Here is a 144179-nt window from a genome sequence, read left to right as displayed (position 1 = left end):
CATTTGTCTGGACAAGAGAATAAAAAGCTCCCCAGATTTAGTGAAAGTATGCAAAATCCTTTTGCTTTTTTCCTAAAACGATGAAGAGGAATTTAGGTAGATCTGATATCAATGAAGTTCTTACACAAGGCACAATGTTTACCAAATAAACACATTTATTTTATAAATGGTAGCTTTACCTCTTTTCTAGTCCACTTATTTTTAGAGCTAGGAATTGATCTGTTTAAATGTAAGAACAGCCACCCTTCCACCAGCTTCAGGGGAGTTATACTCAACACCGGTGAAAGTGTAGGCAAAATTTTGACCCTGTATTTTGGTTTAATAGCTGCTCTATTCCTCTTCCCAGATTTCTGAGACAAGAGACAACCAGCAGTGCTGCCAAATGAACCCCTGCAAAGAGAGGACAATGGCTCAGAGCAGCAGAGGCAGCCAGATCTAAGTCAGGCTACTTTAAGTCAGGAATAAAGACTGTGCCTTATGGGAATATTACCTAAACTTTACTGGTCCCCATTTTAGCTATAGGAAAGGGGGCTAGAGTCAGCTGGGCGTTTCAGCACTGTGCACTCTCCTATATCCCTGCTGCTGCAATTCAGACCATGGATTTCCCCAAAAGTCTGCACCAGTCATCATCAGAGTTGTAGTAGAAACGCCCAGGATCTGACACTCTTCTTCAAGGCATGTAGCCTTGTGCTTGATTTTTTTAAATAAGCAAATGATAAATGCTTCAGTGTGGATTTTTGTTCTGTATTTTGTTGAATAAATCAAGTCTTTTCATGTCTCTCTCAGGGCACAAAGCTGGTGGGCTGCATGAAAGAGCAGGACCATGGTGAAAAAACACAACCAAAATTTTTAGCACCAGGATCCCCTCGCTCATAAACTCCCAACAAACTGAAGACAGTTTGAAGCTGGACTTACTGGAAGGCTAATGATTTACCTTCAGACTCCCCAGTTGCAGCCAACTCTGAATCCCATCACAAACGGTAAACAACAACAACAAGAAAAAGAAAATATTTGATGACTTTCTGTTTTTCTATGACAACCAACATCATTTATGACCCATTATGTAATGACATGAGCATTATACATTGAAAAGCTGTCTTGAAAGACATTGTAAATAAACATTTCTGGTTTGCAAACAGGAAGCCAGAAATATTACTGTGGAAGCTGAGAGGATGGGTTTAGATTCTTGACATGCCAGTGATTTGTTTTTCCTTCCACCTCTCCCAAACTTGTGGCGCAGTCATATTTTTATTAGCTAATGCATTTCCTTTTCTCTCCACTCTCATAGCTAAAATATAACTATTAAAAAAATAGGAAAATAAAATGTAGCAGTAAAAAAGAAAGAGTAGACAAATGCATGATGGAAAGAAGAAGAAGAAAGAAAAAAAAAAAGATTAAATAGGGAATATAGATTGTTTAGGTCTACAGGGAGCAGAGTCCAACCTCCAACAGTGGTCCATCACAGACATTGCAGCAGAAGGTACGAAATTACCAAGAATAAATTTTGCCTTGGGAAAGCACCATTGAATTCCACACATTGCACGTACAAGTGGTGTTGAGCACCATGCAGGAGAGGGTTGTTTGGGTACAAGCAGCTACCCTACAATTGTTCCTTTCCAGACCTGAAGAAGGGCTCATACACTCAAAATCCCATCTGTTTTTTGAGTTCAACTCTCTGCCAGCCTAGCCCAGCTCCTACCCTTTAGCCTTTGGAGCCTCCATGGCACAACCAACTACCAGACCTTGAACTGAGTGAAGCATAGGCCCCATCACAGCTTCACCCAGCACCAATGACCTGAGCAGGCAGTGGAAGCCAACACGGGAGCCATCAGAATCTCACTGAGGAGGATCAGGCCCTTTCTCCTTTGGACGTATATCAAAACATCCCACTTTTTTTCTGTGCTAACTGCTCATAACAGTTGCCTGGTCCAGGCATCAAATAAACACCGGCTTTTATGCGCCGGCACTAGTGTTATTGTGAAGGAAGTGTTCAGTCAAACAATGCCGCTGAACAAAATCTTTTCTCCTACTGATGTCATGAGACAAACTTTTTTCTTTTTTTTTCTGCTTTAACTTGAATTTCTAACCTATTTTAAACCTGCCATTTCCTCACACATTAATGGGAGGATTTTTTTTCTCCATTCTCTGCCTTTTCCCCCCCTTTAGTAGATGAACTTTAAATGCAATAGTGTGCTCATCCTGAGTGACCCTGCCTGCTGGGAGTAATTGTCTAGAGGAGAATAGAAGAATCTAAGAGCTTTTGTGAAAGGGAATAGAGAAGACAGACTTTATTATGATTCTGAATCGTAAGCGCGCTCTCTTTTTTTTTTCTCTCTCTCTTTTTTTTTTTTTTTTTTTTGGGTTCTAACAGCTGTTTCCCATCACAACCGGTGTTTGAAAGACACAGCAAAATTGAGTGTATCAGTATCACAATTAGTTTCACAGGCGGCTAATAACTTACTTGCCAGCCATGCCTGATTTAATCAGGACAGTCCTGATTTATGGTTGTTTGTCCCAGTGTCCGATTTTCTCTGCCAGCTCCATCACAAGGAGATGCATGCTGCCTTCTTTCGTGCACCATTAGGGCCACCGTTTCACGGGGGTGGGTTGGCTGCACTGGAGGGGAGAACAGAGGAGGCAGCTGGAATAAGAGGTCCAAAATCCTCCAACAAAACTCAGGGAGCATATCCTTGCTGTGATAAACGGAGCAGTTGCTGTGGTGCAGGATGCCAGGCTGGCTTACAGGGGCTTGTGCATTTATCAAGGCATCTCACAGTGGCCTGCTACCCCCTCTTCCCTTGTGACCTGGAGGAACCTCCTGGGTTAGGGTCAAGAGGTGATTTTAGCAGCACATTATCTCAAGCCTGCAAGGCCCCGAGCTGCTGCTAGCAAGTCTTCTGTCAATGGTGCCAAATTACGCGTGGCTCATTTCTGCAAAGTGATCTACTGCTGCTGCTCATTGGGGACAGAGCTGGGACCATCCAACTCATTTTTCTTAGGGCTGCAAGCTGGTCTGGAGGAAGTCCCAGCAGTGAGAGCCTGGCTCATGCCTTTCTCACTCAGCAACTCTACTCCTTGGAGCTGAAAAAAAATGTCCATGAAAAGCTATTTAATGGATCAGTTGTAGCACTTAAAAGATGAGATCTGAGATAGTCTTGCCTGTGGATACAAAAGGGCAGAAAAAGAAAAGGAGAAGAGAAGTTTGTAGGGGGCTTTTAGCTAGACTGGTAATGCCATTGTTCTTTCAATTTTTAGCTATGCAATATGGGGGATATGGGAGATATCTGGGTTATTTTCCCTTAAAAAAAAAACAGAGAGAAGAGTGGAATTCCCTGCAGTTTCAGCTGCAGATCAAACCTCTCTGTATGGGTGTCTTTGCTGTGATGTTCCCAGGACCAGGACAGCAAATAATCCCATTATCCACTGCTATCTCCCCTTTACTTTGGACTCTCTAAACTGTGTTCACCATTTCTTCCTCTTTTTTTCTGGTTAAGTTTGGTTTTGCCTGTATTTCTAAAGCTATGAGAAGATTGAGATCTGAATCCATAGCTGTGTTTTCTAGGTACATCCACCTTCAGGGATGTCTAATTAGTGCAGCCATAGTACATTCATGTCAGAGAGAGTTGTGCATCGTGATTAAGAGTGTTTTCAGCTTGAGAACAGAGGTACTTTACTTTAGCTTGAAAGGTTGTCGTGAAAATCCCTTGTGTCACCTGTTTTTAAAGACGTGTATTTCTCTTCTGTAGTTAGCTCTGAAACATGAAAGACAATATGGGCCTTGTCATCACCTTTTTAAGCCATCACCTTTTTAAGACCCAGAAATCTCAGTCCTGGGGCTTGGAAGGGGAGATGCAAGCAGACGCTTTGCACCTACCTTGTGTGTCCTGGGCTGTCACACTGCATGGGCTGTGCTTGGGGCTGTCACAAAGTCCTGTTCCTTGCCCTGAGGAACTCACAGTTTGGACAGAATTTTCCTTAGTTTCCTCTTTTCTTACCTTATACAGTGTTCGGTTATACATGAAAGAGAATGCAGAGCTACTCAAATCAGAACAGCTTACCAGGTTACAGGAGAAGGTGCTGACTAGTTCTCTAGTTGACAAGATACAAGCAGAGACCACAGCACTTGTTTTTCTCCAGCTGGAACAGTCAAATCTACATTTGCAAGCCCACATCTCCCCATGGAGCAAGAATGGGAGCATCTCAGTTGCTGATTTCACTTAATTTTAAACAGACTCAAAATGCAAATCTGCACTCAAGTTTTTGAGCTAAATAAAAAACTTCTTGCATACTACCTTTCACAGGAGATGTTCTCACTTAAACTGCAGCACTTCTCTCCACCTCTCAGGTTTCCAATCTGCTGTTTCTAGCTGGCCCTTGGTATGAAGACATACTGACATGCCCTATGCCTCTAGATCCCTTACAAGGTTTCAAATGAAGGACTTAAGCCTTCTCCAGAGGCATCTGGAGAGGCCTCACTCTCATCTTAGTTTCAAGCCAAAGGGAACTGGGGCAGTCTGGAAACCTTATGGGATGCACCAGCTTCATTTTCAGGTTTTGCAATGCCCAGCTTACAACCTAAACCAAAAGATGCCTTTGATGTTTCCTCACAGATGGTTGAGACTTCCTTTGAGCTGTGTTAAAGGGTTAATACCTACTATGGTGCTACAAGTTGAGTTGCATTCAAATGAACTTGCATGACCAGCCTTAGAGAAATTAGCTGTTCTTAAAGAACTGTTGGGATTACAGATTCACCGGTAGTGTGGAGCACCTTCATCTACTCACATTCATATGGACTAGTATACACATCCTTAAAGAGTTTGTGCATGCGCAATGAGAATTCTGACAACCACCTTGCAGAAAGGTGTTCTTCATTGGAGCAACAGATCTGAATCACCAGTGATCAATATACTATCTGCAGAGCACATGTTAATACCAACAACGTGAATAATACAGCTGACTGCAAATGCATTAAATTACGGAACAACTCTATAGACATTTATAAGTTTCCCTGGGGAAGCACTCAGCATAACTGTGTGAATCTCACCCAACAGATGTCCCTATAGGAAGAAAGAGAGGCTCAGCTCATCAGGTGGTTTCAGAAGCTAGTGATGTCCTCCTGACTTGCCTGCAATGGTATCTTCCCCAAAATTCCTTCTCTCTTAAGCCATTTTTTATACTACTTTATCACTTTCAAGTGGAGCTTGAGTGACCCGACTCTAATCACACTTATTTCTGTTGTGATCAGTGGGAGAGAAAATTGAAAATTTCTAACTCCGGATGGCTACTATGTTGGTTATCAGTTCCATAGCACCACCAAGTTCCCATCCCTGTGATCTTATCCTACAGTCTGGCCATGGAGTTTTACACCTTGCTCCACACTCTGTGCTCTGTATCTCTTAGAGTCAGCATACCAAGCTTCCCTGGTGCTGCTAACAGTCAAAGGTTTGCAGGTCTGAAGTTGCTTAGGGAACTATCATGGGATAGAGTCCTTGCCCTTTTATTACATTCCACCCCGGAGGTTTCTTCAATGCTATTCTCCTTTAAAGAACAAAATATCCCAGTGAGTTATTTTGAATAATTACTCCCCATAATCCACCCCGTGATTATAATCACCCAAGCTTCTTGATATTTTGAAGGAATCTAGGAAATCACATGCAGTCTTTTTATGAGAGTTAGAGCTCAAGGGGCTCTCAGGCTGCTTGCTATTTATGAGGTAAGATGATTGACTTGGTCATACTATTTCTCAGGACAGTGCTTTCTGTCTGAGCGAGGCCTTGGGTGTAACAACCAGGCCAAAGGAGGAGGATGGGTGCAGGGAGGAGCACACTGTCACACATGTGGCACATGGGGGTCTGAGCGCTGACATCTCCATCTTCATGCAGAAGGATGTCGCCATTTTCCTATCAAAAGGGCCAAAGCCACAGCGACTCCAGTAAGAAATCTGCCCTGGAGATTACTTCTTGCAGTTCTCTTTTCTTCTCCTGTTTACACAAAAGGCAGCCCATGTTCAATGATATCAGCACAACCCAACCACGATGCTCCTTGAGCAGTTAACACACACACATACAAAAAGGAAAAGAAAAAGAAAAACTGACAGTCGATCCATCTCACTTGGCATGTTTATATGTCCCTTTTAACCATAAAGAAGAAGGCTGTTTACAAAGTGGAGTGTCAGTAACATTGTGTAAAGGAACACTTATCTGAGAAACTTTGATCTGGTCCTGAAACACCATTACTCTGAGACCGAAGGGCTAATGGCTCTCTGGGTGGGAGAGAAACTTTTTCAACAAGAAAAGAAGGAAGTTTATTGTGCTATCTAGTGGACACATTTAGAAAATCCTGCTCCTCGGAAATGAGTTGTGTCTGTGTCGCCAGCAGACTTATCCCACATCATGCAGGCTGCTGAGCAGGGATGAAATAACAAGATGCTGTGGCCTGGTGTAATGGGATAGCAGGGAAGTTGTTACTCTAGGGCAGGCCTGTTATCTCACTCATTTAAGTAATGGACATATTAATGGAGCTGAGAGCTAAACCAGACACGGAGCCTGCCTATTGGACCTAATGTTTTCCATTTCCAGACTCTGGACCACATTTTACAATACTGATTCACATATCTAGGCCCTACTTGAGTGAGTAATCTTATTGGCTTCATAAGCACAAGCAGAGCGTTGGCCTCAGAGATAGGAGTAAAAAATGCTGCCAGAAGAGTAACGGGATCAGATCCTAAAACATCTAGTGATGAGTTACCATTAAAAATAAAAATATGAACCTCTTTTTTGAACATTGCGAATTTCCGTGTTCCAAAAAGTGGGATGAAAAGCACACATAGCACAAAGGTAGATTTGGTTGCAGATAGGTCAGAAATTCCATAGGAACAGCATCATTTACTCCACTGGTTTTGCAAAAACCTTGCCCAACACTCCTCTTTTTTTTTTTTTTTTTCTTTTTTTTTTCTTAATTTCAAGTTTACCAGATCTCCATACAGTGCTGAGATTCATTTGATGCTTCACTATCCACAAAGATCTGGGCATCTCTGATCTTTCCTGCAAATGTATTTCTCTAACAAATTTGTAAGAATGTAGAATTTGTAGAAATGTAATAGCAGAAACCTCCATCACAAACACGAGCAGTGCCTCCCGAGCCTCACACATCGCCAGGCTTAGCACATCTGTCCTGCCACTCTCCAGTTTATTTCTACATGCTGCTGCCTGCTCTTTTCAACTTCTTCTATCTGTTGCCGAGTCCTTCACTCGGAGAACACTGAAATCCCTGGGAACTCGTTCAATGCCTGCTGCGGGCTCTGGACTCCGCTGCAGAAATTCTGCCCTGCAAGCACTTGAGGAGCTGAACAGCCCCATTAAGTAATCTTGTTAAAAATATTTCTCACTGACCGGCCTTTGAACAGTCGCGCCCATTGTATGAACGGATATTTCTCTTACAAACATTCCTGGGAAGACAATCTGGAGATAAGCTGGAGCTGCCTTTTACAAGTTTCTTGTCCTGTTGAAACAATTAGCTTGAAAGGCAGGCTTTAAAAGATGAGGGGTTTGTGCCCGCGAAAGAAAAGCAGCGGCTTCAAAAGGGTGTGATTTATATGAAAGGGAGAAAAAGAAAAGGAAGCAGAACAGTTAGGCTCGGTGAGTTTCCATCCCACCGTTTCCTTGTTTTGCCAGGCTGCGAAAGACCGCAGCCAGGCTCTATGGAGAGTGCACATTTTAACTCAGGCTCACAGAAGACTGACACAGCAGTCACCAAAGTTCAGCTTCTGTCTTTCTTCCTCCAAAAAAACAAGCCGCTCGTGAGGCACCGTATTTTTTTGTGAGAGACAAATAAGGCAACTGCTATTGCAGGACGTTTAAAATAGATAATACCCTGCCTGGAAACAGAGATGGAGTACCCTTCTATCCGGCATAGCCTTGAAACATTTACAGAAAGCCTTTTAATGGAGATTTACTGCATATATAATAATAACACAGAATTTGATACCCTCTAGGAAAAAACTGCCCGGTGCTCCGTGAACAACTACAATTACCACACAACTTGTTATATCTAAGGTTAATAAACTGGAATTAAGGTTATGAATAAACTTTATTAACCAGCAAGAGCCGGTGTCTTCTCTCCCTCGTGTCTATCCCACAAGCAACAAACCGTAAGGTTTATCCGTTGTTTTACCTTGCCTGTGGCACATAGCCAGCCCCAAAAGCTCCAGTGGTGACTGAAATATATGGGGACCGAGCTGAAAAAAAAAAAAAAAATAGGGAATAAAACAGAGTTAAATAGAACGAAATAGAACCAGGTGAAATAGAACACAGTGAAATTAAAAAATAAAAGTTAAAAAAAAAAGAGAGAGAGAGAAGGAAAAGAGAGTGAAAGAAAAAGAAAGTAAAGCAAAACCAAATAAAATAGAAATTAAAAATGAAATAATAAAAAGAAAAATAAAATAGAATAAAATAGAGAAGAATGGAAAGAAAGGGAAAAAAAAAAGAACAGAGTGAATAGAATAGAACAGAACAGAACAAAACAAAACAGAAAGCAACGAAACAGAAGGGAACAGAAGGGGATTTCCCCCTGCACCCCGCGCCCACGAACACGATTCCGGAGCGCGCTGGAAGGCAGCCGTGGCGACGGGGCGCGGTGGAGGCGCGCAGCCGAGCTGCTTGGGCGACACCTTGTGGCCATAGCCGGGAACGCCCCGCTCGGCCCCGTGCCGCCGTGCCCTCGGAGCCGGGTGGTGGCGGCCCGTGTGTGCCCATCTTCCTGCCTCCGCCGCCTTCTCTTAGCTCAATTGGAGACCCGGGCAGATGAAGGAGAGGCAGCTCGTTGCCTTCGGGGCGCGGAGTTGCTGGTTAAGTCTGAGTCGGAGGACGAGAGACACGACTTAAAGTAACTTCTGGTTTAGCCGAGGGAGATGTTTGCCTTTTCGCTCCTTTTTGGGGTGCAGGAGGGATAGGGGGGCAGGCTGGCAACGTTTGTGAGTCAAGGAGTTTGCCTTCCTTACCTCCTGGTTCTTCATTTTTGTAACATACTGCTTAATAAAGCAGGAGGTTGACGACTGTGCTGTGCCTGTGCCGTTTCTGGGTCAGATATGCTTGTGGGGAGATGGCTTTATTTAGACAGAGTAGGTGATGATGAGATATCATTTGTTGGGCCAACAGAATTACAATGCATGTGGTTTGGGCCTCTACGAGTCTGTCCTCAATTATTATTGTTTATTTTGGTGCTTCCCCAAGTCTTTCAGATATAGAGTGTCTTCACTCATGTTTTTGTTCTTTCAGGAACAGGCATGAGAATCCAAAACCCAGGCCTGCTCTGACAGCACGACCATGTGCCAAAAAGGCTAGAGCAGCTGTAATTGCTGTTAGAAATGAGCTTTCAACGAGTCCCTGTGAGCAAAGGCAGCAAAGAAAAAAAACAGTCCGCTTCCTTGCACCCCCAAATGCCTGTAAACTTGGATGTGCCAAAAAAGAGGGCAAGTGGTGGAGCTGTGACCTCCACTAGTGGATCTCCTGCTTCTGAAGAGGTTCGGTACTGCCACCTGCTCTCCCCAGAGATGTTAGATAAACAGGGACAAAATATCAGAAAGCTTTGTAGCATAGCTGTTCTCACAGATAGAGGAGGAGGGTAAAGACTTCATGCTCTTCAGGGTATGTTAAATTGGAAGTATATAAACATTTTGTGCCTCGTGGTGCGTCTCAGGTTACTCCTTCCCCCTGCTAAACACCATGGGGACATTTCGGGTTTCTGAACTTCAGTTTCTAGTGCTATTTTACCTCTTGTAGAATTACTGTGATACCTGTGTGACCTCATGGATATGACATGAGCTGCAGAAGACCAAGATCTTGATTGAGTCAGAATCACAGAATATCCCAAGTTGGAAGGAACCTATAAGCACCATCAAGACCAACTCCTGGCTCCACACAGCACCACCTAAAACTCAAACCCTATGATTGAGAGCGGTGTCCAAACTCACCATGAACTCCAGCACTCGGGGCTGTGCCCACAGCCCTGTGCAGCCCGTTCCATGCCCACCGCCCTGTGGTGCAGACCCTTTCCCTGACCCCCAGCTGCCCTCCCCTGACACAGCTCCACGCCATCCCTGTCGCTGTCACACAGAGCAGAGCTCAGCGCTGCCCCTCCGCTCCCTGTGAGGAGCTGCAGCTGCCATCAGGCCTCCCCTCAGCTCCTCTGCTCTGCGCTGAGCCAACACAGGGACATCAGCTTCTCCTTACACACATTGCCCTCCACTCCCTTCATCATCTTAGTAGCCCTTCTTGCACTCTCTGTAACAGTTTTATGTCCTTACATATGGCACCCAAACCTGCACACGCTGCTCAATATGAGGCCACATCAGCACAGAGCAGAGCAGGACAGTCTCTTCCTTCATCCAGCTGGCACTGCTGGGCCTGGTGCACCTCAGGACATGGTTGGCCCTTTTGGTTGTCAGGGCACACGGCTGACTCAGATTCAACTTGCCATCAACCAGAACCCCCATATTCCCTTCTGTGAGGCTGCTCTCCACCCACTCATCCCCCCATCTGGACATATATCCAGGGTTGCCCTGTCTCAGATGCAAGGTCTGGCACTTGTTCTCATTGAACCTCATGTAGTTGGCGATTGTCCAGCCCTCTAACTTGGCAAGATCTCTCTGCAAGCTCTCTCTACCCTTGAGGGAGTCAACAGTTCCTTCCAATTTAGTATGGTTCCTTTCATGGAACCATGTTGGCAACCAATGATTGCATTGTCTTTCATATATATTTTTAATAACTCCTGGAATTATCTATCTTCTCCATAATTTTGTCAGGCACCAAAGTGAGATTGACAGACAAGGACCTTCTTTGCCAGGTGAGATAGTCACAAACATCTAAAATGTCACTCAAAAGCATATTTAAGCAACTTTGTCCCACTCATATATCAATCTGTTTGTTTGTTTGTTTGTTTGTGTCCCTATTAGGTACAGACATGAATGTTAAATGAGACGAATGGGGTCTTTTACAGACTTTCAGTGCACAGCTAAAAAGGCAAAACACCACAAAAATAGTATTTTCATTAGAGTGAATGCCAACTAAGTAGTCAGTCATTACAATGCTGGTTGCTTCACCTTTGTGTTCATGCTCAAAGACATTAACACAGATTTTGCCTGCAATGGGAAATTTTTCAGGTTTATAACCTGTTTCCACATCAGTTTGGTCGAGAGAGCATACCCAGTTCTTAGACATCCAAAGGTCATTCCAAGCAGTGAACACTACAACATTGTCCACATCCTGCTGTGACAGGATCAAACAAAATATCCAGTGTCCATTAGATTGCCCTATTCCCTCTCTGTTGTTACCCAATGTATAAGGACAGAGAGGAGGTCAGTTTCAATCTGCAAAATATATGTTCAGATGACTGATCACAGAATCCAAAATAAGGACACAAAATAGAAAAATAATGAAGAGTTTTTATAAATATGGCCTTTCAGAGCAGAGCTGTTCATGTGAGGTGCAATGTCTAGGTACATAATAGAAAAGCCATCTCATCTTCAGTTCAATGTAGAGGAACTATTTAAGTATCTTCTTAAGAAACATGCCTTTCTTCCTGGCTCATCTCTCAATCTAAAGGGATGTTCTGAATGAGATGTTTTGAAGTTAAATCAACAGATACACAGAAAAAAGACCATTCTTAAGCCTACTAGGAGCCACTGCACCTTTCTTCTACTTCTCCCTGTGATTCTGTTTAATATAAGAACTATCTGGTGCAGGGAATAATGCAGCTCTGGCTTTATTTCTGCAACCCAGGGAAAGAAGGCTTCTTTCTTTCTAAGCTAGTTCATTTTCACCTGAGGTTCTGTTCAATCCTCCTGTGACATAAATGGGCTAAGAGGCTTCTCAAACCTTCTTCACAAATAACACTAGACTGGATGATCTTGTAGGTCTTTTCCAACCTTGGTGACTCTGTGATTCTGTGATTCTATGAAGTCATGATGGAGGCTGAACACTAAGTGGGGGAAGAGTGTTTTATTAGGCTAGCAAAGTCAGAATGTGGGGAAAATGTTACAGAGCAAGGACCCTTCCAGGAACCTGACAGTGCTGGAGTTGTCTCCCATTCCCACTGAAAGAACCTCAGCTGTGGCAACTTCACCTTCAGCCCTGAATGTATACCAGGGACGTCTTCATGTAATGAAATCTTCCAGCTCAGAAACTCCCTCAGCTACTGAGAATTGCATCAGTGAATGCCCATATACAGAATATAACTGAATACTTACTTAACGCCATTTCAGACCATAGAACTATCAACATGTAGTTAATGTCTCTCATATTCTGCACTGACTTGAGCTTTAGCTTTCTTAGCAAACTCAAATACCACGTATTCCAAAAGTGTTAAAAACATAAGCAACTGTGTCGTGTTGGGAAGGAAAAGCCATACACAGTGTATTGCCAGGTACAGATGAAGCCGCTATTATTGACAATGGCCGTTATATTAAGTACAGCCCAGAATTTAACGGGATATAAAGGCAATTGTAGTTCTGTTGCTGAGAAAGAAAAGTTTTACCAGTTCTTCTCACTGATCTCAGCATTTGGCTTCATGTAATTCAATATTGCAACAGTCGGAAAAAAAAAAAAAGTTTGTCAGAGTGACAGTTAAGCCCTGACTTAAACCATAACATCAAGTGTGTACATAGCTGAAAATCCAATCTGGCTGACATTTTGTCTTTAACACGTGCTATCATAACTCCAAATTAAAGGCAGCACTTACATTGCATCAGGTTAAATCACACACACTTTGGAAACTTTGGCATGTAAAGGAAGCATAAGGCAACATAAAGATTGTGTCAGACCAAATTTTCAGCCTTCTTTTCTTGGTATTTTGAATTTTACCCAGACCTTCAAGGTTATACACTTTTCATAGTTTAATTTCATTTTCTCCCTAAGGCACTGGTGCATATTTACCTGCTAACTATAATAATTCCTCTGAAACTAAATAATTTATAATAGGCGTATCATGATCCTTTCAGATGCATTGTGATCTAATCAGCTGTTTAGGAACTCTTAAATCCTTTCAGGGCTTTTACCTTGAGACAGGCTCATAAACACAAATTCATAACAGTTCACATTTTGGTAAGGTGATCCATTCTCCAAAGCCTGAAAATAAATATAATAAGGTTAATTGAGCATCAGCCACATTCAAACCTTAATTGCACTGCTTGCTCAAAAAAGAAGAGTTTGTAGAAGTGCTTTTGTAAATCAAAGGGATGTTTCAAACTGCGAGCACAGAGAAAAATAGGAACAGTCAGATCTGACTAGGCTGTCACTTTGGCATGATTCTGAGTAAATACATCTAAGTCAGAATCTAAATGTGCCTCAAAGAAAGAATATTTTCACCCCATTGGCAGTCACACTTCAGAATTTTGTTACATCAATACCAGAAATCTGCCTTATCACCTTTATTTCAGTTTTCAGTAATTTGATTGGGTTTCCCATGAGTCGGATGGACTCCTTTTCTGTGCACCCTCATTAACACAAAGTCATGACACAAGTGACTGCACCACACCATTTCTGCTCGGAATAGACTTTCTGTAGTAAGCCTGTACCAGCCTGACAACACCTTGCTCCTGCTAAAGGATTAATGATGATAAATATGTAACTATAGTAGGGAACACAGGAGATGACTTGCAAAATTTGGTTAAGTAGTAATATGGCAGTTTAATAATGAATGGCTATATTCATTCATGTTGTTTCATGGAGTACATACTGCATACTTCACTGGATGAGCGTGAGCTGTGACTAGTGTGAGCAGAGAAATTACGTCACTACAGCAGAATACTTACTGTTCTTAATGAACAAATAAGAAAACATTTTCTCCCAACATCCGTTAGTCAAAAATCCTCTTCCACCAACACCTTCTTATTAATCAATACTGATACTGTGTTATCCCTTTAACTTAAACCTCCGCTTGGAAAAATCTCCTATGATGTCTCACAGCCATGTCATTTTTTGTAGATAAATTTCTAATTGCAGCAACTAGAAGCTAAAGCTTGAAAATGTGAACATCATAGACTATGATGCCAGTGCATAAGCAAAATTAATTCACATCTTTTTGAACTTTAAAACATTTCTTTAATCTTTTGAATCCCATCCTCCTTATCATCTTAATCCAAATCATGCTTTTAAAACTACTCCAAATACACACTTACATATAGCACATCACTTACTATTCCTCTTTAGAACAAGTTTGACACTCACCGAGAAAGCAAAGCAGATGATAAAGTAGATACTTCTGATGACACCAGCCAAACTCTTGGTTGGTATTCCTTGTGTAGGGAAGGTTAAACTACAGGGGTCAATATGCTCAATTTTAAAGATTAACCAAAGAAAAAATCTCGTGGTTTGACTTTCCAGAGATTGGTGCAAGTGATGCATCTTTAATTCATGTTTCATAAAACAAAAGTAAAACCTGAAGCAAGATCCCATTCTGAAAGCATCGCATCAGTCACACCATCCCATACTTCCTCATTAATTAAGCTGTCCCTGGCAGGTTCATCTGACATACCATGCTTATCAAGGAAAAGAAAGTAGCATAGATTTTTGTAAACTTCTTATGTAAACTTCTGTGATATTCTTTTGGACAGTACTTAGCCCAAAGTGTTGAGAGAATTGTGAAGAAAAATGAAGAAAAGGCTGAAGAAAGTTGAGAGAACTGCAAACCCATGTGTTGGGGGAATAATCTGGATAAAGAAGGAGTGGTCCAATCCCACACTGCGTTCAGGTTACCTAGATTTCAAATGGAGGAATTGAGTGCAGATGCCTCAGCTTGTAGATGTCCACCTTGAGGTATTTCCTGATATCCCAAGTAAGTAAATCATATGTCAGGCAAAGGGCCTTTCTCTGGAGGTGTTAGATTATCAGCTTCAAGCAAAAACGCTTTACTCCTCGTGACATCAGTGAGACTTTTTCCTGTTTTGTTTTGTATTGCTTTGTTTTGCAGTAGGCAGCAGTAAGGACCTCATTAAACTCTAATCCGCATTAATTGAAAACTTAGATGAACCTTGAGTAAATCTTTTGGAGATAAAGAAAGTCATAAAAGCAACTTTTTTTTTTTTTTTTTTTTTCCCTGGGATTTGAACTTTCATTATAGAGGGATATTTCCAGTCTAAGCACATAAGCAATGTCCTCCTCCCCTCATTCTGTGCAACCCCACGGGGCAGGGCATAGCATAACGTTACTCCAATTTCCCTGTTTTCAACTGCTGAGGGACAGTGAACAGATCAGGAAGCCTGTTATTCCAAATCTAAAATTCCATGTGCATTACTTGCTCAAATTAAGCCATGTGATACTGTTTTAGTTCATTGATTTGACAACTGTGACATTTAAAACAATGTTTCTGATACAGAAACTGCTGGAAAAGCAAATGAAAAATGTCCCAAAAGCAAACGAATGAGGAAAGTAAGCACAGCTGGACCTTAATTCTTTAATAAATTGGAATGAATATTCCCAGAACAGATTTTCAGTATTTAGCCATGTTTTTCAATTGCAAGACTTCTGAACTTGCGTGACACATGGAAAACATACCATCCTCTCTCTCTCTCCAAACTGAATATTTCAAGAACTTTTCCTGTCTGAATTGAAGAAAAGCCTGTAAGTTCAAGCATGGCTATCCTTATTTTTAAGCATATTTTTTAAAGTTACAATATGTAGAGCTTTGAAATAATTTTGGCAGCCGATGGTACAAATATTTATTTACTGGGTTTTATGAAACTGTAAAAGAAGTTTCCAATGCCCCCAAAGCCGCCTTCTAAAATGTTATTGTCTACTTGCGTCTCTAATAGTATAGAAAAGATTTTCAAAATATATCAGTCATTTTTCCCAGGCTGCATGGGTATCGTGAGAAGAGAAGAGCAAAAGAAACACCTAAACCACCAATCCGTAGTCCTAGACATGCGCTTGTGGGATGGGATATTACTTCCTTCAGCCCTGGGTGAGTTACTAATACTGAATATATCCATGGCTACAGCTACATATGCAGGCTACGCAGGAGCCAAAAGGGAGAACAACGCAGTGTCAGGAGGGAAAGAGTAGCATGGGGGACACAGTTATGATGTCCTGGCAAGTTTAGTATTTTGCTACCAGTCTCACTAATTCAGTCTCTATTCTACCTTCTCCCCTCCTCTTACTTGTAAGATTGGATAATTATTTTTTTTCTCTGTTTTAACCACTTTCCTTCTCATACTTCCCCAGAGTTGTATATGCTTCCATCCATGACAGCTGCCCTTATCTTCCCTATGTACCCACACCCTCTTTTGCTTAAGCCACCCCTCTAATGCTCTCTGTCTTCACATCTCCTGTCTCCTCTTGCCCCATTATCTCCATTTCCAGTCTTCCTCTCCTATCTTCCTTCCAAATGCCAAAAAAGAGTACACTGCACTTCTGCTCTCCCTGTATCTCAGCATGTTGATATGCTGGGTATCAGGAAACACTTCTTTACAGAAAGGGTTGTTAAGCACTGGAATAGGTTCCCCAGAGAGGTGCTTGAGTCACCATCCCTGGATTTGTTTAAAAACCGTTTGGATGTGGTGCTCAGAGACATGATTTAGCAGAGGGTTGTTAGGGTAGTTGGGTTGCAGTTGGACTTGATGATCTTTAAGGTCTTTTCCAACCTGACTAATTCTATGATTCTATTCTATCCCACAGTGGTGTTTGCATCAGTTCCTATTGCTGATTTCAGCATCGGGGCAACAGGGAAGAGATGCATGTGTTTGTTCTAGCATACCTATATGATCAAAAGCACAGTAGAGGTATGAGAAAAAAATAGGGATACTTCTGTTCCTCATAGGTAAAAGAAGAGATCAGCTTATAAACTCGGTTTTTGCACCCTTTCTGCATAATTTGTTGATCAGTCTTTTCTTTCTTCCCCACTCATCCGTGAGGAGTTGAAAAGGGCAGAACCCAAGCAGCACGAAATGGGAGTGAGACTTGCAAAGACAATGAAATGAAATGAATAGACATAGGTAAAATAATCCTAAACCAATGACAGCTCTCTTTATTGTAAAAACTGAGATGATAAAACTGACAGTAAAACTCTTAATCGCCTCTTTACCACCCTGTGCAAGCCTGCTGCTGTCAGGGTCCTGCAGTCAAACCATGGCTGGGCTGAGTAGATTTTTTAGAGTTTCATTCTTCATCTGCAGATTTCAGGAACAAAAAGATGATTCCTAGGAGAGGAAGTTAAAATGTAAATTGTCCAATTTCTTCCTTAGGCTGGCATAAATCAAAAATATCGATTGAGTTAGTCTAGTTGGAAAGAGCTGAAAATCTGGACTGCGGTCTTTGAAAGAAAATGCATTTCTATTGTACATTACCAGAAAATTAATTTTTGTTGCTTCCATAAAATGGCTATGGGAAGGAGAGAGAAAATAAAAAGGAACAAAATATTAGATTTAGTTCAGAGTACTGCAGTAGGTTGCACAGTCTCTTCTTGGAGCATCAATCCATCATCAGTACTAAAATAAGATCCTCCACGGCTGCAATGGGCTTTAAAGGAATTCCAAAACTGTGGCCAGAAGCCCAGGCTCCCAACAGCTGACCAGGAAAACAGGGCAAGCTACCATCAAAAACCTGTCAAACCCAGAACATTTCCATGAAGCATTTCAGGTTAAACTAATTTCCCCTTTCTCTGTTTTGTCCTGGCTCCCCTCGACTGGAGGTGGTTGTGCCAGATTTCTGTAAGTGAGCAACAGGAAAGCCTGAACAAAACCCAATTTTGGATGCAGATGATCCGAGAAGCTGTGTCAGGATCTGCCTGGAGTGGGGTTCCAGCTCTTCATTTGTCATTTATAAATTTTTCCCTTACATTTATTTCAAAACCACAATCCTTCTCCTTTTCAGAGTCTTGGATACATTTTGTGAACTGAATGCCAGCTGCCACTCCTGCTGATGCCTGCATCTATTTTTAAATTAAAGCTGAGAGTAAACTGCAGCATTTCTGAGCGAGGCTGGGGCAAGAGGGATAGGAGAGGTGCTTGCAGCAGGGAAATGACATGTCATAGATTTAGGGCCTCTAATTGTTTTCCATTTGGGGAAGGCCACTCTTTGCCCACTCTTTTACAACAGAGGAGAAACAAAGTCATCCCTCTCCACGCCACTGCACAACACAAGAACCAGGGAACGGGAAGAAGGCATTCGCTTGGAGCTTCCATCCACCCTGCAGATCCCAGAGTGCACGCTTCTATGTCCAGTGAGTGCCCTCCTGGAAGCACAGGGTTCCCAGGCTGCATCTGTACATGTGATAGAGCTGGTAGATAATCCAAGGTGGATGTGAAATATCTCCTCCTAAGACAGGAGAAAAACAGATTAAAACAAATGGGCAACATGACGGCTAATAGCACCAGCAATAGCAGCTGTAATTGTCAGCCTTGGAGCGGACTGCGAAGTGCTGCTGTTACTCTATTCTTAGTAATGATCAGTGCTAACTAGCATTTGCCTGCTTAGCGCTCACAGGTCCTTGTCAAGGATCAGGCCTCACCATGTCTGGCCCTGAATATAACGTAATGAAAAGCCGCCATCCTCGAGAGCCTGAAATTGAAGCACCAATCAGAAGACAATAAGTGAATTCTGCAGAGGAACAGGTGGACCCCAGGGGAAGAATGAGACAAATGTGTGATGACATGGCCTGGAAGTGGCCAAACAGTTACGTGCAAGAGGATGAGAAACGCGGCTATTTCTGTTAATTTGAAGAGTCCCCTGTACAGTCTCCAAGTTAAAGTTGCCAGGCCTTTTGATGGCTTTTCAGAGTTCACGTCCCCCTTCTGGTACACAGCTGTCACAGAGGCGGGAGGAGGCAGCCCCTCGCAAGGTGACGTGAACTGAATGTGGGAGCAGCAGTGTTGATACCTAAGGCTAACTCTCTGCACACAGACCATTTGAACTGCATATTCTGGAAGCCCAACCAGACTTCCCAGGCAGCTAATAAAGGGGATCCATCTTCTGTCTGAGTGCCTGCTGCAAACTGACCAACCGGTCCCTTCCACAGGCTAGTGCTTTTCCAGAAATAATGATGACTTCACTGTCTCTGCTGACCAGCTCAGTACCGAAATGGGAATGGCTCCATACACGTAATAGGAGCTCAGAGACCATGGTAATGAGTATGGTATAAAAAATGACAGATAGGTGGATGGACAGATATCTCTTTATCATTTCCCTGAGCCATCCAGTTTCCCCAGGCACGGAGTGCACCCTGGAGATTTGGTTTTAAGGCAGAGAAAGCTTTACACGATGGATTGAGTGTAGCGTAAACATGTAAATAAAGAATAGCTCTTTAATTTTTTATGAGGAGTGCATTTTAAAGCCCTGCTTTGGCCTCCTTACTCAGGCAAAATTGCCACCTGAGAAAATGGCAGTCATACCTGAACAAACATAACTACCATCTGCAAATAGAGCATCCGTATTAAAAATTAACTAATGAAAAAATATTTGGATAATATTAAGGGAGTAAAAAACCTTGTGCTGAGCGTTGGACAAAAAATTCCTGGGGTGTGAAGTACATTAGATGAGGAAGAATCTGAATAGGCCAAATGCTGCATGTTCACATGCTTGGATCCCTAACAAACAGACTTTGCACGGGAAAGCCGGGGGGGGTGGGGAGGCAGCAGAGTGTCAGAGCTGCCCTCCTACCAGGCGTGACATGTCTGGAGGCAGTCCGCGTGCAGGAGCACGCAGGGGTGACACCGTGCAGGGCTGAGCTTTTCAGCAGAAAGAATAGCACCTAGGCGTCCTGAAGGTGCTGGGCCCTTGATATGCCTATTGGGCAGGATTGTCAAGAGAGCCTGAGATGGATTTGTAGCAAGCAAGCTCCAGAACTGGAAGCTGCAGTGCTGTGATGAGGTGGAGGGTGCATCGCCCGACCTGGCTGCATGTGTGGGGTCTCACTGCTGCCTGCCTGCCTGCTGACAGTGGGGAGAGAAGGCAGCTCCACAAAACAATCCGTGACCCCTTGTGAATGATTGATGTGAAGAGTGGTACGGCAAAGCGGTGCACACGGCCAGGGACAATGTGAGTGGCAGGAGCGTGGGCAAGATGGTTGTGTCATAATTGCCCTATTTGCCTTCTAGTGCCTTCAGCCTGTTGTGAGAGGTTTCACTGACTGATATCCATCACTCAAAGGAAACCCATTTCCTCAGAACTCTGGTCCCACTTGCATTGAAGAAAAAAATCTCAGACCTGTTGTTCCACAAAAAAATGCAAGGGTAAATATCACCCACTAGGAGCGACTCCCTGCCATTAGAAACGTCCTTGTTTTGTTCCTACCACCGAAGACACCGCGTTTTGCCTAGCTAAAGGTCACAAAAGCAGAAATTTGAATGCCTCTCTCAGCAACCCCAGAGATTTCATACAAAGCCAGTAGCCCGCCCAGAATGCATACACATACATATGCACAGATAAGTATTTACACGCGTGTGTATATAAGGAAGGGGAAAATGCTTCCCTTAACAAAGTGACCTCGTTGTGTGGTGCCGCCATTTAGGAAAGGGGCTGTTAATGAAGTCAGCAGAAGTGAAGCAGTGTTTGTTAAGGCAGTGAAAACACCCTTCCCTCTTTTTTTTTTCAGCTGAACTGAAGCCCTCACATGCGATCCACACTCTTGCAGTGTTTAGGTGTAAATAACACTCGGTGTGTACAAAGTTCCCCCTTTCATATTCATTACTGTCATAGCTTTGAAAGGAAAAAAGCAGAGGTCATTTATTAGAGGTTACTTTTCATGCAAAACACCCTGTGGTTGCTGTCATTCAGAACTACTTAGTCTACGCCCTCAGTCATCTATTAGCAGGGCTTCAGGTCATAACCTTTAGTGGCATTTGGAATTCCAGAACCTCTGATTAGTGCAGGATTTACATATCCTTCAGTAAAAAATGCTCCGCTATAGAAATGCATGAAGTGTTGTAAATTTGTTTGGCCTTTTGTCTGGAATACATATGAACTCTGCATTCAAAGTAGGGTGCATTAAACTATATTTGTTTGCCTCCTCTATTAGCATGGCATCAGTTAACCCATTACAGACGAACGGCCCTTTCAAAATGGACTCAAAATTAAGCACAAAGAGGAGATGCTCACTGGCACAATTAAAAGATTCAGGTTAGGTGAGCAACCACTAGCACTTTTTCAGGCCTGTTATCTTTTTCTCGGAGAAGTAACCATGTCAGTACCAAGTTTGATTTAATGGTCTCTGCTGGGATTCATGCAATGAAATTTTACTGGAAGGTGGGAGAATACTACTGAGTTGTTGCCTCAAATATTGGTAGTAAGGTGTAACCAATCATGAACTTTTTGGGTTTCAGTAGCACAGAAACATCATTCATTTGCAGGATCAATGCAGCTTTTTTTCTTTTTTTCTTTTTTCCTGGAATTTGGAAATAAAGCCAAATTACACTGATCTAATAGAAATATCATTAACAAGCATTAGCATGACTAACTGGTTGATTTAGTTCAGCAGCAAGGATTTGTCAAACAATGCTAAGTTGGTTTCCCAGATATTCAAGTACCTGAGGTGTTATTCTGTATTTTCATATATATTTCAAGGAAAACATTTTTAAAAGAGAATAACATTCACGGTGCATGATGAGAATCAGTCATTTGTGCATCTGAGAGTACCCTAACTGAACTAAGTCATACACACTGAAATGCCATTGATGTTCTTTCTCTTCAGGAAGTACTATGATTCCCTTAACTGGATGTGAATCCTAATAGAAGTAGTCTGCTGCAATGGAGGGGCTCCTGTATATCATGACAAAGCTTCACCAAGCCTTTGAGTCAAATTAAATGACACCCAGAAGGCCATTTAACCTGTGGTCTTCCTGGTGAGATGGTTAATTTTGATAACAGCAAGTGCTAATACACAGCATCCACAATACCTGACAGAAGTATTTCCAAACATAACATGTAGACTTTTCGTCCTTACATGTCCCCTCTGAGATATTTTTGCCCTAAATTTTCAAAAATATGTATTTAGGATCTACCTCTTACATGGAATGAGTGCATGACCGTGTTTGTAGGCTGGTGGAGAACTTTGGAAATCAGTTTATCTTAACATAAAATCCAGTTAAGAGGTGACATGCTGAACTAAGAAGCAGAAGGTGAAAAAGAAACCAAGAGACAAGCAATCTCAACACATAACAAGGCAGTGGTTAAAGTGTAGAAGCATTACTTTTCACCTAGACTCAGTCTCAAAGTCCTGTGTTCAAACAGCAATGTCAGCCACCTTCCTGCAAAATTCAGCATTATTTCCAGATAACTCAGTTTTTCATTGCATTAGGTGCAAGTTTAACTCCTTGATGTCCTGAAAATATCAAAGACAGACAGAATCTGGGATGGTGCTCTCTGCGTGGACTGAGCTTTGGCAGACTGATCTGTAGTCAACAAAGAGGACTTCAGCTCCACAGGAGACAATGTCATAACATACTGCCAGTTGTTCAGTTCTGTAGGTAATTTGGTCTTCTGGCAACAAGTTGATAATGCCTGAACTGGTTTTCTGAGTATAAAACTTGACTTTTGATGTCAAGGTTGCACACTGTTTCATGTGAAAGCTGCATTCCTGGAAAAGAAACATCAAATATTTAAATATCTATCCTGGTTTTAATTATACTCAATTGTAAAGGGCAGAAAGACTACCCACTGCCAGAGTGACTGGCAGCAATGACTCAGAATCAGCTCACCTTCCAGCAGAGCTGATCACATCTCTCCTTTAAATTGGCATTGATGGGAAAAGACTGGTGAAATGTGTCTGAGGTGACAGTGAACTTGAGTTTTTCACCTCAATAAAGTATTTCAAGGCACCAGAGAGGAGCTGAGGGCACAGATGGAGACATACTTCAGTAAGAAACCTTCACTTTTTACAGAATCACAGTCACAGAATGGTTTAGATTGAAAAGGCCATCTGGGTTCATCTGGTCCTACCCCTGCTCCAGCACCCAGAGCAGGGTGTCCAGGCCCATGGCCAAATGTCTCTGTGAGATCTCTGAGGAGGAGACCCCGCAGCTTCTGTTTGTCTCTGTTTTTCTTACCAGAGCAGCAATACCTTTTAATTCGTAAGAGATTTTAGGATTCCAATCTGTGACTGGAAAAAGGCTTTAATAGCTATGTTGGAAATGTTGTTTTCCTACAGCATATGTCTAACACTGGTGTCTTCACTGTTGCTCTTTCCTAAGTTCCCAGGGTTATCAAACTCAGCTGAGTGGAAGCACATCTGCCCCGTCTTATTTTACTTTTTTAAGTTCAGCTGAACAGCAGAACCCAAGGAAAGGCAGATACCAATTTTTTCATTCAGCAGGGTCAGGAAAAAGTATGGTAAAACCAACAAATACATGCACTCAGGATCAACGATGAAGACATTTCCTATGGGAAACTGAGGTGGAGAATGGGCAAGTACAGGGCATCTCCAGACTGAAAACAGCATCAGGGATCTAGCCATATCTCATATTCACCTTTTGAAAGCTCAGCATGCTTCAGGTTCTCCAACAATGTAGTCAGAACTCGTAGGAGGAAGGACACTGCCGGATGAACATGGTATCTGGTGCATCTTACACAGGAAGAGCTTCAAAAATACAATCTCTGCCATCTAATCCAGATTTGGCATTGCCCCACCACGCATGAATTCTCACAGTAAACACCACATCATGTTAAGGCTGCTCTGCAGGGACACAGATGAGAGCTGGTTTTCTGCGCTTTCATGGGATTTTGGAAAAGAAAAAAATAAAAAAGATCAACCACCAATGAAAAGAGAAGCTTCATGCTTGGGGCAGTGCTCATCACCCACAGAATAAGAGCCCCAGGGGACATATCAAGAGTAGGGAAGGATTAATAATGGGAAACAATGAATAGAGAATAGAAAGTAAGAAGCAGTAAAAGACATGGAGGCATGGGATTAAAGCAGTAAAACCACTTTGAAAGCAAACTCTTTCTCACATGGCTGGTTGAAAAGAACAGATGGTATACAGACACTCCTTGACTTACATAGCTGTTTGTCAACATAAGTAGAAGGCCAGCCTACAAATACCCCTGAGCCTGATGATTTCTTGCTGCCTGTGACATGTGCTTTTATTCAAAGTTCACATGGACAAAGGGAGCAGCACTCCCAAACAGGGATTTTTTTGGAGATATTAAGTAAGAGGACTGGAAAACACTATGAAGCCTGTCCCACAGGGGTTAGTGGTGAAAAAGATGGCTAGCTCCAGCAATTTGTAAGGGAACTTGTTTTCTCATATTTGTTCAGCAACAGACCCTCATCCATCAAAGCTTTTGCACTAACTTTATACTGTTGGACACTAACATTTCTACAGACCATCTTCAGTTAAGCTGGATCAAAAATATCTCGCTCAAATGAGACTCAAGAAAACCATTTGTTTATGCAAAATTCAGGGCATGCTTTGTCATCAACTTTGGCGTGGGAAGACTTAATCCAGCGTTGCAGTTTGCACAACTTGTATAACAGATGGGAACTTAATGTAGAAATACTGCTATTAGGTAAACACAATATTTGTGGTCTTCTCCTCAAATAGATCTTCTACCCTTTAACTATTTTCCTCAAAACCTGGTTATATAAAACTACAATTTTCAGGAAAATATTTTATATAATTTTCAAGTTTACTGAAAATGATAAATGCAAGCACTAATTGGTTCCTACTACTGAACACAGAGTGCAACTATGGAGTTTAGTGCTGAGAAGAGTTGTCACCAGATTCCTACCATGTCCTAGCAGTTGTGATATAGCAGACACACACTGAATTATTTGGATGAGATGGTTTAACTTCTTGTGGAACTTTAAGGTGAATCAAATATTCTAAACTACCTACCATAAAACTTCCTACCATAAGTGAAAGTGCTGTGTATATATACACTTACATATCCACATATGCCTGCAGATTTTGTTGAATTACTCTGATTGCCTGCATTATAGCTGCAGCATTTTCACTCTGTTTAAGAATGCTGTGACCTTCCCCTGCATGAGAAACTGAATGCAAGAGCAGAAGAGGAATCCGTATGTTCTCCCCTGTGCTTTTCCCTCCCCTGCATCGTGACACTTGCTCAGTAACAAAGGTCTGATTTTTTCCTTCTTCACAGGTTAGTCCGGTTTATTACACCACCATTCTTCAAAACTCACCACCCCCATCTACGTTTGCACTACCTATGCTCTACAGCGCCTTCAAATACAACTCTGCTCTGTCTTAAGTGGTTGTGCACTGACCTTATCAACTTCCCTCGGCACAATAATTATAAACAGCACTTTAAACACCCGATTTATTTAAAAATGAAGTGATCAAGTGAGCACAGCATGACCAGGGCTCAGGAAACATGCTTTTCATGCCTGACTCTCTTGCTGACTGAGTGCTAAGACTTCAGGCAAGTTACTGGGTTTCTCTTCAGTGCTCAGACACGTCTCTCTCTAAACCTCACGATCTCAGAGACAAGGACTGTATTTTATTCCACATTTGTAAAGTGAATAACACAGCAAGGCCTTGTTAGCAGCTGAGATCTGTAGCTATTATGGCAATACCTCAAGTGCTGTTAGCATTTTATAATCAGATATTGTGTTGCAAATATATCTAGCACCACGTGGTCAATTAACGTAACAGGTCCCTGCCAGGTAATCAAGGTGAGATTTCACTTAAAACAGTAACACTACAGAAGGCATTCAACTGTGGAAGCTGGAGCAGAGGTGGAGTTCATCTTCCATGATAGTTTGCAGGCTTACCAAACCTTTTCCACCCTCCATTTGTGGTAGAGCAGAGGAGGGGTCTAAACAATTCACGTGTGCTAATTCTTGCACTTGTGTGAAGCTGTTGAGTTCATCTCTGACATACGTTAGCCAAAATTTGTAAAAAACTACCATGTGACATAAAGTAAAAAATCCCTGATGAGCTTTCTCTGTCACAAGAGTCTCCAGCCCTCTGAACTTTCTTAGTAAAACATCCGTGAGAAGCACAATATTGCCATTTTTAGTCATTGTCTCATTTTCCAGCTGTTGGTAACGGACGTGCTGCTCTTTAGCTTATAATGATAAAGCTGAAGCCACACTCTCCATGTTTATAGGTCTCTGCTCTTTCCAAGTGGTGACATGCATGCTAAAGTACGGGGTTTTTTTGCCTACAGCTGGAAAAAAATACACCAATAAGACAGTTGGCTGAAACTTATTTTATTTTAAAGAGGTGAGAAGGATTATTGCAAAAATTCCCATAAACATAATGGTGCCTTTTAATGATTTTTAAATACTGAAGAAGTACTTGGTTCATAAGGAAAAGCAAAAAGCCTGTTCTATACTGTGTTTGGTCTTTCTGTATCTAAAAGTGAAAATTCCTATAGACTCTTTTAGCTGTAGATGTGGTTTTAGCAGGGAGGAAGCCTACCAAATCCAGCCAGAACAATCTGTTTACGTAGCGTGTATGAGCAAATCAGTGCTGTGGAGACTAAGACTGCCTGATTAAGACTAGGGAAAAGCCTCTAGTCAAACATTTTGCCATAAATGACCATCTGAAGGTTTTTCCAGAAGGAAATCCACTATCAACAGCAAGCAAAGACAGTAAGTGTCATTTCCAAACTAGGAGACATTACGGTCCCATCTTGATGTACTCCAGCAAAACATGATTGATAGGAGAATGCATTGGTACTGGGCTGTTACAGGATCACAAATATCGCTGTATAAAATTATACCAGTAATCAACTGTCTGTTGGAGATGCAAGATCTAGGAGACCTCAAAGGATGCTGTTTCTGCTGCGCGCCTCTCTGCCCCAGGCTTCATGCTTAATGCTCTTTGGCTGGAAGCTCTGAAAGTTGTGTTACCCACCACCTCCTTTTCTACCTAATGGCAATGCACATACCCACCATATTTGAGCAAACATAATGAGTCTGGGTTGTGTTTACGTCCCCACGTTTCAAATGTATTCTCAAAAGCAAACACAAAGCAAACTGAGAAAAAAAAATCCAGTCCTTATTCAAAAGAAAGCAGTGACAGTGACTAGGAACTGCTCCTTTTAGTTCACCCATTACACCCATCACAATCTGGGTGACTGGAAGGTGAGGAGGGGAGAAGAGGTAGCAACGTATGTTTCAAAAGCTCCTGCCCAAGCAGCCTGGAAGATGTTTCACATTTGGGAGGGAAAATATTCATGTATGAACAGCATCACTTAACCACTAAATTCATAGAAAATTTGAGAAGACAGTAAAGACTGAGGCCTTTCTGTTTGTTCCTGTTGAAACCCCCTGTTTTGGCAACCGAACCAATTCCTTTTTACCTTGCCCCTCTCTCCACCCTCACCACCAATTTAATCTGGAAACCAGTTTAGATGTTTTTCTTTGGCCTGTAAGTCTAATTCTTTGTAGTTGGGTAAAGTTTAGGGTTGGGTTTTTTTAATTGAAAATGCCTAGTTATATGTAACATATGGACTTTATAAAGGTGTCTGTGTACTGAAGGTAAAATAGAAAAAAAAAAGAGTGAAGTTTATTATTTTATACTGTGAAGTGGACAGTCTATATGGCTGATTCTTGAGTTAAATGAGTTTTCCAAGAAAATGTTTAGTCTTTCATTGAACAATTATTTTAAATACTTCGCCACCAAGACAGTAAGGCAGTGTAAGTTATATGAACCTTCTTTTTTTTTTTTTCCTTCCATGGAAACATTTGCTTGACTGATCCCTTATAGTTCCAGAAACAAATATGAGTGCATTTGCTTAAAATAACAAAACCACACACAATACTTAACTCATTAGGATGATTTAGCAATGGTTCAGTATTTCTTTTGGCTGAGTGCACTGGATGAAATCCCATATATACAGTCTTATATTTTATACCCCTACATTTTCTTCAGGTTATACAGTAATCTCTGTCAGACACCATGCCCCAAGTAGTACAAAAAGATATCTGCTTATGGAGTATCCCTGTCAAAAGGGCATATGCAAAAGAGATTTTAAAAATTAAACACGTTTAATGCTTTACACTTTATGGGTGCTAGAGCAGGGAATTAACTGAGATAGTAAACCCATATTCCCCACCACTAGGAACATAAACACAATTGTTGAGCAAAGGCTGTATTCACAATGATGAGGCAAAAATTCACCTCAGTTCTAGAAAATCTAAATCAAACTGCCCTCTCTCCTCTTCATGCCTAATGCATGTAGAAATAAAATCTCTGAAACTGTAAATTTAATTAAAAGAAACATTGTTAAATATATTATTACAATTTCTATGAATGCTCCTCTATACAGAACTTTTACTGGCTTCCCTTTTTATACGCCAGAATAATCATTTGTGAGATTTTTCCTTTAATTCATTCCTCTCTGGTGATGGCACTCATACTATGCATTCCTTCAGTATTGAGGCAGTTGATTTTAGCCTAAGAATCAGGTAACAAGTGTTGCTGCACAAACTTTCCCATCTAAAACTCACCTGATGCCACACTGCAACCCCATGCTCTGCTATCTACTGCTTGAGACCAGTTAGGTACTAAAATGTGACTTTGCCTTGGGAAGGGTGACAAAAAGTACTCCTAAAGAAGGACATGTATTTATAGGGGACCTTCTAACTCTTCTAGTCACATTTTATTATCCTTTGATTTTTAGCCATTCCTCTTCATCTTTCTCTGCCTTTTCTCTGTTTCTTTGGTTGCTTTGGTTTGGTGGATTTTTTTTTTTTTTTCTTTCTTCTATTTCCATAAACAAACAAACAAACAAGCAAACAAACAAAAAAAAAAGTCCAGAAATGAGCAATATATTGAAAATCGATTTATTCTTTTGTCAAAGTAATTGCTAGCTGAGGGTGATAATTTCTTTGTTCAAGGCAGATACAGGGCTATTGTCTTGGCCTTCTAAATTGGTACGCCATACCCCATGCTGCCTGCAAGTATCAGTATGGAGCCATGCACAGTGGATGCTGAATATACTATCTAAGAGAAGTGTCCCTGTCTAACAAAAACTTCTTTTTTTTAATGGAAGAGAAATAATGAGACAACCGCACCGCATTTTAGTCCACATTTCTCTATTTCCTTCCCATAAAAGGTCTCAAAGAAATGCAAAGCACCATTGAAGAGTTCAAAGAGGTACCTCAGAATGTGACTGCACATTCAAGGCACACTGACATATTCAAGACTGGATAGCTCTATTGCAGAAAAAAGGAGAAGGAGAGAGAAGAAAGAAAAAAGCTCAGCATACAAAATACAATACACAATATCTAGTTCTACTGCGTGAAACTCACTGCATTCATTTTGCTCACTGAGCAAACTGGGTCCCAGAGTATAACACACACAATAAATCCACCCCATTTTTTCCATAGGAGTTGATTTCTAGAGAAGCTAAAAATCGTTTGGTGTAAATGATGCAGAGGCTGATGCAGCTGAATTTATAAATTGGGTTGAAAAGTTTGACGTGTTGAATTAGATTATACCATAGAATGCATCACTAAGTAATTGATATGTACATTATGTGCAAGAGAGAGCTCTGCTAACTCAAGTGTAACTTTTTTTTTTTTTTTTTGCATTATTGTGTAACTGGGCCATCAGTTCATTGTCAGTTGAACAGATTTTCAAAAGGAGATTTAGTCCCTCATTAGCTGAACAAAAATATCATTATGTTATATTCTGGTATTCAAAAAATAAAATAAGAAATAAAGGTTTTAAAAAATGGAAAATAATAGAAAAATGTGAAAGACCTGTTGGGGGAATCTCCCCATCTTTAGGAAGTTTTCTCTGTGTTTGTTCAAGGAATGCAAAAGTCCTGATGAAAGATGGGCAATATCAGCAGCAATTGGAAAGGTGATGGGGAATGGACAGGAATGAGGAACAGACGGTATCCCCAGCTAATAAAAAACAACATAATAGATTTCACAAGGAGGTTCTAGGAGCAGAAGAGGAATTTAAAAAATCCTACCAAAAAGACATCTCTGTTTTATACTAGCTGCTTGGTATGTTTCAGGACTTCTACTGACGATCTGCATTTATTTCTAGGAGATGAGAGCATTTCCCTCTGCAATTACTGGAATATCTGCCTTGATCCACTGCTGATTACAGCACAGGGCCTTAAATCTCTGTAATCTGTCTGAAATGTTATTAAATATTAGATTCAGTGTGATTTGTTTTCTTATCATTTTACTTGTAACTTTACTGCCATTCACTGCCAAGAGACCTTGAACTGGAGGCTGCTGCTTTAATCTCAATTTGTTATACTAAAATGCAAAATTAAAGAAAAGTGAAGAAAGTTGAATATTACCAAGGAATGTGATTGATCACATTGTGTCATTTCTGAGTTTTAATATTATAAACTGAATTTTATGATACTCTACCCTAATAGTGACGTATTTAACATTTTAAGACTGGGTATAATAATTTTATGGGGCAAAATGGGTATTGTTAGAAGATTATACGGTAGTACTTTGTCAAATCCTTGTATATTAAATACCAAAACACTATGATAAAATAATGGTAAGAGACTGACTTCTCAGAGAAGTGAGATCATCCATCCTTATGCCTCATCTCTGCTTGAAGATCTCCTAGAGGTCTCTGGTCAGCAAGAACTGCAGCATGCAGCTTGTGCCACCATACTGCAGAGCACGGCAGTAATGGACAGTTAGCATTTATGACATCCTGGCTGTTTTAATTTGAAAATGCAAAGTAGGGCCATTTTTATATCCTGACAATTTCTGCTTAGCTTCCAGGCAATTCCTGTTTGATATATACCAAAGGGAACAGGCATAAGCATGCTTTCAAACAGTACAAGAACAGCCAGGAATGGATCCCTTTGTTTTTCTTGAAGTATTTGACAATTTCCCAAAAAAGGCATCCTTTCTTTCATATCAACTTTCTCTACATCCAAGTTCCTCCAATGCATTTCTGGCACGCTGCTGATATTAATGCCTGTTGGTTTGTATCGTATTTTCTTGCGGTGTCCTCCTTCCCTGATCACCTCTACCTTCCTCTCAGCTTCACCTTAAACTCTGGAGATCTTGAAATGTAAAAAAAAAAAAAAAAAAAAAAAAAAAAAAAAAAAAAAAAAAAATTAGACATCCAAATCTGTGTTTGAGTGAATGGCCTCAGTGGAGCACAGTAGGAAATCACATCAGTTGTAACATTGGTCTGTCTGGCTCTGTCATTGTAGAGGTTGGTGGTCTATCATGGTAGAGATTGGTGGCCTTATGGCCTCTCTGGCTGAGAACAAGGAATTTTTCTCTGTTGTCAGGAGTCTGAAACTCAGATGATTTCCAAATGCAAAATGAACACAGATTAATAATAATTAATCAATAGCAATGTCAAATGTTGTATATATATATAACTGTAGTATGCAATATACAATTGGTAGTAATGTACTGCCTTATGAGGGATATGGTTGGTAGGCATGGTGGTGGTGGGGTTGATGGTTGGACTTGATGATCTTAGTGGCCTTTTCCAATTTTAATCATTCTATGATTCATATGCGCAGAGTATGGACTTACCAAGAAAGCACAGGATTTGCAGCCATGGAAATCTGTAGATCAGGAAACAACATGAGCCATTCTGCTGTGCTGTGTCTGTCTGAATCACTGTGAGCTTTCATACAAGCAATATTCCTCCTTAGCAGTCTATTCTTAAAGTGCATACTATAAAACGAGGCTACTGAGACTTGCACATGTCGACTGTCTCTACTGATTTTAATTCACTAAGTAGCAATGCTGCACAAGGTCAGTTTATGTGGAAAAATCTATATCAGTAGGGGCACACATTGACCCTCCTTTAGGGAGAAAATGATAGGATTTGAAATTAGGTTTTCCATATGAAAGTGTAAGGTCTAATAATGAGAAAAATACCTATTGAAAAGAATCACAACAGATTTTTATATATACATTGAGAGAAGCAATGAGTAGCAGTGCCACAGATTTTTAATTAAATAGGTTTCTCTGTAAAGACTGTGGATTCACAAAAAATCAACATGTCAGATAGTGAGGTCTGCTGAAATTTTCAATCTATTCTAATTAAAAAAAACCACCCTAAATAAGAAAAGACAATGTTACCTATCTACAATTAATGCTCACAAAAGGGTTAATTTTAGCATTGACTGTTCTAGAGTGTGTTACAGTTCTGCTTCAGAAGCTCTGGAGCAGTGATGTAAAGCTCCAAGCACAATAATTTATTGCTTAAATATGTCATCTCTTACTGGTGAGATACAGGGACTGAGCTCTTTCCCTAATCACTCTCCACCAAACACCAACAAACAGGTTGAGAACAAGCTTTGTCAACAAACAGGTTGACAAAGTTCTTCCTACATGGGTGTTTTCCTGGCTCACTCAGATTCCCATTGGTGACGAATACTGTACACCTTCACCATCTATCTTCTGCTCCCTGGTTTTTGTGCACTTGCTCTTTATTTTGGTCTGTCAGAGAGATTAATTTTTTACTGTATTGTTTAGTTTAGAGAATCACGGTGCAGGAAAACGTTGGAGGAAAATTTTGGGAAACTCAGAATTGCCTATCTATAGGGAGAGAAATAAAGTTGAGATTAGTTCACCTGTTGTATTCACTTTAAACCTTCTAGAAACAATAGAAAATATGAAGGACAAACTTCATGCGGAGCTGTTGGAGCCCCAAGGAAGCTAAACAGATTCTGTCTACACCCATGGAGGGTCCTGGGAAGAAAGATCACAACTGTCTGCCTCGTTCTACCACCAAATAATTCCCAAGAAAATAGTGTAAAAAAGAAATCAATTTCTCTGCCTTCGCCGCTATCCAGGGGCTCAGAACAGAATAGAAAAACAATTTTTAAAGATGCCAGTTTTGCTCATGGTGAAAGAAAAAACCCTTAAGAATACTTTCAAAACAGAAATGAACAGCAACAGCAATTCCCTAATTAAAATAACATAAAATAAGAAATCAGCATCTATGGAATGAAAAATGATCCTATCTGATCATACTGGAGAAATATGTGCACTTTTGTAATACACAATAAGGAAATGATGGTGGTGGTTTTTCCCTCAGTTTTGCTTTTTTTTCTCACCTTATCAGAAAACCAGAAAAAATAAGGGGAAGGGGAAGGGGAAAGGGAAGAGGAAGGGGAAGGGGAAGGGGAAGGGGAAGGGGAAGGGGAAGGGGAAGGGGAAGGGGAAGGGAAAGGGAAAGGGAAAGGGAAAGGGAAAGGGAAAGGGAAAGGGAAAGGGAAAGGGAAAGGGAAAGGGAAAGGGAAAGGGAAAAATTAGGTGGAAACATGATAGAAAAAGGAAGCAGTGGGAGCTGTGCTCTCCTTAATTCCACCCTGGGATATGTCAGCAAACATAAAGAGATGCAGTGGCGATGGAGAAAATGGTTGTGGCAATCTGGAGCTGCATGTTTCATGCCAGGGTCATCCCAACATGCACACCATGCATACTGCATGGAGCAGTTCTTGGTGGCAAGGCTGGGATTTGCTTTGCTGATTCTATGGAGCTGCTTCACAGAGCAGGAATGGGGATTTGGGGCCTGGGGAGCACCATTCTGTGTAAGGGCCCTGCAGTGAGAGGAGAGGACTCAGTGTGCCTGCACACAGCGAGGTGCTGAGCTAAAAATGACTCTTCCTGACACAGCACTGCTGGGACTTGGCACATGTCTCTATAAAAATTATAAAAATCAAAATCCACCTAATAGATGAGTTAGACTTCTAAAAACAGTCTGATTGTGTATCAGATGTATTTAAGCAAAAAGCCTGAACAGCCAAGAGCCTGTCCCAAAGCTCTAACATCCTAGCAATCATTTCAGGGAACATTTTTATGCTATGAGACAGCTGTGGCACAATACAGTCATGGTGTTTGGGCTTGTCAAAACAAACAAACGCTGCTAGGTGAAATCTGCTGCACAAAAGAGCTAAACAAATTATGGGGTAGAGGCAAAATCAGTCACACCATCAGTATTCAAGACCTGAAGGAAATAGTGGAAACTTTCAGGGTCTGAAGGCAAGAGTGGGAAAGCTAATTGAGCACAAATGAAAGGATCTATTACGGCTGAAAGAATAAGGGAGAGTACATGCAGGACAATCCTCTCATTTATGGTTCAAATATCCAAAGATAGCATGGAGCACAGCTTTAAATACAATTTACAGCCTTGATTACAAATGACTATGTGCATCAACTTGGAAGGAATGCAAAGACCATGAGCAAGAGAAACAGGCTGCCTTGTCTAAAAGGAAAGAGAAGGCAATAAGTGAAGGCGGAACTCAGCTGGACAGTCAGAAGCAATCGGAATGTGTGGAATTATGAAATAGTGCTTTTAGAAACCTGAAGATGAACTGATTAGTGGCCAAGAAGGCTCACATTTAAAATAACCGAATTGCCCAGTGATAAGATTATAAAGGGAGATTTATGCCAGATAATAGCAGCAAGATCAGAGGAAAGGGAGCATCGTTCTGTCCCTGTGTCTTCCAAAAGCAAGATATAAAAATATGAATGCTGTAAAAATAATAAGTGCTGGAAATGAAGAGCAAGGATGGGATCCTGCTTTTATAGGATATGGGTAAGCTTTATTCCCCAGCTTACAGAAGACCCAAAACCACTCTCAAAACACCCCACTTGCGAATTACTCTCTACCCAAAAGCTGCCCGATCCTCACTGTTTTGACATTATTTCTGTAATTTTTACATTTATTCATTCACAGTTTGAAAATTCTATAAACCTTACAAAATCTCTGGCATCATTTGGGCTGTGCAGCAAGCATGTCAGCCACAGCCCCCTGGATCTACACATGCCCAAAAGGCAGTGCAACCTTCAGATTGCATGGGCTGTATCTTCTCATGCTTTCTTTCCCACATCCACTTCAGGCTCCCAGTGGCATTATGTACCACTATGGCTAGCAATAGTCAGAAAAAAAAAAACACATCAGCATGCCACAAGTCACAACTTCTCTATCCTCTCAGAGCCTGCCTGAAACCAGAAACTCACTGAAAGCAACTGATGGGAGTTACAGCTCAGTTACAGGGCGGGTTATGCACAAGCAGGAGCAAGCAGTTGGCTGAATGTATGATCAGCAGACATCTGTGGCTGAGCACTCAGCCCTGGTACTTGCTAAGGGGTAAGGGTAAGGATGCACAAATCTCTAGACAGCCCTAAACGTGGCTCACTCAACTGTGCCTCCATGATGTCGGGCTGAATTATCAGCAGTGCTCCACATGCTCATGGGTAAATCCCAAATTTAAGAAGCCTCCACTCCTAGTGCACCATGCAGCAGCTCCTCAACTAAACAACATTAAGGAATTGTGCATGTGTCACTGCAACATCACAATCCTGCTGGAGCTGTCAGAATTGTTTTCTGAAATTCACAGGTATTGAGAATGATGCAATGGCAGCACCTACTTCCTCTCCCGTAACCAAGAGCCACATTCTTCATGACTGTGGGGGTCTCTGTCTGTGCAACAAGGAGGAAGAAAAGGAGAGGCATCTTGATGGCTAATTCAAGTCTACAGGGACTGCATCTGTGTGCCCCAAAAGTAACCACACAAAGGACAAAACCAACATCTCCTCTGCTTTCCTCATTGTAACCACTCATTGTGGGGCACAATAGTGCAGGAGTGAGTGTGAGCATTTTTATTTCTTTTGTAAGGGCACTTTTCTTAAGCAAGGCAGTTAACATGAATAGCCAAGCATAGCACCATTTCCCCACAGTTACTCATTTTCAAGAACATTGCTTTTAAAAAGAAAAGAGAAACAAAATATATGGCATGAGCTCCCAGTTTCAGACTGGGTGTGGAAGAAAATAATGGCCACACACTGCTATACAATTAGGTCTGTCTTGGAAAGGAATTATAGTGATGTTTTTCTAAGCAATGCCAGGTGGTTTATTCACCAAATAATGAGACACTAAATGGATCTAAAGATTCTTGGCAACTGGTAAATGCTTACCTTGGACTCCCTACTCCTCTTCAAGAAATGGTTTGCTTTTCCCAAGAGTTTTCCTAAGCAGTTCCTCAGCTGTAATCAAAAATAAATAACAGTGGTCTGAAGGTTGGTTAACTTACACTTGTTTAATGATACAGCTCAGGGAACCACAAATGCACGTGAGATGTCTCACTGATTTAATAAACAGCTTCAGCTGCCAGACAACCTTGCTTTCAAAGTCCATAATTCCCTTAAAAAACAAACTAACTAACAAAAAAACAAACAAACCAAAAACAACAAAACAACATCTCCTGTTGTGGTTAACTTCATGTCTGTCTATAATCCGATGTAAAAAATCAACATTTTTAGCAAGAGCAACAAAAGTGTACATTTTTAACTACGCTACAGAAGAAGAAAGATGGTCTCAAAAGTAGGAGAGCCTTTAGCAATAGTGGCTTCCGCAAAGACTTGTAGCCAGAGCCCAGCATTGAGCACCACAGTGGCCAGGCTCCCAATTGCTCCGAAGGTGAGCAAGGCATGGAAAAGCTGTATGTCAGCAGACTTATGGCAGCCTTCTCACTCCACACTGACAGAGAAGCAAATCTGTTCCATGGAGCAAGAGGGCCTTGAGTGTCCCACTTCCAATATCTACCCAAGCCAAAGTGCCAGCCAAAGAAAGTTGGGCCAGGAGGTCCATGGACATTCTTGGGGCTCTGCCATGCCCACAGCAAGAGACCCAGCCCAGCAAAACACCATATGAATCTCCCTATTAATCACTGGGAAACTCTGTATACGCATCCTGGCTGTAACCTCATACACTCTATTGCTCTGCGTTGCTCTGTCTTCAAAAACTGGAAAGAAAGTGCTCTAGCTCCAAACAAAACTAGCTCAGAAATGGTGCACCTCATATACATGTATCCATAAAGCAACATAATGAATAAACCTGGGGTTGCCATGGACTGCTGATGTCAGAAGAGTGGGCTTCTCTGTTTTCCTCATTGCTGCAAGTTGGCTCCCGTATCAGACCCTCATGGACCAGGATTGAAGCCAAGGTGCAGAGAAGCACAAGCACCTAGTGGATAACAGCAACTGAACATAATACAGAGGAAAAGCCTTGCAGAAATACACCAATTTGTAAATGTCAGCAGCTGGCAATTCAATTAGCCCATGTTAGAGGGCAAAGCACAGGATAAAAAAAAGTAATGATGTAAAAAAAAAAAAGCTTTGAATCATGTTTTACTTATGATTTCTTTTCCAAAGATTTGATATTTAAAATTAGTACTGCTTTGGTCATCTCTGTCCAAGACCTCTCCCAGTCACTTCAAGAGATGGCTAGTTGCAGAGAGCAATTCAAAATATCATTTATGTGAATATAAGTGGATAGCTATGTAAAATTCTACAATATGTCTACTTTAGAGTAATTTTCTAGAATATTCTACAGAATGCTAAACATGTCGAGCATTGCAGGCCTTCTCAAGAAGAGCTAATTACAATGCCCAAATTAATATTTGAAGAAAATCTTGAAGCAATGACTCTGTTGTCATTTAAATATGTGACTATTGTCTTTATAATGTGCTGAGCATAATAACCATTTATATATGCTCCAAGTGATACATTACCAAGTTGAACCTAGAGTTTCCCCTTCTTTTGTTATGGGTTCATAACCCTGCTGTATTATCTTCCATTACTCTATAGCTTGCTAATGCATAATTCAAGCCTCTGTTATTGACAAAAAAGTGGCAGAAAGAAAGAATATTTCAACGACACTTTCCCACATAGATAGCATTGCTTTCACTTCAACTGGCATCATTTCCATACTAAAGCCAAATCCCTTAAAGTATATTAAGTATCATTTTCCTTGCTTCTTTGCAGTTGATTCACTGGGACAACTACACCTGCTTACCTCCATCGTCTGAGAACACATTATGGCAAGGCTGTTTTTTCTTTTTAAGATAGGTTTCTTGCTAAAAGAACAAAGATGAGGAGCTAATGTGTGACATCAGCTGCACGCTAATCTCTTGGTTTAACTAGAGCTTGGCTTCAGAACTGGTGTCACTCTTTCCTCAGATGTGTGTAGGCATTAGGATCATTTTGTGATCATTCTGCATTCCTGGTTTGAATTCCTTCCCTTCACAAAATAACCATGGAAGCAAGCATACTTAGAGTTTCCGTGCATCACTGACCAAAGGTCAAATTTGTCCTCATATACACCTACGCAATACTTAAAAATCCCACTCATGTTAATGCTGTTGCTTCGAATTCCCACAGGCGGGAAGAAGTTTGAACTTTTCCCACATTGGAGAAGCATGGTGAGAACTCCAAGCGCTTTTAATCTTTACCGTGCATCCTTCCAACGGTACAAAAGTGACACAGAATCGTGGATAAGCAGAATAACTAGAAACAATAATTAAATTAACTGTAGAAAGAGGGAAGCACCAAACTGAACAGGTTAAGACGGGCAAGTTCTTGTGCCTCCACAGACCCTAAGCTCAACGTCCCCCTTGTTTGGGGGAGGAGCGGGGACACATAGAAAGGACACCACGCCTTTCTTTACAGATTGCTATAGGGCAGTGGACTGCTGTCCTCCTTTTGGTCTGGCCCAGTGGAGAGGTTGCCATCATAACCTCTTTATGCTCTCTATTGTTTGCAGCTGGGCATACCACACAAGAGCATGTGTAGGGTAAGGCTCATCCGCAGATTTCCTACATGGTCACGCGTTTGTCTGACCTGTGAAATCCTGCTCTTGCATCTAAACTGTGGGGAGCCTGGACTCAGTCTGAAGCCAGACTGCCTGGAGATCCCACCTGCCCCTGTGATAAGCAATGCCCACAGTCCAGACAGCATTATTTGTAGGTATCCTTGTTGCAGTAAGGGCAGATTGGCTGAAACCAGGTATGCCAGGGCTCATCCACAGGACAAGCAGTGCCTTCAGAGTACTGCACAAGTGGCCCCCATGCCACACTTCTCTTCTCAAAGCTGCAAGTGGTTTGCCTTACAGGCAGCTGGAAGGCACTCAAGCATGTATGCAAGGTGAGCAGAGGGTGAATTTACCCTCAAGCCTAGCCGAGAGTCACTTCTGCACAGCAATCTACATACTGCTATACAGTGCCTAGCACAGACACCTACCTAAAAGGACTTTTGTATAATAATGGAAACAGCAGTATTACAAAGGAAGTTGTTCCACCAAAATTAGCAAGAAATATGATCTGAGGTGTCCCTCCAAAACACATGGTATTCCCCAGAGTCATGTTTACCAAACCACACAGTGGCCAACTCAACATTCAGCCAGGTTTACAGCCATGATGCTTCTTCCCATGCTACCTAAGCACTCACTTCCTTCTTGCAAGTTCAAATTCCTGAAGCGCTGCAGCTCTGGCCACTACCAAAATGATTTCTCTAGACTTATGTGCTTGTCTTCTAAAAGCGCACACAATCTTAATAAAGACTCACTTTCTGCAAAATACTCAGAAAATAAAATTCAAGAAACAAAATTCAAGTGGGTTTAATGGTGTCTCCAGCTGTGTCTCATTTTAAAGACACCATTTATTTAACAGAACCAATGCAAAGAAGAAAGAACTCAGTTACCAAATAATTTAGTGTCATGCTCAGAAAAAAATAGCAGTTTAGGACAGCAATGCTGCTGCTGCTTGAACTATTCCCCTTTTACTTGCCTTAACCTAGAAGCCACGTAATTTCTCACGTCTTGTGCTTGCAGAGGAGAAAAAATAGAAATGATTTAAATAGCTTTGCAGGGAATTCCTTAGATGTTTCTAACCCTGAACACACTAAAAATTCCAGGAAAATTATAGGAAATGGAGTAGCCCATAAACAGTGTGCTAGGAGGTAAATCATCAGCCTGCTTGTGTTATTTCTGATGCTTGCTTGCTGCCTCTCCTTCCTGCTACCTCAAACACAGTGCTTTGTCAAACATCATGTACAATGCTGAGCAAATAAACTGATCTATAAAATCATCCATCAGATTATCTTCAAGAACAACAAACGGTGAATTTGCTGGAATTTCCCTTAGGTCTGGTTGGATTTAACCCCAGTGTTGTGGACAGCCTAGCTCAGGAAGTTCCCACAGGCTTCCTGCGTGTTCCTCTTGCCCATGAATGACCTCTGGCTAAATGCTAGTGAGCTTTACACATGCAGAGGATGAAAGCAGTCTTGCAAAGAGCCTCTCCAGAAATTACCATCCAGAGTTACTCACCACACATAGGGTCCCACAGGGGTTGCTGGCACAGGTCCCCAGCTCAGGAGCTCGAGGCTGCTGGCTCCTCTCAAGGGATGGTGAGCAACCAGAAACCAAGCACGTAATCAAATTTCCACACAATCCCACCTTCTAATTAGCAAATTTCCACAATTCTTTCACTGCAAAGAGCACCAGAGCCTGTCAGTAGACCTACAATTTCAACATACATACATACAATGTGTGTAATACCGCATCTGCAGCAGGCTTCCTTCTGACTAGCTTTGGAGTAATATAGTCCAGGTATGCTATCTACTTGTAAAGGAAAAAAGGAAGAGCTAAGAAACAATCATTCCTATCTTGACAGCAGGTTTTTGTGCCTTATCTGGAGCTCAGTCACACAACTACCTGCCATTTGTTGGCAGGGAGTAACACAACTCATCAAGACTCTGGCAAGGTTTTCTCATCTACAGAAACTTTTCCCACCACTACTCTGGAGGTGCCACCTCCTCCATGATGCAAGAAACCTCTTATGGCTGTGCTCTCTGAGGGGAAAGGAGAGGAATGTGTGAAACAGGAAAGTTTGGGAAGACAGCAGCCAGCAAACCAAGCATCATCTGCAGTGCTATCAGGACAGACCTCATAGGTGAGCCAGCTGAAGTGACCTCCCATTGCTGGTCCCTTCTGCAAGGGCAGACCCTCTGTCTCCACAGAACAGGGACTGCTCTCTAAAACGTCATGGTAAGAGCAGGAAACGGTGAGTTTGTGACCTGCTAGGTCCCTAGCAGAAGTGTTTTTGGAGCACCATCCTAGTACTCTGTGGCAAGCCACAGGTCTCAGAAACCACCAGCGGCTTGGTCATTGTCCCAGGTACGCACAGCATGGCAGTGTCCCAGAAAAGTAACCAGGATCCTGGGAGTAAGATGAACCGGAAAACCAGTGCCCCTTTTCTTTTATATAACACTAGAACAAAGAATATTTAGAAGATGAGTCATTTTCTCTCTTCTTAGAGAAGTCTTCTAAGACCCCTGCGATACTCAGGTTGATGATGATGAAATATGACATAGAGATTTTCTCTTACAGAAAGGAAACACGGGTGTGTCACATTTTCTAAACTCTTGAAAAGTAACTTACCTCTGTAGATCACACTGATAATATAGGAACAAACAAGTCAAGCCATCCAGTATATCCACCAGAACTGGTTTACAATAGAAAGCAGTTCACAGAGAGTCAAGTGGATGGAGCCATCTCAGTGTCACTTATTTTTTAACAGAGCATTCCCAGCTCTTTCCATCTAATATACTAAGAGGCATCTTAAAATATTCTGGGTTAGAATGCTATCTGAATGTACCCTCGAGCATCCTCAAAGGATTGCTGTGGTTCAGTATCTGCTTAAAACACTATGCCTTTTTGCCTTTTTTTTTCTCTCCTGCTTGGGGCTAGACAGAGTCTGCTTGTTTCTTGAAAAGAGCAATATGCTTTTCAAAACCCCTTGGGTATTGGACCCTTCAGTCCAGCCTCGACTTCTCATAATTATGGTCCTAACTGCAGCTCGTGTCCCTTGCAATGAGCAAGACCTCTTCTAGTTAAGTTCCAGAGTTCCTGCTCCATTTTCACAGTCTTTTAATCCCTCATGCTGTGGACTTTGCCTTTTATTGGCAAACTATTCACTCAGAAAGTTTTGGTGATTCTCTATGGACCTCTTGTTGTGCTGCTACATTCACCTTAGTCCCATCCTCATAACACATTCCATCTACCTATGTGAACTTCAGAGAGTCAAAACTTAGCCTCTTACTTCAATGTGCTTTCTCCATCTCTTTTTTTCATATAGCCCTTTGGCAATATCCACCTCGGTATTCAAACCCACACAGCTGGGTCATGTTCATGTTCTTGACCTCTCACCCCAAGCTATAACCAAACTATCTTGCTTTGTGCCTGCTTCCTATTCCCAATATGGTATCTTTTTCTATATCTCTCAATAGCAGAAGCGTCCTTCATGTTGACTAGTAACAGGTGATCAGTTGGGAACAAAACTTGTTTATAGTAACAATACAGATTTTTTTCTCCATTCATGCTTTGCCCTTTGTCCAACAGCCTTGAGATAAAGGCAATTCTTTGGCGCAATTATTGTTTTTTTTATTTTTTCCTCCCAAAATAGTACGAATGGAGCTCAAAATAGGTTATATATAAATTTAAAAACATATGAATGTATATATGTAAATTTCTCTCTAAGCACCAGGACCATGCAGGCACTTCACTATCTCTTTTCATAGAATGGCTCAACGTGGCACACATACTTTGAAGTGTCAGGCATGACAAATGTCTGTGTGCACTCCAAGACACAGCATCACATGGTACCAGGGGAACAGAACATGTTTAGGGGTTATCACAAAATGTGCATGATGTCAAAGCTTGGGAATCGTTGAAGATCTGGCAGTTAATAGCAGATTTCTTTTTGCACAAACGGAAGATGCTCTCATCCAAAGGATGATTTTAACTAGTTTGCATATAAGCAGTCTTCTATAGGACAGGCAGGGGTGCCAATTTAAACTTAGTCTTTTCACTAAGGACTTTAAGTAGTTTCCAAATACTAAACCAAAAGCTGTTTTGGCTAATCTGCTTTCCACTTTGCACTATGTAATGAGTTACTCATAACATATTAACAGAAAAGAATTTCAAGAATGCAAACAGAATTGTGACAGTGCTGTAGCTGACTGTCATCATGGAAAATGTTTCTCCAAGTTCAACTTTCAGTCAGTGCAGGACGTTCAGGACACAACACCGCTGTGGTGAAGAGAGGTCCTTCTTTCATCTGCACTTCAGCTATAATGAAACACACAACAACAGAGAGAGGAGCGAGAGAAAGAGATGGCAGATACACTGAGAACCTGCAGTGTAGATAATCAAACCCTTTATTGTCTAAGTTACATTAGACTTGCAACACCATAAAAACCAGTTAAGAAGAAGAAACAGTAGATTGGTAGAGGTAGTAGAAAGTCCCTGTAACAGTCATAAAAGGGCTTTTACAGGAGTGTATCATGCCAAAGAACTTATCACGTCATTTAAAGGAGCTGATCAAAGCCCACTGACTAAATAAATAAAGAACACAACTCAATTTTAAATACTACGGCCTAGCTAAAATAACAAATCAATACAATACAGCGATAAAGAAAAAAGAAGAAATCATGGGAGTCATTTGAGAAAACAGATGGTCTTTAGGGTTGGCTTTTTCCCACCCACTCTTATTTCTGGTTTAATTAAGTGAAAATCTCATTTCTGTGCTATACACAGCATATAATTATTTAAACTGATTTTCCCTACTGTTGTTCTTCATGTAGCTAAATCATGATTGTAAACTTTGCTGATTAGTACCCTGGTAATGGCGATGACAGCACTAGCTTCTCTGTCAGATATTTGGAAGAAAAGCTCCAGAAAAAAAGCTTTTGGCTCTAAATGTTAACTAAGATTTTTTTATATCAGCTTGCAAAGCAAAATTAAAATGAAATAAAAAAGAAAGAAATTACAAATGTACGCTACGCTTTTGTGCCATTTTGGGTACACAAGAGTTTTTAATAACTAAAACACAAACAAATAGGCTAAACAACTAGCTTCTGTGCATTCCTGAACCATCACCATTATTTCCATTCATGGAAAACATGACTCAGAAAAGCAATGAAACAAAGAACAAAACCAAAAAAAGAAACTAATAATAATAATAAAAACAAATGAGAAAGCTAGTGCAAACCCAAAATGATAATCATTAAGCAACACAGCAAAATATTTCTCTTTTTTTCTCTCTCTTTTTTTTTTTTTTTTTTTTTTTTGGTGTACAATGGAATGTGTCTATGCGACCTCCTGCAGAATAACTTCACAGAACAGTTAATTACAGTCACTTGTAAGCATTTGCACAGACATTCCTAACTACACCAAGACTTACAGAGAATTCTGGCATACATCTGGTGTAATGGTATAAGGAAAAACTAATAAAAAAATACACAACAGAGTTAGTTTGCATTGTTGCAAGTGTTGTAATGTAACAAAAACTGTCAAGTAATTTAAAACAAGTAATAAGAAGTATCCAGAACCAATTACCAACTAGATTTTCTCTTTAAAAAAGCAAACCCTCCCCCCCTCCCACCCACCAGAACTGTTAGAACAGAAAGATCTCGCTTTAAAGGGTATTTTTTTTTGTATTTTTGTTTGCTTTTTTTTTAAAACAAATCTTTGTGTCAGAAGCCCTACAAAAACAGCACTATTCCATTATTGTATTAAGTAAACTGTTGCTCTCACCTGTAGTAAAGGTTAGCATCATTTCTGTACATGTAAAATTATTGCTTTTTTGAAAAATATATTTAGCATGCTAAGTTTTTTTAAATTCCATCTCCTGCCTTTACAAAATGTTACAATTTAAAAAAAAAAAAAAACAAAACAAAAACAAACAAACAAACCTAGTAAAGCTTTTGCAAAAAATTTTCACAGAACGTTTTCTTTCAAGGCAGCAGTAACTTTTGATAATGCATAAAATTATATGTGCAAAATCTGAAAGTCTCAGAACTATTACCATCACACATAGTGTCACAGCAATAAGGAAAGAAAATATTTATATCTGTGGAATACATTTTAATTGCTTACACTGCATGGTTAACAACCTGTTATGTGCCACAACCCCACCTTGGAAACTTGCAGTTAAAGAGTTACTGTAGAAGAGGTATATAAAGCTTTTTTTTTTTTTTTCTTTTTCCCCCTCGTAACACCACCAGTGATCACTGCGTACAAGACATGACACATCGTATGAACATTAACCTGCCACCACAACAGAAGGACCTCGTCTTCTCAGAGTGTGGCCGTGCCCAGGGAGGAGCAGAACAGCTTCGGGCTGAGGCACTCCGTGACGCCTTCTCCATTAGCAACATATGGATGGGTGGCGTTAGACAGCTGAGCAGGTCTATTTATTTAATTGTTTGAAACGTGAAGACTTCCTTTGTGATCAGGTCGAAGAAAGTAGCCCTGTTACAAAAAAAGGTCCTGAGAGTAAAACACAGAAGCCTGTTTTTCTTAGTGTTCAACGAGCTTTTCTTTTCCCAAACAGAATAGAAGCTTTTCTGTGGAAGTGTTTCCATTTCCATATTCACATACTATTAATGGTGCGCAGTCAAGAACAAGAGCACTAGAAATGCAAGTGGTCCCCAAACTGTAATGAAACAAACCATTGCAGAGTGACGGTCTTTCTCTTTAGTCCCTTTAATCCTTCATCAAGCATTGCTTTCTCAGCACCGAATGCCACCTTCTTCCTACACCCCCCTTCTTCCTCTCTCTCTCTTTTTTTTAATTTGCTTTTCAGCATGACAGGCAGTGGCAGTTTCATTAATTAATACTTCTCCAGCCCTCGAATCCACTGCTGTTTTTCAAATGTATCAAATAGTCACTGTGAGCATCGGGGAGGTTTTTGTTACAGTGCTTAACTTCTTCATGCTGTCCAAATCACATAAAGTTTAATTTTTCCAGTGTCTCAAACTTCTCTTGATTAATATAGATGCCTCGTGCTGCCACGGCGCTTGCCAACTCCACTGTTTATTATAAAGGAAATAAGGAACCATGGGACTGATTAGTACGTCAATTTATATATATCTCGTGTAGCATCTTCATTTATTTCCCAACGACGAGCGGCGCGGCGGCACCCCCTGCTAGCAGAGCGCGGTGCCGCTCCCAACGCCGCACAGTGCTGCCAGCCAAGGCGATGATCCGTGCTCTGCAGGGACGCCAGGATGCTGGCGGGGCGGGGGCTGCGGGGGGCTCCCGGGCTGAGGCTCTAGGTGCCCTTGTGGAGAGGCAGCGTGTGGGCAACGTCGGCGCCGGTGTGGTCTCTGCCCTGTAGGGAGGAAAGAGGGAAAAGCTCATTCTCACCTCCTCGCCTTCCCTATTGCACCTGCATCAAGCGTCCGGCGAGCCCTTCTGGTGCTCGTTCCTCCTGACTAGTGTCAGAAGGGCATTTGTCAGACCTATAACGTCTTGGACAGACTAGAAGAACAAGGAATGGAGCCGCTCAGAAATACTAAGAACATGGAGGGATGCTCCTCCAAAGAGAGCCAAGAGGGGTTCATAGCCCGATGAGAGCTTCACAGAGGCTAAAGTTGGAGGTCACAGAGGCGGCTCAAAGAAGAAAAACCGAATTATTGTGCAGGCTTGTCAAAAGCTAAGAAGACTCTTTCCCTCCCCTTGTCATCTTCCTTTAGGTTTTTGAGCCAATTTTCATGAATAATTACGTGGAAAAAATAGAAGGGGTATTCTGAAAATCAAGTGAAATTAAAGATAACATCATGAATAAGTGGGAGCCTGCAGCTCCTGAGAAAGGCTTTAAAATGACATTTAGAACATCACTGTCGGAACAGTGCAGTTTACAATCTTGATCCTAAAACAACATGGCAAGATTAATCTTATATAAATGCGCTATCCTTAAGCTAAAGTCCTGATGAAGCGAAACAGACCATTTTAAATTAATGCAACATAAAATACAGCACCCATGTAAAATCCAAGCGTGTTTCAAGCTGTGCCTATGGCAGCCCTAGAAATAGCTGAAGAAAGCCCAGCTCTGGTTGACATAATGTATTAAGTGCATCTCTTTTGTTAATAGATTTAGAAAATTCCTAATTAAACCTGGCCTGAGATTCATGACATTTACCAGTCAAAGTTTGGTTTAAGTCGAAAAGATTTGCAACAAAATTAAAGAAAAAAAAAGCCGCTGTACAGACCGCAGTATATTTGAAATGTAGGAAACAGTAACTGAATGAGAGATGTGATAAAACTTCCTTAGTTGGATGCTGAATTTCCTGCAGTAAACTAAGAAAGATGCTTTACATTTTTGCACGGCTACATCATGCCTGAGAGACAGAGCCACAATTCCAAGTGGAGGCATTCATCACTAAAACCTCTTGCACAGAACCAGACCCACGGACATAGGGGAGCATGGCAAGCTTCCTCCCAGCTGTAAGGGGGAGGAAGGGGAGATGGGCACCATGTCCAGGTTTCCCTGGGCAAGAGCTGACAAAGAGGGTGATAAGGGCTGCTGCTCTGGGACAGCCATCCTGTGGGCAGCACATACCCACAGGGCATCAAGTATATGTGAAAGGGAAGATTTATCACTTTCCACTGGGAAGGGATGCACAGAGGGTCAGGGATGTTTCCCTGTTGTCTTTCTTCACATTGGAGAAGTCCTCCTCCTCGATGGGGAGGAAGGCTTTCCTGCAGCAGCACTAGCAGGAGGGAGAGCTGAAGGCTTCAGAACTCAGATGAAAAACTGCGCCAGCAAACAGGAGCTCCTGGAGAATACCAGAAAAAGGAGGGCAAAGAAAGCTTTCCAGAAATCACCTCTTCATAGCGGAGGAGGCTGAAGGCTGGTGGAGGTGAAGACAATGGCCTTGGGCAGGAGCCGACCCTGGGGCACTGTCATGTTCTCAATTCCATCAGGAAAAGGTACCTGAGCTTTCTGAGGGCAAAAGTGGCTCCCTCCTTCGCATCCATACCCACTCATGGAAAAAGAGGGATGTCCTTCAGTTTCAACCATACAAAGTGGGACTGAGAACTGATTTTCCAGTAGATTGAAAGCTATCTCTAAGTCTTTGGGTTTGCAATTGGTAGCAAGGCAGTCAAGTTCTGAATCAAGTTTTGAGCTTTTCTGTAGAGGAAATCTTCAGCTTCCATGACAAAAGCTATTTCTGTACTGAGTTTTAGAGCATTACACCAGTTAACTAGAAAAGGAAAAAATCAGTCTGTGTGCATTGTAATGTATTGGAGATAGATGATCGCATGACATCGAAATAAATTACAATAATCATTTTGGACCATGGGCACCTTTTCAGTTTGTTAGCAAGAGGAAAAGACTTACAGCAGCTAATCTTGTCTACTGCATTCCTAACCTGGTGGGTTCCTGGCGCATGCATATTACTCAGATTCCAGTACAGCAGCCTCCATGATTCCTTGATTGTTTGCATTATAATCTCCATATGTATGAACGAGACAAATTAGGTTGCCATTTATTTGTTCATTATCTATTATTTTGATTAATGGAATTCTTGTTCTCAGAATAACTATTTAAAAATAACATTTGCAATAATGAAGACTGAACTATTAATCATGATCTTTAGAAGAAACTCAGCAAGGAACTGGGGCAAGACATTTCATATGAACAAATGTCATAAATAGGACTTCTAACATACAGTGCTAAAACTTCAAATGAAAAAAAAAACCCAACACCCAAACACAACGCTAGCAGTTTAAATAACTTTTTAAAATATATATTTTATTTTATTTTGCTCTTCCCCCTCTCCCTCCAGTTGGTTAAGGACAAGCAGGGCTGTGCTGTAGTTGGCCTACAAGCCCGTTAGAGGTATCAAAGGTCCCCAACCTTTCCTCCAAGTTTCTTTGCAACACATATATTGTTTTCTTGGTTTCTTCCACTCTATCACTCAAATTCTAGCTTTTCACATCATTATCTTATGCAGGTATTGAGCACTACAACCAATGTTTTTAAATAGTCATAGTGGAATGAGTTAAAGCTCACAGGCTCCTTAATGAAGGTGTTGTGCTCCTGTCACAGAGGCTCTGCTGTGTTCTAGCTCTTTCAAAGAAAAGGAGTGCCACTGTCCTCTGGCATGTGGAAAGCTTCAGCCACAGATATCCATGATACCAACCATTATCTTTCTTTCCAGCCTGTAGCTTTTCCTTGATCTTCTGTGAGTAAAAGAATGCCTTTCTGGAGAGGGCAGAGGTTAGAATTTTGGGGGTTCTGCTTGCTTCATTTGAGCAAAAAGCAAATTGGCAGAGAGAGATCCAGCGCCTTTGGCTCCAGCACTGTAAATACGTTTCACACACATGTATATTCTCAATCAGAGAGAATGCTGCTAACCAGCAAGCTATGCCTTTTGAAAATCCAATTACTTGTCTTTAAAAAAGAAAAGATTATATATATTTATTGATACAGATATATATAAATATACAGATATATTTATATCTATTTATTATAGAATATATTGTTTACCACAGCAGTGATAAACTATATCCCTAAAGTAGGACATGTTTTTATATGTTTTTAAAAATGATCAAGATAAACACGAGGCATATGCATTAAAAACTGCCACAGCTGATGTTAGCATTTTGCAAAAGCAGACTATGGAATTGAGACTTGTGCTACTGAATGCACTTGGGAGCTGGGCTTCTGGCTGCAGTGCTGCAGTATCAGGCAGTTCCTCTGCAATAATCCCATGCTTTAGGAGAGCTTTCCTTCAAGAACTGCAGTGGTTTTGAGATTCATGCTGTAACATGGGCCCTTCTGAAAGGGAACCAGCTTTTGTCACGCTATGTATAAGCAACTGGAGTGTGTTTTCTCTGAATTCATGCTTTCTAAATCAGGTCTTTTGATGCTGCATAGTGTATTCCAAATTAAGATACATATTCATAGTGGATAAGTAACCTTAATTATGGACATATTGGGATATTTAGCATTTATAAAAATATTCAGAATATTCAGTATGTTTAATATGGCAGCATTTCAAGAGGATCTGCAAGACTTTGCACAGATTGTATTAGTTGGGGTATAGAGTAAGCATTTTTTATCCTTTAGAAAAAAGAAGACCAGGAAGTATTCTGGAGTTCAAGAGAAATTCATTTGGTGAAAATTTTTGTTAAGCATTTGGGTAGAAGAGAACACAGAAATTAATGTTACGAGACACAAACAAAATGTAGGAAATAAGGCATATATTTCACTGGTGCTAATGCCAAAGCATGAAATGTAGACTAATGCTGACATTACCAACATTAGGTGTGCATGGCCCTCTTTACACAGCCCCATAGGTGGCCTACTTTTCAGTGCTGCCGAACACCTGCATCTCCTCTGGGTGGTTCATTACCCTAAAGTAGGCTTCCTATTTGAACACCTAAATATAGACCTAACTGTCTCACCTTTGAAAAAGCTGTAGACTCTATTTTTAACACGTGGAATTAAAATTATTCCATGAGAAAACTGCTATATAATGCAGCACTGTTGTAACCTACTGTGTTGGGGAATTTTAAAAGCCCTACGTAACTTTCTTTTATAAGGGAAACCTTCAGAGATGATCTTCTCTGACTACTGAAGGGAATGGGGGAACTGTGAAATACTAATATTAATATTTTTACTCTTTAGCTGACTACTCAAGGGAAGATATTTCACCTGTGAGGAGGAAACATTATGTAAAGTGAATCACTTCCACTTAACGTTAAAAAAAAGCCTCATTCTAAAGCTACTGAATGTGCTAACTATTGTTTCTTGCTTGAAGCATGTGTGTGGCACTCCTGTAACTCGAACTGACTTTACACCGTAAACTCTCAAGAATAGATCTGTCCCCAATTAAGAAATGAAATGAAGACACGGAGTGACAATTTTTGAAGTGGGAAATTGTAATGTTACCAGAGTGCTGCAGGCATTGTTCCTGGTGCAAACTACTTCCCGTGCTTCTAAAGGTCCCTGCAGCTGCGGGTAGAGACAAATGTATTCCCTTGCTGAAGCCCAGGGACTGTGCAGGTGGAGGGGGAGTGCAAAGCCTGCTTGGATGAGAACAAGGAAAACAGCAGACAACCGAATAATCCTAACTGACACAGATACTGACAAACTGAGACAAAGGCTGATACTGAAGAGCAAATGACAAAAGAAAGGAAACTGTCTCACAGAAAAGTGATCATACTGCTGCTTCTGTGGAAGAAATACCGATGGAGAAGAAACAAAGTGGTTCACAAGCCCAACCTCTACCCGGTATTCCAGTGCGTCGAAAGATGCTGTAATTTAATCAAATGCTTTGAAGACAGATTGATGTGGACTGAGTCTGGAACAGCAAACTACATTTGCTGTGGAAGAAGTCAGTCAATAAATTCTGGTGTAGCAGGTTACTAAGACAGGGTCATGAGTAAATTTGTTGTTCATAAATAAGTACAACACAATTTTTAAGAAGAGTCCAATTTAGCTTCCACATCTCTTTTTGGTAGATACGGCCATTAAGTTTTTGGAAATATATTTCCAACTGTGATCTTACATAGTCTTTTAAAGCAAGACAAGCAAAAACTGTAACACCAAATTCATAAGAGATAATCAATCAGCATGAAAAGATAAAAGAGTTTTTTCAAGATGTTTAGGTTTACTAAATCTATATCACTAAACTAGAACCAAAGTTTGCAGCACTGCAGTGTTCTGCCCCAGCATATTCTTCTACTAAAAGGGATGTCCTAGTACAATTTGATGCATCACAAAAACAGCGTTTTCATCCAGTTCTCTAACTAGAACAGAATTTAGCTGCTACTGTCCCATAAAACGTAAATAAGCTTCGCTCAGAACAACGAGTACTTGAAAACTTCATGAGGAAAGCTGCTGGCCACTCGTGAGACAGACCAGATATTCCAGTAGCAGAGACTGAGTTCCCAAAGTAGCCTCCAGGGCAGAAAGAAGCAAACATAACAGAGAAGACATGAAGGATTTCCACAAAGGGTGCAGCACATGACCTAAGCGACGTGGTGGTGCCTGGTGAGGATGTTTATTGAATAGATTGAGACAGCTCCTCATCTTCATGAAAGTAGGACTACTGTTGAGCTCCATTCTCTAAACATGGCCGTAATCATCTGTAATTGCTTACTAAGAGACAAGAGGAAAGTCATAAAAAATTGTTTGTAGTAAAATATTAAAAACAAGGAAGGAGTGAGCGACGTTGAAAGCGGTTCCATATAAAAGAAAACTGCCCATGAGAAAGTATGCCCTGAAACCCATCTGTTAAGCTTGAAGATGGAGTGGGAAGGTTCACATTATGACAGTGATATCCAAAGATACGGGATATACAAAATAAATTCAGTTTAGTGGTTTTCTAAGTAGTAGATTTCTTATGCATAATTCAGAGTGCTGAGAAGTGTTTGTTAAGACAGGAAATACATTTTGAAAACAGGAAAGCAACACCACCTCAAAAAGTCCACATAAAGTGGGAGATAAGTCTTTGAGAGACTAGATACTGGCTGTTACAGTATAAGTGCTAATTGCATTGTTGTAGCAGAAAGCATGTTAGTTGTAAAAGCAAATTATTCCTAGAAATTCTTTAAATACCATCTCACTATTTTATATCACAGTGCATTACAGAGCTAGCTATCCCACCCACTCTCCAGTAAGCCAGTAACATGTTTATTTAAACACTAACTACTTGATCTACAATTAACTAACTCTCTATATAACAGACATTTAACAGACACTGACAAAACGCTTAAAAATTTAAGAGCTAAATATCAAGCAACACCATTATTATTTATACATGCTATAAAACAGTCAGTGCTTTACTGATGAGTATCACCATGCAACTTTTTCCCAGCTACCACATTAAAAACCAAACATCCAATTAATTGTAAAACATACTTGTTTTGGGGCATCTGCGGAGGTGGTGTGAACTTCAGTACCTCGGAGTCCATTAGACTCAAACACCACTGTGGGAACAAGGGGGGTTGTTAACAGATGAACATTCAAGCTTCGTTAGTGTGTGTACATTATTTGAGACCATTACAGATTAACCACGTTCAAAAAAAGACACCAGCTACTAGCCTGTGGCCGGAAAATACCAATTTACCGTAACACTTACTGTAAGAGAGTGTGCTAATGGCAGCCTAGGGCCACTGCCCTTTTTAATTCAGACTTCAGCGCTGAAGAAAGCAATCACTGACAACATTAATTATCGGTGTATGTGTAAAGGGACCCTCTTCTTGCATTACTTACCATTTGGCCTCTGTCATTTTGCATCAGACTGGCTTATGTATGCATCATTCACACTTCTCAGAGAGAACCCGCTAGTCTCACTGTCTCATGCGATGCTCAGGAGGCAACAATCCGGCTGGCTCTGGCCTCCCCCCAGCTCAGCAGCAGGCTGTGCCAGGTTAAAAAGCCGCTGCTGAGGGCTGCTGATTTTGGGACTGACCCGTCTGAGGGAAATCTCGTTTCCCACAAAAATGGTCCTGTCAACAGCAATGATGAGGCAAAACAAAGCCTTACGTTCTGTTGAAAGGAGTACTTTGATTTCAATTTGTGCTGGTGGCAACAGAATTCATTAGCATATTCATTTCTGAGTACCCTACTCTCTAATTAAAATAAAACATTTGCAAACAGACTTATCTTAAATGCATTGCAATTTTATGGAGTTGGGGCAGGGATCAGGTAAGCAATATCCAGAGAACAAGAGCAATAGTCGTAAAAATAAAAACCTGTATGCTAGATTTAGGTATTGGAATTACTGAGGTTAACTTAGTATGGGAAACGTAATTCTTGGCATTTTGTCAGCTGAATCTGAAAGAAGGCAAGCGAGAAAGGGAGAAAGCAAGAGCAAGTGTGAAAATATACCTGTGTGGGACCTCTGATGAGTTCTGAGGTGACTGGGTTGGTTAAAGCATTTTCCACATTCCCTGCAGACGCAGTCTCCTTGGCGTGTTTGTGTCCTAAGCATCCCTGTAGTTGATAGGGAGGAGGGAAGGGAGGGAGACAGGGAGAGGGCGGGGGGAGAGGAGAGAGGAAAGTTGAGAAGAAAACATTATGCCAGAAGAAAACATCATTAGTATGTCTAATGTGTCATTATGTGAGACTACCTTCAGGCCCTGGATGACAACTGTCAGCCTTCATCTAGGCACCGGCTGACAGGCCAGGCACACACAGGACTGCAAGAATGCATAAATTACATTGAATTAAAAAATGCTCCCCATGATGTGCCCGCACCAGGACTGGCATGTCAGGTGTGCGCTTTTCAGAGCAGCTGGATCCACTTTTCAGCTATCACCCAGCTTTGTCAAGCAGTACATCAGGCAAATCAAAGTGACTCCAGCGTGGCGGAGACAAGTCACATGGATAATAGGAAGTGAGTAGGACCAGAGCCCGACTGTCCCCCCCGGGCGGCAATACCTCAGAGACAAATGCAGAGTGAGTGGAGCCATCACAAACTGATCAAACCTTTAGCCCCTGCCTACCTGCCTGCCGGTGCTGCTTTGACCCGGGAGCTCCAAGGCACAGACGAAAGACATCTGTGAATGAAAGTGTCATTCCGGACATTTTGAGCTAGTCGGGCACAGCAGCCTTCCTCCAGCCCTCGGTAAACATGTTTTCTAGGCCATTAGCATTTGTGGAAAACCGCTCAAACCTCTCCTTTTTCTCCAAAGGTCAGTTTACAGTATCTGACTTAAAGGGCTGGTCTTTGTCTTTTTGCTGCTGATCAAAAAAGACACATTTGACTTTTATTGGGCTTTTTAAAAAAAAAAAAAAAATGGCTGAACATCATCTTTTCTATTTTGGTAAAACGCCCTCCTCAGAAGGGAAGAGTTGATGTTTTCATTTGCCACTGGAATACTTTGGCTTTTAAAGACATTCTCAGGGGGTTGTCAGCAGAAATGAAGTTTGAGCTTTTCCTTTGTTTTGTTTTGCGTTTTTTTTTTTTTCCCCTTCCTGTTAAGGCATTTTAAAAGAGTAAAACTGTGAACGAAAACAGTCCAGTGAAGAAAAAAACAAATACTGAAATCAACTGCAAGATGCCAGAGGGCCCATCCAAAATACAGACTGCTGTACCTCAAAGTGAATGCAAAAGGAGAATGCAAAAGCTAACTGTGCTTGTGAAACACCAAGCATCCAATGATAGCTTTTACCATAACATAGATTATGAAGAAACTGTCCTGGCTAAGGAAAGAAACAGAAAAAAAAAAACAACAAAAAAAAAAAAACGACCAAACCAAACCAAAAATCCCCTGGCTGTTTTCTACTTCTATAATAGCACCTCCTGTAGATGGCAGTACAGTCTCTATAATGTAACTGAACAGAAACATCTCCAAAAAGTTCCTGGCAGACAAGAATCAGCTCGTGACTGAGACACAAATCCAGACTTGTCACACAGACACAAACAGAACAGCTCTCTGAAGCCCAGGAGACTTGGGTTTCTCAGGTGGCTTTCTGAGATGTCTGTGAATCACAGATTCATTTGAGTTGGAAGGGACCATTAAAGATTATCTAGCCCAACTCCCCTGCAATGAAGGAACACCTACAGCTATATCAGGGTGCTCAGAGCCTCCTCCAGCCTGACCTTGAGTGTCTCCAGGGATGGAGTTTCCACCATCTCACCGGGCAACCTGTTCTAGTGAAAGACAAATATGCTCTTCTCCAACTTTTTATATTACCACACACTGTGAAGCAGAAAAATGTTTTTTCTGCTATCAAGCAACAGCAAAATCTGTCCTGTCTTCTTGTTCCCACCACCACAGTAACCCAGTTGCATTCAGAAACAGTGAGACTCATTTCCTCCTCCATCCACACACACAGCATGTGCACTCTGGTGAACTCAGCTCCCCACCCAGGAACCAGGGCAGATAAGGCATTAGTAAAAGTCTCTGCAGCAGCCCAACAGTTGTCCCAGCAGTATTCATGGAAGCACACTTCCCATCTCACGTTTTTAGGAGAGAAGGCTTAGAATTGCTGTTGTAAGCTAAAGTGCCCAAATGCAGAGGTGAATGGATTAGCCCTTTTATCAAACCCCTCCCTGGCAGTTACTTAATGGCAGTTATCTTAAAACACAATTGGAAAAAAGGGACATAGCATCGAGGTATGGTTGCCATTGTTGTATATCCTAAGGACACCATAAGACTTTTGATACTCCAGAACTTTGTGCTCTGGGCATCACTGCTGCAAGTAATAGCCCCATGACTCACCACTCGGGACACACTCCCTACAAGTGAACAAAAGACACTGGATGGCTGCAGGTGTCAGTGAATTCAGGTGGATGAGGGTGACCATGTGAATGGGAGGTCCTGTAAAAACAGCTTTCAAAGCTGCCTTCAGATGAGCCCCAAGGAAAGAGCACACTTGCTGCCATAACCCCTCCTTTCCAAGGACCACAAATGATATAAATACTGCAAACAAAATAAACAAATGCTGTTTATGTGTAACAATAAGATTTTCTCTATGAGTTTCAGGAAGTTTGGGCAGCACAAAACAAACCTATTCCAAGAACAGAAGCTTTGCGATGGCAGCTGCATCACTACAGAACACACAATTTTCCAAGGACGTGTTGGAATAAACACAAATGTAAAAGGAAGGGTCCCAGAAATAAACCAAGGCTCTATAGAGGAAGTTAAAGTCTGCACAACTGCACGCTAAAATATTCCAGTATGTTCCAAGATGAGGACATGCTAATGCACAACACCCAAGTAAAGTCTATCAGGAACATTCAAAGAGGAAAAAAACGTGACAAATAGGGTATCTAACTAGGATTTTTTCATTGTCCCTTATGTCACAACGGCTATATTCACACTGCCATATGAAGATTTAATTGCACGCTGCATACTGGTGAAACTCAAGGGGTTCAGCCTGGGACTATGTGTTAGTTCAGATAAGGTCCGTTTAGCCTCCTCTATTTGCAGTTAGGAGGCTCTTGTTCCTTTTGCCTGCAACAGCTTTTTACGAGGACTGCTCTGAAAGTACTGCCTCCTATTTTATTATGTTGTCCCACAACATCAGAGGTGGATGTTGGTGGTATGGCAGTAGAGGTTCAACCTTCCCACCAATATCCTGTTGTCGCAAGGCGTCAGATGTCAGCAGAAGGGCAGTCTGACAGAAGGGCATCTGACTGGAAGCAGATGGAGCAAAGGTGTGTCACTGAATTCCTTGACAAAGATAAAAATGCTACCCGCTGACATTCAGTGATGTTTGCTGAACATTTTATAGAGACCAAACAGTGGATATAAGCACAGTGAGGCAGACGGTGATGCATTTCAGCAGTGGTGACAGCAGCAGTGGGTCACCTCTGCTGGTGCAGATGTTTACAAGTGCAGCGTGCAGCCTCTTGTTCATCACTGGTGAAAATGCATAACTAATGGTGGCAACCATGTTGAAAAACAGTGTTTTGTAGCTGAGAAAACTTGACTGCTGTAAAACACTTAAAATGAAAGAAGAAATTTCGAAGCAGAGATAGGCACTAAATTACTTCCAGTTAAAATGTCTCTGGATATCAGTGCCCAGCTAAAACATAAAATAAATGTAATAAAATCCCTCTCTTCGAAAGCAGGTAGACGGAGACCTCCTTGGAAACCTTGCCCCTATTTTTACTGTGCTCCAGTGCTCCTCATGGGTTTTCTGGTGCCTGCATTCACTCAAGTCAGTTTCAGTTCATGTCTTTTATTGTTTCTCCCCACCTTTCTTAACATGGCTGGGAGCTCTGTGGATCAGTAATATTTCTCTGAGCAGGTTGATAGGATGTAGTCTTAGATAACATCAGCAGGCTGACCCACACTAAGGTACCTCAAGGTGCTTGTGGAACAATTAACTGGTACTCAGAGCAGGGAGAAACTTCAGACAACATTCCCAGCCTCTGTGGTGCTGAAAGGGGACTCAGCTAAGATTTGTACATGAACACTGGCCCTGCATTTGTAGAAACTGATAAAATCCTTCTCCTCTTCTCCTTAACAAAAACCATGACCTTGATGCTCCTTACAATAATTACAAAGCCTCTAAGCACCTGCTAAATGATTTACTCAGTAGTGATAACAGTCAACTCTTACGCAACATTACTTTTTATCTGATTGAGTAAAACCAACAACAGAGTGGCTTAAAGGTGCACCTCATTCACTATTTGGCCTCCCTGTCTTCTCCAAAAGGCTTGCACAAAGACCTGACCCAACATTCTGTGTCTTTCCCTGCCTCATGGCTGCCAGAGCAGTCAACCTGCATACAACTTCTGGCAACTAGGCCACAACTGGCCCTAGACTACCAGCTTTTCAATGTCCCATATTTCATATGTAAATGTAAAATGGGCTCATAAACTCATACTCCTTTGACAAAAACAGAGAGCACGATGTCATGAAAAGATACTAGGCATTACCAGCTGTAGGAATAAAGGTGTGAAACAAGTGCTTTTTGCTTGTGGAAGTCAGTTCTTGCACAGTTTCTAGTAAGAGAAGAAATGTTTAAGAAACCCGGACAGCTTACAAATGGCAAAAGCTGGGACTCTAGTCCATTCTCCAATCCCACACGCCCATCCCAATAGTAATAAATCACTGACTTTAAGTTTCCAGTGAGGCAAACTAATTTTGGCAGTCAGAAGTGTATGGTTTCAAATATAAATGCACAGGTTTCTTTTTTGTTATATATATACATATTTTGTTTTGTTTTGTTTTTACATGGAAGTTGACTGGCAAGATACAGAAGGAGAGGTGTGGTACTTATTTTTTTATTCCCTGAACTTTAAACTGGTTATTTGCACAGTAGTCTTTCCTGCTTATGTGAATTAGGATGTAACGTATTCAGCTCCACCTCTTTTTAATTGTAAACATAAAAACAGATCAAAAGAATCGTCTGAAAAATACCATAGCAGTCTTTGATACGGACAAGGAAGATCTTAAGACTTTTGTCAAGAAAGACAAAGGACACTGACAAGTGATTATCTCTTTCTGTTGTTGGAAGACTTGTTTGCAGACAAAATTGAACAAAACCTCCAAAATAACATCACAGATAAGCCCCAGAGGATGTTTATTTTGCCCGAAGCAAAAAGATTATGATGTTTGCCTGCACCAGCATATCGCTAGAATCATAGTGTGACAGCACATCTGTGTAACTCTAGCCTGCTTGAAGCAAGGGGACAAAGGAACAGTAACACTCCAGGTGGAACCAAATATATTTAACCCGCAACAGAAATGTCATGCAGTGCACAAGGGGGGGATGCTACAATGTTAGAGATCAGTAAACAAATCTATTCAAGCCTATCCAAAAACGATAGAACACTGAATTTATAATCCCAACAGCTAAAAGGAGAGGAGGAAACTGCTAAACAACATGTCGTGGCTCAGATTGAAGAAAGAGCAAGCAAGACATGTCCACAGCTCTGGAAGGGCTTGTGAAATCTTACCTGCGTGATCCAGGACTGGGCTGTTGGCACCACAGGTTTGGTACAACGAAGCAAGGTCCTTTGGAATGTATGTTTTAAAGATATTTAAAATGTCCAAACGTTTCTCATGCCCATCTGATCCCAGATCCTGTTTGTTGGAGTGTAAAACTGAGGAGACTCCTGCTGCACCAGGCTGGGGCTGCATCAGTGGACTTGCTCGTGTCACGGCTGTGCAGTTTGCCAATGTCCTCATCTCATTCCCAGCCTTTATGTGAGACTCCCTCTGAGGCACCGATGGCTCTTCATGTTTAGTGTACTGCTCACTTTTGCAAAGGGGATGATACTGCGGTGGTGGGTTGTATTTGGCCTTCATGGAATCAGATGCACAGTGCTTACCTGAAGGGAGAAAACCAGTACTTCCCTGGGGAACCACGTACTTTTCCACTTGTTTACTGTTGGTAGGCTGCATGCTAGGCCTGGATATGACTGTCTGAGTAGGCGTTATGCTTCCACTATAGGCTCCCATTTGCATAAGTTTGGAATTTGCTTCATATTTATTTTTCAGCGGAGGCTGTTGTGCTGCTGTGTTGTATTGCTCCTGTGAATGGTTTACTTTGGGCTGTCTGTACCCATCCAGACCTGATAAGCAAGGACCACAGTGGCCAAATGCATGACTGTCCTTTGATTGATGCATACTCCCAGACTTTGCAGTCATCCCAACAGGAAGAGAACTGCTTTTGGACCCTGGTAATGCACTTGGCACTTGAGTACGTGTAAATCTGGCAACGGGCAAAGGCTGGCATTCCTTACCACCAAGAGCAGGAGGGGGACCAGTACGCCCACTCCTTGCCAGGAAAACCAGGTTGTTTTTAATACTCTTGAATCCATTCTGTTGAACCCATGGGGGTACCATTGAGTTACAGCTGATTTTGTGCAAAATTCTTTTGTGCATCCACAGGACCTCAGGGTAGTAGGTCTTGTGACTGCAGAAAGGACATGGGTAGATAATTAAAGCAGCCTGCAAGGATATATTCAAATTTTTATTGCATGAATTATCCCTTGTTGATTTTTCACTCAAATCAAGTGGAGCTGCCTCTTCAGCTTCAGCACCTTTTTCTATCAGAGGATGCTCCCTGTGTAAGTCTAGTAAATTTTCTCTAGAGTGACTAGCTTGCATTTCAAGCGATGTTTTCAAGTCCATGACCATGTTTGAAGATGTCTGGCCCACACCTGAAACAAAGCCAGCAAAGTGACTGGAGCAAGGAAGCCCTTGGCTGTGGTGAAATGCTGGCATCTTTATATCTGCAGAACCTTTCAGATCCTGATATTTCGAAAAGGGCTCCTTGATGACACTCTCCACTGCGGACACCAATGCTGGAATCTCTGGTTTAGATTCACTGGCCTCATTTTCTCTGGTGTTGTGGCTTCCCAGCTTTGTAGTTTCCTCCAACTGAGATGTTACCATGGGGGTTTCCTCTTCAGAAAAACTGCAGCGGTATGGCTTTTCATCTGAATGGGACAAACAAAAAACATAATTGTCACTTAATGGAAAAAGGAGTACAGCAGACAAAGCAAAAATCAAAAATAAAGTAAGGTAGAAGGATGAAAGAACAACTTTGGAATTAATATTGTAATGACATATTACAATGTGTACTGCAAGCGTACTGTATAAGCAAGAAAACTGTGAAATAAGACACAACTGTTTGATTCCCTTTTAACAATCACTGTGAAGTCTGGACAAACTCTCTAATGCTGGACATTTTGAAGACAAAAACAATTCAATAATATGCCCACGTTAAAATTCTGTGACTCTAAGAAAGATAAACAAATATGCAGCCATTTAATTCTTTAACAAAAGCAAAGATAATGGAGCCAGATAAGACTGACCTAGTTAAAGGTCTGTCAGCATTTCCATTACAAGCCCCTATTTTCAAAGGGTTTATAACCTTGGCTCGACACTGAAACCAAGAATATAAGCAGATAGAGAGTACAGAATAAATTGCTCACTTAAGAGAGACTTTAGCAGTGGCCCAATATAAAAGATGAATCATGGAGAACATAAACTTTGGGTTTTCTGTCCGTTAGCTTAAAGCAGACACATTTTTATTTTAACATATGTTTATGTTTTGAGTCAAACTTTAGGTAAATTTTATGACAGCTCAATCTACTGAGATAAAGAATTCATTCATTGTCAGCCACCGAGATTACAGAATTCAAGCCAGACCTTCAATTCTTCTCAGTTTCTCCTTTGCTTCTCAGCTCTCCAGAGCAAATTTATCTAACACATGTCCTGGAAAGGGAACATACTGGGCAGTAATTAAAGCAGTTTAGAGGGAAGCAGAAGAATAGGATTTGTTTGCTGAGAGCGCAGTTACGTCCACCCGCTAACACAATGCTTATCTCTCAGAGCTGCTGATAAAGTCGTTGAATCCCTCCAAATCAGTTCACAAATCAATTCCAGAGAGATTTTCATCACAGCAGTAATGCTTACTTCACTGAATCCATTTAACATGTAACTGAATTGAATCATCTGACAAACTTTCAGTTTCAATTAACATGCAGTTAATGAGCCTCTGCCAGGCAAGTGTAAGGAGACTATGCTCCATCTAAAATGCCACCAGTTCAAAGAGGAGTGGTGAGAATGGGAAAGGAGCAAACTGCTCTGTAGCTGCATATCCTCTCCCATCAATTCATAAAAGCACTTCAGAAAACCAAGTGCTGTTCCTTAGCAAGATGCAGTGCCACTGGCATTCTTCTAAACAGCAAAATGGAAGAAGTATGTCTCCTGGAGTTGGAGTTTCACTTCAAATAAAGTCTACTTAACCTCATCTTCAATTTAAGGAGAAAAAAAAAAAAAAAAGAAGAAAAAAAAAACCAAACCCTAAAAATCCTAGAATGGCCTGAGTTGGAAAAGGACCTCAAGGATCATCAAGCTCCAACCCCCCTGCCACAGGCAGTGCCACCAACCTCCCCATTTAACTCTAGACCAAGCTGCCCAGAGCCCCATCCAACCTGGCCTTGAACACCTCCAGAGATGGGGCATCCACAACCTCCCTGGGCAGCCTGTTCCAGCACCTCACCACCCTCACAGTAAAGAGCTAAGTAATTAGGTTAAAAATAACCCATAAGATTACAGTCCTGCAGGGCTGAGTGCTCACTCTGCCAGGATCGTTTTCCTTTCAAACTCTCCAAGGGGATAAACTCAGGAAAAAAAACCATAACCCCCCAAACTTGTTTTTCCTGTGTTGCAGGGGGCAGGGTTTTGGGAAAGCACATGCCTGGCACTACTGGCTAAGTTTACAGTTTGAAACAAAGACGCTGCATGCAGCAGTGAAATCTGATGCTGCACATCTGCGTTACTTTCAAAGCACATCTGTCAAAGCCCAAAATATTTGTGCTTCTAAATAAGATTTTAAGGCTTCCTTTACGATCACAAGCAGTGGGTCCTTTGATCAGCGCAGTAAATAATGAAGGAAAGCAAAACCAAATCATTCAATCGCAGCAGCATTCAGCGGGAGCTGAACCAGCCTCCAGGCTAAGCTCAGCCCAGCACAGAGGCATGGCGAGTGTGGAACACCCCAAATGTGCTGCCCCAGCTGAGGAGCCTCAGTGACTCCTCCATCCTCACAGCTGTTATCCCATCATTTTGGTCAACTTGGCTGTGATGATGGTGTACGGCCACAGAAGCTGTGGGAAGCTCTGCCTATCTCTGGTGCTCCTTGGTGCCTTCTGACTTTGTCCAAACCCACACACTGTGCTGTTTCAGCCAAACTGACTGAGGCGGCCTGACGCTGAGGTATAGCAAGGTCTACACCTCTAAGACTGTGCTTAAGGAGAGGGGAGGATACAGATGGACAGATCACAGATCTGTGTGCCCTAGCAGTTGTGTAGAAAGCCTGGGAGATGGCTATGGCCCTTTTTGGCCCTCCTAGGTTAGTGCAGCTAACAAGAAAAAGGGATTTTCCAGGTGGGAAACATAGCACAGAATATGAAAATGCACGGTGGTGGTGATGAGGTAAACCTGGGCACTCCCACAATTGCTGACATCAGACAGTGCCAGTGCAACACACGAAAATCACAGAATCACAGAATGGCCTGGGTTGAAAAGGACCACAATGATCATCTAGTTTCTACCCCCCTACCATGTGCAGGGTTGCCAACCACCAGACCAGGCTGCACAGAGCCATATAACACAGCTTCTAGCACCTTACAGTAGCATCTTGGTATGTTCAGTTCTGGCAGCTCACCTAAACACTACTACACATTATCAGAAATAATTTTAAAGATCAAATAAGGAGCTTCAATAGCAGTATTTGTATTAATTGCTTAAGCAATTAATGACAATTTTAGCTTCTAGCAATAAAATGACAGAAAACAATATAATTCTAAAATCAGCACTAAACAAACACATTGCTAGCTCTCTCCCCCATGATGTGCACACACACAGCCTAAGTTTCTTTGGATGCCCTCCCACCTGCCCCAGGGACCCGACACCCACAGCAGCTCCAGGGATGCCCCATCCCCATGGCGTATTGGGAAGCACAGGCTGGGTGCAGCAGGCAGTAAGAGCTGGGGGAAGAGGGGATGCAGGCAGAAGGAAGGGGAGACAGCACGTTGCCCAGTAATAGCATCACAACCTTTTTAGAAAAATAGATGAAATTTATTTCTGCCCGCTCCCAGCCGCTTGCCCCAGCTGAAAAGGGGTACTAACAATCCTTTTAAATCATTGGTATAAAATATTGCTCTAACCACTGCAGTGCAGGCATTACTGTCACCAGAAACTTTCGAGATTTTATTATGGCCAGGTCAAAGCAAAAAGTCATGAATGGGATGCCTTCTGCACAATCTCCAGGGACTATAACTCATGTTCTCCATTGAAAGACTTCTTGGCTAAGCGCTCTCTCACTTTCTTCCCCTCAGACTTTGTCATCGTCTTATTTTCATCTTAATTCCTTTGCTTATTACCCAAACAGCAGTTTATCTCTAGTACTTGAGAGTGACAAGGGTCCTTTTACCACAGCCTTAAAGCATTACAGGTTTTGTGCGCTGCAGTCAGCCAGCCAACACTTGCAGCAGAGGAATTTTGCCAAATGCTCAGGAAAGAGGTGGCTGCTGATGCCATCTCATGCCTTCAGTTTGAACATAGCTTCAGATATTGGCACTCTTAAATTAGATGTAAAAGCTTGTCTTTAGGATTTTTTGGACGTAGCTTAAGACAAAACAGATCACAGCAGGACAAAGCAGAATAGCTTAAAACGCTATATGGGAAGCACAGGTCCAGAAATACAGGAACACCTGGGGATTCAACCACTTCTTCAGAAACATACATCTGACTTCTACTCCTTAGTTACATATCTTCCACAGGCAAACAAAAGAGAATCCAGTTCCTCCCCACACAACGCTCTTCTCTCCTCTTCCTTCTCACAAGCACAGACTCCACTTATTTCCTCCCAGCTCTGACCTCCTCAGAACCAGAATTCAGAACGGGCTGCACAGCTGTTTTAATTCATGAAACTTCCTATACAGTAAACCAGGCTGCAAGCCTGAGGACAATGAAACTGTGATTTCTATTCAGAATCTATTCAGAATAGCAGAACCATCTAGAAAATGGCCCCTTTTCTAGCTAGCACTGTAACACTAAGAGTTGAGGGAAAGGAGCAGATGTGATGTGTTTGATTTTCAGTAAACATTTGATAGTGATTAGCACTTTGATAGGATTGCTACATCTTTATTTGGAAACTGAAAATAAATTCTGATAAAAGCAAAAGATAACACTGGAAAAAGGTGCAATATTGCAAAGATCTGTATATGGGCCTATTTCACGTCATATTTTCCTTAATGATCCAGAAGAGACTCTAGACAGCATTCTAACTGAAGTTTCCAGGAAATACGACATTTGGAGGAACTGCAGAAATAATGGGGACAAGGAAGTAACGCACAGGGACTTGGAGAGAATAGAAATGCAGTCTGAAAATAATCAAATGAGATTCATTCTGAAAGAAAGCAGGCTAAGACAAGTGAAGGGAAGCGATCCAAAAACCCCATGCAGTGGGAGGGCGAAATCTGGGATGGAGCAATGCTGAAAAGAACAGATGTTACAGGAGACAACAAGTTAAATAGGAGTGTACTAGGTGAGGTTCTTCAGCGTAACTTTCACAAACAAAAGCATGCTATAAAACTAAAACTACTCCTCTAAAAAGGACACTTACATGATGGCAGTGCCAGCTGCATTGTTATATGAGCATTAAACCTAATATATACACCGCAATCACAGGCAGTACGGAATAGCCTGCATCAAGTACAGTCCATGGCAAGGGGAAGAGGCAAAAGCAGATATGCAGTACAAAATGGTGGCATTCTACTCCAAGAAAGGAAGGCCCATCGAAAACACACCACACTCTCAGAGTATCTGTACAGACCTGCAAATATGAACAAGTTTGGAGGAGTTTCAAAGAACTGTGACAGAAAAGTAACCAAGTATGAAATAAAGATTAAGAGTAAAATGTCCCTAACCTCGCTGGTGGAAGACAGCAAGGTGACAGGTCAGCGCCTGCAGGCTCTTGAGGAGCACCAGGTTCCCAAAGAGAATTATGTCATCCTGAGCACTGGAGTGTATCACAACAATAAGATATAATTGCAAACAGGAAAACTTCCAATGACTAAAAAAATAACCTCCCAGTTGTGTGTATTTGTAGAGTAAATATCAAGGGAAGAGTTGGAACACCACACGGAATGTGAAACTTAGATTAAACACTACTTATGTAGGATAAAAATCATTCATTTTCATAGGGAGACAGAAAGCATGACTTAGTTCTTCCCTTTGCTCTACTCACACAGAAAACCAAATCCCCTCCTAAGCTGATATCCACACAGTAGGGCTGAGTTGTGCACACACCCCAAAAACAGCCTTTTCATACTACATCCCTACAGGGTTAGCCAAGAGAGGGACTCCTGGGGAATTCACCAACGAGCCCTGATCCTGTTTAGCAGTGTGCTGATCCTTTGGGCACAGCTCACGTTCTGTTCTGTTGAGTATTATTTGCTTCCCAGTGGCAATGCCCTGTCCCAAGGTTCTTATCCCTTACACCACCCGTTTTCGGTCCCAGCTGCATTACATAGCAGAACCCCAACATGAAGCTAAAGTGGATGCGAGGTGAGAGACAACTCCAGTGCACACTCTTAGGTTTCCTTACAGCACAAGACTGCTTGCTGCAGTGAGATACCAGGAAGAAAAAGTTATCTTGTTTTGTTACAGCCAGCGTCTCATCTGAAAAGCTCACCTTGCTCTATATGTAGTTGGATATTTTTAGATGCAGCTGCAACAGCTTCTCAATAATTCACAAAAACAGATGAACACGATTAGACTGGAACAGTCAATACAGCGTGACAGGGCACGCTAGCAGATAAGAGAGTAATACTGAAGGATAAAAAGCACACGACCAACTAATAACCCTGCTTCCTCTTGAACTAATATTAGAACGAGGGTGTTTTTGGCTGAAGTTTGAGGTTTTTAACAGAGCAAACCAAATATACCTCTTGAGACTGAGATGCTGCCCAACACAGGGGGTTCATCAGTCTCCTAATTCTCCCCACCCCATAATGACTTCACTGCAGCTATGACGGAGGGAAAGCCAGAGGTCAGCCGTGCATAGAAACAAGTCCAAGATGCTCCAAGATGTCCTGTTTTTTTCCCAGTCATCTGGTCACGAACAAGAAGTTTCTGTTTAATATCACGCTGCTTTTCCTTATTGTTATCAGCAGCTTTTTTTTTTTTTTCTTGACTACATATTGGAGACTTACCTATTCCCTTCTAAGCTATGAGCTGTGTATTTTTAACAGAACTATATTGTCATCTTTAGCAAATGACACCAGAGGCAATGGGAATGCTTGACTTCTCTTGATACCGATGCACCATTTTTAGCATACTAATCAGACTAGCTGCCCTTTGGTTTAGCTTTGTTCATGATCTCCATTCTCCTTTTATAAACCTTAGAGTTCCTAAAACGATTCTCAATTACTTTTTTTAATCTCATGTCTTTCAATTTCAAGACAAGGATGCATGATGGTCATTGTCAAATTTCTACCAAACTGGGAATGGATGTGGAAGACAAAAAAGCATCATCTCTCAAGAACAGGAAAGAACTGCAGATTTGTATCACTGTTTTTTGGTACTGGCCTAGGGAAGGTTAATTATTATCTGAGCAAGGCACATTTTAATTTCAGGAACCTTACACCAGCAAAATTCCATTTCTTTCCACTCTTTTTTTCCTCAAACAGAACTATTATGGTTGCTATGATGATTAAATGACTAATGCTTGGATCCCTACACATCAACGTTTATTGCAGCAGTATTATTCTTGAGTCACTTTTCTTGCACATTTGTTTCAAGCTTCCCTCTTCCTTTCTATTCCTGAAACAACAATTTATAGGCTTATACCAAAGGCCCATTTGTTTTATTTTATCAATTTTACACTCTGCAACTTTTAACTTCACACAGGAGTTACTGTTTCTCCTTGCTGTTGAACATCTACATTCTCATGCTGCCCTAGCTCTTCAGAAATCACATCCCCAGCATGCAAACAGCCAACCGTCCCATCATATTGCTCACTTCTGCACAAAAGAACTGTGGATGGTCCATGAGATGAATGAGAAAAACGACAGCCCAGTCCAGCGCTCCCAACACTGATTCTCCATCTGACTAATCTCTCCTGCATTGTCTGGGAGGACACCTGCTGCTTGTGGAAACAAAACCCACAGAGCTCTTACAATCTGGGCAGCAGAAAACATGAATAGGCAACCATCAGTCTAATTCAATAAAGTTTGCTCAGTGCTGGATTGCACATGTTGTGGGTTGTTGGCTTTTTTTTTTTTTTTAATTATTTCAGATTATTATTATCAGAGCCACTGACTGCATTAGTTTTGCACTTTGGAAAGAATGTGAAAGGTCACTGAGCTGATCAGAAAAAAAATACCAAAATTTTAGTTGATTAAATTTGAAACTTAACCTTTAAATGTGAGTGAAATCTGAGTCTGAGAACAGTTACGGTAAAGCACACAAAGGACCTCTTCTACAAGGTATTCCCTAGCTCAGTAAAATTACAAATTCCTTTGCACAGCAGAAATGCTTGAGAGTTATGTCACACTTCAAGGATCACTTTTTTTTTTTTTTTTTTTAAAGGGGCCTGAAACCACCCTCCACCCACACAGCCCCAGCTGCAAATGCTTGCAGGTTTACTGGAATTTCAAGCACTATCTGAGAATATGTACTAACAAAATAACAGGAATTAAGAGGGGAAGGGCATCATGTCCAAAGTCTGGCTGAAGCTTGTGTTGATAAAAAAAAACAGCATGAAAGTTCACAGGGAACTTTTTCTTTCTACCTACTTGTATTTTTCCTCAAAGAATATTTGGCTTTGTTATCTAGGGTACCGATGCTACAAGCCTTTCAAAGGCCAACTGATTGCAGAAGCCCCTCCATGTGCAAATGACTCCGCTCTTCCTTTGCATTTCTTTTTATCACCCTCAGCTTCAGAGGTGCTGGCAAGCTCATGCTGATGCCTAAATTCAAGCTCTCTTCTGGGACCTGTCTTCCAGGTATCAGCCTGAACAGATTCAACACAGACTTTTTCTTTTTTTAATCTCAGAGTGAGGGAGGAAAGCATCTGCAGTAGAACAGAGAACAAAGTACAAGCGCACATGTGGGCAAAACGGCTGCTGCTGGCAGCGTGCCACTGACAAACACCACATTTCCAGTGTTTATAGTGTCACTGAACACCTCCTCACTGCGATTTTGGTAAGTCATTAGATACATGGTACTGACGAAATTTGGACAATGGCAGAGCTAGTGCTTACTCACCAACCCTTTGGTCTCAGCATTCCTCACAAGGAATGCCACATCTTGCTTGCATCCTAAGCAGAGACCTGAGACAGCTTTCAGTGACCATCCTCAGCCATCACCAGTGTCAGGGGCACAGTGGGGAGGCTGGCACCATGCTGCTGGTGACATCAGCAAGCCCCCAAGCAGGGGGCCAGCCTGCCCAGCCATGTCTCACAGCCACACACAAGAGCATCAGGCACGCATTGCCTCCGTCAGGCAAAGGAAAGTGAACTGTCCACATTACACAAAGCTTTTGCACCTCTGTCACCATGTCAAAAACTGGCTTTTCTTCCAAAAAGAAACTTAATGCACAAGCACGTGCACAGGAAAACAGAGAGTCAAAGAATGGCTTAGGTTGGAAGGGACCTCAAAGACTACCTAGTTCATCAGGCAACCAGTGACAGCACCACATGGGGTTGAAAAGTACAGGTATCTTCACAGTCCTTTCACCTTCTGGATGGTGAGAGAATGGCAAGCATTTATCTACAAATTCAGTGGAATAGAGAGAAAGAGAGATGACTACTTACACAGGACTGGTGCAAAATGCTTTTAGACATGGCTTGCCAGAATGAAAACTGTAGAATTTGGCACTGCCTTAATATTACTGATCATGAAGTATTTAAAGAAAATTATGGGATATAAAACCCTTGGAATGCTTTGCAAAATTAGGAAGTAATTAGGCCAGATGATACCAATTTGACTGTAACACAGTTTTGTCATAATTCCAGACTTAACAGCAATGCTGCATTAACTGGTCCAAAACTTAAGTGCAGTAGTTCCAGTGCACTGCTAGGCATTTCGCTGTGTGTGGTCCTGCTTGTTAACTGCAGCACAGGTAGAAGGGGGGAAAAGGAAAGACTATTAACTCAGCAGGACACATAATTAAATTTGAGAGGGTTAGATTTGGGTGGTGCTTTTTCATTGTTATTAATTAAGGCACAAAAAGAGAAATACAAATGGTTTTGATGCAACAAAACTACTAGAAGAGGAGGTGGAAAACGGTGACTCAAATTTATTATTATATTTTCTTTTTTTAACAAGTGGCAGCCTGCCTTGCCTGGACAGCCACTCCAAACACAGAACCATGCAGCTGTAAATCTTCCTGGAGATTTTCCCTTTCATTCTTACAGTCAGACATGCCACAACGTCTGCTCCACAGTGTCTTCTTGACCACCACCTGTTCTTCTTACTTCAAGTGTAGTAAGGAAAAAGGCGTTCCAGGCCAGGACTGTGGGCTGGCAGCTACAATGCACAGCTTAACATTCCTCAGCCAATATTTCATTTCTCCTATCATTTGTTAAGCGCGGGCAGCTTTTTGCCATGTATCATAAAACCTGTTACTAGACCTGCTCAGTCTAAAAACAGAGGGTACAGCTGTGCTGCAGGCCAGGCTTCTGCCAAAATACCTGCAGCCAATGAACACAATGTGATAACAGAGGGAGCATGGCTATGGAAATACAGAGCACTGCATGATCTAACTTACCTTGTTTCTCGTACCAAAGGCCATGCCACCAAGGCTGGTTCCTATGTTCAAAGCCTTACAGTCAGTCAAAGATCTCTACTCTGCACATCAGTGCAGCAGTGGCATATCACTGAAAGGTGAACTTAGATTATAATTACAGGTATTCAAAAGTGCTCTAGTTGTATAGCATTTGGGTAGAATTTTTATTTCTTTATTTTTTTTGAGATTATGAGAGGGAAAAGGGCTTCGGAAGGAAAATGGAAGAAAATAGTGCTGAAATAATACGGAAGTCCAAAACATGAGATGTTGACTGGACAGACTAACATTGGTGGAAACAAGGGGGTCAGTGAGGGGTAAAACTGCAGGATCTCAGCTACCCCAATTACATGGGATGCAAGCACCAAGCCCAGACCTGGCATGCAGCAGCTCTTGTAGACCTGGTATGTCACATCTCTGTGCCATGGCAAGAAGGATGTGGCAGAACAGATGAGCATGGGTTGAAGTTTCCTGAGGTGAGGCTTGGTGGCAGGAAGGCTCCAAACTACTGATGGACCAAAAGTTGATTTTAACAGTTCTGCTCTGGCTGGACTGAAGGTGAACTGTAAGGGAACAAGGGTTATCACAGAGGATGGGGCTACAACCAGAAGGGCAGCAAAAGCCACACTGCTGAGGCCACCACTGATGTGCTCACTGCAGCGACGGCAATGGCCTTCATTGGGTGCTGGCTTCAAATGACCAAATGTGTTGTATGTGTGCTGCAAAATCTGAAGATTTGAGTGAAAAGCCTCAAGAAAAGGCTAAAAGCCCTGCTTGCCAGTCCCTCTGCTGGGCCTCTAGCATGCCAATGGTGGCATTTGCTCCAGCTGACCTTGAACGGCAGTGATATTCACAGGTTAGTTAATTGCTAGGTAAGTAACATTTCCTTTCCCTTTCCATCCAGCATCCTCCCTTGCTCTTTTGTGTAGAAAACAGAGGAAATGGTCACAATAACTATGGGAGGCATTTCCAACAAAGTAAATGGCCTTTCAGACCAGGCTTGAAACAACTCTGACAGCCTTGTGGAAATCACTAAAGACACCAGTCATTTACTGGCAACTTCCACAATACCCCTGAAGAGCTAATAGACAAAGAATCCTGCAACCCACCGCCAGGAACAAGATAACAGAAAAGGCAGTTGTTTGTGGTTGGTTTGAGCTCTTAGAGAGATTTCAGAGTTTTAATTTTTTTTTTTTTTTTCTGGTGCTTTTATACTAAGAGGTAAGTTTTAGAGCTCATGAGAGCACCAAAGTTAGTTACGTTAGTTCTTACCTATAAAATCTTTTGTAAACGAGCAATAAACAATAATTTTTAAGAAGTAATTTAAAAGATGTAAGAAATTTGAGCATTTATTCACATCCACCATGCAGGCTTCCCTTTTTAAAAAAGAGGAAGCTGTCTGGAAAGGAAGTCAGATGAGAATCATCCCATGGTGCGTAATGTAGATCAGAAAGGTCAGGAGACAGGGATGTCTCAAAGATGTATTGAAAAAAAGGAGAACTGGCTGTAAATGCATTTTATGAATCTTTCAAATAATAGAAACATTGTTATGCTAAAGGAAGAAGGGGAGAGAAATCAAATCCATTAGAGAAAAAAGAAGCAATAACAGCGCATCGCGTTTAAAATAATTTTCATAGACAATGAACTAGTAATTCTGCACCTGTGAGTCATGATTACTTATAAGACACACTCATTTTAATAAAGATCATGTTAAAACGCTGAAACTCTAGCAACTGAAATTAACTATTGCACACAGCACACAGGAAGCTGCCCAACTTTTCCAATTAGCACCGTGGCTTCAGCTTCAAACGCAGAAGCAAAAGAAATGCTGAAAAACACTGCCACAGGCTGGCTTAATTTGGAATTTCTCCTTTTCAAAAGGATTAAGACACACATGCACACACAACCAGAAGGGCTGGAAAGCACTTCAGATTTCTGTCCTTTCCCTAGTCCTTCTTGTTATATACATTGCAAAAGAGCAGGAAAGGATGTTTAAAAGCAATTTGTAATCTTGGTTTGATAGAAAAGAGCATCTATATTCACACTTACAGCAGACTGCAACCACCATCTTGGGCGAGAGGCCTCAATAACCTCACCTCTGCCTTTTGTTTCCATATTGAGAGCAAGCCCACAGAAAGCTACATAAAAAATCCCTGTGCCTGCCAGAGAGTTATCAAGAGACTTTAAAATTCAGATGATCAGCTACTGAAATGAGGTGTCCTTAAACAGAAAGACACCTGCCGTCTCAGTTCAAAACTCTTATCCTCAGTCTTGAGAAACTAGTGGGATGTAGGCACATCCCACTGAGAACAAGGAAAAAGCTGTGACACTTCTTAGGCAAGGGCTGGGGTCTGGCATATTCTTGCAGTAGCAGTACTGACACCACCCAGGAGCTTCAGTGTTAATTATTCCCCAGCGTTCAGCTCTTGCAGGGAACTGATATTTGGAACCTCAGGGAGACCATCTGCTCTCCCAGCAACACACAGTGGCTCTGCTCACAGAACTCCAGTAGGGTTTAACAGCATGCTGGGGGGAGGGATGGGGGGAATGGAGGTCACCAAACCACCTCCCAGTCCCACTGCCCGAGGCTGCATCAGCTGTGGGCTCTGTTGTTACACGCAGAGAGAAAAAGAAGAGGGTGAAGTTATCAGAAAAAGAACTCTTCAGATTACCTGCTATTTATCCATATCCTTCTGTTAAAACACGATGGACATGGGTTAGTGGGAAAGGTGGTGATAGGGGTTGGACTAGATGGCCTTTTCCACCCTTAATGATTCTATGGCTCTATGAACAAACCAGGCACTCCCCACCCCAACCACATTGCTCTGTTGCCTTCAGTCAACAGAATAAAAACCGGAAGAGGATTGGATTTAACAAATGAGGCACAGACAATACATTAATCTGAATTTATGTATATTTTTTTCTCTTTAGCCATAAGGAACAAACAACTTCCACAGTGCACTGAAGTAGCCACGAGAGAGGTGACACAGTTAATGGAGTCACCAGCCTGCAGCAATTAAGACACACACAGTGAAATCACTACAGTGCTGGTGGACTGCACTGTAGTGAAGTTAAAATGCTGTGCTAAGAATTTATTGCTCTTTGCAATACTTTACCTCTTAGAATCATCCTACAGTAGTTCCTGCATCCCGAAGAGCACAGTTAAAGAAACCTTTTATGTTCAAACAATGCACAGAAAAAAGAAAGATTCGGAGTTTTCCTTGATATTAAAGGGGCTGATACTTCTGCCTGCCGGAGTCACCTCCAGTACATAAACCTCAGCAGCAAGCAGGCACCAGGCAGGTGCCAATGCACAAGGCCATGGCCACCCCCGCTCTACCGCCAGGTGGCGCTGCCGCCCAGCGGATGAGTCCCGCCGCCTCTGTGCAGCCCGACCCGGGGACGGATAATAGGAAAAAATCCTTCTCATAGAGCGGTGCTGCAGTGGCACAGGCTGCCCAGGGAGGTGGTGGGCTCACCGTCCTTGGAGGTGTTCAGGAGCCGTGTGCATGTGGCACTGAGGGCCGTGGGCAGTGGGCATGGTGGGAGTGGGCTGGCGGCTGGACTGGATGGCCTTAGTGGCTTTTTCCAGCCCCAGTGATTCTATGGTTCTATGTCTCTATACTCCAGCCAAGCAGAAGAAACTTCCTGTGCACGCCTGCAAGATGGAGGCATTCTAACATGTTCTATAAGGATGAGCAACTCACCCTGGGTGAACAAGTTTGCAACCACAAAAGCAAAGAAAATAAACGCCTTCTTGTGGTTGCAGCCGTGTGTGGTACAGTGATAAGGGGTGTAATCAGAGACAGGGTTAAAACAGTGACAGAAAGTACAGAAACTTGATTATCTGTCCTATGTACGATGCTACATAACGCTCTCTTGAAATAAATATTCCCCAACAGGCTAATATAGGTTACTTAATAGGAAATATCATGTTCACAGATGGTAGGAAAGCATCCATGTTAGGGACAAAAGAAAAACACCCTCAGACACAGAGGTTTTGACTTTTGTTCAGTGCTCCTGGTATGCAGAAAGATCTCAGTCAAAACAGGCTGCAGTTTGTGCAGACAGCAGTAGAATGAGGTAATGCCAATCTGTATCTTTCTTTTCAGCCATTCTTGATGTCCAGTAATTAGCCCGCATGCATCTCTCTGAATGCAAGTATCGCTTAAACTTTTGAAGCACTCACGGAAATACAAAAGCATGGGAGGAGAAAATATACAGACCTCACAACTTTAGCCTGCAGAGTGCTAACTGACAGAGCATTCCTACAGATTGAGAAAGTGCTGTAACAGGCTTCTAATCAGCTAGCAGGAAAGTAAAGCAGTGAGTAGTAATGTGTACAAGAAGACATCTATACAAAGATGATAACCAGCGTCTGCAACTAGGTCAGATATGAACTATTCTGGAGAGACGTTTTAAGATGTGAGAAAGGCAAGCTATGGGGTTGCAGTGACACATTATTAAATTGAAAATATTAGCAGAGGCCACATGGGAAAACAAACAAGCAAACAAAAAGAAAAACACCTTCAGATTTTGCCAAATTTAACAGTGAAGAAATAATGCTTCTGTGTTTGAAATTCAACTTCAAGCCTAAAACACAGACCAGGAATAGGACCAATGGAGTCATCTCTTAATTCTCAGAAAAAAAATAAAATAAAAATAAATTAAAAAAATATATATATCAAGGACTTAGGCAAACAATCTCTGATTCAAAGGCCTACGTTTGTTAATGCAATGAAGAATTTGGGGTTCCCATATGTTTTTATTTTTATTGTTGTAGCATTAAAGTATACATAAAATACCTTAATAAATGGGATATTGGTTTCAGACACAAAGTGTATTTCATTTTGTTCTGGAAATTTGGAAATGATCATAGAATCATATGTTGAGGGTCACCAACCAGCAGACCAGGCTGCCCAGAGCCACATCCAGCCTGGCCTTGAATGCCTCCAGGGATGGGGCATCCACAGCCTCCTTGGGCAACCTGTTCCAGTGCGTCACCACCCTCTGTGTGAAAAACTTCCTCCTCATATCTAACATAAACCTCCTCTGTCTTAGTTGAAAACCACTCCCAGGTGCACTTGGTGTTTGACTGGCGTCTATTTTCCATTTCAGGGCTTTTCCCTAATGCTACAGTTTTCCTCCAGAGTCTTCAGGACCTGAGAGCAACAGTAGCAAAGCCAAAACAAGTGCTTTAAGGATATTTTATGAAAATGCAAGAACAGAAGGTACTTCCAGGCTAAATTCTAAAAATAAGTCAATAATAATTAAAAAAATCAAAACTAAAAATAAATACCTTAAGATTTAGGTTTCACTTATATAATAATTCATTATTTCAGAATAAATGTTTCCTGAAAAAAAAAAAAAAAAAAAGAAAGAAAAAAAGAAAAAAGAAAGAAAAGAAAAAAAAAAAAAAAAGAAAGAAAAAAAGAAGCATAAATGAGCTTACCAGGGACTTTCCAAGGTCATCTTAATTTTTTTTTATTTTTGTTCATGAAATACTGAAAGACTGGCTTTCCCAGCTCTCTGTCTACAGTTTCCCCTGTCTCCTCCTTTTTTTTTTTTTTTTTTTTTAAGAGCCTTTAAAGTTTTCTTTTGTTCACAATTAAGAAATTCCATATGGTCAGGTACCTCTTTCCATTTTGTTTGGTGTTTTCAAGCAGGTTTCCCATGAGAAAAGAATCCTTAACACAACTTCTATAGCTGCTTCTAATCCTTTTCTCCTTTTCCTTCCCTGTTTGAATCTTCCTATCTATCTTTTGGTTATTATCCAGCCAGCAGAAAAGCTTGTTACAGCTTGTTTTGTCTTACTCAAAACCATAAAGGTGACTTTCAGAGCTCTCTCTCCTACATCCTTCCACCATCTTGAGAATATATTCTTCTTGTTACACACCTATAATTTCTGCAGATTTGCTGTGCTCCATTCTCTGTTTCACAAGAAAAAATATATATGTATCACTGAGGATGGACAGTTTTGCAGTTAAAGGCATCCTAGGACATTCCAAGTTACAATTTTCAGCTGTACCACACGCTTTAGTGCCATGACTGACCACAAAAAGGTTTCTCAATCACTCTGAGATTAAAGTCATCTATCTTGTAGAACAGGAGTACCATAACTCAGAAATACAAGCATTTCTTGGCTCCAGCTAAGTTACATTTGTCCTCTGACTAAGCTCTCTGTGTAAAAGTCTCTACCATAGATTTCAGTTGTGGTTCCTTGCCTTGTTCCTACCTTGGTCAGGACAAGAATCTCAAATTGGTCCACTGCCCATTTTTGAAGATGGAATGCAGTGAGAACAGCCATACACGCAGCAAATCCAGCCTTCATTTACTACAACCGGATATTCAGATCAGTCTGGTTATTCCTTCTTCTCACGCACATTAACTACTTGCAGTGAAGCTCTAGATAAATACATACAATGAAGTAACCCCTGTCATTATGAAAAAAATGCCATAAATTTGCAATAAACAAACAGCACTTTGCTGTTGCCTTTCTCCTTCTCTCAACAATGCTTCTCATTCTTTTTCCTCAGCTTCTTTATACATTCAATGGTTTATATTCGTGCTTACATAAAGTAGAAAAGCTTGCTTTAGGCAACAATTCCTGCCTAAAAAATTCAGCCCCCTTCTAACTAAATGTAAAATTCAGATTTAATTTGAAATACCAGAAATTTTATACAACTAAATTTTACTGGCACTTGCACTGTGCTAGGTATTTTCTTGCTACTTAGAGTTGAACTTCAAAGAGAAGTAAAGTTTTACCCTGGAAACCTCAGCAAGAACAATTTAAAGCATTTAGTACTCCAAAGTACTTTTAACATTACTCATTTCTTCATGCATACCCTTTTTCAGTTTGAAATTGATGCCCCACTGTATTGGTTGCAAGCTTAAGCTGTAGTGTTAAGAACATATAATATTTTTTTAAATAGAAACTGTTTCTATGTAAAGTAATTATCCAGGTTACTATCTGAGTCATCTTGTTACTAGGCTGGCAAAAAGAAAAAAAAAAAAAAGAAAAAAAAAAAACCCGAAAAAAAAAAAAAACAACAAAGCAATACTTTGTGTAACAACATTACTAAGTCACAAGAAATTATTTTCTATGGAAAGCAGTGATTTAAATACTGTAAGATCAAACTGCCACAAATAATATTTCAAAATACACATATCTGGCGCTTAGACTGACTTTCAGCGGCTTCCGTGGAATAGCTCATTTCAAAAATTAAGAGAAATCTCATGTATCAGCATAAATTCAGTTAAAGTTGCTTCAAAATTATAGGCTGACAGGTTTAATAATGCAAGAGGGGCTGTGAATAGTGTCTCTGATCGCCTGCCAGTCTCCCCAACCCTTGCTGATTTTGTTTTCTGCAGTCTCTCTTTAATTCAGGAGGTTTCCCATTCCCCCAAACCCAGACCCATGCTACCAACAGCTCATTAGTGTGTTTTGTGGAGGGTGGGTGCACCAACCTGCCTCTTTACCATGCTCCTTCCTGCATCTAAGAGGATCTAAGAAATCCCTTATTTGGTGTGGTCTGCCCTCTAAGACATGAAGGCTGGGGGGTGATAATGGGTCAATACAGTCTAAACATAGATCAGCCTGCCCTAACAACTTAATAGCTTGTTACAGAGAGCTGAAGCACTTAATAAGACAAAGAACAAGAACCCAACTCCTGTGAGGTGTTGCTCCCAGTTGCTGGGAGTGGCACTCTCTAGCTTGTCCATAAAAAAAAATAAAATAAAATAAAAATTGTGATTATTATTTTACTGTTCAGTTCTGAGCTAATCTCAGGACTGATGACAGTAATGACAATATCTGCATAGCCTAGCTGCAAAACTCATGTTTAGCAGTTGATGCTTGTCACAGATGGAAAGGACGGATCACTTTTGCCTACTCAGCTGCTGAGCTGATACCTGAACAGACTCACCAGCAGTTTTCCGGAAATGGATGCCAGCTCCACCACATCTCCTCCTCACTGGTTTAAAAGGAAAACAGAAAAGCTGTTGGATTGGCAGCTCTTCCCCTTTCCCTTGCTGAACTCCAGCAGTGGATCACCTGCTTGGCAGACAGTCTTCACCCAGCCTTAACCTATGTACCTATCAAGCACTGCCAAAGAAGAGCCCTGACTACAGCCTTAGGATACATGGTTTGGAAGAATGCAAAAGCTCGACCTGCTTAATTAGTTAATTCCTCAGAAGGAGTTCAGTCTGGGGAACATCTGTTCTACCAGGGAACTTGAAGTACTGTTAGAGGAGACAAAATGGTGCCAAATCCACAGTATCCATAGGATTGACATTTTTTAAATAAAACTTGCAAGACAGTTACAGAGAAGGTCTTTGTCTTAAAACCATCTCGCTACAACCCATTGACATAAGACTCTGGGAGAAAGCACACCTCTCCTGCCATGGGCTGCTAAATTGGAACCCTTGATACACCTCAGATTTGTACAGTTTTATTTTGCAGGAAAAAAAGTGATAAAGGACAGGCTATTTTTGATTGCTTTTTTCTTAAGAAAATTACTTCTAGACCCAGTGTAGGGCCTGTATTCCGACCCTTTCCATATTAAAATATATAATACCTTGGACTTGGTAAGAAGTAACTGAAATTGCTGTGATTCTTCCCCTGTGAGCAGAATAAGTCAGGAAGAGAAATGTATGAGCCACTGCCCCAAGTGCACCAATGGTACTTTGAGGTGCATCAGGCTGCCGAGCAGTGAAGCATCCCTGAAGCACCACACTACACTTTGGATTAGAAGTTACAATTCAGAAATCTCCCAGTGACCCCATTATCAGCATAGCAAAGAGAAAGCAAACTTGAACTTGGTATATGACAGCAATGACTATTCAGGGAGCTTTAATCAGGAAGAATTTAACTGAACAAACAGCCACGGCTCCCAGGGAAGGGCTGAACACTTTGAAAAACTGAAAGTAGTTGACCGTATGCTTTAGAACAATAAGATAAAATTATTACACTAAAACCCTTTAATTAATGCATGCAACAGAAGCTGTGATTCTTAAAGCCTAATCTCCCTGTCATTTCAGTTTTTAAGAAATAGTACGAAGCACCCATCTGCTCAAGCTGCCACAGGAGGCCCAAAGTTCTGTTCTCACACCAGTTTTTGTGCCGGATGTCTCAGTAAATGTACTGCTTATTTACATCAGCCAAAATGGAGGAGAAAGCTGCTGATCCCATAAGTTTGCCCTCCTGCAAAAATGGCTAAAATGCATTTTGCTGTTACACACACCCCTTTCACCCTTAAGAGCTGGGGTGCTCTCCCCCCTCCCTCCCCAGAAGAAAACCCGCAGGGCACTTTGAAAATCCTGGCAGATGTTTAATTACAGAGGCACTTGCAGGCATTATTTTGATAAGGTCAAACACAGAATGACTGTAGCTGACGACCAAATGGTTTAAGTGTCTGCTGTACTAGCAAAGCAAAAACTTTGCTAATCCACATTTTGCTAATTCAAACACCTAATAATTCACATACAAGTAAAAAACTGTTTGTAGCGCAACACTTCTGAATGAGTATTCAATAGCAGGAATCTGTAATGCCATTTCATGTTACTAGGGGCATATTATGAAATACACCAAACAGCAGTCAGCACTGTGTTATGAAATATCAAACCAGACTCTTAGTCTCAACATCTAAGAACAAAGTACCTTTTGTAATGCAGTTTTCTTTTTCCCTGTGCTTATTAATTCATGAAGTTCATTCATTTAAAAAGGCCCTTTAGTCACTGATGTAAATGAACAGGGTTCCACAGTACATCCGTGGGTTTGTGGCTGGAACAGAATAGAGATGGCACTGCCTTCTCCACTGTTATTTCCCATTATTTCTTCACATTCCTCATCAATTCACTGCAAGTTCTCACACCAGGTCCCTACTCAGAAAAAACTGTTTTATTTAGAAGGCCAGAAAATCCTATTTTGACTTACTAAAAAAAAAATAAAATAAATAACAAACAAGGCATGCAAACAAACAAAATACAGACACACCTGGACCAGTGACTAAAATTTCTTGGATTTGACTTTGAATGGGGCAAGACCTGCCCTTCTTTGCTGAGTCAAATGCAATAGCAATTAGCCTTTGTACATTATCCACCTTCACAGCTGAGAGCGAAACACAGGCGCTTCTCAGTGCTTCTGCATTGTGTACCGAGCATGCACTAACATGAAATATTTTACTAACAGATTTAATCACATTTGAAGCACATTGTTCTGACAGCACCTGGGTCTTCGTCATCACTCTCCTAACTATCAATGATTCTGGTTAATTTTACAGTCACAAGAGGTGCAAAACTCCATCTGGTCAGCCTACATATTACTGCAGATCTGGAATCATACTGATCAACAAAGTATGTTAGCCAGGAAGGCTCTGTTAAGGTGGAGCAGTGGAGCTGGGCTTGAATTTACCCTGAAGATTCATCACGACTACAGCAGTGCAGAGCACGAGGATTAAGGCTCACTGTGCTATGGGGCTCCCTGGGCAGGGAAAGCAACCGGAGCAGGACTCAGGTGTGCCAGCTGAACTGCTTGGCAGCACGGTGACCTTAGCCTCCTGCACGTCTGCAGTGTGCACAGCAAAACCCTGCTGCATATTTTTCCTTGGAATGAATGCAGAAGCTGGGGGAAGAGATTTCCTGGTTTAATGCCTATGACTAAAGCAACCTTGTAAGTTCATGAGGCAGGATTTCCAAATGCTTTTTGTTCCCTGCTTGTTCAAATGCCAACCACAGCACCCTCGCCCACGACAGAGCAGCCGCGTAGCTGCTACTACCACACGAGCCATCACCGTCCCCATCACCCAACCCTCACAGAGGAGCCCTGTCTCTTGGGCTGGCTAGGAATCAGATGGGGAAACTAGCCATTGCTTCAATGTGCAGGGCCTCAAGCCAAGAGTCCCAAGGCCACATCTGTGCCAGGAGCAAAAATCAGACACCCACAGGACTGTTGGTAGGGATGCAGCTATCCTCTCAAGTCTGTCACTTGCACCATTACAGCCAAAACCTCCCTCTTTTGCATAAGACCAACTTAAAATGCTACTTGACTGACAGGTGTCTCTGTACTAAGGGGTCCTTTACATTAGACCTACACTGGCCATGGAGTGAGATCCCTACAAAACCTAACAGAGATGATGCTGTGCCAGCTGTGCAGGCTGCCACTAAGCCTCCTGTGAGAGTTGTCTCCCGCTCATCTTGCTGTGGGCTACTTTGGGCTGTTGCTATAGGCTGGGACCTTATCCCACACACTTCTGTCTCCCAGTACAGGCTCCAGTGTTGATTTCTCCCAAGTCTGTCTGAATTTTACTCATCTTCTAAACATGCCCTCTGCATGAACCCCTGATAAACAGCATAATCAAATGCAGAAATAAGTCTCCCTATATTTGTACCTACAGCAAGTTCTCAAACTAGCAAACACCCAAGTTACTATGCTTGTAAGTGCCATAAGCAAAACAAATGCAAAATTGAGCATTTTCAAATTCTGGACTTCAGAAAACACCTCTCCATTAGGATGTTAAGTATAGAGATGTAAATGCTCTTTAAAAGCACACAGGCGGGAAGCAAAGCACCCCAACCCTCCAATTGTTTCAGTGCATTCTTTGCATTTATCTAACACACAAACAGAAACAAGCTATGAGCAAAAGAAAGGCACCCCTTCTTTTCTCTGCTTTTGTTGAACACAACTTCCCATAGCTAACTCACCATTAACCACAGTGCAGAATTCCCCGACCACGTTTTACTTCATTCAACTAATATTACTCTAAATATGTAAAACAAGAAGGCTGTCATGACCTTGCTGCAGTCACTGATGAAACAACAGCTGGAGTCTTTAAAAACCCAGTGGTTCCATGGCATAAACAATGAAAACTAGGTTATAAAACTCAGCAAAAGGAATTAATAAAAATGACCAAGGGTCACCTGTAGCCTGTCAATCACTGTATCGTTTATAGTTCATATGACAGTAAAAAGGCCCAAACGTTGTCAGAGCAGTACATTGGCTACTCTGAGACCTACCATGAATAATGGATGGAGGTTATCCATTTGAATCCCAGCCTATTATTCAAAACTCTAAACCTGCCGTTCACCAACAGCAAAGAGCACTTTGGATGAAGGATGGAGGGAACCATTTTCAACAATGCAAGCAGTGATGAGGTAATGAAGATTATTTGAAAACAAAAGCTGAATTTTTCTGAGAGCTGAGGCGCTACTTTTTGTGATACAGTGAAGCAGCATTTCATGTCTATCTATTTTGCACAGTTTACTTTAAATGAGAAAACATAGCAACAAAAACTGAACTTGAGGCTTCAGACCTAAATCTCTCAAAAGCTTGGTTGCCTGAGTTAAAGTCTGAAAAGTGCATTCATCTCATATACCCTTCCATGTTTTTGCATTGAGCAACCAATATGTGTCTTTTTGAAAAAGGGACTTCGACCCACCATAAAAGAAAAAAGAGCTTAATATCCAATCAGGACCTCCCCTGACAAGCATGGAGCTGTTGTTGGAAGAAGGTCAGGTGGAGAGTTAGGAAAAGATGATGATGGGCATGGAACAAGCTGTCCAGGGCAGTAGGCACAACACTGATCTGCCAGAGTCCTACCACTCTCAGACATAGGGTTTGAATTTTGGGTGGTGCTGTGTGGAGCCAAGAGTTGGACTCAAGCATCCTTATGGGTCCCTTCCAAATTGGGGTATTCTATCATCACCATTACAGGGCAATGCTTTGATACTTTTAAAATAAGTAATAAAGAGCTGTATTTCTGAACTACACTGGATGCCTGAGGTACTTAAATGTGTAAAACTGACCTATACTTTATTAATCCTGGCACAGCTGTTATCCAAGTACCTTACTCCACTGATGGCATTAATTCTGACATAGGCAAACAGCAGCACACCTTTGAAATGAAGAGTAAGGTAAAAACAGTGAATATAAATCTGTTGACCACTAACACAACCATTAGTCCGCAAGACAGGACGTTCAACAGCTCACCATGACTGAACTCAAGAACCACCATCTTGAATTTTAAGTACATACTACAGGGTGCAAAACAGATCATAATTTCATCTCAGATTTAAGAAGGTCAAGCTCACTGAGCCCTCTTTGTATGCTCCATAATGTCAGAATACTCCTGTGCTACAATGACAGGCTGAGAAGATGAATGGCTAAGAACAGCAGCTCTGTTTACTTCTTACAGAAGGAGCTGATCAGCAGTGTTCGAACAAGCCACAGTGTAGTTCATCCTTTGACAAGCAACACCTGAAACAGCTTCCTTATCTACATACCTCCCAGAACACAGCAGAAATGTACTTTTTCCCATTAAATATGAAAGACAGGTAGTAGAAAGATTATTTTGCAAATCCAGGGACATCAGAGCCTGCTTTTAATTCCCTTTGCTGAAACACAAGGCCCTGTCTAGACACCAGCCTTAAGGCTTTCTCTTTGCATATATGGAAGGGTAGACTACATTGGAAGTGTAAGGATTGTCAAAAAACCTGTTTGGACTTTAGCAAGTTAGTATTAAACACTGTGTAGACAGTAAAATTCCTATGTTAATGTCTAATAGAAGCAGAAAAAAAATGCTAGTCCTTTTGAAAAACTCAAATTTTCCACAGCAAAAGCCATCTTCTTTCCAATTCAGCCTGTTAGGAAGCCAGGCCTGAAGAAGACTGTGCTCAGATCTTCACTTTTTCCTACCAGGAGACATTTTGACTGTGTTTTGGAGGCTGCATAATTTGGTCTTTTGGACTTCCAAAATCTGTAACACTGGTTTCATACCTGACTTCTTACAATCACACACTCATCATTTCCATCAACAACACAGTGTCATTTATTTTTTTTTTTTACCAGAAACTAAGTAACATCCTGCTTTAACAAAAGAGCAGCATTCCTTCTCTTATGCTTCATGTAAACAGCAAAGCCCAATCCTGCTTCCATCTTTCTCAATGATCATCAACAGATTCCACATGTACAGTCAGCAGTTACTTTCAATAGGACAAATCCTCACTTACTCCACTCCTGAGGCTTATGGATACAAACAGCAAGGAAAGAGGGTGACAAGGCGTTGAAACATCATTTTGATGAGCCAACAGTTGAAGAGACCAAGCAGTTTTCACCAAAAAAATGTACCACTGAATTGGCCAAGTGCTTCGTATGGTGGAAGAGTGGCAATTGGGAAGACAGAGAGAGAAAGGGATTCGACTGCACACGAATAATTTATCACTAACATAACTGTGTGGCTTCCATATAATTCCTCAGCTAGATATAAGGTCAAAAGACCAGTATAATATTTGATGTGGATAGGCAAATACAAACAGCAGCATTTAGTAAATCAATTATGAAGATTAAATCTGAGCAAAACATTAGATCTAAAGCCCAAATGAACTTCATCATGTAAGAAAAAAAACTAATTGCACTTTAAAGAAAGCTTAGTAAAATTACTACACAATCAGAAGGCAGTCATTTATTAATACATAAAGATTGTATGCTTCTGTTCTCTTTAGTTAAAATTAGAACTGAAATATGAGTCTTATATGGAAAGAAGCTTTGATGACAGTCATTTATTTGGGAAAGCTTTTCCAGCCTTTTTGTTTCACACAAATGATTTGAATGTTTAAGGCATTTAAATAATTCCATATCTAAGTATTAATAAAGAGATGCTGTCTTTTCCATCTTTTAGGTTTTTATTAAACTGATAGTAAAAATGCAGCTGCTGACTTATAAGAAATTCAAAATTAATATACATACAAGCAGGCAGCCATTTTCACAATCTGGCAAGTAACACGTTTCCATAAATAACAAAGAATACAGGGTCATGATATCAGCTGTTGAGAAATTTACTAAGTCACCATATCACTAATTCTGCTGTAACCATTTGCTAGATTGTTTCTCTTATGCCTTGAAACTGAATTTAGAGATGCTTTCACTAAAATACTGCTGAACTTTATATATTACGTTCCCAATTTAACAGCTTTATCTCTGCTGCTTTCTCTCTAGAATTCCATACGTCTTTGTCCACACGGAGCACAGTGGATGATAACAGAGCACAAGCTTGGTGGGCAAAGGTTTATGAACATCCGAGTCTGGTCTTCACACATTCATCTGTACACACTGCAGCAACACGGGGTTATTTGTCCACATACATGGTCAGATGCACTATTACCCAGCTCTTCAGGCACACGGTATTAGTTAATTGCACGGTACATCAGCTTTAGATAATTAGACACAGCTGTACATTTGAAAATAGTAACACACAGTGGGAAATCCTGCTGGAAGAGTTTTGTCATAAACACTTTCGTGGTTCTCAGATATACCATTATCTACTCCTTACATCTCTATTTTGATCACCGTTTAAAGTTCTTTGTCTTAACTTTTCTCCTGGGGACTGTGCCAAGTATTCCACTTAAAAATAATTTTGTGGCATTGTCACACAGCATCTTTCTAACAGAAAAATATAGAGAAAATTCCTTGAAAATGTAAGCTGTTTCCTTAAAAGAATCAAGGAAAAAGAAAAATACTACTTGTAACTGACAGAGCTAATGGACAATGAGGGGTTATTACATTTTGCTTTTAAATAGCATGAGGAGTAATGCAATTCAATCTTCATTTTTCTCCAGAAACAGCTCCCCCGCCCCACCCTCAAAGCTGTCAGGAAGCTCCAAGCATTTTTTTTTTTTTTAAATAAAACCATCTCAGATCTGTTTAATTTATCTTCTTTCACAAACATAAAAGTTACAAGCTATATTAGCTTAGAATTGATTCTGACGATCTGATTCTTTAACGATTCAGGTGACTGAAAAAGAAAGAATGACTTGGTTTATTGTGTTGTATTGAAGGAGGATGCTTAAAAATAAAGGAGGGAAATTTATATTGGTGATTCTGAAAGATTAAATGGTCACAAAGGCATGCACGGAACTAAACAGAGCAAAATAAAAATAAACACATCAATCAAATCTGAAGGCATACCTGGCATCACAGAGCCAGAGCACAGCATTAGTTTCAGCAGCATAATGAAGTGATTTCTCTCTTGGTTTCTGGAGTGCAGACACAGAAACGCTGCGATCACACAAGTAACTCCAGAAAGCAGAGCAGAGAAACACCATTTCATTTTGATTCATGAGCTAAGATGCTTTTCCTCATTTTTTCCTAACTGCTGCTAACTGTATTTCTGGTCTCCTGTCCAAGTGAACTCCAAGCTACTGGGGGATTTCCCAAGTGGGATTACGCGTGTTTCTTCTGTTCCTACTAGCCACTTACAGTGGCACCTGTGACAACTTAGTTGAGCTGGCTGTCAATGACCAGCAACCAAATGTGAGGAAATAGCAGACAGACTATCTCAGAAGACAAAATGTAACTTTGGGGTGGGGTTTCTTCTTCTGTCTGAAATTCATAAGAAATTCTAATTCCTAGGGAAAAAAAAGGAACAGAAAATTGAACTATACTAAAATCTTCTGCCTTTTGTTCTAGGAGTTTTTCTTGTTGTTCCTCTCAGCTTTTGCCGAGGTACAGTCACAGTGCATAACATAATTAACTTCCAATTAAGGAAATAGTGGGAAAATGTTTCCCCTTCTATTCCTAGGAAAAGCACTGTGAGGGTGAAAGGTGGGGAAGTCAAAACAGGAGAGCACCACAGCTTAAAGTATAGAGAAGCACCATTAAGACTTCATACAACATCTGTATGACATTTGCACATGCACTCACTTCCAGTGAAGAGACAGAATTCAAAACTAATGGAGAACATCCCAAGTCCCCCAATGCAGGAAGAATCCCGTAGCCTTCCCAGCTGTGTTTTCAGGATTGTGAAACGGGAGGCTGGCAAAGCAGCCTATTTTCTACTAAATTGCTTTCACTGCTATTTTTGTGGCCAGAAGGTGTTACAAAGTTCTTAAACAGATCTATCATACTACTGCATGTACTACGAGAGACCAGAGTACATTGAGACTACTGTAAAACAATAGCTACAGAACAACCCTCATCATCTTCCGCTTGTTGTACACAGTAATTGGTTCTAAGGTCAATGCTGTGATGTTGCAACAAAAGACGATAGCTTAAGGGTAAAGAACGAACAGCAGTTGTTAATGGAAGTTTTGTTCCTATACAAATGCCCCAGAAATTAATGAAATAAAATATTCTGTATTAGCAAAACTGATTATGGACACTGTTCAACCTTAGCTCTCCATAAACTGTCCATTTCACCGAGAAAACGCAGCAAATGCTTTCAAGAATCTGAAACAAGAAAAGAACACTAATCATGAATTATGATTTTGAAGCAGATTTGACAAACGCAGCACTTGCCATCAGTGCTAACTTATTTGTGTAACAAATAAGGAAGGAAAGGTACCTGGATTTACAGTGTTACTTGTAAAATATCCATTACTAAGAGTAAGGCAGTTTTGTTCAAAGCCACATGTGGGACTGCTCGACTGAATCTAAACATCTGGGGCAAGTTATGTATCTGGCTTTCATGCCTTTGGAATGACATGCTACATTTAAGCCAAGAGGTTCAGACACACCACTTTTAACAGCCATATTTCAAAAGTCCATGGCTTTATCATTTTGAATCTTCCCACTCAATAACACTTTCAATTAAAAAAGTTTATTCTTCTTTTCCACACTCCAAGTAAAAACAAGCATAGACATTGCAGATGTCATCTTCCAAAGTGTTTTCCCAAATCCAGTGAGTACCATTGAGTACTTAAGCTCTCAGATGGAAAGGTACAAAGGAAGATTCACCCTGACGAATCACAGCGTAAAATGCTAAGATACAGAGCGTATCAAAATGTGTTCTCTCGTTTACACACTTCTTTCTCTTTTTGTTTCCCTCAGGACCTCAGAAAGACTTCTATTTGTTTTTCTTTCACCTGTTCTGCCTCCTTACGCTGCCCTGAGCTCTGAGATTGTTCCCGCAGGGCTGCGGCAGCTGCTCTGCTAAATCTCCTGTGCTGACAAACCCCCACCCCGTGCAGACAGGATTATGCTCAGCTACAGCCTCTCCTTCCCTGGTACTCCACTTTCTCTGTGTGTGCTCTGCACTCGCTCATTTCCTCCCTCCAAACAACACTCATTTTTACCCTGCCAACTGTGTCTTCACAGCCTAATTCCTCACAGCATGCCAACCTTTCCAGCACGTGCTGACCCAGGGCTGAGCTGTCCTTGTGGCTTTCAATCAGCAAGCTAAAGCCCAGGGCTGGTCTGTCCTTGGGGCTCTTCTATCAGCAAGCTAATGCTGTGACACCACTTACGCAAACATAAAACGCTTACCTCCAGCTTACTTCCTTATGCCATTAATTCACCCGTTTTTCAAGGCTCTATTTAAGGCTCACATTCGCTACAATTCCTACACGAACCACCTATGGTCAGTAGCTGACAAGAGCAGCTGAAATGGTTCAAGTGGGATTTTTGGAAGTAAATGCTCAGCTGTGTCCTTGATCCCTCCAGCAGGCACAGCCAGGGGATTCCCTCAAGGTCTCCTCCCTTCCTCAGCTACACTACATTGTCTAGCCTAAGCCCAGACAAAACTCTGAGACGAAGTCTTCCACTGCTTCTTTTGAGAAACCCCAAAGCACCTTTACTTCTTTACAGTAAGGGTGACAGAGCACTGCAACAGGCTGCCCAGAGAAACAGTGGATTCTCCTTCTGTGGAGATAATCAAAACCCATCTGGACACCTACCTGTGCAACCTTTTATAAGGAGCCTGCTTTAGCAGTGGGGTTGGACTCAATGGTATCTTGAAGTCCTTTCCAACTTCTGCAGTTCTGTGGTTTCTTGTATGATCATCAAAGCAAGCTGGATCAAGTCGTGGCCTCTGAATAAAAGAAAATGTCCCCAGCCAGGTCCCACCTTCCCTGTCACAACACAAGCAGCTCTCTGCCCATAGAGCTGCATCCTGGAGCCAACATGGCAGGCAGCTCTGCAGAGGTAAGGAGAGAGACTGCACTTCTGTCTTACTCATGCTTCAAACTGCCAACAAAAGAAGTGCATGTTGGCTATCACAATGGTTGAGTAAAATATTTAAACTTACTGAATATATCCTAAAAAAATTTAATTCTTGCTCTAGTATAAATGACAAAGAAAGACCAGTCCAGAAGAAAATTTTACTACCATATATAACTAATTATGCATTAGTAACATCTGATTTCCCACTGTTCATATGAGGGACTCGCATGCTGGCAACACCAGAGATCTAAAAAACCAAAAACAACAACAACAACAACAACAGCAAAAAACAAAACACAAATCTAATAGCTCTATTGCAAAATAAAGTGATTATGTTTGAATTATACCTAATATATCATGCCTTCTATTTTTATTAATTTTATTAATGAAAACAAAAATCAACACTGCACATTTCCCACACAAACAACTGTGCTGAGCATCCTTGTCAAACATATTTAGCAATACAATAGCAAGTAAGTGATTCTCATGTGCACCAATTTGCTGTTCCAGAGCAATCCAAGTAAACAATTACTTTTTCCTGTTAGAATTTTACTCTCTGTTCTGTTTTTGGCAATTTTTCCTAAGGCTTCTCTAGGCTTCAGAAGTACTTAAGGTTAAGATGTTTGTGAGAGATTGGTGTGCGTGTGGATATAGCAAGTGTAAGGACAAGAAACTTCTGCAAAGTATTAGAAGAGGTTTAGGATTAATGTGTTCCATGTGCAGTGTAAGCTGTATTTCCTGAATACTCTTTTAAGGAAAGAGAAAGGCCTCTTTACTTCATTACCTAGTAAAAAAAAGTTTCACTACCTACTGAATAAATGCTTAATTGCAGAAAACTGAGCAATCTTGTGGTTCACTGATGCTCCACATTACCAAAACATGCAAAGGGCAAAGTCCAAATGCAGCACTTGCTCCACTACCTTGGGGTACAGCGGGGATAGGAAGAGATGAAGCCTACAGCAGGGACAGGAAGAGATGAAGCCTTTGCATCCCTCTATCACCCTGACTCTTACAACACGTTGCACTCAGTCTTTCACCATCGTGACACTTGCTCAAAATCACTATATTAAAACATGCAGAAAATGTTCCATGGAGAGCAAAAGTGCTGTTTAGACTGAGGTTGGTTTTTCTGAAAGAATCCATGTATTTCCCTTGTGGCTGTGTTTTCTTCCCCCCAAAATTTAGTTTTTTGCTGACAGCAGCTTGCCTCAAATGCTATTTAAGTAGTAAGATATCACAAGACATATGCTATTCTGAGATAACACACACCTCTGAAGTACTGTTAGGTGTAGCTGATGCCTTCAACTGCCTGATGAATTTGTTATCTCAAAGAAACACAAGGTTTGGGAGGGTCTTGTATTACGGACTAAATCCAAATTTAGTCTTAAAATTAAAAAAAAAAAAAAGAGAGAGAAAAAAAAGTGTTTTTCTATCTCTTCAGAAGAAAATAGATTTCACTTAGAGTAACTACCCCTAATATAAGGCTGCCAAAACAAAACCAAGATTACAGCTGTGATACGACAACAAAATCATTTTAATGGCTGCTTATTCTGTTACTTGAAGTAACAGAGAAAATGAAGTGATATTTGAAGTGAGAGATGGCCAATCTGGAAAACAAAGTTCTAAAAGAATGTAAGACTGTGTCTAAAAAACACGTCCTGTAAAAAATACTGACCCTGACAAAGAGGAGTATCTACACCCATACTCAAGTTACAATAACCATTTATTGTGAAAGTTCTTGTCTTTCTCACATTAACACTGCCTTGGTAGAGAATCTGCACTTTAAATGAATGAAGTGTTGGATTTTCATTATTAGCATCACTAAAACCTTACTGAACCTATTAACAGAATATCCACAAAAGGCAGTTTTGAGATTTGCTCCTCACAGTATCTTATCTGCTAGGACTAAAGTCTGAATGCTCCAGTAGATTTCAGGATATGTAATTTACACTGGCATTGATTACTGAAAAGAAACGTTTCTCTGTTTTTCCTTTAACCTCGAGCCAGCAGGTGCCAAGTGGTTCAACAAAGCAATTAACGATGACTCCAACCCGACTTCGCAGAAGCTGAAAACCAAGCCAGCAGTTACCACTTCTGCTAGATCAGTGCCGAGGCATTCAGCAATTCACCAGTTCAAACCCTTGCTGTCTATAAACAAGAAAAGCTGTGGAGGGACTTTTTAATAAGGGCAGGTAGTGACAGGATGAGGAGAAATGGCTTTAAACTGGAAGAGGACAGATTTAGAAGATTTATCAGGAAGAAATTTAGAAGATTTAGAAATTTAGAAGATTATCAGGAAGAAATTCTTTACTGTGAGGGTGGTGAGACACTGGAACAGGTTGCCCAATAATGCGGTTGTGGATGCCCACAATCTGAAGGCGTTCAAAGTCAGGCTGAATGGGGATCTGAGCAACCTGGTCTAGAGGGAGGTGTCCCTGCCTATTGCAGAGGGTTGGAACTACGTGATCTTAACGGTCCATTCCATGATTCTATGAAAAACAAATTCTCCATGAAAACAAGTTCATTAGACTTTTACAGTTCCATTCCAATAATGCCTGGATGCTGGTCACAAAGCATGGAACAGTAGCAGTCACAGACCAAGCACAAAAAGAATCTGAAAGCATCAGAGACTAGTTCTAGGGCATTGAAAATAATGATACAATGAAAAATAGGAAGTTTTTTCTCCAGTGTCCATAAAATTTACTATATATGTTTTTAGTGACTCTCAAAAAATCCATGTTTACTGATGATAAATCTTGAAAGCAATCAAGAGCAAACAGAATAATGGGAAAAAAAGGTTATTGACGCTCTCTCTGTAAAGGGTTCCCTTGACTGCAGCTAAGTTGCTCTTGACTTTTAGTGGTTTGACTGATGCCACAGCCAGGTCCACTCAAGCTAAAGCTGAATAACTGAATGAGACTACTGGTGTAGGAAATAAGTAAATAAATACAAGAATAAAGTGAAGTCAGGTGACCTAATAAAATCCGTATTTGCAAAACCCAGCTGCAGAAAACAACTTAGCTACGCATACACCAAGCTAAACTCTGTGTTATTTTTATATCCTGTGCAGCTCTGGATCCCACTAGGTTTCAGCTGAGGCCCATTCCATCCACAAAGACACATTGAGAGCATCCACTGCCAAACCCAGCCCTTAACAAAGAAAACCTGACTCTCAGGTTAAGACGGATCAAAACTGTGAATCATAACGTTAAGGGCAGCAAAAAAGATCAAACATCAAAGACACTCACACTTATCCCCTGTTAGCAGCCATTTACAGACCAGCAGAATCCCATCTCAACACAGCCATGGTGCTACAGAAATATTTGGAAATCAGATTAAAGCCACTAGCATTGCACAATTTGCATTACTTAAATCTTGTTTTACTACTTGGGGGGATGGGGTCCTTGCTCACCAATCAGAAACTACTAGAAAATAAAAGCATTACACAATGTGATTTTATGCCTATAAATGTCAAAGGGTGATATTTCACGTGCTATATATTAATGTAACAGACACATCAGTAAATTGCTACAGTGGCTTTTCAAAAGGACGCAAGGTTAAGGTAGGCATAAAGAAGTGATGTTCTTGTGGAAGCTGTTAAAGTTACTGAAAGCTGAATTCAAAAGTAGGTGTCTTATATGCTGAAGTTTAAAAAACTTGCTGAAAAAGAGCTAAAAGCCAACTGCAAAAACTGGACCCGCTGTGCAAATACATTAAACATAACGGGAGGTATTTTTTTGAACGCATAAACTAAATCCAGCATTGCTAATAGTTTTCCACATCCCTGAAAAAAAAAAAGTATATATATATTTTTACATTCTTGTTGCATTGGTAAACATGAAGTGGACACTGGTGTTTTAGAAAGGATTAGCCAGACACAAACAGTCCTTGAAGAACCTGGTGTGACAGCAATTTCAAAAGCTACTGAAGAAGTATGAAGATGTAATCTTGCTTTGGGCATCTTACACAAGCTTCAGGGCAAAGTTTATCTTGCTATCACGTCCCTTTAAGAAACCACACTCACCTCCTTGCTTCCTCACAGATAAAATAAAGACTGAGGAAACCTACCTCTCTCTCAGTATCTCTGTACAAGTTTTCTTCCCAGCTGAGCCATGCCTCCATTGTTCATATCACATACCTACAGCTACAATAAAATAAGTGTAAACAATACACTGACCTAATTGAGTCACTTGTTATTGTGCATGTCAACCAGACAGAAGAAAGTAACAGTTAAAACTAAAATACAGTGGAAATATCTATGATGTACAAAATTCTGCAGTACTTACACCATGGGACTCCCACTGAACCATTTGCACAGAATAAAATGAGTGCAACAGTTGCATTAGTAAGTTCAAAATGTTGCTGAAGTTCGTTCTCCATCAACAACTAACAACTTCTGCCATAACTGCCACACCTGGCACAAGTCATGCATTTACCCAGGTATTTCCATCTCAGCCAGAGCTTGCTGCCTCAGTTCTGACTTGAGCTGACTGTGCGTTATCTGCTCCCCATCACCCTGCCCCACTGCAGGAGCAGCTGGAGCTCCTGTTCAGCTCTTATGCTGGCCACCCACACAACATCAGGCTGAGTAAGACAGGACCTAGTAACAAGGAGCTTGGTAATCAGGAACACAGTGGAAATTACCCAAGATGCCTACAGGGCAATCATTAAATGTTCCTTAGTTAGTATGATGTCAGGGTAATATATAGCATTAAAGGGTACAGACTGCATTATCCCACAGCTACTGCCCTGTTCCAATCAATCATTTTTGTAAGAGCTTCTCGGAGCACAGCCTCCAGGAGCCTAAAATAAAGGGCTAAACAACTTCACGCTTATGAGGTACATGCACCAAAGAAGGTTTTTAACCACACATCAGGAAGTCCTGTGTCTCTCTTCTCTTTCTCCTTGATACGCACTTCAGTGATTCTGGCTGTCTGCAATCTTCTTGTCATCTATTTCCTTGAGATGATCAGAATTATTTCTATTTCGTTCTGTTCCCTCAGTTCTTCCCATTCATATTGTCCCATCATTAAGAAGGTAAATAAAAAAATAACTATTGTGGGTGACAGCACCACTTAAGATTGTACCTGTAGAACAAGAACTTCATTTGGTGTAAGACATCATAATAGCATTGTCTTCAGTGGCAGTTATAGAATCACTGAGGTTGGAAAAGCCCCCTAAGATCACCCAGTCCAACCATCAACCCATCCCTACCATGCCCACTGACCACATCCCTCAGTGCCACATCCACATGGCTTTTGAACACCCCCAGGGATGGTGACCCCACCACCTTCCTGGGCAGCCTGTGCCACTGCCTCACTGCTCTTTTGAAGAAGAAATTTTTCCTAATACCCAATCTGAAGCTGATGCAACTTACAGCCAATGCCTCCCATTCTATCACTAGTTATCTGGGAATAGAGGCCAACTACAGAAAGCAATTTGCACTAAACGGGAGTCTGGCATGAGAAGTTCCTAAAGCACAGTCATTTGATTAAGCTACATAGCAAAATCTATAAATAGCAGAGAGGATTTCCCTTGTATACCCTTGTATACAGATAAACATATTTTCATATAAGCAAAAAAAGGAAGTTCTGGCATTAGATCTTGGCAGCTATATTGCATGCACTCAGTTTTTCCAACAGTATATGTTCACGAGAGCTATCTTTCTTTACTCCTCATTCTTACTCTGGAGTTCTAACATATTTTTATTTTTCTGTTTTCACTTGCAATGCCACTCTACACATACGTAGTGTTCTTCCCCAAACAACAGTCTCACCATTCCACTGGAAAATAAAAGCAACTCTTGAAGATGCTTACCTTTTATTTACTTATTTTAAATCAAAACCCCTATGAGATTAGGCACTTTTTGTTATGGTACCAGCTCTTGGATTTGTAAGAACTTATATCTGAACAAAAAAAAAAATATATCCAAATCTATGCTTTACAAATCTCTGCCAGTCTAACAAATGTCATTATCTTTCTATTCTAGCATTGCAATTTACATACAGGATTTTCTTATAATGTGTTTGGGATAAATGCAATCTGTTACATCTTAGTGTTTGTATAATCTGTAGCAATTCATAGGTAGCTCTCCTCCCTTTCAGCTCACTAACAAATACACTAAGACACTAAATCCATTGGATTTCTAAGAGTGTTTAAACAAATGCAAACAAGCCCAGGCACTTTTTTTTTTTTTTTTTTTTTTTTTTTTTTAATAAATTAAAAACCAAGGAAGAACATCCAAATTCTTACAACTTAGTGAATCCATATCATCAACCCAGTGGATGTACCGGGAGATGCAAACACAAGAAGCTCCTGCAGCTCTGCCTCCTGTTTGTGTGACTGTACCTGACCTCTTGTTTGTTATCATGCAAAACCTCCTGGCATCACCCACCTCAGGCCAGGATGCTGTAAGTCCTTTGGCTTCTGCGCAAGATGCCCAAAATCTTAGCTCTGCCTTGGAGGGTTCAAAATCCAGTGCTGTCCTACATTCCCTTCCATTCTTTCTTATTGTCACCTCTCGTCTTGCCCTTCCATTGAGCTCATCTTCTCACCAAACCACTGGTATATCCCAATGCAAAAAAAACACAGTCACACACAGATGTTTTGTTTTCATTGTTTGTTTTTGTACTCTGTGCTTTCCAGCCATTTGTGTCCATCTTATCTTTTCAGACTAGGAGCTCCTTATGCCTCGCACTGTATTTGTACAGGGCCTCACACAATAGTTTTCCTCTGCAATCAGTCCCTTCCTGCATTAGCCAGCGTAATAAAACCAGCATGTATTGAGTAAGAATGAATCAGTTTCTCCTTAAAGCATTTTGAAAATTTGGAGGAGTCTGACATAGGGAAAGAAAAAAAAAAAAAAAAAAAAAAAGGAAAAGAAAACAGAAGGAAGAGGCAGAAAAGAAACAAAACAAAATGGAGGAGACTATTCCCACTGAAAGCAACATCACCTCTAAGATGCAAAACACTCTTTCCTTTCACTTGCTTCCCTTCTTGATAATGTCAGGCTAGCACAAGAAGCATTCCTCTCATTTATTCCTACATAACAATCCTGGGTTTGGTGTCTGACTGTTTCTTCCTCCTTCTAGGTTTATTTTAGTATTTTGCATTCAAACACCATATTTGGCAGAAAGGAAAAGCAGCAACTTTATGACATTCTCCCTTTCCCCAAGATATAGATTGGGATATCAAAGACTTGCTGTTTTAGTACATGTTTGCTGAGCACCAAGTAGTATTTAAATTGTTTTCACTTCTTTTCTTCATCTTTCCACCTGTCAGAAGCAGTTATATCTTTAAAATCATACTTCCTTCTTTATTTCAGGACTGAAATAGTCCCTGGTGCCTACTATAACAAAATGCAACACTCCAATTCTAAATATATCATGACCACATGAGTGCCTGCATTAAGCCTTAAAAATACTGACCACTGAATGCACACATATGTACATGCACACAGACTGAACTGTTTCATTTGCACATTAAATACTGCATTTTAAGAGAGAAGCTGTTAGACTGAAGGAAAAAAAAAAAAGTATTTTTTCCTTCCACTTTTATCGGTGTACAACTTCCCTTTTCTTGCTTAGTCATAACACTGGAGTTCTTTTAATTAAAAAGTTAAAATCATAGAATCTGTCTTTAAATTGGTGAAGTGCTAAGCAACAACTTGCCAGTGGCTCAAACAGTCTCAAACTCAACTGAGTGGAAATTCAGGTACAGTTTGCTAGTGACATGAATGCCAAATAAAAACAAAGACTCATTTGGAGCAGGGAGAGCTCAAAATTATTCTAAGTCTGCTCTTAACAGACAGACCGCGCTCTGGGGCTCCTTTTCCCAGGTGGCTGTCATACAAAGCACATGTACATGGTGCATATGACAAGTCTGTGTGATGGGCATCACATGGTACTCTGCCCATGAAATATAAGAGAATTGTTTCATTTTTTGCCCTCCTAATAAGATGGAAAACAGTTTGTAACCTGCCAGCTTCCCCCTGGCAGCTGATAAGCAGGGTCTGCATGCATCACTCTCATGCCTGAGAAATCATTATGTTACCCTACGTACACAGCAGAGACAAATTACTGATGTGTTAAGAGCAAAGAAGTGGCTACCCTGGAGGCTCTCAACCCCATTTCACATGCAAAGTGCATTCCTTGCTTTCCTCCCAATAAGCTCTGCCACTTTTCCCCAGCTCCAGTCACCCTCAGCCCCAGCATCTGTTGGCCCTAAGTGAGCATGGAGGTGCACACCCAGCTCCCTTGCAAGATACTGGGCAAGCCAGTTACTACCTACCCTGTGTGTCAGCAGGACCAACTCAGATTAGTACATTAGATGCACAGAGGGGCCTTCAGCTGAATTAGGACTAGAACTTTCAATACCTGGTAGTACCAAGACCCCTCTTCTGACCCTGTGTAACATAGTTAATATGTCAAATGGGGGAGAAAATAGATATGAAAGTAAACTTATTCAAAATAACCTTGTGATTAATGCAAGATTTTCTTGACCACAGTCTGAGTAAAAATACTACCACAACAGGCACGTCAGGAAGAGGAACTGAGAGCATGGTTTGCCCTCCTCTGCTGGGGGTGGCTGCTGTCTGGGGCACTGGAGCTCTGCTCTCAAAAGAAAAGGTTCAGCAGCAAGAATGGCTACAACAAACCACAGCAGAGGACAGCAAAATTCTGCACTTCTAGGACAAAATGCATTTGAAGGTCACACTGAACCATCTGATTTTAACAGGATGTACACAAGTGTGGAATTTGGCCTGCATTCTTAAGACCTTATGCCTATGGTAGCAGAGGAGGAAAAGAAAGCCTCTCCAGTTAAAACTGTAATTTGCAGAAGAGTAAAACCAATCCTACAGCTTGCTGGAGAGAAGGACAACAGTCCCATAGCAAACAATGTAAGTGCAGCCTCAGCAAACCTGATACCAGAAAGAGAAAAGTGAGAAACTTCAGTCCTGAAATTTGATGTGCTATGGGAAAAAAAAAATCCTTCCTTTTTAATTAAAAAGTCTTGTAAAAGACTTTTTAAGACTTTTTGTAAACTTGTAAAATATAAAATGCAGCAGCCATTGTCACAGACAATCAATGCAAACGCATCCCTTTTCTAAGATGTATCTTTATTTAGGCCTATCAGTTTTCTTCTTCTTTAGTATTCAGCAAAATAGATAAGAACCAATTTCACACCCAAAGGAATGAGTTTCCTGGTGTTGGTTAGAGACAGTGGTTAATCCAGTCACCTTAATTCCTGTGAGAGAATCTGCTGTGCAACTCAAACTCTCACGTTTCACTCATGAGACAAGGGCTGAGCTTCAAGTGAGGTAAGAACTGGGACAGGGAAAGAGATGACACAGCTCCTCTTGTTAAAAATAAAGTGCTGAATAGGGAGAGCACAGAAGAACAGCCTTACTGTTTGAACATCATGTGAAAAGTGTTCCAGTGTTTTCAGCCTGTCTCCAGAGAGATGGTTTTCCATCACAGCGGTTTCCATAAGGGCACTGTACATTACACAGGTAAAATACGGCAGCCCCACTTAACTCCAGACAAAGCTGCAGCTTTAGAACTACGTTTCGTATCAATTGTATAGAGGTGCTTCAAGCAGCAGCTGATGGGTTTACACGCAAAACAAGTACAGTCCCATAAACAACTTTTTTTTTTAAAGGATTCAAATCCAAGAAATATAGATGGGAAAACCAAATACTGTGTTTTTTAACTGTGCAAGTAATAACAGTGACAATATTTGAGTTAACTTGTCACTAGGACTTCTTGGAGTTGTGAAATGGACAAGAAAGCATTAAAAAGGGTGGGGGTTCTCAGTTTAATTTAAATTTCTGTTCTCCTGTGCATCCAACTTGTCCACAGGGGACTTGACCCAAGTTATAGTTAAACCAAGTTGAGGACCCTTCTTGTAATTATTAATGACAAATGGATGGGTTTCATGAATCCTCCTTTGTTCCCTCCTCTTCCTGAACACTTTGACAGTCACATTGTCAGAGTGGTGGCCCCAACATTAGCTGCCTTTAAAACCCCCCAATATTTTATGAAAGAAGCTTGATGACACAATATCCCAGACTGCCTTACCACTGTACTTACTAAAAATGTGCAGTTATTAATACACAGCACTGGCAAGCATTGCTTTGGGGTCACTATGGGGTTTGCAGCCACTGGAGAAAGCACTACATTATATCCACCTTCCTCTACAATGAGATGGTCTTGAAAATGAGTTTAATTTACAGATAACATTGTTCTTCAGAGAGAGAAAAAAAAAAAAAGGAACAAAAAGAGGAGGAGTATGCTAATATTTGCCAAACAAAACCAACAAAAAAAATCCACATAAGGCCAGAAAGGAAAGAATGGTTAATTTCATGTTTCTAAGAGGGCATTATAAAACAAATAATGGTAAACAACAAAAATCAAAAGAAAAAAAAAATACAGAAGTGGTTAATAGTGTTCTTTTAAATATTTACTTTGCTGTTATTTGGAGCATAATTTGTTCCATTTAGTAGTGTTGGGCTCAAAGGACCGCTTTAACCCGAAGAGATTAATTATAGCCCTTGGAGTTATAAACACAAGTTTGAGAAGCAAAGCAGAAAGGAGAGGAGAGAAACACCTTCCATGCTGGCTATTAATGAGTTCACATGCTTAGGAGCAACACCACACAAGCTGCACCCTTCCTGAATGAGCTTGTTGAAGGTAGGACTGGGGTTGGGTGTCCATAATCTGGGGAAAAATAGCCCCTGAGATGTCACAGAATGGAAAAAGACCTCTAAGTAATCTAGTCCATCTACCAATATTGTCCACTAAACCCTAGGTACCCATCTACATGTTTCTTGTGCTGGGAGGGCAGCATGACGTAACAGCAGAGGTAACTTGCTGCAGGTCACTGAGATAATTCTTGGGTATCCCCCACTGAAATACAAATTTACCTGCACCTTCTGAAGACATCCTCTGACCTTACATCTATCGCAACAGCATCAACGAAACTGCCACACGGAGCAATGCATGTTGGGCACAGGGCTCCATCCTGCCCACACACTTTGCTCACTGCGTGCCCCAGCCAGCAGCCATCTTACCTAGCGAGGGGTCAGCCGCTCCCTCCTCCGAGCTCTCCTCAGCCCCCTCTTCTCCCAGGCCAGAGGTGGCCGAGTCCTCCAGAGCAGACGCGGAGTCAGGTGTGCTGGGCCCACTGACGGAACCCAAGTCCCCCTCTTCGCTGCTGGAGCCATAGCGGTCGGGCTGGGCGGCCGTCCCACCTTCGCGGCAGCTTCTCCGTTCCTTGCGGTGCACCCGCGAGTGCAGCACCATTTGGTGGTAGGTGCGGAAGATCTTGCCGCACTCGAAGCACTCGGTGGACTTGTTCTGGGTGGCCCGCCTGCCCTGCCGTGAGGAGGGACGGTAGTCCACATCACCCTGGGCAGGCGGGCAGCTCTCCCCGGGCAGGACGTTGCTGGCCTTCTCCAGGCGCCCGCTGGGACAGTTCTTCTTCTTGGGGTTGCTGGAGGAGCTGGGCGAATCCTGCTCCCGCTTGCGCTTCTCCTGGTTGACGAGGATGTACTCCCTCTTATCTTTGTCGTAAGTCACATCCGCGTCCGCCAGGGCCTCGTCCCACCCCAAATACTTCACATACTCGGAGGGCTCTGCTACTTTTCCTTTGGTGGCCAGCTGCCAAGCTTGGTAGCTACTGACTGGATCCAGCTCAGCTACTCTTTTTCCAGACTGTCCTCTTGTAACTCTATCCATCCCTACAGATGGCCTTAGACTGAGACACTGCAAGAAAAACTGCTTTGTTACTGAGGGGCTCAGGCTCCCATCGATTAAGCCCTCGGCTTTATCCCCAGTGCTGCCCCGCTGAGCCTGGTAGTGCACAGCATTATGTGCTTTTAGGCTTTCCATATTTGTAAACAGATTTCCACACTTGGCGCAGACTTCGTACAGGGACAGGCCAGTCACAATCGTCTCCTCCTGTATCACATCATTGATAGTGGCTATGAGCTCCAGCTCGTTTTTCAGTTTGTTTTTGCTCCCAGATCTCGGGCCGTGTGACTTCATGTGGTTTTTGAGAAACCAGGGCTCTTTGAATCTTCTGCCACAAATGTGGCAGCCGTGATCAAATGAGCCCCTATGCTTTTTCATGTGAGCTTTAAGGAACCAGGTCTGACTGAAAGCCTGGCCACAGACTTCACAAGGAAACTCACCAGCACTCAGCTCGCTCTTGCAGTTCTCAGTGTAGGCCTCCCCATTTGGGACCTGAGCAGTAACATGGTCCTTCTCCACGTGGCTTAACAATGACTCCTCCCTCAGGGTCATGAAGCTACACAGCCTGCACTTGAACGGTTTGTGGATCTGGTGCAGGTGCTGCTCCAGGTCCTTCTTCCTTTCAAATCTGCTTTTGCAGAAGGTGCATGGGTAAGCAGACAGCTTGCCATCCTCCTCAGCAGGCGTCGCCTCTGTGATGTCCTTTTTGCTGCTTCTTAACAAGATCTTGCTGCTGTCTAACTGAGCACTACCATTCAAGATCTTGTTGCAGGCAGACGTGCTTTTGGTGGGGCTGGTGCAGCCGCCAAGGCCCTCCGACACTCCCATCTCGCCCAGCTGAGCCTCTCCCATCTCCACCTCATGTCCCTGACTTAAAGTGCCTGTCCTGTGGCTACGGATGTGGATCTTCAGGTTGCCTTTTTGGGAAGCTCTGTGATCGCAGTAAGGGCATTTGTAGGGCTTCTCACCTGTGTGCTTCCTCATGTGCTGCGATAAGGAGCTCTGAAAAGGGAAACTTTTACCACAAATGCAGCAGCTGTGGCACATGGTCTTGTCAGCATCCATGTCGTTCTTGCTCAGCTTGCCTGGGCTGGAGGATCTCCGTAATGCCATTTCTGCTTCTCTGCTACGATCCATCTGTATTACTGCAACAGTGGGTGAGTGGGGCAGGAGGATTAAAGCATGTTCAGCAGCAGAGGAGGGTTGAACTGCGTTCTCAATCATACGGTTCTGCGGAGATGTTTTATTGCTTCATTCTTGGAGTAACATTTCTCCTTGCAGCTGCTCAAATCGCTGATTTATTTCTGCGTGTTCTTTAAGTGGATGGCGGAGATCACCTGGAACAAGAAGAAAAGCACATAAACTTACAAAAATCATGTAAGCATATTCTTAAATGTATTTCAACACATTAATATTTTGACTTCAACAGATTCTGACACTTGTGCCACACTCGTAAGCACACTATGCTACGATTTATTGCACCAAGAAGCAGCTTCTCTGATATTCTAGACTTCAATGCCAAGCATTCAAAGCACCATTAATAATATCCAAAAGGAAGAAACTATGAAAAAAGAATTAAATTTCCATAAACTTACATCACGTTGTCTTTATAGAAATGCAAACTTTAAAAATATTTTTTGTTTTAAAACCAAGCAGAAGTGGCTAAAAAATGCAGCTTACATGAGGAAAACATTTCTTGAGGGGGTTATTACACTTCAAATCTGTGGCTTTACCATCACGAGTAATTTCATGTAAAATACTTACTTGCCAAAGATAAAAGGCTTTCCTAGAGACTTTAGCAAATATCATATTCCTGCTGGCAACTGCATTACTTTGCATCTCAGACAGTTCTGCTGTGCTTGATGTGGCATGCAAGGAGCAGGCGCAGAAACTGGGCACATTCAGTACTTTGATTAAAGAGAAAATGAGAACGCAGAGCCTGACAAAGCATTCCAGGTAACTAATAGTTATTTCCTGATGGGCAATATGGATGAAATCTCCAAATATAATATTTAGTTTCAATCTGACAAAGTGAACTGATAACATGCTTAGGTATCAACTCATCTTAAAAGTGGGTGATTTATGTCAGCAAGACATACAGGAAACCACAAGAGCAACCACCTCAATGACAAAGAGCCTTAACCATAAACAAACAAACAAAGGAAGCAGCAACTTCGATTAACAAAACAGATTAATAAAAGTCAAAAAGCTTTTGTGTTCTGCCACAGTTAAATACGATGGTCATTATCTGCCTCAGCAATGCAATATGCAATGCACCAGCATCTCTCCCCTTTTCATATAGCAAAAAAATCAATGGTTAGATTTTAATAGATTGCTTCTTTTTCACTTACAACTGTAAAATAAAAATCTTCTCCCATTCCTATCCTCATTAAGAACTACAGACACCACATGACTAGATCAAAGGATACGACAGTCTGTAATGAACAGCACCAAACTATTATTGAGTTAAGAAAACATCAGCATCTTAAAATGTAACTAGCAAAAACAAAACTACGTACTCATGCATCCATCATTTGAGATCTATGACTCAAAAAATAAAGAGCTACAGATCTAAAGTCACAAAGGTTTCTCATTGTATTCACCTTTGAACCTCTTCAGTACATAAATGAGTAAATGCAGTCTAATCACATCACCAGCACAAGCTTAACAAAAAGCAAGGTAAAGCTGATGCAACGCTCATCTCAGTTACACAGTATAGAGTAAATTCATTATGTCTAATTTAGTCCTCTTACTTGCTACAAAACCATTCATTTCTGGGTTTGATTTTCTACATCTTGTATCTGTACAGCACGTTACAAGCTATCAACAGCATCTATTCAAACCACTTTTTTTCATAGAGAGCTGATACTAATATCTAAAACAGATGTATCACAAATGCAATTTCATTTCTTGAACAAAGCATTTTTATATTACAACTAGTTTGGAAGTAACATATTAGCCTGGGGGTGAGGGGTGGAAATCATATCAGATCACAAATTCAGAAGTCCATATAAGCAGGAAGTGTGCAAACAAGAGCATCTGAATTAATCTCTGAAATTTGTCATTTAAGACCAAGTGAAGGGGCTGCCTGACAGCAAACTGAGTATATGAAGGATGGCAGCCGCTGGAAGTTTTTTGCTGTCTCAGATGGTACAAACATGCAAAATCGCAAATAAAAACATGGTTTCCACTGCTGAGGGAACTGAGGGATGAAACAACACATAGTAATATTTTCATTTATGTGACTCATAACACAAGACTGCCAAGTAGCAACCCAGATTGTCTCATAACCAAAGACTTGACCTAAAATTCATTAAACAGTAAGAAGAAACAGCAAGGTAATACTTTTTGCCTTTCACACTACAGTATACTTGAATAGGCTGCAGCTGCTTCTGAAATGTTCTGTGGAGAGAGGGGGGAAAGAAAACAACTAGTAAGCCTTGGGGACAGACTGTCCTGGGTATTTTAGATGCCTTCTACATTCCACATTTTCTGCACTTTACACCAGCAAGAACGCTGCTTAATAGTAAGCTTTTAGACAAACAACCTTTCTTTTTTTGTTGCTGTTGGTTTTTTTTTTTAAATGTAGGTCTCATTCTAATTCAACTTCCTATACTGTTTCTTGTCTGAAAATTCAAGAGTGTTAAAAGTCAAACTTAGACAAGAATGCTGCATGCCACAGTTAAAGCACGTATAAATCCAAAGCTTCAGAGTCCCTTTGTTTACTCGGCCACAGCTTTTCTATGCTTAGCCATGACATATTTCATTTCAATTATTCATAGCATTTTCATTAATGAAGCTTAGTTACGAAAATGAGGATATGAAGAAAGCATTACTTGTAAGACAAATACAGTCACTTAGAGGAGATGCCCCAAGCCCTATATTCAATTAGGCCTGGGGGGGAAAAATAAGCCAGAGTTTAAAGATTGCCAAATGATTTTATTAATCTAAAATAATTAATGGAAGTATATCATCTTCATCAAAATATTGCGAGACAATCGGTTCTGCTTTATTACTTAGCTTGGCCTGCGCACTGCAATTTATAGCGTAAGTTGAACTGAGCGTTCCTGGTTTTGCACAGTTTCAATTAGTACACATTTAAAACCTGCAGCATTTCAGGTCTGATCTCCCCACCGACAGAAATTCCAAGGGGAGGATGGGCATCCACCAAATCTGAGTCTCTACACGGTAAGCGGAGGTCTGCTTTAGGCCATAGTAAACGGACTGGCAAAGACATACAGGAGCAGCTTTCAGCTCCCACTTTGCATCCTCTAAGTGCCTCTTCTATGTAATTCTCTTCGAGGGGCTCTTTGCAGAACAACAAAGCTAGTGTTCATTAGAAAGGAGAGAAGCAGCAAATGCAAAATAAAAACGACAACTTTGAAAAATGCTTCCATTCACAATACTAAACATACAAACCAAGGAAAGTAACACCGAGAATTCTACCAATTTACACTTAGTAACTTCCAGATTAATCATCAGACAAAAATTTCAATGTCAAAAATGGCACAAGAGATGGAAGATGTTGAGTAGAAAACCAAATCATACTGTTTTCTCCTTTGCAGCAAGTAAAATTTTGCCACAGCAGTGTGCATTTTTTTCTGGCTGACTGCAACAATAAAAATATTTTGACCTAATTACAAATTTGAAAATATTCTGAAATAATACTCTTTAAATGCAAGTGGTATCTGTCCAGCTACTCCAAGGTATCCAGTCTAAGTAATTCAGGTAGTAACCAATACCCTTTCATCTCTTTGGTCCAAATTAAGGCTCCACAATTGTCATAAACCATTCACAGCACAGTTGCATCCAGCCTGTAGATTCCTCGCAGGCTGCCAAGGCAGGGGGAGTGCTGCTAGCAGAGGCTGAAGCTGGAGTTAAAAGTAAATCGACTCTATTTCAAACATTTATGCACCAAAACATCTAATAGGCTCTAATATTAAAACTGAGCTTGGAAAGATTTTTTGGCTTGAGAGAAAATGCATTTGGCCAAAGCCAACCTGCTGTCACCAAGGAGCTTGGAGCTTCAGCATCACCCACAGTTTTGATAGAACAGGGGGAAAGAATGGTTTAATAGGACAAAGGGGAATAGTTTTAAACTAAAAGAGAGGGATTTTGATTAGCTACTAGGGGAAGTTTTTTACAGAGAGGGCAGTGAGGTGCTGTCACAGCTGCCCAGAGGAGCTGTGGGTGCGTCATCCCTGGAGGTTCCCAATGCCAGGTTGGATGGGACCCTGGGCAGCCTGATACAGCAGCCGAACGTCGCCTGTGGCAGCGGGTTGGAACTAACCGATCTGTAAGGTTCCTTCCAACCCAAGACATTCCATGATTCCCCAGTAGAGCATCGGGCCCTTGCCAGCACCAACACAGCAGAAACACACGGCTCTGCTGTGCTCACAACTCCATTGTCCTCACGGCTAAAATGAGTTGTAAAGTGAGGCACCGGTAAAAGGGCAAGGAACAATGCTTTAAATAAAACAGGAGCACTCTGCAATACCTGATACTCTACTTTTTATGCCACCTGCGTGTTCTGAAAGAAGACGAGACACACTTAGTCCCTGCAGCTGGCCACACAGCCCTCTCAAGGCCTTTTTGTGCCACTTGGAAAATACTGAAGGAAAGAAATACATAGAAAATAAACAAGGTGAGAAAATTGGAAAAAATACAATGTAAAGAGAAGTACCTCATTGAAAAATTGCAAATTCATTTCTGTCACATACTTAGATACAAATATCTTCAACAGTGTAGACAGAGTAAAAAAGAGAAGAAAATTATCCCTGTTCCAACATACAGAAAACTGCAAATCCTTTGTTTTCCTGCAACAGATGAGAATATTCTTCAACAGGTAATAAACAAGAAGATACATTTAAGCCTCTGCAATCTTTTCCCAAAGCAACATGTGTATTTTAAAATCAAATGCTTTCAGTTTGGGCGTCAGTATTGCAAGTCCCATCTGAAAGATAAATACACTGTAGAAATACTGCTGTTCTCATCTGCAAGAGGTTTGAATATACACTGCAATCGCTGCATTCATTGCGTTTCTCTGCCAAAAGCAACAGTGACTTTAAAAAAAAAAAAAAAAAAAAAAAACCACAAAAACCAACACTGCAAGTTGTGATCTTAGGAAAAAAACCTCACTGAAATTATTTTACACGATGCAGTGATAGGATATTGCATGCAAACATCTATAGGTAAATGGAAGGAAGTTGTATCTTTCGAAGAAGGGCAGCCTGGAGCCTCTCTAGGCTTGTGAAGACTCAGACTGCCCCAAAGTTATACTCTACTGCACCGCAGAAGACCAAGTGTGTCTTTAAATAGTAAAGCCCACCCTTGAATTTACAGGAAATCCTCACATTCTCTGACCTAGGGACTAAACTTGCCAGTAGGTAAAGGCAGCATAGCTTTGAATTGATTTTCTGAAAGTAATCCAAACTAATCCAGTGAAAAGCTATCAGCGAATCCAGAGATAGTTATGGAAGACGACTGTCTAATTTTCAAATGTATTCAATTATTATGAATGCATCTTAACAACAAGCCTGTTTGAAAAGTTTGTTTAAGCCTGCCAAAATTGACACGATGACAGGAAAGGAAAAAGAAAAAGAAAAACACGGAACTTCTGCTAGTCTAAGTTTATTCCAGCTACATTTTATAAAACCCAAGCCTTAAGCAGACTTTTGCAATACTTGTTCAATCATTTTAAGCCAGCCATCCCCTGCAGCTGAGGAAGCTGGTCCCATCTGGGAAGTTTGCCTTTCAAACACTGAAACATTATTTTGAGCTCCTCTGACTACATCGGAAGGTTTTGTGTCTTCCTCCCTCCATGAGCTAATGGCATCCTGCAGCAGGCTCCAGCCCAGCAGCCAGGGCTGCAAAAGCAGAGTCAGGTCTTTCCGAAGCGATGTGGCACCCTTCGTGGGGGGTGGCAGAGGAAAAAGACGCTGGAATAAAGATCAAAATCACTGCCATTGAAAAAGCTCGAGGTAGGCATCTGTAGCGAGGTGACCTCTCTCAAAACCAAGCCGGCAGGACAATAGGGACAGCGCAACCCAGATTTTGGTGGTTCTTAAAGCAGCAGTGCAGGAGCGTGGAGGGGGGGAGTTTGCCCTGCGCTGCTCCTGGGTTTGTCGAGAAACACGGAGCTGTCACCCACTCAGTACATATTTTGTGTTTTAGTGCACTGTGCGTGTTTGTCTTCTGGAGACAAAGCAGTGCGCTCTCTTGGTTACACTGTAGTATTATGAGCAATGAATTAAAATATATCATTAACATCCAGGACAAGCTTTATCTTGCTCGCAAAACAAAGAGACCATTCTTTGAACAAATTGAGGGGGAAAATCCTATAATGACAATGAAGAGTTCCTCTCCCTAAAACCGGCGCTGTACAAGATTAACAATTACGGGCTTATATCCTACAGACTGGGGTTACGAATAGCTGCATGAAGTGATGCATTCACTATTGGGAAAGTAAGTACCATTGATGACAAGGCCTTGGGGCTTCTGCTGTTCTCAGACCAATCAATAATCCATTATGAACAAACTACATTTCCACTCTAATATGAAGAAATGAATAAAAGGGAACCAGTATCACTAGTACTTCCATGGAATGAAAACAACAACGCAGAAATCACAAAATGCCACCATCACAAGACTTAATCTAGTGGTGATACATAACACTGACACAACCAGCCACAATAACCCTTTATTTTAAAGCAGTTGTGAGTGACCACTACATTATAGTCCAAAATAAAAAGCTTATTTTAAAGGCAAGATTCTTTCAAGACTACTTACTCTGGCTGCGGGACAAAACAAAAAAACAACATTAATCTTACAAGGCAAGAGGAAAACGAACCAACTTCACTCAAAATGAACCAGTTTGCTTCAAACTATTTTCTAACGCAACGTAAATAAGAACTTCTAATTAGAACTAACTTGTTATGCTTGACCAGTCGCATTTGGACAGACCTCATAGCACCAGCTGTGTTGCCATCCAGACAAGAAGCCCTGGAATTGTTGTTCTCCCATTGTCATGTTCACATTCAACAATACAATGAAGAGTGGATCCATTTAAATAGCAAAACCGTAGCCAACTTCAGCATCCTCAAATTCCTACTTAGATCACTCAGCACTGCACCATAAGGTAGAAATGAAAAGCTCTCACGAAAAAATGATAAAAGTATTAAAATAAAGCAAAACAAAGAAAAACAAGTTGCTCATTCTGAGGGGGTAACAGTAAATTAGATCCAAAGGAAACACTGAGAACAATATTATTAATGCATAAAGCCGTCCACGTCCTTCATCTGAAATATAAAGACTAGTAGTTAAAGTTGACCTTGCAGGGTGGGGGGCTGGAGGGAATGAATACACAATGTGATTATTGATCAGCCCTAGAAAAGCCAAGAACTGAACTAGTGCAGATGTGATTTTTTTTTTCCTAGGGTCATTAATGATATATGTTGGGAAGTCAAAAGCTCTTACTTTGACATGCTGTACATTACTAATTCTGAGTATGAGCCTCATTTTAAGTTAAAAAAAAAAAAGAAAAAAAAAAAAGAAAAAAAAAAACCCACAATGAACAACTCAGTTTTACTTCAATTTAACAATAATGTTCTCTTATTTGGCCACACCTGCACAAATGAGTTAATTTTGTGTCTTGAAAATATTCAAGTGCTAAGAATTAAAAACTGAGGAAACATTCACCATGCCGTCCATAGCACAATAAACACAAGTCACTTCCAAACACAAGCAAAGTCACCTCAATTCTGCACATTACCTCCTTATTCAAATCGATGGCATTGATGCTGCCCATTCATGCACGTCCATGGAGATGCACACATGTATGTGCAGCACAGTACTTTCCCAGCATCCAGCAGGGCTTTTATATTTAATGATCTTGTTAGGGTTTCCACTGCAAACCAATTTGCAGGGAGTTGCAACATGGCTATTTTAAATCTGCAGCATGGGGGCTGTCTGCAAACTGGTTGGGCAGCGCATTTTCCTGCCAGTGTGCTTCACTACATTCTGCTCAGTTTTTAATCTTAAAATAGGGGGGGAGGGGGAGAACTACCTGCTTTTATTTTCAGCATCGTGATAAGAAAATGTTTACTTTTAATGTACTTGTATTTTCTTCAAAAGAATGGGAATTGGATCATCAGCTGGCATAAAATGCTAGTGCATCTCACACATACATCTCCTTTCTCCCTCTTACATCTGCCCCATCAATTCAAGCTCCATACAAACCACGTCCCCAGCTGCTGTGAGTGCACACAGTGCCATGAGATTAATTTATCTCAAATGGGAAGCCATACCATTAGCTAAAATTGGAATGCCTTTGTGCTGTGTGCATCAAGTCTTGAACGCAAGAACATGTGTGACTAAAAATAAACATTTTGAATGGTGGATTCCCTACCCCAGCAAAAGTTACATTAAGAACACTGTCCATAGCACCCAGATTCCTGCTGTCACAACACACAATTACCACAACACACATCAGTGCTGTCATACATGCATACTGCATTGGAATGGCTTATGCAGAGCAGACCCTGAATGCAATAAGCTGTGTGTTTAATACAGAGCAAATTTACTAGCTATAGCTAGGTGTTCAGTGGGTCAGTGGGAGGTAACGATTATTTCTACAGTACATTGCTATGAAATAAGCTGTGTGCAGAATTAAGAAATTCAAGGTAATAAATTGCTTTTTCTTATACCTAATATATCCTGCTGCTCAAATTGCTACAGTAAAATCATTACCTTATAAATATAAGCGTTGCCAAGCGTTAACCTGTTAACAGATCCAGAATTGCAGCACTGTTGTTTGACTAACTACTAAAGCCTTAGTGTAATAAAAAAGATCTCTGAACGAACACCAGCAAGTTATTTGCTCACTTTTTCCCCCAGATTATAAAACAATTGTAAAACACTGGAACAAGGCTTTGGGCTGATGCTGACTTCCTTATCACCTTTCAAAGTCCCATTTTCAAGAGAGCTACAAAAATACCCAACAACAACAAAACGCATGCACAAAAAATAAGAGTGAAAGAGGAAGGGAGGGGAGTGCAGGGGAAAGAGAGGAACTGTGCCCTGAAATACAAGGAGGGATCGTTATATGTAGAAAGCCATAAAAGCCTTCTGTTAAACATTACTTTCCGAGGTAGCAGGGTTTAACATTGAAAAACAACACCAAACTCACAAAGCATGCAACACCGAAAACTCATTCTCAGTTGTTAGGTTACTTTTTTTGTAGGCACTATTTTCCTGTAAGCTCTTGCAAAGCACTGAACAGAATGGACTAGCTCTATTTTAGGAAGCTTTCTTAACCGTTTAAGAACTTAAGCAGGTAATTAAGACATTCAATTACAGCTTTTCCATTCTCTGCAACATTTCTGAATGTCAAGTACACGCACTATGCCCACTCCTACATACACACACGCTACATGTCAGAGATCCCAGACCAGCAAAGCTGAGACCTTTTACATTACTGAAACTGCAGGCAGCTTTGGCTCAGTAACACCAACCACAAAACAGATGAGAACAGCACAGAAGGCAAATGTGCAGATATCCAGCACCTTGAAAATCTTTTCCTTTTCACTTTCTCTTCACTAATGTCCACAGCGCCCCTAAAGATCACTTAATGCACAATTTGTGATGATGAGCTTACCTTGTACTTGGTAATAAGCCAGAAGACTGCTAGTAGTTTAAAGGAAGGCTTGCAAGTTTCAAAGTTCACCAGCAGTTTTAAAGACCAGAAGATGTTAGATGTTGATTCATCCATCCATAAATTTATTTTAGAGCTTTCTGCAGCTCTTAGCATTAAAAGCTACTTCCATTACGCATTTGATAAACCCAGCTGTGAAATACATGGTGGCTTGCACTGACCTGTCATTGTCAGCACAGAAAAGGACACAGGTACAGCCAGCGTTAACAAAAGCTATGTCGCCATAAAGCATTAGTTACCCTACACCAGGATAACTGTTTTTCCCATCTTTTTACTATTGTATTTCTAAGACACAAAGGGAAGAAACTTGATAATAACTGTATGTCAAAATAACATAAAGCACAAAATTACTTTCTGAATTTCAAAACTCATTAGAATTATAGAATGGCTTAGGTTAGAATGGACCTCAAGGATCATCAAGCTCCAACCCCCCCTGCCACAGGCAGGGCCACCAACCTCCACATTTAATACTAGACCAGGCTGCCCAGGGCCCCATCCACCCTGGCTTTGAACACCTCCAGGGATGGGGCATCCACAACCTCTCTGGGCAGCCTATTCCAGCACCTCACCACTCTCTCTCTGTGAAGAACTTACCCTTGATATTCAACCTAAATCTTCCCTCCTTCAACTTAAAATCATTTATCCTTGTCCTGCTATTATCTACCCTTTCAAAGAGTTGGCTCCCCTCCTGTTTATAGGTTCCCTTTAGCTATTGGAAGGCTACAATGAGGTCACCCTGCACCCTTTTTTTCTCCAGGTTGAATGCACCCAGCTCCCTCAGCCTGTCTTCATACGGGAGGTGCTCCAGCCCCCGATCATCTTTGTGGCTCTCTTCTGCACCCTCTCCAACAGCTCCCTGTCTTTCTTGTATTGGGGGCTCCAGCCCTGGATGCAATACTCCAAATGGGGCCTCACAAGGGCAGAGTAAAGAGGGACAATCACCTTCCTGTCCCTGCTGGCCACTCCTCTTCTGATGGAGCCCAGGATACCATTTGCTTTCCGAGCTGCAAGAGCACACTGCTGGCTCATGTTAAGTTTTTCATCCATCAGGACCCCCAGGTCCTTCTCTGCAGGGCTGCTCTCAGGGATTGCTCCTTCCAGTCTGTAACTCCTAGCTAAGAAAGGAAAAATTGAACCCCAAACCAAATATTTCAGCTGTCAGTCAGGCAGGCTTATTTTGGTATGAAGTGTTGAGTTATTTCTGTGTAACATCACTGCAGTGTATCACACAAAGAGACAAACAGCTTCTACACATTGCTTACAAATATGATTCCTAGGCACATTTTTACAAATCCTGTTAACTTTGCTCTCATTAGTGCACAACATAAAGCATGCTTCAGATTTTGGCAGGTTGGGATGTAGTGAATATCACAAGATAAACCCTGATAACTCTGTTCAGGGAAACTCTATTTTCCTTATATAAATAGATACAGTCGCTCCCTCTCCTTATCATTTAATCAAACACTTTGAAACAAAAGGCTTTAAACAGTTGGGCCAGCCCCTCACATACAGAGCGAGTATAATTTTCCCCAAAATCCACAAACACACACCCAAGTGTAGTGCACAATAACATAGCATCACAAAGTCATCCAGGTTGGAAAAGACCTCTAAGTACAGCTAGTCCAGACACCAGCCCACCCCCACCATGCCCACTGACCACGTCCCTCAGTGCCACATCCACAAGTTCCTTCAACACCTGCATGGATGGTGATCCCATCCCCTCCCTGGGCAGCCTGTGCCATAAAAGAGAAGGGCCCAGCGGGACATTCATCCCCAAAACCAACTCTAAGCTCGCTGCTGGCCTTCTCAGGCATCATAAATCAGAAAGAAGGACCAAAATCCACCCCCAATTTAGGAAGCGCTATACAGCCTCGACCCACAGACGCTGAGTAACTATTAGGGAGATGGAAAACAGACAAAGCCCTGGAAGTGCAGCAAGCAAACAAGCCTGCAGGGAAGCAAGGCCTGGTTGCACAGGTTGCTGGTTTGTTTATTTTTCCGCACACTACAACTTCCAAGACAGATCTATCAACAGGTAAAACAAATACGAACCACACACACCTTGAGACACATGGAGAACATAAATCTGTTTGCATCGCTAGGTGTTACAGAGTTAGCCCTTTTCCCTCCAAAGCACCGTGGCTGTAACACAGCCACCCTCCTCTCATTCATGCTCTCTGTGACAAGGAAGAAATCAGCCTGATGTTATTGCCACACACACACTTCATTCAGCTTCCGTCGCAGCATATGCCCACAGCATCTCACTCACACAGCCCGGATGGCGCTGATCTCCTTCACTGCCGGCTCCTCCCTGCCTTCGTCACCGCCTCCCAGCCCCGGCTGCCCATGCAGGCTGCTGCCCAGCCTGGCTGTCACATCCCTTCTGGATCACCTGCATGCAGCTTCACCCTCCTCACCTCTTTCCCAAGATATGCCCATCCCGCTGACAGAGTTTAAAGGCCACTTTTCCCCACCTCTTCCTCTCTGTCAGCTCACCCTTTAGCCTTTGCTTTCTCAACTCTCCTCAATGCCTCTGCTTCTTCCAGAAGTGCCTTCTCCTCCTCCCTCTTGCAAACCTGTTTGGGCCCCTTTTGACTCATCCTTACATTTGTGCTCTCCTTTGCTCAGCTTTGGCCCTGACTCATTGGCTCCTCATTCACAAGGTCATTTCAGCACAAGCTTAGCAGCTGTGGCCCCGGGGCACGCAGCCTCCTTCCTTTCCCCTTTCACAAACCTCTCTCTGCATGCGCTGCCCCTCAGCACATGCCCCATCAGCTACTTCAGATCCATATTTAAAAACTCATTGGGCATCCCCAGTCACCAGCTCACAGCTCGCTCCCTTCTGGCCCAGTCAAGTGGGACTGCTCCCAGCAGCATCCTGCTCTTCCAAAAACCAAAGGATGCCAAAACCCAGGTCAAACGCCTTGTGTGTTAGGCTCAACTGCCATTCTTCTCCCCTAGGGATCTCCATGGTTCCATCCTCTTTTATTCTGTGTGGACAATGATTCACACTCCCTAATGTGAAGGAGGGAAGATGTAGGTTGGATGTTAGGGGGAAGTTCTTTACAAGGAGAGTGGTTAGGCCCTGGAACGGGCTGCCCAGGGAGGTTGTGGATGCCCCGTCCTTGGATGTGTTCAAGGCCAGGTTGGACGGGGTCCTGGGCAACCTGATCTGAATGTGTATGTTTGGTGGCCCTGCTAGGCAGGGGGGTTGGAACTACATGATCCTTGAGGTCCCTTCCAACCCGGGTGATTCTGTGATTCTGTGTAATGTATCTTGTATATCCGTTTCCCACATATGACCAACACTGCATTTAGAACCAGTTTTTCTTTTTTGTTGTTTTTGTTATTTATCCTTAAAAAAAAAAAAAAAAAAAAAAAAAAATTTTCCATAAATGGTTCAAAATTATTTTAAAAAATGAAATCCATCACTGTGTTTATTTACTCAAATGCATAACACTGTAATACTTATTACATACTGTTCTGTACTGGTGTTCCTCAAGTCAGAGGCTTGAGATCTTTTATACAGTTTTATACAGTGTCAAATGTTCTGACTTCAAATAATTTCTAAGAGCAAATTATCACTCTAAAGTGAAGCTTCACCTTTCAAAGAGTCATAGTCCCTCTTCCATCAACAAGCAAAACTGAAAAAAGAAAAACACAAAAAAAATTTTCCTCTGACCCCCAAAACTAAACCAATACCCTCTGTTGCCTGCCCAGACCTCACCTCTTATTGGGCCTCCATTTACCACCAGGTACTCAACAAACAAACAAAGCATAAATGAAGCGTCACTGGGCTCAGCTCTTCTCTCTGTGCTTGCATAGTCATCCTGATCAAACTTCTTGGTTCTCCTCAGGCACCTCAGCTGATATGTAGAGGCCAATGAGAAAGAACAAGCACCTGAAAAACACTACTGCTCAGCTCTCTCTGGGAGCTCAAACCTCTCACGTCATTTCCTTTTGAAACATAGGTATCCACTATTTACAGGGTAACAATTAGAAGCAAGAAGCTTCACAGCAAATGCATTTCAAGTGCCACGTACCACTAAAGGAAGCAGTTTTCTCCCCACTTCTTCAATTCACAGGTAACTGGAAAAAATGTGGGCTCTCCAGCATACCAAATTAAGGTGTAAGGTACCTAGAAATGAGTCTCGTATCAGCAAGGTATTCTTACAGCTGTTATCCTCTGTACCCCATTAAAAAAGGGGTGGCCAGTAGGGAGAGGGAGGTGATTGTCCCCCTCTACTTAGCTCTTGTGAGGCCCCATCTGCAGTGCTGTGTCCAGGCCTGGGTTCCCCAGTACAGGAAGGACGCGGAGCCCTTGGAGTGGGTCCAGAGGCGGGCCACTAAGATGATCAGAGGGCTAGAGCACCTCTCCTATGAGAAAAGGTTGAGGGAACTGGGCTTGTTTAGCTTGGAGAAGGCTCCAGGGAGACCTCACTGTGGTCTTCCAATACTTGAAGGGAGCATAGAAACAGGAGGGGGGAATGGCTGTTTACAAGGGTGGATAGTGATAAGACAAGGGGAAATGGTTTTAAACTGAGACAGGGGAGGTTTATGTTAGATATGAGGAGGAAGTTTTTCACACAGAAGGTGGTCACACACTGGAACAGGTTGCCCAAGGAGGTTGTGGATGCCCCATCCCTGGAGGCATTCAAGGCCAGGCTGGATGTGGCTCTGGGCAGCCTGGTCTGGTGGTTGGCGACCCTGCACATAGCAGGGAGGTAGAAACTAGATGATCATTGTGGCCCTTTTCAACCCAGGCCATTCTATGATTCCGAGACTGACCTACAAGCTTTCCAAACCAACTCTACTCCAGGAGGTACCCGCTACTTGATATCACACATTTTACTATTCTGCAAATTCAAGTACTTCCTTGCTTCTTAGGGCAACACTTAGACAAGCAGATTTTCCACCCAAGAAGCACGACATAACTGTGACTCTTTAACTCTGAGAGTAGAATTTGAGCCACACTGATAAGTCCTTAAACCTGTTACACAACAAATAAGCATGGATTACTGCATGACTGACTAATTACGGGATGTTTGGGGATATTATTCCTAACACACAAACGTAGTTTGCCTCAGCCACGTAGGTGAAGACCAGCCTTGTATTTTCTGCTGCATATCTTTTTATCACTTTCACTTTCCTGCACATCACCCATTTATTACTCAGCTATTCCTTCCCAATATACTTACAGCCCTTAGAGAGTGCTAAATAATCATGATGTAACAGCACAGTATTATATTTCCTCTGTGTATAAATGACTGCTTGCGCTACAGTTACTTGGCACTTCTTACTATCAGAACAAACCATTTATAACTAAATAACATCCTTAGTATTCTATGGCTACTTCATTTTCCGTGCTGAACACACAGCACAAACAAAAAGGAGCAATCTACAATGAGAAGAGGGTCATATTTCATTAAGAATATGAAACAAAAGTAATAGAAGATGCCTGACTAAAACCACTTTTTTAGGCAAGTATAATCTAGTTTTGGCAAGTTTACAATAGTCAGCAACAATGTTTGCCAATACTTCAGAGGATTTTGGATTTTAGCAGGTTTAGATAAGCACACCCGTATTTACTTCCTTAGGTAATGGGTACTTTGATCAAAGTCACTGCTTTTAATCTGAAGAGAAGATTTCCTTGCAAGAAAAACTTGTTGTATAAAGAAGTCACAGTCTCATAACTCAATTAATGATAAAAAACCTCACACATTTTTAATGAAAAAACAGTACTACTGAGTACTACTGACCATATACACTATCTAATATGAAATATTTTCCAATCATAAGAAACCCTTTTTCATTAAAAAAATATTTATCAGGCTCATAATCAAGTAGGATAACTCCTTATGACATCACAACTTTACCACTAAATGCTAAATATCATTCACCATTCCATTACACTTCTCCACTCATAGGTTTCTGTGTAGGTACCTGAACTTACCACATGTGATTAATTCAATTAACAAATAAAATCAAGAAGGTGTAACTTGAAAACACTATCCAAAAAAACAAATACATTTAAAACTTGCACATAAGGCACAATAAAAATCATGATTATAGAACTGCCAACTCAAAGCACTAAATCTCATGGGTCAAGCACTCCATATCATAAGGTAGCCAAAGACTTTGCAAAGGTTTTTAAACATAACATAGCTGTGGATTCTTTTAAGTTGCCTTTGAGCTTTTACAGTACACTTAGTTGATTCTCAAGCTTGCTTCCAACAACCACGAAGCACAGGAATTTACTTTCTGTTTTTGGATGCTAACATCCAGGATACAGAAACACAAGCTTTAGGAAAAGATGCTTATTCTTCTCCACTGACAAAATCAAAACACACAACCGAATTTACAGATGTGGTATCCCTTCCTCCCTCCAATCCATCATTAAAACATTCCTCAGAAAACTATACCAGTTTACCTACCAACATCTAATGCCAGGCGATAGAATAATCTTTCTACACACTCCTTCAGTGGAGGTCAGATGTACAAACCATAAGCAGACGCCACTTCATAGGATTCATGTGCCTTTAAAAAAGAAAAAAAAAAAAACAAAAAAAAGCCTAAGAAAAACTATTCTTTTTTGGGGGTAGGAGGAAAAAAGTACTTGATTGAGATATTGAGCAATAGAGATTTAAGTTCATAAATATTTTTCCTCAACATTTTTGACTAGATTTAACAAAATTAGGAATATTCAAGTATAGTGTTCAAAGCATCTTAATTTGGTAAGTATAACCAAGAAAAAAAAAATTAAGGTACACAAAGGCAGACACATGGTGCCACATTCTCCTTGGCCCAGCTACTTCTCCTGCAGGACACGAGTCCTTTGTCACATAAGCCAGGTGCCTTACAGTGCAAACGTGACACAAACACAGCAAAACCGAATGGTACTAATAATACCTCCATCTCTTCTCAGAATCTGTCCAGTAAACTGCAACTCAGTATTTATGTAGAAGAGATGGTGACAATAACATCAGAAGACAGGACTTTTCTCAGGGAATGGACAAACCCCACAGAGTCAGTGGGTTTGTCACTGGGTTGCTTTGACTCAAATTACTAGGTATCCTGTAAAAGAGAAGGTCCAAAGGGCAACTTTCTGAGTTGCATCACTAATGCTAGATGCTACTCGAAGCCTTTATCTTCTGTTTCACCATATTACTTCTTCAGCAGCTGCTAGCAACAACCAAGTTACTCACATCTAACCCCAAATACATTGCATTTCCCTAGCTGCAGTCATCTTCATCAACCAATCCTAAGGAGGGCCTCACACAGGGGCACATTCAAGCAGTGGCCCTGGAGCAGCATGGTACCCCTTGCACAAGGGTAGTCTTTTCCAGTGACCCTTTCTGGCAGCATTATATAGCTCTTTTATTCCACAAAGATCTCTCATCTCAGGCCCAGCAGAGGGATCACCAGCTCACAGGAGATTCAGGCACGCTCAAAGCCGGTTTTGTTGCAAACCATGAGTAAAATCCTAATCTGAGTCAGTAGGGTGTCAATCCAGACTTACTGCACTGACTTCAGCAGTCACCACACACTTAAGTGTGCACAAGAAAGATGACATCAGCCTTTTGTTTTTAAGTGCCAGGCTGCCATCTTACCTTCCTCATGCACCAGTACTGAGCAGGATTTCTTTTGAAACTCAGACTGAGCCCACTATGTGTATACCAGCTGGAAAACAAGGCATGTAACACTGTAAAAAAGCTCTCTACTTATTCCTTCACCACCAACTGACTGGCTCAAATGATGCTGAAAGACAAATGGACAACCTCAGACAAGAAAAGTCCATCCGGGGTTAAGAAACCAAAAAGATGCAGATACAACCTCTAGTTTAGGAAGTGACCGAGCTGAAAATTGGTCAAATGACTGGAGAGATTGGGGAGTGCCCAGGAGGGCTGGTCACCAAAGGCTCATGCTGTTTCTCATATTTTTTTTCCCCCAGCATATGACACCAAGCACAATCAAAGGAAGAATTCTAGAGAACACAACCTTTAATTCTGAGTCAGTTCAGGCCCTCTGAAGTTCTCATGACTACTAATACCAAATATTAAGACATTTCTTGCTGCACAGGAAAAGGCTGTAGGCTTCCCTTTGCTCAACTCTTACAGCCCGTCCATCTCCAGTTTAAGGGTGGGGAAGTTGCTTTTATGTGACCGCAGAATTTCAGGCCAGGCCTTATCTTTAACAGTGAGTTGCAAAATAGCAAGTACTAGAGTATACTGAGCGTCTCTGGTGGGAACACACCCTACCCAAGGTGAGGCTGTCTCCATCCTCTCTTTTTTACAAACACACGAGTGGTCAACAGTCTAAAGAAAAGCTGACACCACCACTTCCAAGCTGGTAAGAAAAATGGCACTGGTTCCCTAGAACATAAAAAAACCCTACTCTAAAAAGCACATACATCTCCTCCCACTGCAACCTGGTGCACGTCTTTGTCCCAGTTTCCCATCACACAGCAGCACTGACAGCTCCATCGCTGCAAGCTAGACACACCACACTACATAAAAATGACAAATAGTTGTGCCTTAGTCAGATGGACCCCAGTGACAAAACCAAGCCAAGTGTCTCCAAGCTGAAGGGGAAGAACAGAAACCCACTGACAAAAAACCATACAGAATTATCGCAGGGATTTTCCTCACTTAAGCAAAGTAATTCAAAAAGATGTTGTAAATTTTAAAGTGCTTCAGTAGTCAACACCATTCAATTTCTGTAGTGAATAGTATACTGCTAGGAAGAAACAGGACACCATTAGTGTATTTACAAACAGCCTCCAGAGCTTTTGCTGCAAGATGAACAGTTTCGCTGTCCGATATAGTGAAACTCATCTGCAGAGATTTTGTGGCTAACAAGCATTTGATTTCACTTACCGGCAACAATACAGCCATCATATTAGAAATATGATCAAACGAAATTTTAATTATTTTCTAAGAGTCACTTGGTAGCAGTTAATGAAGGCAAACTGCTGGGGAAACCCTGCCAAAAGAAAGTAATGACCAGATGTGTATCAGTGCCATGAGGTCTAATTTAACTGAATAACAACTTTAAATCGTTAAAAAGAGTTGGACCCATCTATTGTCTACATTCATTGGAACAGTCATTTTATAGCGTTTGTCCTCACCACGAATCTACGTATACATGCAGGCTCAAAAAAAGTAGTTTAGAAACCATGAAATATATGGAAATTTCTGAATAAGAGAAACAGTAATGCTATTAAGGGCTTCCACATTTAAATCCCAAATTGTATTCAGCAGCTTCTATTAACCTCTCTTTACAGCTTTTTCAGAGTTCATAACGCTTTTTGCCACCTAAAGTACAACAAACTGCAGAGATGTCATAAAGTTAGATGTACACTTTAATTACCGTACGTTAATAATGTTTGTCATCTCTATTAGCATTGCAAATGAAAACAACATATGCAAATTTGGGGATTTGCTTGCAATAGCTTATATACTTTCCTGCCACACCTATGTGCTCACAGCTCGTTATGGCAGTGAGTTATGCCGATGCTGAGCTGTTGCTAGGCTATGTGATACTACGTTATAACTCCCCGGATTGCAAAAACACCCATTTATATTCCAGCTTAGTTTTAACTGCACAGCGGGTGACTTGAAGAAAAGACTCATTTCTTATTGGTATTATTAGATTAATGGCTTTCACAAACCCAAAGTGAACTATGTTTCTGTATGCATTAAATAATCGGAAAGCGCAAGTGAAAGAACAGTTTGTATCATCTTACATTTCCTTATAAGGCCTTTGCAACCCCAAAATATTTAAACTACTGCCATAGACCTTTGTGACATAAACATACTGAAATCCAAGGCATAAAACCACATCTTCAGCACAGTGCAAAAATACAGAAATTAAAAGCTACTTCATTTGTAAATGTTCCCTTATTAGAAGAATGTTTATTGCTTCACTGGTTCATATTCCCATGTCTCCAGTCCGTTGTTCAAATCAGTGAAACAACATCTACGCGTTTCATAATTAAGTTATCTCCACGTTATTGTTACTGTTCTCCACTGGCAAAAGCCCTAAAGGAAGAAATGCAGCTGTTCAGGCATTGAAGGCACTCCTCATTTAAAGTACCTCACAAAACATGGAAGAACAAAGACGGAAGCCAAAAGTTGGTCTCATTCACTCAGCACAATAAAAGCTTTCCAGAGAGATTCTCCACAATGATCAAATACAAACACACACACAAAAACAGAGTGGAGGTCTTCACCCAACAATTCCAGCACCCAGAGGCAGATTTCCTGAGAGCATTATAATTACTTTTTACTGGATTGTTTAGCCGAAGAATGCAGCCAATAGCTGATAAGAAACTGTGCACAAAGTTTTAATTATTCTGCTAGAGTCTGAGCATCAAGTTTGTTCTAACATTTTTTCAGCTGGCCAAGAAAAGCAAACAAGTGTCAAGGTCAGAAAGAAATAGTTGTTTCTTACTTCATCTGAATTCCAGTCCTGGGCAACAAAAAACTGCAATTTAAACAGGAAACTGGCTTGATAGCACTGAATCCAGCTTTTCCATGAAGAGAGATGCAAAATACAACAAATCTGCTTGCTGCTGCTGGATTCACCATTGAAGGGGGGAAGAAAAAGAAAAACACACACACCAAAATTTCAGCCCTGCAGTAAATCTGCAAGGAACTGCTGAGTTGCTGGTTGAATACAGCTACTCTTCAACGAAGTACAGTAGATGTAGATTGCAGAACAAAGAGAGCAAAGTAGTTGTTTTTGCAATACTGTATTTGTTTCTAACACAAACTGAGTCTCATGAACAAAACATTTCTAAGAGTGAAAGTATCCATACGTCAGTGCTGCCAGGTCGCCCAATTCATTGCCGCGTAATCCAGAGGAGTTTCAGAGAAATTGCAAGCATTATGTTGCTGTATTTGGCTGAACTAGAACTTCACGACCATTGGGGGAAAAAAAAAAAAAAAAGCCATTTTATGACATACAACGTTCATATTTGGTGCTAAGATAACAGAGCATGCACCGTCACAAGGACGCTTCCTCAAAATCTGAACTGCTATACCAGCAATTCACAGGAAAAAAACACTTTTTCTAAAAACAGTGGCATCGCTCAACATCAGAACAGCCAGGCAAGATGAGACCGATGCCTCTAACTTTAGAAGACAGAAAGTAATTCAGAAGCATCCTTGTTTGAAAAGTTGTCTCTCTAACTTACTGTTCTTTGTAGCTCTCTTACGCCATAAGGCATATGACATAACCTCTTAATTACTTAGTTTGTAATGCGCTGCTCTGATAGTATCTAGGTACAGTGAGTTCTCCAGATCAAATGTCTTTGGGAGGTCAGCTCATTCCTGCATCCAGCCACATGAAGACATCTCTCTCCTCCATGCAGTTTGTGAGCCAACCTCGTCTTCTTTAGATAAGCATCACTCCAGCTCCACAGACTATTATGCAAGTTAACCATAGAAGACCAGTAAAATAGAATGTGACCACAGCTTGAGCTTTTCTAGTAATGGAAGCTTGCTTTTCTTTTCCCATTTGACATGAAAGAGATATTGCCAGGTTTACAATCCAGCACATTTCATACAGTTACACAGATACACAACAGTTACACAGAGAGAAGCATAATCTGAAAATTTCAAAGCACTCAAAGAGAATCAAGCACCTAATTCTGGAAGTTCCCTTGGAAACTTGAGCTATGTTTTTACACGTCTTCTCATTTGCGTTTTTTTTAATCTAAGGAATAATCAGATAATTTAGCACAATGTACCAAAGAATGCATACCCAGGAAAACACACATATATATATATATTTTTTTTTTCTTCTCAGTACATGATTTTATATATATATATATATATATACACATATATATATAAACATACTATATATTGTATACATTATATTTATATTGTATATATTATATTTATGTTGTATATATATTATATATACACACACACACAGTAAAGGGCTGTAAGAGCAAGTTTTTGATGCATTTTTTGGAAGCATTTTTTTGTCCACCTTTTAGTGCATAAGGGTTTGGTACATTTTCAATTGCTGCTTTGAAAATGCCCCATTTTGTCTGCAGAGCAAGGCAAAAAGTGTCTGAAACCATTAAACTTCCAGGTATTGCCTGGAACATCTATTTAAAAGGACACACACTGAATCCTGTTTAAAATTTAATAGCAATGAAGCATTTTATACTGTCTGAGGAAATCTAGGATGTTCCTAGTCATGTGGTTTGTCCATGGTTTGTATGGCAGTACTACAGAATCTACTTCAAACTATTTTATGAATATGCTTTTCTAAAAGATGCTGTCATACCATTTCTACATGTTCTGTTGTACACTGCCTGAATACAAATACCTGATGCACACGCATCATAATGTCCTGAAGTGGCCTGCATTAGAAGAAAAAAAAAAAGCCTCATCCTTCTCCTCATTCCGTATAAAACCATTACCTGCTCAGAATGGTCAAGTCAGCATTTCATAATTACAGCTCTAAATTAAGGCTTTTGTGTTGCTATTCCCCAGGAAAACTTGCGCCTACATTTTACAATGAGAGGGGAAAAAAAAAATACCAGAATACATCTTAGCAAGGTTTTATGAATGAATCCATTGTACCAACCACCAAGCATACACAAAGCCAAAACCCTTTCTACTTTACTTCCCCCCCCTCCCCCCCCCTTTCTGCAGAAACAGAATTTGACCTGAAATGATTTTCCCTCCCGAAACGGAATGCAGAGAGTGGGTTGTGCTGTAAATACGGGCTTTTCAGAAATTTTCAAGAAGTTATTAAGAACCAAACAAAAAGAAACCTAAGTCGTTAACTGAAACTTTACACAAGCCCCAATTCTGCAAACACTTACGCAACGGAGTAACTTCACACACATAAATAATCTGATTAAGTCCAGTGGGAGCACTCGTATTTTCAAAGCTACTCATACATATTAAGTGTGAGTGGAATCATGTCGCAGTAGATTTAACAAAACCTGAAATCTCTGATTTCAATGTGAGACGTCAAGATTTTTTCCATACGGCAGTACTTAAAACACTTGATCAAATTCTACTCATTCGCTCCAAGCAAAAAACAATGTATTTAAAAATTATTTAATATTAAAGATGAAGTTTTCACAATGATCCGCAAATATTTTTCAAACAGTTAATTGGTTCTGGAGATATTAACTAGGTTACTAAATTAGGTGAACACTTCTCAAGTCTCAGGTATCTCTACAAACCATCAAGTTTAAGTGCTTAACAAGGAGAGCCTGCCTTTCAAAGTGCTTATTGCTGCAATTCCCGTTGACTGCAATGGGATTTCTAAGTACTCAGCTCTTCTGAGTAAGGGAATACTTAATACCAGGACACGGGACTGCCAATTTAGACATCTATAATGAGGTCACCCAGACTTTACAGTTTCTGTCTGAATAAGTAATTTGAGCATTGTTCCAGCGATGGTAAACCATCACACACTTAAAACTAGGAATTACGATGCAGTAAAACAAAAAGCATGCTCCCTTTCAATGAATTGCCAATGGAAGACTGGAGCTTTGATCTTCTTTTTAAACAACCACTCACAGTGGATACAGCGGCAGGAATAATCTTAACCCTCCGAAATATATTCAACAAACACTACAAGATGCCTGCGCTTTCTCAACCAGCATTAAATGGAGGATGACCTCACCTGAGAAGTCCTTTAATCCTTCCTGCGTTACTTTGTTGTCTGAGCACATAGCAAAAAGCTCTCCATCACACCCCTCCCTGCATCTGCGGATGGCACTCTCTACAACTCGGATGCAATAAGCTGCAGCTCATTTTTCCAATGCACAATCAATACTATTAAGCGGGAATGTGTTATTTTTTTCCTTTGTATGAGTGCTTGTAACCATTATTGAATCATTTCTCATCGGCTATCTTGCATAATGTCAGTGTTCGTTCTTTCAAGTCTTCCCTTTGTTTTTGCTGCATCTCCACTTTCAGAACCTGCTTTCAGACTCATTTGGGAGGTGTTTAGTCACAGCAGGGCTGTAAAATCATGTCTTTGGGATGCTCACTCAGTGCTGCGTTAAAGAAACAAACAGAGCCATGCTAAATATTTAAAAAGCAACACTTCCCAATACTTTTGGTTTTTCTTCCCCTTCATTTCAGGGTATCAGCAAGCCAACTCCCAAATGAAATTGATGCTGGAAAGCTGTCAGGAAGCTATTTACATTTTGCAGGTTGCAAAGTGCCGAGAATGTTTATGCTTTAATTTAAAAGAATTACCTGTAACCAACACTTCAGCCCTTTCAACCATTTCTTTCTTCACGTAGCACACCCCCAGCTGAAAGACCAATACTGGTTTGATAATCGCCAAACACAAACGGTCCATTTGTAGTATTGATCAGCAGCTCTCTGCTTGTGCAATAGTTCGAGTAAGTAACAATCCCTTGGCAGCGCCAATGCCGCGCTGACAGAACGAGAAACCGGCTGGCGTTCGTGCAGCAGCATCCTGTCACCAGTTACTATGTCCATCAAAAGCTGACAGGTTGGCAGATCACTGCCATAATATCTTAATGACTTCAATTCATTCTCCGCAGCACCTAAAGGCTGCCATATCTGCTGCTATCTGAGCCTCTCTTCTTCAAGAGGAAGGCTCTGCATCTTTTACATTCTTGACAGCTCCGTGCATTTCCTGGAAGCTTCCTACAAGGCATAACAAGAACACCAAGGAACACAAAGCTGTTACCACTTCCCTTATAATCTACACAAATAACTACCTGCTGAAGGAGAAAAGCAGTGGCAGCTGAGGATGTGTGGGCCTGATGAGAACACACGCGTGTCACTGCGTGAAGTCAGCAAACAAGAGTCGCAGGTGTTTCCTCACCGATATTCAGATGTTGCAACGGGGGCAATCATTCTGTCATTCAACAGCTGAAATGAGTTTTGGTATCAGAACCTCAAAAGATCCGTAATCTCACTGCACTACTGCTTCTAAGAGGATAGCTGAGTAAGTCCCCCTCTATTTCCTCTTCCTCTGTCACCTCCCAACTCCCTGAGGTTCTCTATGCTTGCCAAGAAAAGTATTTTAAATGTTTTACATGGCCATGAATAGTACTATTTGGGTCCTTTTTCTTTCAAACAGAATGAGTGGAACAAAACGAAACAACAACAACAAAAAAGCGCAACAAAACAAAAAAAAAAAAAAAAATCAAACACTTTTTTCCTGAAAGAGAACAGACTCAGAATTGAGAAATTAAACACGGGTTTCTGCATGTAATATCAGTTTTCCACAGGAAACGCTTTCTTCTTGTAAAGCACAGCAGCTAAACCAACACTTCTGATAAAGTGTAGGTAGAAAAACACACCCAACTGAGAGTGAAGATGGGAGGTGAGGAGAAAGTCTACCAGAAGACTTAAAAGCCCTCCTTAATTCAAACAAAATAATCTCAGTGCATCCAGGTGAGTACCGTTTCCATGTCATATACCTGCCATCTTCTGCTTTCCAGTACCTACAGCAAGAAGGTCCCCACATCTCTACCTCTGCCTTCCACTGAGAGCTGCAGTGACAAAGCAAGGCAACAAATGGGACAGCGGTTCTTTTACACGGGATTTGGCTTATAAGGATGGGTACAAAATCATTTCAGCATGAGGAACACAAACTACAGGCACAATTTAAGGACAACTTGAACCAAAATACAGTGATTTTGAGTCACCTCAAACATCTTCCAAGTTATTGGGTCAAAATAAACCAAACAAGTCTTTCATTTCTGTTTGCAGAGCTGTAATGGTTACATCCTATACACAGAGCTAAAAGCAATTTGGTCTTATATTCAAAATACAATAATCAAATAAATAAAAACTTCTCAGCAACGTAATAGCTTTCAAAAATGAAGCAATAAGAAACAATCCTAAGGAAAAGATAGATAAACTATTCAGCATGCACCACTCCAAGTGATTGTTATATAAATACAGAATAATTACCTTTTAATCCCCTGCTTTAAGAGAGACATCTCGTTAATCTGGAGAAGTAGGCAAACTCTTTGTTCTGCTGTAATACCTGTCCAAATTATTACATCAGTATGGTAATGAACTAGGTCATGCACACAGATGCTCTGCTACTCTACAGGATGCCTCACCCATCAGTGCCACCAGGCACAGAGTTAGCAACCACAGGAAGAGCAACAACCACGCGACAATCCCAAACTGACTGCACCCCAGCAATTGCACCACCTTGGCCTTATCATGTTTGAGCACACTTCCAAGTTGCTACATCTCAGCCAAATCCTTTCCTCCTCCCCCTTTCAGAGTTGCATAGCACATCTATCGTCTTAACAAAAGTTCTCAGTAGTTCCTGTCTTCATAGAATCATAGACTCTTTTGAGTTGGAAGAGACTTTTAAAGGTCATCTAATCCAACTCCCCTGCAATGAGCAGGGACACCTACAGCTACCTCAGGTTGAGCAACGTGATCTTGAGTGAGCTGGGGCATCCACCACCTCTCTGGGCAATCTGTTCCAGTGCTTCACTACCCTTCTCATATTAAAAATAATAATAAAAAAAAACAACCACCTTTTTTCTTATATCCAATCTAAATCTCTCCTGTTTTAGTTTGAAACCATCTCCCCTTGTCCTATCACAACAGGCCTGCTAAAGAGTCTGTCCCCTTCCTTCTTTCAGACCTCTTTAGATACTGAAAAGCTGCTCTCAGGACCACCAGAGCCTTCTCATCTCCAGCCCAGATCTCTCAGCCTGTCCTTGTAGGAGAGGTGTTCCATCCCTTGGATTGTTTTTGTGGCCCTTCTCTGTGCACTCTCCAACAGGTCCATGTCTCTCCTGTACTGAGGACTCCACATCTGGATGCAGTACTCCAGGTAAGGTCTCACCAGAGCAGAGTAGAAGGACAGGACCATCACCCTCAACCTGCTGACACCCAAGATATGATTGGCTTTCTGGGCTTTTTGAGGGCACATTGCTGGCTCATATTCAGCTTGCCATCCACCAGTATCCCCAAGTCCTTTCAGAAGGACTGTGCTCTATCCTTACACCCTCCAGCTTGTGCTGATATTGGGGGTTGCCACAACACAGGTACAAGACCTCATATGTGGCTTCATGAGGTTTCCCTGGGTCCACTGCTAGAGCCTGTCTAGGTCTCTTAGGATGGCACTCCATCCCTCAAGTGTGTCACATGCACCACAGCTGAATATCATCCACAACGCTGATGATGGTGCACTTGATCTCAGTGTCTTCATAAGTATTGGTGTCAAACCCAGAAAATAAACAGTGGACATGGATTAAGAAAAGCAAACAAACAAAAACCTCATCCTGTTGATTCAGCCATTTCATAGCAACCCTTTTCAGAACGAAGGAATAGAACAGGGTGAGGGACCAACCCAAGCCCAGGACCTCTGTGGAGATCATCAGTCAGCAACCACAATAAGCTGTCATTTCTGTGTCCAGGTGCATCATGGTAGTAAAAACCAAACAAACAGTGCACATTTCTACTTTTGGCTGGGTAAGAGGTTGTATCTTTTATTCTCTGAAGATGTCCTTGGAGTCTGAACTTTTCTTTCAATTCCGGAAGTTTTCTTCTTCTTTCACATAATGCATTCAGTTTGGGCACCTCAATACAGAAAGGACACTGAGGTGCTGGAGCAGGTCCAAAGAAGGGCAATAAGGTTTATGAAGGGCTTGGAGAATGTGCCCTACAAGGAGAGACTGAAGGAACTGGGGCTGTTTAGTCTGGGGGAAAGGAGGCTGAGGGCACACCTTATTGCTCTCTTCAAATACCTGAAAGGTGATTGCAGTGAGAGTGGGGTTGGTCTCTTCTCACTGCTGACAGGTGACAGGATAAGGGGAAATGGCCTCAAGTTGCACCAGGGGAGGTTTAGTTTGGATATCAGGAAAAATTTCTTTACAGAAAGGGCAGTTAAGCACTGGAATAGGCTCCCAAGGGAGGTGATTGAGTCATCATCCCTGAGTATGTTTAAAAGTCCTTTGGATGTCAGGGACATGATTTAGCAGAAGATTGTTAAATTTAGGGTAGTACAGTTAGGTTGTGGTTAGACTAGATGATTTTGAATGTCTTTTCCAACCCGAGCAATTCTATGATTCCATGACTGGGGAATATTCCCAGTTCATACATGTCTCTAGATACTGCAAAAGTGATCTACTGAATACAGCAGCCTTGCTTACGAGCTTAGTACGTCTACCCTCCCAGAGAGACCACATAGCTGTGTAAAACACCTCATCAATGAAAAAGCAGTGCAGTTTGGGTAAAATGAGTGCAGTTTGGGTAAAATGAGTATACCTGACACTGCAGCAAACACTCCCTTGAATATGTTAAATCACCATTTTGGATTAACCTAAACCCTTTGTAGTTGCTAATGTGCTTTCCTTCCTTCACGGGGAACTCTCTAAACCAAATGTGTCACACTAAAACAAACAGCTTCTCCTAAGGTAAAGTCAATACTGATATATCATTGTGTAACATTTATGCGGTTTTCAAGAAGATTTAGTGCTTTTTTTTTTTTTTTTTTTTTGAGCAGCAAGTAATTCCCCCTCATTCCTTTGTCTTGGAATCTCCCAACTGCACACCAGAGAAGAGTTATCTGCAGTGACACCTGCAGTGTCTCTCTCTAAAAGCATATGTAAGAATGCACTGTCAAAACATGCTTCCCCAAGTTGTGCCAGAGAGGAATTTTGGGCCAAAAGACATCCATATAGGGACTGCAGCAGGATAACTTGGGGACAGGAGCCAGCATGGCCCAGCAGAGAGGTGCTTCCCTGCTGCCACACAGGGCACATGGAGCAATGGGAGAGGTACACAGGCACATTATCATGCCTTTGCATTGGGCAGCTGCCGAAGTGTCTCTGAGGGTAATTGCCATGCTGTCACTTGGGCTGCCTGTAACTCTTTTAACTGAGAATAAATTACATCTGGCTTGGGGAAGAGTACCAAGCATCCTGGAATAACACAGCTAGAGGTAAGCCATGAGAACTCAAGACGCTTTCTTGGTCTGAAAGCCACATACGAATGCTTAGTATATCCCAGTGTTCAGCAGAGCACTCAGGACACTGTGGACTTTTGACATTTTCAGGAAGACTCTGAATCCATAAACTAGGGGATGAGTTACACAGATGTGTAAACACAGCAGCTCTATGCAGTAACCAGGCAAAATTGTTCTCCTGCTATGTAAGGTGAATTACCTGGGTTTCCATCCCTGTCGTGAACATTTCAAAGAGAGGCAGAGTTCCTCCTCTTAAATAAACAAGGCAACTATTTGAGCTCTGAAATTAGGCAACAGTGCATCGTTAATTACCTCTGAAACGAAATCCCTGACCGTACAGACTGACCCACGCAGGCTGACCCACACGAGCCAATCTCTGCCATCAGTTCAGTAGGTTTCCACGCAGCCACCAGAATGTGCTGGCGCAGCTCTGCTTGCCAGCCCAAGGACAGGCTTTGTACTCAAGGCAAGGATGTTTATTTTAAACAAGAAGTTACATCCACTTTAATACTAGCAGAGTGGCAACCTCATACAAAATCTTCAAAACCTATTTAAATTTTGAACCCACTCTGATACCAGTTTAAAAATACCAAATCAATAACATCCTTTAGCTAAATAGCTACATTTACTCCTGGTTAAGCTCTGCCAACACTGGAAATGAACCAGAGATTAATTTGGTTCAACGAATTTGGCTTTTAACCTAGACAATAAAATTTATTGTAATAAAAGCTGAAATCCTCACTGGCAATGTAAGGATGCCTTAGGGGCACTCTGGTTCTTGCCAGGACCACGTATCCACCTTTACAGCTTTAAAATAAATCTTGCTACTTTTTCTTCCACATGTATAGGCATACACTATGCTCGTGTTATACACAATGAACTCTGATGTGCAAGGGTTAATAATACAGTGCTTACAAGTATATAACCCCAGAAGCATGAAGGACTATGAACAACCTATTTCTGAAAAAATATAAAGAGGGAGAGGATTAAAAACAAAACAAAACAAAACAACAAAAAAACAAGAATGGGAAAAGGAAATGTTTTTTTCTTTACCAAGGTAAGAAATGCAGAAATACTGAGAATACTGAACAACTGCAGGACTCTTAAGTCACTGTTAAACTGCATTCTTGCCTGTGGCATTAACTGTATCACACACTGCTATTCTAGCAAGCAAGTTTATTTTTTTAGCAATACTTAGCTAGGCATCTTTTGCCATATTTGAGAAACTGAAGAAAACAGAACTTCTGTATTGACCTAAGGATGCCATAACAATATTGCCTTAATTTTCCCATAGCTTAGCAAGCCACTTACCCCTCTTCTCTAAACAGTGGACCTGTAGTTGGAACAAAAACACTCAGAACTCAGACATGTGTGTCCTGTATATGCAGAGGAGGAACTTAGCCAGATCTGCTCCCCTGAAATCCTCTCCTCAGTGGGCAGTGACAGCAAGCCATCATGGAGAACATGGTCTACCAGGATGAATGGGAGGCAGGGGACAAAAACGCACCACAAAGCGCTGTCACAAAGATGAAGTGCTTTACATGATGCTTTGCTACCGAGGAGGCATTTTTACCTACAGGCTATAGGCACTGTGCTTGCCTGGTTTTAAATAGGTTGCCAATATCAAGAACAGAAGTGAAAACAACAATTTCACATTTTTCAAGCCGGGGCCTGGTAATACCAGCACTTGGCTCTGTCTCCAAGAAATGCTGCACTCAGGATGGCTGAGTAATAACACTAGTCGTTGGGGCCAGATTGGTAACCAGTGCTGACGTGGGGAATTTTTACTCATGAGAAAGCGCCTGTGAAGTCAGCGAGACTCCTCAGATGAGTGGTAAATGCTCATCGATGTCAGGAGAAGTTATTCCATGATGGCTTTATGTTGTAACAGCATTTGCTGCTACAGCACGCACACACACACAGGAGTGAAGGAGACAAAAACCACGGTGTGATCACGATCCTACACAACCATTCAGGTTATAGCAAAATGCAGTCAGAAGATGAGATCAATGAGCCAACTACATGACCCAGAGCTGGCACAGGCTATGGGAGGACAGCACTTGACTCAGGGAGTACAGTGCAGTGCTTGATGTAGAATGTAGGGACATGGGAGATACTCCATCAGCATCTCCCTCCATTACCTGATCTTCCTTCCATCATGCTACACTTTCTATGCTATAGTGCATATTTAGCACACTGAATACCAAGCTTTGCTCTCATATACACTGATTAAGTTTAAATTAATGTGCCTGAAGTCAGGGGAGAAATTCCAAAAAAATCAAAGTATCAGTCCCTGGGGTCAAAGTGACACAAGCTCCTAACACGATGGAATTTGTATCATTTTCTAACCATCACATTGAAAAAAATTACAAAGCCATTGACATGTTCATGGGATACAGCACCACTTTACTCCCAGCTGCAATGCTCAGAAGACACATAAATGTGAGCTTTGTATCTGTGCACATACACTATGCCATAGAGCTCTTACTAATAAGCTGCATCACCAAAACCAGAAAGATGTCAGGGCTGTTTGGAAAAGCAGACCATCTTCGCACTGGGGGAAAACTGCACAGACAACACCTTAAACGTGAAAACATCCATGCCATATGTCATGCAAAACTTACTCCTTCCCTGGCTGCTCCCATCTACTGTGACTATTCATAGAACCATAGAATCATTAAGGTTGGAAAAGACCACTAAGATCATCTAGTTCAATTGTGAACCCATTCCCACCATGCTCACTGACCACGTCCCTCAGTACAACATACACACATTTCCTGAATACCTTCAGGGACAGTGACTCCACCACCTCCCTGGGCAGCCTGTGCCACTGCTTCACTGTTACTGCTGGAATTTTTCCTGTTATCCAACCTGAACTTCCCCTGGCTACTCTCCCTCCATACAAAATATGAAGAGGGCCAGTACGCAGATTAGCCACCCCCAATTTTCCAAATAGCCGTCAGGTTAACTCATGGGACAATCCTGGTGTGCTCATTACCCGCATATCTGGGTACCCACAGAGCAGGAGCCCCATGGCACTGTTCTCCTGGAGGACTGGGTGGAGCCCACGGTCATGCAGAGACACCAGCTGCATTTGCAGGAGAGCAGAAATGCAGAGTGTTTCCAGAGCAAAAGCACACAGGCAGCAGCATTCTCTACCACAAAGAATGCTGGCAAATTACTCTGTGTATGGTGGACAGACATTCAAGTGCCAGCTGAGGATCAAACGCTGAAGTCGGCTTCCCCCTTCTCTAGTGAAATGCACAGTAAATTCAATTCTAATAACTTAGTATTGTGAAGAGGGCTATGATAATTAACTGACATTTATGAGCATTTAACTTGACAGCAGATATGCTTTGAGGAATTTTAATGACCCATTAATGGATCCATACAACCACATGTACACACAAGATACAATCGAGTCCAGGGACTGATTCCTGCTATGTGTTTGTACACATCCCAGGAAAAACAGAAATAGATCATCATTGCTGCTGGGTGCCACCGTATGACAATGGTTATAATTACGCTGCCCCGATAAATCATCGTCTTTTGTAAGCCTAAACCACTGAGTTTGTGTCAGATGAAAACAAATGCCTGGCACGTTCCCACACACCTTTACCCGATCGTCATGCTGTGGTTTGATTTATAGGATGGCTTAGCAGGAGATAGCACAACTAGAGAAGCTTGGAAGAAGGAACTGCTGCATGTCTTCGTTTTAACCCCTCTAACGTGCTTGGCACATTAGGTTATTACTCTTCTCCACAAGAGCAGAAAAGTTGTACCCAGCGCATTCTTTGTAAAAGTAATCAGCGTTGAGGTCATAGCGGTAAAGGCCATATCTAGAAAATGCACTTTCATCAGATTCATGAGCATACGCAGAAAGGACGGGCTATGAACAACAGACTTCCCCAGTTTGTACTACTGTTTTTTTAACGGCTGGTTTTGCTGACACACGGTCTTTCCTAAACCTAGCTACTTCTAACAAACTCTGTCCGTTCTCAGGAATTTGTTTCCTTTCTCAAGGCAGTTTGCTGCTGAGCTGAGCAGCGATGAGGCCCCAGTGCCATCAGCATTCTGCCAGCCGCTGCCAGCACCCGGTGTTCCCGGCACAGCCCCATTCTCCTCCTGGCCCTCTTGTAACACTCACATCGCTCCCATCTTCATCCCTAACGCAAACCTGCTCCTCTTCATACTCCTCCTCCAACAACCCCACAGGCTCCACATGCCCACATCCACCCACTCAGCCCAAGGCTCCCCACACTCAGGCTGCCGGTGTTGACACCAGCTCAGAGGCACGCAGCAGTCAGGAGCTGGGGACCACAGAGCAAGGCAGGTCTGGGGACAGAGCAGTGGGAGAAGGGTCTGGTTCCCACTATACTTTTCCTTCCAAGTTCCGTGTCCTTTAAAATAACCACACAAAAGAAAAATCCAGCCACTCTTGCACATGCAGACACATGCTTGGCCAGCTTCCTCCTCCTCTGCTTACGATCTCCTCGCCCGGCCCGCGCCCCCCCAGCACTACTCACACTGTAACTTTTCCCAGGACCCCTGGTGACACAGAGGACCGCCCCAAGTGAGGCAGTGCGCAGACACTAGACAGCTCTTGCACAGCTCTGAGCACTCCCCTGCCTGATGACACAAAGAATAAAGACACTCACCTACAAAAACCAAGTGTTCCTAGGGATGGGGATACTGGTTCTTCATCCTTCGTGTCTTCCTGGGCACCCACGGATCATCCCGAAAGACCCCTTTCCCCCTCATATTTCTGTACAGCCTGGTTGCATCCCCCTTTCCCTTACAGCAGTGTTCAGCTCCACAGCCTGATCTTCTGTGTTTTCCTCTCCTCAAGCATTTACAGCAGCTGCTGCCCACCCCAGCTCCTCAGTGCCTCTGCGAGCGCAGAGCTGATGCCAGCTGCAGAATAGCCCAGAGATGTGCACAAGTCACCCAACTAAGCCTGCACAGCTCGGCTATCCCATGTGCAAGGTGTGACCTCACGGTGGAGTTACACAAAAAAGTAATTTGGGGCATCTGTTCCTCAGCTGAGTTCTCAGAGCAGCTGGTCTGCTCCACAAGAAAGCTCTGAGTTATGCCAGATAAAACCCACCAGACTCACAGCACAGGAGTAAAGCAGGGCTGACTGTATTGCTCCTCTACAGAATTACTTTTCATATTTTTTTCCACATTCATATACTCCTATACCTCTCTATATACAATATTTTTAACAGAAAATTAGAACTGAATAACTTTGCTTTGAAAATCACAATGGCATACTGGGATTTCAGCTCCTCAAACACCACTCTGTTCTCCAAAGAGCAAAGCACACTCAACAACACATACTAAGATGGCTTTTTAACAACAATCATCTGTCTCATATCTAACATCTCCTCTGCTGTCAGACTTGCAATTCTGATCATCTTGTCCCTCTTTCTCAAATGTTGAAGGGAGTGTATTCTCCATGGGGACACCAAAAGGCACGGACTCTCCTGAGCAATAGTCCCTTCCATGTAAGAACTACCAGCTTGGATGGCAATGCTCCCAACCCCATTGAGTTAGGACTCAAACCAAACTTTAGACAAACTTCTTACCATTATGCTGGAGTGCTCATCCTTCATCATGCCCACTCTGCTTTCTCTCCAGTTTTCTGGGGGCATGAAACTCACACGTGGACCTACAGGAACCATGTTAAGAGAATAACTATCTGCCTTCCTCCCCAGATGCAAACCTTGACCTTGGGACACCAGTCTCAGAAGCTGCAAGAGGCCAAGACAAGCTTTTGCAAGAGGAGAAAAGCAGCTAGGCTTTAGGATGGTTAAGAAATCCCTAACATCTCAAGGACACCATTTCTTCCCTTTTCCTCAGTCTGCCAGACCTGTCCCAATGGATTCCTCTATATGTAGTACCTTCCATTCCTCTTTCAAATCACTTCTGCATTTCTTACACTTCTTGCTCAACCATGAGACCCAAGCTAGCAAGAATTACAAGTCTCCCCACTAGCCTTCTCCAGCACCCCAGATCTAACTATAAAGTTACGGGAGTCTTCTACACCTGCCATTTGACTACATTTCTCTTGGCAAGTATTGGAAACCCAACAAACATCGCAGGTTATCTCAAGGAGCACAGCAGGACATGGCAGCAAAGGGAGTATGAAAGCCACAGCACCTCCTGAGCTAGAAAGCAGTGATAACATTAAGATCTAAAGGACTCCAACACAGCCCTCAGCCTTGATGAAGGCTCTGAGGGGATGCTCTGGTTTGCAGATCTATGCCTAGCTCACAGATGGATTTGCGACCTGCACAATACAGGTGGAAATTAGAAGATTTTGTTACGCAGAAGTACAACTGAAGGCAGTTAGTTTGGAGGTTAGAACAGGACAGGTAAGTCACCGATCTACAGCACGCCACAGCTCCTATGCCATCAGCAGCCTCTGTGCAGCCCCATCAGGTCCCAGTCCCAGCCATCCACACTGCTTGATTTTGTGGAAGAAATACATGGCAACCTATAATCCCTAATCAACCTAGAAAATAAATGACTGATAAACCAATCTGCTTGTAACCTCATTAACAGATTCTGGCTTCAGTATCAACAGGGTAATTTGCTGACTATTTTTAATCCCAACTGCTAAACCATTAATCCCACAGGGTTTTTTCCCCCCTCTAAATTTACCCCAGGCTGCCACCAATTTTGCAACTTGTGAAAAAGCAGATAAATAAATAACACCAGCAAATACACACCTCCTGGCACTGGCAAACTGAGAGACTCCGATTACCTGCTTTATCCCCTTAAAGCCATTACTTTCTAATTGGAAGGAGTCATTCAGCAGCAAAGCCGTGTGCCTGCCGTGTCATCTGACACCTGTATGTACAGCTCACAGCACCAACTCCCAATGCACTTGCCACAGTAAGAACTGAATTATTTCCTCCCATCGTTGATAGTCATTTCTCTCTCTAATAAAATCAGCTCAAATTTAACAGGATGGGGGTTAACAACATAAATTGTATTATCTTCTCGAACTGGCATTAAAAGATTCTCTAACTATCATTATTAATGTCAACATAAATTATGCATTGAAGATCTCAGCATTCATTACAGAGGTAAAATCCAGCTGGGGGGAAAGTAAGAAAAAAACAAACAGAGTAAGTCCAATTAAAGTACGTATTCATAAATCCCTTGCAGCGTTGCTCAGCACTGATGAAACACTTCTCTAAAATGGTCTTACAATAAGTATTCACAGAGTTAGAAACAGTATCAAGAAAGTATTGCAGTAACCAACTCAAGGTAGTGCTTAGTGCTCCTTTCAACTTCTGTAAATTACAGAGTTAACCATTTCTAACTGCTGTAAGTCAGCATTCAAATACTACACTGAAACTGGAAGCCTAGCAGTCTTGGTGTACTTCTACAGACACTTCATACAAACAAGTGAATAGTCTTGGGGAAACATTTTTGTGTTCTGAGGTTAAAATAGATGACTTTAGGAGATAGGTGGCAAGCAGCTGATATCTCACTTCAAGGAGACTCCCATCTCCTGAAGACTCCAAGATAGCCCTACCTATGGCTGCACAGAGAAAGCAGGCTTGAGAACAGAGCCGCTAGGGGCTCCAAACCCAAAGGGAAGATCTCATTCCCATAATGGCAAGGTTTAAGCCAACCCTTTGGCTGCTTGATTCATGGCTTTATCATACTTGTGGCTGCCAATCCCAGTGAGGATGCCTCAAAGCCAAGTGAAGCCAGACGGCATCTATTAAAACAGGCAACTCAGCAATCTCTGTGCAATGGAGGAGGGGGGGGGGAGTGGAAATAAGAAAAAAATATATATATCTTTCCAAGCACATCCTCAGCTATTGAAGGACAGCTCCAGTTTCGGACAGCAAAGGCAGTAACACCTCACCCACAGTTCTTTACAGCACGTCCCGTTACAGGCTATTGTTTGCAACCCTTCCCGCAAATCATTTCAACATTCAGAGCTCAACTGTTTCTTAAGGAAATTATTTCAGGAGGAAAAGAAATTGCTTACTCATGAACCTGGTATTATTATAACAATGAGCTAAAACAGCGCAAGACAGTTACATTGCACAACTTGAAATGCATCACTTATTGTCCCAGATCTCAGAAAAAGAACAGTCTGAACACTGAAACAAGTCAGAGCATAAATGTGACTCGGTGTCAGCTCACACAATATGGGTTAAACGCTACCACATGGGCAATGAACACACACTGCCCTTTCAAAAACAAAGAACATGGATAATTTCTTTCTCAAATCTATTGTTACCAAACAAACGTGGTTATTTTAAAACCAGACTACGATTGTGACTAAAGCACGTGTGAGCACCTCTGTTTCCACCCGTCTCCCTCTATTTCCTGAAAACGAATGCCACTTCACCGCTCACAATCTCCTTAAAAAAGCCAAGAAAAAATTACTACGAAGGCAGCTTTATCACTGCAACAAGGCAACACGAGCATTTCCGTGCCGTATAAAAATAGCAGCAAAGCACTCGCTGCTCTTCCTTTCTCTTACCTGCCTGAAAAGAAAAGCATGTGTGTGTTTGGAATACATTAAAACTCCCTGATCTGATTTTCAGCAAACACTCCAAACCCTCCATAATGTACTGTAACATACGCTTTCTTTAGACTCCAAAGCAAAAGAAGAAAAAGAACCAAAGCAACCAACCACATATGAAATAGCACAAATGATGCCAGTTTAAAATCATCTGCCTATTTTTTTTTTTTAACATCATAATATAAACTGAACATGTCAGGATGCTAAAAATAGCCACAAATTGTAATTACACGTGCTTTGTAGTTTCTATTTTACTTTGGAAAGAAGATTAGAAGCCAGATCATTTTAAGAACTGTCCTTAAAGATTTGGGGAGCCACAAAATTCGCCTTGCTTTGCAATTTGGAGTAGGCTGCTGGAACACATTTCCTCTGCGACACGGCAGCAAAGAGAGACCAGCTCCCAACAGCGAGATGGAAATGGAGAAGGACAAAGAAAAAAGTAATTTCTTAGAGATTCTGAGAGTGCCCTGATTACTGATGTAATACCATAAGCTTTAATTAGGAGCTAAGTGCTGTGTGCTAAATTCATCCTCACACACAGCCCTGCAAAGGCAGAGGAGCTCTACGGAAGGTGCCTATGGCGGTTGGGCAACAGCCTGCCCTATGGCTTCCACCACTGCCTACAGCAGAGTGGGGATTTGTAGGAGTGCTCAGCTACACAGTATATCCTGCTGATACAAACAGAACTCTTTTCAATAAGCAATGGTTTCAATGAATGGTTAGCAAAAGGGGCAGTTCTCGGAACGTAAGCAATTGAGAATCCCCAGCAGAAGCTGTGTGTCTCCATCAGGCTTATGGCAGCTCAGAGCACCATCTTTATCAACAAACCCGAACACCTGCTCTCAGCACCACACAAACAGCCACGTTCCCTACTCAAAACATTAGTGCACAAGCCAGGAGCAGCAAACAAGCAGCACCCAAATGCTACCGCTGTAAAATACCTACTAAACTCACGGGGCAATACACAGTTGGGCAGCAGGCTGAGAACCACAAGCTAATTCAATCTCAGGACATACACTTAATTCCCTGAGTCTGTTTGCATAAGAAGTGTTGCTGTAATCCAGTTTCTGGAATGCAAGGAGAAACTGCGAACATGAAACGTCTAACTACACTGATGAGGCTCTATAGATAACCAAGACGTAAACAACATCAAAAAATGAATAATCAACGTTGAGTAACCATTGCATCAAAAATAACAAAGCTCAACAGCTTCAAATAGCAAAGCAGGTTCAGCAGATCAAGAGACAGAACATTCGCTGACTAACAGTTGGGTAATGAAAGTAAACACTGGCAATGAAGTCATCATCCTAATGAAAGCTAAGGCAATGTAACTACCTGGACCATACGCCAGCAGCGTGCTTCAATGCAGGCTCGCTACCATAATATTTACTAGAATCACTTCTGCTGGAAGAGGAAAGGAAGTCGCACTTGCTTTCCCATACGAGTTGCAAACAAGAGAGGTGCTCCTCATTATGTCCTCCCAACTCTCAAGCACTGTGCTGGCAGCACCCACAGTTAACACAGGGGAACCACACAGCAGAATTCTGCCTTCAGTGACTGAGTCATAACAGCTTTACCCTTACTCTGAGATGTATAAATATTTGCAGCATGTAAGATGTCTGCTTTCAAATAGCACTGTTGCTCCAAAGTTCAAATATTTCTATTGCAGATATCTCACAAAATAATGGGGTTTTTTTTTTTTTTTTTTTTGGTTTGGGTTTTTTTTTTTTTTTTTTTTTTTTTTTTTTTTTTGCAATGCAGTGATTAGTAGTCTGGGCGACATTTACGGCTACAGAAAAGAATAATAATAATTAAAAAAGAACTCTGAAGGATTTCAGGCTCTGTCACTGAAATGCAGAAACTGTAATTCCACACTGAGAGCCCTCACGCAGCTCCCAGCAGTCACAGGGAGGGGCGAGCATGCTCACTGGGGACAGCAACCAGCAACCAGCCCATTCGTGGGAAGGCTGTGCATGCCCCTACCAAACGGTGAAGAAAAACAGCTGTCCCTTCCCTCAGCTTTCTGTGCAGATACCCAATGCCCATTCTGGCTGGAAAGGCGTCTATCTACAAAGCCATCCGCGTGTCTCACACCTTTAAGCAGGCTCATCTTCCCTGTGAAATTAGCAAGCTCAGACAAGTTACTTCCTGCAAAACGCAATCACTTTGAGTTTCAGCTTTCTATTTTGATGACTTTAAGAAATAACACGGTCCAACCCAGCTTTCCAGTTTGAGTACTCTTTGCAGACTGTCGCTGATCTCACAAAGGCTCACCCTTTTGCTTATTCTGCATACGGCGGGTGTGTATTCCCAAAGAAGCGCTTGGCGGAGCATGAATTTCAGTACTTACAGAACTGAGGGTTTCCAAAGCTGTTAACGATTTCAATGGGTTTGGGCCACGCTAAAAATAGATCCCACCCCTCCCACCCCCTTCATTCGATGGGATCTCAATGTAACTCACCAGGCAGAATCGCAGATAACCACTGCTAACTGTAGAAGTCAGCAGCACACAAAGACCTTACAAAATAATCCAACTGCCCACAGGGCAACGTGCACAGCACTTTTTGACTACCTCGCCCACCTGGCTATTCTCTCGCAGGCTGTCCCCTGTGGTATCGCTATGCAAGCACGCACATTAAGCTACATTTTGAAGCAGAGCAGCCCAACAGGCAGAGGTTCAAGAAGATGGCATAACCCTCTCACCTCTGCAATGAGGCCTTTAGCACCAATAACTGACATTATTAAACCCTGGTGACAGCGTGATACTGTGACCAACTGTGAAAACACGGGATGCACCTCATTTTTAAAGCAGAGCCATTTGTCACTGCAGCAGGAAAACTTTAATCCACAGCAGTTAAATGTCACCACTGTTGCTCCATCCCAGCCAGCGACACTGCTCCTGAGGTCACCAGCAAATAACAATAGGCAGCTTTCATGTTAGTGATGCAAACTGTTTTCCTTTCTGTGACGTAGAGCAACAGCCGCCCATACTTATGGAAGGACTGCGAGCAGCCCTTGGTGCAGACTGGTTTCAGAGAATCACAGAATGGTTGAGTCGGAAGGGCACTTGGAAGGTCACCTAGTCCGACTCCCCTACAATGAAGAGGGACACCTACAGCTACATCAGGTTGCTCAGAGCCCTGTCCAGCCTGACCTTGAGTGTCTCCAGGGATGGGGCATCCATCAGCTCACTAAAGCACTGGAAAAATGCTAAAGTTTTGGTCATGTCCAGCAACTGAGAAGGTCAGGTAGGAGCCTAGTTAGCAGACACCAATCCTCTCTTCAGGTGTGTTATGAATAATTGTCTGTTACATCACTCCTTCCTTTAAAACAACATTATTCTCACTGATGTTTAACATTGCCTTCCCCCCGCCACCATCTGTATTATCCCTACATATTCAACTAAGAGCACGGGAGAGTAATGCTGCCTTATCTACAGTGGTTTTATGACTTACCACCAATGGGGCATTTCTTCAACACCCACTGATGTTTCCCAGTGATGCCAAACACAAATCATCAATGCAGTCTGAGAGCGTTCCACACCAGGTGGTGGTGAAGGCGAGCACAGCGGCGGTCGAGCAGCCCACCCACTACTGCTGCATGGGGCTCAGCCCCTTCCTCAGCATAGCCACCACCCCTGCCCCACAATGCTCCCTCTCACCCTCCCCGCCGCCCCCCCCCCCCCGGCCCCCCGCCCCACGTGCAGTGCTATGCTCCCAGCCCACATGCAGTGACAGCCTTCAGCACAGGGCAACAGAGGCACATCAAACAAAATAAAACTCCCTTCTACCAACCATCCCACACTTACATGGGGAGGGGGGCCCGAATCCGACAGCAGAGCTTGAAAAGCACGCTCCTCAAAAGCAACCCACTTTTTGCCATTCAGCTTCGGCACAAATTTATGCTTTTTTTTTTTTTTTTTTTTTTTTTTTAGTGGTGGGGGAAGCAACCAAATACCGGTTGCCACGTCGAGTTAATGACAAACCCCCTCGCTGTTAACTCGTTCAGCGCAGGCAGCGTGACATCGTGACATACAGCCGGCACAGCAGCGAGGGGGACCCTCGATGGGCTGCTGTCTGCACGTCTCTCTCTTCCAGTCCCCCACCATCCGACACCGGCTCGCACCTCACCGCGGCTCTCCCCCCCCCCCCCCCCCGAGGAGCAGCGGAGCCGGGCGGGGCCGGGGGCGGGCGCCATGCGCTGGGGCCGCCCCAGTGGGGCGGGGTCGGATGCGGGCGGGGCCGAGCGGAGCTGCTCTCCCCCCAACCCTTATACCCAGACCCCGATCTCCACCCGCCTCGGCCGGGCCGCCCCCGAGCCCCTCCCCGTAGAGGAAACTTCGCCGCTCGCCCCCAGAGTTCGCTGCCCGCCGGGAGCCGGGCCCGGGGCGAGTGGGGGCGGGACGAGGAGGAGGAGAAGGAGGAGGAGCAGAGAGTCCCCAAAAAGGGACTGTGACCTTACGCCCATCCCGGCGCTCCCCCAATTCCGGATTTTTGGCACAGGTCGAGGCGGAGCGGAGCTCGGCCGCTTCTCGTTGCGGGGCTCCCCGGCCCTAATTTCGTTATGGAATCGTGCGGGAGGCGAGCGCGTTTCCTTAAGAAAGGAGTGACCTATTTTTGGCTGGAGATAAACGATCGTGTTAACAGATGTTAATCTTGTAATCTGTTTTTCCTGTAAGCACTTCGCATCGCCGCGTTTCAGACGTTAAACAATAACAATAATAATAAGTAAACCTTTCCCAAGCGACGTCATGATTATTAATAAAAACAAAAAATAAAAATGAAAAATTCGCGCTGGTTTCAAAGCCATTAAATCTTTCCCACTCTATAAATGCCGATTTGTTCTGCCCCAGCTCCCACGGGCTTTTATTTGCATTACAAATTCCACAGGTTACACCGGTCGCCTTTTCAGGACGCGTAAACCCCACAGCGCGGCGGTCCGGGGGGAGGGGGACGCGCATCTGGATCGAATCAGGCGGACGCGGGGCACA

General features: G+C 41.8%; 1 protein-coding gene across 1 annotated transcript; it reads right to left on the bottom strand.

The window, feature by feature from the left end:
* Positions 1 to 42897: 42897 nt before the first annotated feature.
* ZNF516 (zinc finger protein 516) lies at positions 42898 to 143017 on the bottom strand. The gene is made up of 6 exons (XM_042869755.1): positions 142998 to 143017; positions 100274 to 102292; positions 58921 to 60408; positions 53391 to 53495; positions 52419 to 52486; positions 42898 to 45872 (listed from the first exon to the last, which is right to left on the bottom strand). Exons 2-6 carry the CDS (start codon positions 102177 to 102179, stop codon positions 45813 to 45815), a joined length of 3627 nt encoding a protein of 1208 aa, XP_042725689.1. The 5' UTR covers positions 102180 to 102292; positions 142998 to 143017; the 3' UTR covers positions 42898 to 45812.
* Between the last annotated feature and the right edge of the window lie 1162 nt (positions 143018 to 144179).

This window comes from Lagopus leucura, unplaced genomic scaffold (assembly GCF_019238085.1).
Source record: "Lagopus leucura isolate 7727_CA_CO unplaced genomic scaffold, USGS_WTPT01 Super-Scaffold_100002, whole genome shotgun sequence".
NCBI lineage: Eukaryota > Metazoa > Chordata > Aves > Galliformes > Phasianidae > Lagopus > Lagopus leucura.
The sequence above is the reverse complement of the archived record's forward strand: the minus strand, read 5'-3'. Positions and strand labels throughout refer to the sequence as shown.

What these genes read in the sequence shown, in the direction of transcription:
- ZNF516 (XM_042869755.1), bottom strand. Translation starts at nt 102,179, where the DNA reads ATGATTGAGAACGCAGTTCAACCCTCCTCTGCTGCTGAACATGCTTTA. An exon ending in CCCAGTCCTGGATCACGCAG is followed by an intron (nt 53,496 to 58,920) that starts GTAAGATTTCAC and finishes TATCAACTACAG; the next exon opens with GGATGCTTAGGACACAAACA. An exon ending in CCGCAGATGCCCCAAAACAA is followed by an intron (nt 45,873 to 52,418) that starts GTATGTTTTACA and finishes TCCTCCCTACAG; the next exon opens with GGCAGAGACCACACCGGCGC.